This window comes from Ceratotherium simum, chromosome 29 (assembly GCF_057802395.1).
Source record: "Ceratotherium simum simum isolate JZ-2026a chromosome 29, ASM5780239v1, whole genome shotgun sequence".
Lineage (NCBI taxonomy): Eukaryota > Metazoa > Chordata > Mammalia > Perissodactyla > Rhinocerotidae > Ceratotherium > Ceratotherium simum.
This window is the reverse complement of record NC_141928.1, coordinates 14,338,396-14,465,728: the sequence shown is the minus strand read 5'-3', so window position 1 is coordinate 14,465,728 and position 127,333 is coordinate 14,338,396. Positions and strand designations below refer to the sequence as shown.

Below are 127,333 nucleotides of genomic sequence, written 5' to 3'. Positions count from 1 at the left end.
CAGCTTTTCTTGGTTCACTGACAAAAAAGAATTCTTGCATTTGTGGCACTGAGGAACAGACCACGGAAAATGATGTCTCAGTCATGTTATTGCCCCTAGAATGCTCTGTGGTGAGTATACCAAACCGTCAACCACGGCACAACAACTTTTAGAAGATTTGACTTCTAAATTGTTAAATTTAGATGGGAGGCAGAATTTTCAAATAAAAGGATGAAAAAATGTTATTTAATTTGTTAAAGAACCCTCATGAACATACATTTATTTAGTTTATTTCAATTTGGTAGAGGGTCCTTAAGAAACTCTGAATGATGTTAATGCATTCTCACCACTGCAGCCAAAGATAAATTTTATTTAAAAAATCTATATTTCTGGGCCGGCCCCATGGCTTAGCGGTTAAGTGCGTGCGCTCAGTTGCTGGTGGCCCAAGTTCAGATCCTGGGCGTGCACCAATGCACCGCTTCTCCAGCCATGCTGAGGCTGCGTCCCACATACAGCAACTAGAAGGATGTGCAGCTATGACATACAACTATCTACTGAGGCTTTTGGGGAAAAAATAAATAAATAAAATTTAAAAAAATGTTTAAAAATAATCTATATTTCTTTTATAAAACCTAAATGATTTCACATGTTTAAAACTCTTGAGCAGAGGCGGAGTCAAGATGGCGGCGTAAGCAGAATCGGAACTCACCTCCTCCCGTGGACACAGCCCATTTACAACTACTCGTGGAAAAATTACCCCTGAGACAGAACTGAAAACTGCATAAGAAGAACTCCTGCAACAACGGACAATCCTAACTGAGGTAGAAGAGGCAGAGACTCCCTTCTGGAGAGGAAAAACGCCACCTTCACAAGCCGCCAGCTTCACGGCCGCTGGGAGCAGCTCACAGGTACACAGCCTCCCAGGAGGCACGGGGCCCTGAGCCGGGGAGCGCCCCCGCTGTGGGCATTTTGTGGACCCAGCACAATCGAGACCAGCGGCATAATATCTGACTTTGCCTGCTACTAAAACACTGGGGAGTACCCCCAGAAAACCTGGTTCACAAAGAAACTAAAACTGGCTCTTAAAGGGCCCGCACGCAAACTCACCCATTTCAGAAAGCATCCTAAAATCACCAGAAAGAAAGGTGCACAGTGCTGTGGTGAAAAGAGACTCACCTAATAGGCCCTGAGTGCATCTCGGTGAGGGGTGAGACCTCTCCAGGGACTGAGACATGGGCAGCGGCCATTGTTGTGGCCTGGTGTGGGCATACTGACACAGACGCCGTTGGAGTTCTCCCTGAGGCCTGCTAGCCCAGGGTATGCCCCACTGGCTAGAGCACCAATTTAAACCAGCTCAGCCAGGGCAGGCAGCCCACCCTAGAGACTGGCCCCACCCAACAACAAGCCCTCAGGCAACTCGTGGGCCTGCATAGATTGGTGACTGGATTCTCTGCAGCCTGGCAACTGAGCCGACTTGAGCTGGGCAGGGTGTGCACAAGGAGCAGGTGGAGAGTGTGGGGCAGTGGCGGAGTGTGTGGGGCTCCCGCCGTGGAGAGACTAGGTCTGCTTGGGGAGGTTGGGGCACTCACACGAAGCAGGACTGTGTTGACTGTGTGTGTGGACCTGTGGGCGGCAGGGTTTGTCAGCTGCAGAAGACTTGTGCTTCTCAAAGACCCACATAGGAGGTTTGCCCCATCTTCCAAAGCCTGAAATGATTGGGTGCTCCTGTGCCTGAGGCCTGCACCACCCAGCTGCAATCCTCAGAGAGCTGACAAGAGACCTAATAGGCTAGAGGCTTACAGCGATTGTAAGGCCCTGAGCCTAACAACCTGCCATGCTGGGGGCCTACTCACTTAAAAGAAATACTGCAACACAAAGGTGGTATTAGAACTTGCAGCCAACTGTGCTGGGGCTCCCCAAACCTGATAAAGAGACTGAAGGGCCCACAACAACTACAAGCAGCTGAGCATTACAACAGCTGGCCAGGAGCATAACTCAGCCTCCCTGGGTGCCTACAGGGAGAGCAAACAGGCCACAACAGAAGGACACACGTAGCCCACATAGGGGTCACCCCTGGAATGTTGAGAACTGAGGGAAGCACACTGGAAGCCTCCTAAGGCATCACTTACATAAGGTCACCTATCCAAGAGCAGGAGACGTAGCTGACCTACCTAACATGTAGACACAAGCACAGGGAAAGAGGCAAAATGAGGAGGCAAAAGAATACATTCCAAGTAAGGGAACAGGACAAAACCCCAGAAAAGGAACTAAGTGAAACAGAAATGAGCAACCTACCCTACAGAGAGTTCAAACTAAGAGTGTTAAGGATGCTCACTGATCTGGGGAAAAGAATAGATGAACTCAGTGAGAATGTCAACAAAGAAATGGAAGATATAAAAAAGAACCAATCAGAAATGAAGAATACAATACTGGAAATGAAAAATTCATTAGAGGGACTCAAAAGCAGAGTAGAGGATACAGAAGAACGGATCTGTGAGCTGGACGAAAGACTGGAAGAAATTACCCGAGGTGAACAGGTAAAAGAGAAAAGAATTAAGAAGACTGAGGACAGTCTAAGGGACCTCTGGGACAACATCAAGTGCACTAACATCCGTGTTATAGGTGTCCCGGAAGGAGAAGAGCGAGACAAGGGGGCAGAGAATCTATTTCAAGAAATAATAGATGAAAACTTCCCTAACCTAAGGAAGGAAACAGACATCCAGGTACAGGAAGCACAGAGAGTCCCAAACAAAATACACCGAAAGAGGCCCACACCAACACACATCATAATCAAAATGTCCAGAATTAAAGATAAAGAGAGAATCCTAAAAGCCGCAAGAGAATGTCATGTTACATACAAAGTAAACCCCATAAGGCTATCAGCTGACTTCTCAACAGAAACATTACAGGCTAGAAGAGAATGGCCTGATATATTTAAAGTGCTAAAAGGAAAAAACTTACAGCCAAGAATACTCTACCCAGCAAGGTTATCATTCAAGATGGAAGGAGAGATCAAAATTTTCCCAGATAAGCAAAAATTAAAGGAGTTTGTCACCAAGAAACCAGTGCTACAAGAAATGTTAAAGGGACTGATTTAAGGGGAAAAGAGAAGACCACAAATAGGAAAAATTATCTACTTCCATGATTAGAATGTAATGGATGCAAATGCACAAAAAAGAGGTTAGATATGATATCAAAAACATAAAAGGAGGGAGGAGGGGAGTTAAGAGTACAGCTTTCAGACAGAGTTCAAACGAAAGTAACCATCAATTCTGTATAGAAGAAGAAAGGAACAGAGAAGGACTACTAAAACACTGAGAAAAAAAGTTAAAAATGGCAGTAAGTACATACTTCTCAATAGCTACTTTAAACATCAATGGACTAAATGCTCCAATTAAAAGGCATAGGGTGGCTGACTGGATAAAAAAACAAGACCCATATATATGCTGCATACAAGAGACACACTTCAGACCTAAAGACACTCAAAAACTGAAAGTGAAGGGATGGAAAAAGATACTCCACACAAATGGCAATGAAAAGAAAGCTGGGGTAGCAGTACTCATATCAGACAAAATAGATTTTAAAACAAAAACTGTAAAAAGAGACAAAGAAGGGCATTACATAATGATCAAGGGAACAATCCAACATAGGATATAACACTTGTAAATATCTATGCACCCAATGTAGGTGCACCTAAATATATAAAGCAATTATTAACAGACATAAAAACAGAAATAGACAGTAACACAATAATAGTAGGGGACTTTAACACTCCAGTTACACCAACGGATGGATCATCCAAACAGAAGATCAATAAGGAAACATTGGCCTTAAACGACACACTCGAACAGATGGACCTAGTAGATATATACAGAGCATTCCATCCAAAAACCGAAGAATACATGTTCTTTTCAAATGCACATGGAACATTCTCCAGGATTGATCACATATTAGGCCACAAAACAAGTCTCCATAAATTTAAGAAGCTTTAAATAATACCAAGCATCTTTTCTGACCACAATGGTATGAAACTAGAAATCAACTATAGGAAGAAAATCAGAAAAGCCACAAATACGTGGAGATTAAATAAAATGCTACTGAACAACGACTGGGTTAACGAAGAAATCAAAGAAGAAATCAAAAAATGCCGGGAGACAAATGAAAATGAAAATATGACATGCCAGAATTTATGAGATACAGCAAAAGCGGTTCTAAGAGGGAAGTTTATAGCGATACAGGCCTATCTCAACAAACAAGAAAAATCTCAAACAAACAATCTAACAATGCACCTAAAGGAAGTGGAAAAAGAAGAACAAACCAAGCCCAAAATCAGTAGAAGAAGGGAAATAATAAAAATCAGAGCAGAAATAAATGAAATAGAGACCAAAAAAACAATAGAAAAAATTAATAAAACCAAGAGCTGTTTCTTTGAAAAGATCAACAAAATTGACAAATCTTTAGCTAGACTCACCAAGAAAAAAAGAGAGAAGGCACAAATAAGTAAAATCAGAAATGAAAGAGGAGAGGTTACAACAGACACCTCAGAAATACAAAAGATTATAAGAGAATACTATGAAAAGCTATATGCCAACCAATTCGACAGTCTGGAAGAAATGGATAAATTCTTAGAATCATACAACCTTCCAAAACTGGATCAAGAAGAAGTAGAGAATTTGAATAGACCAATCACCAGTAAGGAGATCGAAACAGTAATCACAAACCTCCCCAAAAATAAAAGTCCAGGACCATACGGCTTCCCTGGGGAATTCTACCAAACATTCAAAGAAGACTTAATACCTATCCTTCTCAAACTCTTCCAAAAAATTGAGGAGGGGGGGAAGCTCCCTAACTCATTCTACGAAGCTGACATTACCCTGATACCAAAACCAGACAAGGACAACACAAAAAAAGAAAATTACAGGCCAATATCACTGATGAACATCAATGCAAAAATCCTCAACAAAATACTAGCAAATCGCATACAACAATACATTAAAAAGATTATACACCATGATCAAGTGGGATTTATTCCAGGGATGCAGGAATGGTTTAACATTCGCAAATCAATCAACGTAATACACCACATTAATAAAATGAAGAACAAAAATCACATGATCATCTCAATAGATGCAGAGAAAGCATTTGACAAGATACAGCATCCATTTATGATAAAAACTCTGAATAAAATGGGTATAGAAGGAAAGTACCTCAACATAATAAAAACCATATATGAGAAACCCACAGCTAATATCATCCTCAATGGTGAAAAACTGAAAGCCATCCCTCTAAAAACAGGAACCAGACAAGGATGCCCACTGTCACCACTCCTATTTAACATAGTACTGGAAGTCCTAGCCAGAGCAATCAGGCAAGAGCAAGAAATAAAAGGGTTCCAAATTGGAATGGAAGAAGTGAAACTGTCATTATTTGCAGATGACATTATTTTATATATAGAAAACCCTAAAGAATCCACCAGAAAACTTTTAGAAGTAATAAACGAATATGGTAAAGTTGCAGGATACAAAATCAACATACAAAAATAAGTTGCATTTCTGTGCACTAACAACGAAGTAGCAGAAAGAGAAATTAAGAATACCATCCCATTTACAATTGCAACAAAAAGAATAAAATACCTAGGAATAAACTTAACAAAAGAGGTGAAAGATCTGTACACCGAAAAGTACAAAACATTTCTGAAAGAAATTGAAGAAGACACAAAGAAAGGGAAAGATATTCCGTGCACTTGGATTGGAAGAATTAACATAGTTAAGATGTCCATTCTTCCTAAAGCCATCTATAGATTCAGTTCAATCCCTATCAAAGTTCCAACAACATTTTTCACAGAAATAGAACAAAGAATCCTAAAATTTATATGGAACAACAAAAGATCCCGAATAGCTAACGGAATCCTGAGAAAAAAAGAACAAAGCGGGAGGTATCACACTCCCTGATTTCAAAATATACTACAAAGCTATAGTAACCAAAACAGCATGGTACTGGCACAAAAACAGACACACAGATCAATGGAATAGAATCGAAAGCCCAGAAATAAACCCACACATCTATGGACAGCTAATCTTTGACAAAGGAGCCAAGAACATACAATGGGGAAAAGAAGGTCTCTTCAACAAATGGTGTTGGGAAAACTGGATAGCCATATGCAAAAAAATGAAAGTAGACCCTTACCTTACACCATACACAAAAATTAACTCCAAATGGATTAAAGACTTGAATGTAAGACCTAAAGCTATGAAACTTCTAGAAGAAAACATAGGCAGTACGCTCTTCGACATCGGTCTTAGCAACATCTTTTCAAACACCACGTCTGACCGGGCAAGAGAAACAATAGAAAAAATAAACAAATGGGACTACATCAAACTAAAAAGCTTCTGCACAGCAAAGGAAACCATCAACAAATCGAAAAGACAACCTAACAATTGGGAGAAGATATTTGCAAACCATACATCTGATAAGGGCTTAATCTCCAAAATATATAAAGAACTCATGCATCTCAACAACAAAAAAACTAAAAACCCAATTAAAAAATGGGCAAAAGACCTGAACAGACATTTCTCCAAAGAAGGTATACAGATGGCCAACAGACACATGAAAAGACGTTCAAAATCACTAGCTATCAGGGAAATGCAAATCAAAACTACAATGAGATATCACCTCACGCCCGTCAGAATGGCTATAATTAACAAGACAGGAAACAACATGTGTTGGAGAGGATGTGGAGAGAAGGGAACCCTCATACACTGCTGGTGGGAGTGCAAACTGGTGCAGCCACTATGGAAAACAGTATGGAGATTCCTCAAAAAATCAAGGATAAAACTACCATATGATCCAGCTGTTCCACTGCTGGGTATTTATCCAAAGAACTTGAAAACACCAATGCGTAAAGATACATGCACCCCTGTGTTCATTGCAGCGTTATTCACAATAGCCAAGACTTGGAAGCAACCTAAGTGCCCATCAAGGGACGAATGGATAAAGAAGCTGTGGTATATATACACAATGGAATACTACTCAGCCATAAGAAACGATGAAATCCAGCCATTTGTGACAACATGGATGGACATTGAGCGTATAATGCAAAGTGAAATAAGTCAGAGGGAGAAGGTCAAATACCGTATGATTTCCTTCATTAAGTAGTAGATAATAACAACAATAAACAAACACATAGGGACAGAGATTGGATTGGTGGTTACCAGAGGGGAAGGGGGGAGGGAGGAGGGTGAAAGGGATAATTCGGTACATGTGTGTGGTGATGGGTTGTAATTAGTATTTTGGTGGTGAACATGATGTAATCTATGCAGAAATAGAAGTACAATGATGTACACCTGAAACTTTTACAATGTTATAAACCAATGTTACTGCAATAAACAAAAAATTAAAAAAAAAAAAAGAAATTTTTCAATACCAAATGTTGTTGAAGAAGTAATGTAATAGGAATTCTCATCCTTGGGTGATGGAGATGTAAATTAGTGTAACTTTTAAAAAATTAATAGACTATTTCTTAGAGAAGTTTTAGGTTTACAGAAAAATTGAGCAGAAAGTTTCCATATATTTCTCCCCCACCCCTACCCAGTTCCTCTATTATTATCTTGCATCCCTGTGGTTTATTTGTTATGATTAAACTAACATTGATATATCAGAACTCAAGTCCATAGTTGGCATTAGAATTCACACTTTATGTTCTACATTTTTTAAATTTTTGACAAATACATAATGACATGTATCCATTGTTACAGCATCATACAGAACAGTGTCACTGCCTTAAAAATCCCCTTTGCTTAAAAATTTACCCTCCTCCCCCTCAAGCCCTGAACCCCTGGTAACCACTGATCCTTTTGCTGTCTCTATGTTTTGCCTTCTCCAGAATGTCATGCCATTGGAATCATACGCTAAGTAGCCTTTTCAGACTGGCTGCTTGGTATAGTTATTTTACAGGAGAGTTTAGAAGTGATAGTTAAGTTGAACATACACGTGCCTACAATCCAGTAGTTCTTCTTCTGGGTATAGAATTTATAGAATCTCTTGCATATATGCACTAGGTGCATGTAAAAGAATTTTTTAGTAGCATTGTTTGTAGTAGCAAAATACTGAAAACAAACAAGATAGCCACAGAAAATAGAACAGATAGTGCATCGTGGCCTCACAGCGGAATATTATACAATACGTATGAATTTCACAAGGACAGTATTAGAGAGCAAAAGCAAAGCCTAGAAGAACAAATATAGTATTATTATATTTATATGCAGTTCTAGAGAACTTGAAGGCTCAACACAGAAGTGTTAAAACTTTAAGGAAAAGTAAATAAATAAAATATTAAAGATACTGGGTACTTTCAAGAGAAGTGAAAGATACAATTGAGGAGGAGACACAAGGGGCTTAACAACATTCTCAGTTTTCTACTAGCTAAGCCTAGAGATTGTTAAATGAGTATTTCTTTGCATAGTATTCTTTAAAGTATGATTATATGTCACATATATATAAAAACACATACACATATATACACACACAACATACTATATATATAGAGAGAGACATGTATATATTTAAACTGTATACACATCATATATGCTTTTTTGTTTGTATACTATTTCAATATTTTTTAAAGTTTAAATAAAATTTCCAAATAAAATGGATAAAAATATTGCTCAAGTTTGACATATAATCAAATTATTTAAAGGACTCAAGATAAGACCTCACACATAGAGTAGTTTGAGTACCACCTCCACTGAATATTGCCAGTTTAGTGGCGCTGGGCAACTTACTAAACCTCTCTTTTTTTTTTTTTAAATTTTTTTATTTATTTATTTTTCCCCTAAAGCCCCAGGCGATAGTTGTATGTCATAGTTGCACATTCTTCTAGTTGCTGTATGTGGGACGCGGCCTCAGCATGGCCGGAGAAGCAGTGCGTCTGTGCGCGCCCGGGATCCGAACCCGGGCCGCCTGCATCGGAGCGCACGCACTTAACCGCTAAGCCACGGGGCCGGCCCTAAACCTCTCTTAATATGAATTCCCTCCTTTATACCAATTATTAGGATCCAGTGAAATAATGGATACAGAAATATTTGTCACAGAGATCAGCCATAGCCATGCAATTAGCTACGTTTGCATTGAGCAGAGGTAGATTCTCAAGGAATGACAACAAAACTTTACTATTTCAGATGGAAACATAGGACACTATATTTATGTACTTAGGGCAGGGAAGTACTATTTTAAAAAATCAAATACATTTGGATTAAACTACACTGTAGTCCTGCCTGAGTTCAATTCAGGTTGCCCATATTTCCAGATATTCTTACTAGCCATTCTTAGTCTCATACCCTGAAAGGCTGAATCCCCTTATCAGATTGAACTGATCAACCAAAATCACATCATCACTTGCAAAGCCACTTTAAAATCTCTACTGTCACTACCGTGCTTCGCACCCAATTGGCCACCCTAAGACACAGAGGGCTACAGTCAATTTGAGTTCACCACCGCGGGCCAGTACCAGTCCTGTCTTGACAATTTTCCTGGCCTTTTACAGAAAACTGTCTCAGGTCAATTTGTGACCATGTCCGCTCAATATAAGGTAAAAAAAGTGACATACAAAGTTATCATAACTCTATAAACATAGCTGACACCAAAATTTGGACAACTAATAAGAAATTATAAACAAAAATAAAACTCAATATCTAATTTATGTCATTCATAAAAATAAGTTTCAAATGTATTACTAAATTAAACACAAAAATAAAATCATGAAACTGCCAGGAGGAATATTTTTTATTGAGAAGGGAAAAGCTTTGCTATATAAAAGTTGTAAACTACAAATAAAATAAAATAAAAAGACAAAGCTGTGACTGCATAAAAATTTTAAATGTTTGTAGGACAAGGCATAACATATGAAAAGGAAAAAAATATTTAGGAAAGGACAGTTGTGCAGGTATGTTTTTGATAAACCTTTCCCATGACCCTTTAAAATGAACAACAATAATAACAAAAACTAAACGGAGAAGAAAGCTAAGAAAGCTAAGTCCAAGCTGAAACAGAGACTGAAGAGAGAGTACCACATCAAGATTCACTAAAAAGCAGCTATTCGGAGAGGAAAGAATGCTCACGTTGCATGTGCAGGATGGAGCAGGTCTTATATCCACTTAATAGGAAAAACAATGCTCAGCATGGTGAAAATTTTCTTTTACTGAGTATATTCCCCAGAGCTCCTTTCATATCCCGATTCCTCAGACTGTAGATAAAGGGATTTAGCATGGGAGTGACCAGAGTGTACAATACAGACACAATGACATCCTTGTCATTGGAGTTACTGGATGAGGGGAAAAAATACAGTCCAATAATTGCTCCATAGTACAGAGACACCACAGAGAGGTGAGAGCCACATGTGGACAAGGCTTTGCAGATTCCCTTAGTGGAGGGGACTCTACGAGTGGTGGCCCCAATGTGGCCATAGGAGACCAAGATACACATTAATGGCAGGGTAATAACCACCACTCCCACAGTGAGGATAATCAGCTCATTGACTGTGGTGTCTGAGCTGGACAGCTTAAGTAAGGTAGAAAGGTCACAGAAGAAGTGGGGGAGAGTGTTGTCTCCACAGAAAGAGAGACGAGCCAGGAGGAGGGTGTGCAAAAGGGCACTGGTGCAGGATAGGACCCAGGACACAGTTACTAGCAGGAAACACAGTTTCTGACTCATGATGGTGGTGTAGTGGAGGGGGTGACAGATGGCCACATACCTGTCATAGGCCATTGATGTGAGAAGGAAGCTGTCAAGACCCCCAAACAACAAGAAGAAACACACCTGGGAAATGCACCAAGCATATGAGATGGATTGACCCTCTGTCTGCATATTCATGAGCATCTTTGGAGCTGTGACTGATGAGAAAGAGACATCAGTGAAGGCCAAGTGGCTGAGGAAGAAGTACATGGGAGTGTGGAGGTGAGAGTCCAGCCTGATAAGCAGGATGATGAACAGGTTCCCCAGCACTGTCGTCAGGTACATGCCCAGGAAAAGAGTGTAGTACATGCCTTGCTTCTTTGTCCAGACGGGGAGCCCCAGGAGGAGGAATTCAGACACACTGCTCTGATTATCCCTCCTCATGTTCTTCTCTTTTGCTAGAGGTATAAAAAGAGATGAAAATGTGAAAGAATGAGAAGTGATTATGACTATTACATAATGGAAACATGGTTTTTGACTAGCCAGTACATGAATTTTAACCTGAATAGCTCATGTTTTTTGCCCCACTAATGGGCTAATGATGATCTGACATCAGATTATTATGCATTCACCTAGAAACCAGCACAGTCTCTTTTGGAGAAACCGTGAAACATGAGAATGGTGATGAGATCAGATCAAGTTCAAACTTGAGGAGTCCAGGAGTTCATGACAGAAATATGAGCTTAGGAAATTGTGGTGCAAGGCTAAGAAACACTAGTAGAGGCTCTCCAATTGGTGTGTTGGCCTTTCTTAACTTTCCCCATGACTCTCACAAATATTTTGGCTAATGCTTTATTTACATGATTTGGATCAAGGTCAGATAACCCAGTGGGCTGCTCCAGATCTCATAGAAATCGGGATTTGGAGACTTGCTGGAAACATCATATGTAACTGGTCTAGACAGGAGCATAAGGGCAAGAATATATGTCAATAACATAAAAGATCTAGTGACATAACTTGTAATATAGTCATCAGTCCTTCCTTTTAGAAAATTTCTTCCTACTCCTCAACATTTTCAGTCTACCATCACTCTTTCTAAAGGCATTTTCATGGAAGGTGAAGAAAAACAGTCTGCTTCTCTTCCAAATTCTCACCTCATTCCCTCAGTTCTAACCAGATCACTCTTATTCAAGTTCTCAGAACACCAGGAAATACTTTGGGTTCTCCACTCATATCCTGGATCTGCAAAAGAATAAGCTCTTTGTAAGTGTCTGTCCGGCATAGTTTACCTAATAATATCTCCTATTTCACAGTTCCTAACCTAAGTTTTATGCCAATGATTCATAACTGATATTTTTCTTGTTATATTCTAATACTTCTTATACTTTGCTAATACTATCATTTCTCCTTCTTTCTTCTTCAGGCCAGTTAATCTTAGACTTGCCCATGTGAACATTCACAAAATGATAGGAAAAGAGAACATGTTGGTCTATCTACTAAAAAACAGAATCCACACACTATATAAAGACATTCAGTCTAAAGGATTTTCTTTTTGAAAGCTGAGAAACTGTCTTCATTGTAGGACTCATCATTCATCTTGGGGTTAACTGAAGTTTACATTATGTACCAATCCTCCCAATTTGACTGAAATTATCTCTACAGTTCTTACATTCTTCAGTCCACTACATTAAAAATCCTGTTAATTTAATATTGTTACCTGAGATAAATTACACAATCAGTGTTGCTAGTCATTACCATGTTAATAATAACCAGTTTGTCACAATGAAAGTGCTAACTAGCTCTCTGATGGACATTTAGGTTGTTTCTAATATCTTTCTATTTCTTGCAATATTTCATTAATAATATCATCTATATGCCATTTTTCACATTAGCACATATATATGTAGGACAAATTCCTAGAAATGGAACTGGAGGATATGTATACTCACAATTTTGATAGATATTGTCAAATTACAAGAGGCCACGGTAGTGAGGAAGCCTTTTCTTATGGGTTCTTTACAATGAGCCGTGAATAATAAAAGCCGGTTGTGTGAGGATTATAAAAATGGGCATTCTAGTTGTTTGCAGAGAACAGAGCTATGGTATTTGAGGAACAGAGAAAATTCAGGAGCAACGTCAGCATGGGAAAGTTAATTAATAAGCCAGATTATGTAAATTGTTTTCTGCTATAATGGAAAGTTTTGATTCTATTCTCAGAGCAATAGAACACCCATGAAAAGTTGTAAGTAAAGGAGTGAATGAAAAATTTTAAACAATATGCCAGCTACTGTGTAGAGAACAGATTACAGGCAAGAGTGTCAGCATGAATCTTAACTGCAGGCTATTGCAGTAGTTCAGGTACAAAATGGTACTTGCTTACACCCAGATCATAGCAGCAAAGATGAAGATAATTACAATTTGGGATAAAATTTAGAGGAAAAACCAACAAGATTTAACAGGGAATGAAAGATAAGCAAGAAGCGATAGGATTTTTATTCTCTCAAAAATTAGATAGAATGTCAGTTTGAGATAAATTATTCTACATGGAGCAGTCTGTTATACCCTGATGTGAGGAGTGGTAGAGCCGAGCTTGTGATCAGTAGCACAGACTGGACACACACACACAGACATAAACACATAAACACATGCAATCACACAACTGAATATGAATTCTACTCCTGCTCTGACATTGCCTCTTAGATGATGAGCACATATACCTTCAGCTACAAGGCCAAGGAAGGCTCTTCCATTTCTCTCTAGAAGACACAGGACACAATGAATCAGGTGGAGTCTCTAAAGTTCTCAAAGATGCACTGCAACAGGGAGAAGCATTATCAGTTCAAAACCAAACAAGATAGGTATATGGACACACACCTGTTTACAAATCCTGAGTGATGGGTGTAGATTGTAACTTTACCAGTCATGGAGAGGATCATTGGGGGTGAAGAGGGGGGCTCCACCCCCAGCTACAGATTAGAGACAAGCAGGAAATAATTGCTTCCTTACCTTTGGTTCCCTCGAGGGAAGAGCTGTTTGTTGATAGCAGGCAACAGGAGAGTTCACGCCTGGAGGAATAATGATAATAACCACAATGCAGCTACTAGGAACTTGGTGATTCACAAAGTTTTTGCCTTCTTGGTGGACATTGGAGAAAATGTGATTCAGAGTCTCTAATAAACCAAGCTAAAGATCGAGTGTATTAACCAAAGTCTCTTGTTTCTGAACTCCATGCCATTGCAAGAACACCAGAAACACTCTAATACTTTCACTCTCTGAGCAAAAGACTGAGGGACTTTATACCCCATCACCACAACTGGACCCTGGGGATGGACCACAGTTTCTATAAATACTTGTCTCCTTCCCAAAAGCTGTGGAGTCAGCATTCTCTTGGTGCAAGTTTATCACAATATCATTGAATAACCGTTCAAGAAATGTCTTCCAATAACTCCTTACAAAATGGATTCCAAATATATTGCATACATCTCCAGCTCCATTTCTTCAAAGCCAGGTAGGAGAGGAATACCACATGCTTTTTATTTGAAGCAAAGAAGTGTGAATATTCATGTGTTGTTAATTTGTTCTGTTTTGTATTAAAATCATCTGTACTTGGAACTGCTATTTGAATGAAGAGTCTTGTAAGGTGTTTAGACTTCAGAAATTGTCTCTAGGTCCTGTGGATCATGATTGATAATCTGTTGCTCTGATTATAATTCTACAATTGACATGCCTGTGTTCCTAAAAGTCAAGAGTCTACAAGACTTCCTTCTCAAACCAGAAGAACATGGTGAGCACCTCCCTCTTTCCCTACATGCATGGAGATAAAAATAAAATCAAAGACTCTTTAGAGTTTCTATTTGATTAAATAATATGAGAAGAAAAGTGTCTCTTTGAATTAAGAAATTACATTACCATTTCCCCAGGTACCAGATAACATTTCCTAGATGATCTTCATCTCTATCCTCTGTTATTCTGATCCCAATCATCTTTCTGAACTCTATTCAAAACATATCCCTTGGAATAGCTTACAATTTAATAAGAAAAATACACTACATATACAGCAAAATTGAAAAATAGGCAAAATGAGATTAATAGATATTTCAGAGAAAAGAAACTCGGGCTAATAAACATATGAAAAGATAGTTGACCTCAATAATAATCAGGAAAAGACAAATAAAACCTCAATAAGGTTCCATTTTATGTTAATAGATTGGAAAACTTAAGTTAGAAGCTGCTCTTTGTTGACAACAGTGTGTATTTATTGGAAGCCTATTCACCTCTGCTAGAGAAACAACACACTGTTATGTTTTACATTGGAAAGTGTGCATTGCCTTGAACCATGCAATTCCACTCTCATGTTTATATATTAAAGAAGTTTTGCACGTGTACAACTGGAGACATAAATAAGCAAGTTCATAGCAACATTGTTCATAATAGCAGGAAAAAAAGTTCAACAACAAATAAATTATGGTATTTTTACATAAGGAATATTGCAGAGCCATATCAGTGGATTATAGAAATGAAATGTTGAGAGAAAAAAGCCAGACTCCAACAATATGACAAAATGCAGAAACAAACAGAGATTTTATATGTATATGTATTGTTATGGGCTGATGTTTGTGTCCCTCTAAAATTCATATATTGAAGCCCTAACCCCCAGTGTGGCTGTGTCTGGAAATGGGGGGGTGCATCTAAGAACATAATTAAGGTTAAATGAGATCATAAGGATGGGTCCTGATTCAATAGGATTAGTGTCCTCATAAGAAGAGACACAAGAGAGCTCGCTCTCTCTTTCCATGCACAGACACCAAGAAAAGGCAGCCATCTGCAAGCCAGGAAGAGAGCTCTCACCAAAACCCAAATCTGCCAGAATCTTCTAGCCTCTGCAACTGTGAGAAAATAAATTTGTTTTCTAAGCCATCCAGTCTATGGAAGCCACCCGGTCTATGGTATTTTGTTTTACCAGCACAAGCAGACTTAAGACATGTATATGTATGTATATGTGTATATGTATATGTATATGTAGGCATGTGTCTATATGTATATATGTGTCTATACACACATGCATACATACGTAAATATGTCTACACACACACATAGAGAGAGAAAAAGGGAGAGACAGAGACAGAGAAAGAGAGATACATACACATAGAAATAAAACTGTAGAAATTTAATGGAATCATAAACATAAAATTCAGGCTATTCATTTCCTCTTGAGAGGAGAGAGGGACTTAGAATTTGGAGGAGACCATGGGTAGATTCAAATGATGCTTTTTAAAAAATAAGTATTTCTTAATGGACGTGTAACATACGTAGCGAAAAATTAACATACATTAAGTGCACAGTTTGATGAATTATCACAAAAGAAACACACATGAAATTATCAGCCAGATAAAGAAATAATCCTCCATCATGCCCCTCCAGGTTATTCCCTCCAAAGGTAAATCTTTATTCTTATTTTTATCACCATATACTACTCTTGGCTGTATTTTACTTCATAAAGATGAAAGGAAATAGAACAGTTTGTATTATTTGTATATTTTACTATAATATATGCTTTGATGCAATGATGCTCAGATATTATTGAACTGGTCAATTCATTTTGACAAATACGTATCAATACACAAAGCATTGACGTCACTCCAGAGGGTCCCTTTGAGCTCCTTCCGAGTCAATATCCTCCAGAAGCAGCTATTAATCTCTTTGCTTTCGCAATAGGTTAAAACAGTTCTGAATTGGCTTCAGCTCTGGCACTGAAGACAGAATTGACACTGGAGCTGGCCCTAGCTGCAGAGATGGTGCTAGAGACGGTGATGGAGCTAGCTCTGGCTCTGAGACTGGCTCTAGCTTAAAACTGGTGCTGGCTCCAACTCAAGCTGGCAGCAGAGCTGGTACTGAATCTGACTCTAGATCTGGAGCTGGCTCCAGCTCTGGACTGATTCTAGTTCTGGTGCTGATGCTGGAACTGGCACTGTAGCTGGCTTTAGCTCTGTAGCTGGTAACAGACCAAACCCTGGAGCTGGAACTAGAAGTGAAAGAGGAGATATGTTCACCAACATGAATGGCTTTTCATTGCCTTTCCAAAGACAGAAAACATCACACTGCCTTTAAGAGAAGTCTCAGTCCAGACTCCACCCTAGGAAGTCTTCTCAGATTGCAGTCTACCGGATGAGTGGTCTGAGGCTATGTTTTGTTCCTAGCCCAAAAAATCCTCTGGAGGCTTCCCCTAGGGTGGCCCAACCCCACACCCCTCCTTGAATGTGCACATGTGCCCTAGTACTCCTCTCCATCAGGCTCTGTCCCAGTAGGCTCTGGATGCTGCATCTGGGCTGGGAGAAGGTGGGCCTGGTGCTCTGGGTCCAATCTGGGCATGATGAGCTGCACAGAGGCCATCAACTGCTTTAGGTCAATGAAGTCCAGGGACTGACAGAAATCCTAGTACTGGTCCAGCCAGGTGCCTAGGATGGAGGAAATGGTAGTGGGGGTAGGTGGATGTGCAACAGAGTCAAAGGCCTGGCATTTCCTTCCACATCACTCTCCCAGTGCACCTCTGTGGGGGGCTGGGTTCCTATGCTGTCCCCTGCCTGTCCAGAGGCCAGGCCCATTCCCCCATCCTGAGTCTGGCTGTCCTGGCAATAGCAGGCCTGGTCACTTGGCAGAGGGTGACAAAGAGCCTCCATCAGAAGGAGCCCTTAGTAAATGGTCTGATCACCCCTCCCCTTCTTCTGTAAGGCTGACATAATTCTCTGTAGGTCTTCCCTGTTCCTGCTCACCACTAAAACATAAATTCCATGAGAACGGGGAGAGTGGTGTCTGTTCTGTTCACTGCACTGTGCTGGCAGACAGTAGGTGCTCCATGAATATCTGACAGATGAGGGAACAGAGTCTATGTCCCTGCCAAAGCTTCACAAGGTCTTTGTGGCACCTCAACCTGTAGCTTATGAGACTGGAATATTTTGGGTGTGTCCCAGCTCCAAGGCCCCCAGCCAGATGCTCTGACCTTCCTGTAGCTTCCTTGAGCCAACCACTGTGCTTTGTAAAGGTCTCTCTTTTCTTAGTTAGCCTGGTTAGAGGTAACCAACTTTTGGTTTCATTGATTTTCTCTATTGATTTCCTGTTTTCAATTTCACTGATTTCTGCTCCAAATTTTATTATTTCTTTTCTTCTGTTGCTTTTATATTGTCTTCTTTCTCTAGTCACCTAAGATGGAAAATTAGATGACAAGATTTAGATATTTCTTATTTTCTACTATATGCATTTGATGCTGTAAATTTCCCTCTAAGCACTGCTTCTGCTGTATCCCATAACCTTTTATGAGTTCTGTTTTCATTTTCATTTCGTTTAAAATATTTTAAAATTTGTCTTGTGACTTCTTGTTGACCCATGTGGTATTTATATATATGTTTTTCGTCTCTAAATATTTTGAGATTTTCCAGCTATGTGTCTGCTATCAATATCTAGTTTAATTCCATTGTGGTCCAAGAGCATAATTTGTATGATTTCTGTTATTTTAAATTTGTTAAGGTGTGTTTATAACCTAGAATGTGGGCTATATTTGTGAATATTCCATGTGGGCTTGAGAAAAATGTGTTATGAATGAAATGTGTGCTGGATGAAGTGTTGTAGAAATGTCAATTAGATCCAGTTGATTGGTGGTGCCATTCAGTTCAATTATACCCTTACTGATTTTCTGCCTGCTGGATCTGTTGCTCCATGATAAAGGGGTGTTGAAATCTCCAACTATAATAGTGGATTTGTCTATTTCTCCTTGCCATTCTATCAGTTTTTTACACTCTGTTGTGAGGTGTCTATACATTAATGATTGTTGTATCTTTTTGCTGAATTGACTCTTTTATCATTATGCAATGTCCTCTTTATCACTGATACTCTTTCGTTCTGATGTCAGCTTTGTGTGACATTAATATAGCTCATCCAGCATTCTTTTGATTAGTATTTGCATGGTATATTTTTCTCCATCCCTTTACTACTGTATGTGGTAAAGTATACATAATGTAAAATTTACCATTTGAACCATTTTTAAGCATACGGTTCAATGGTTTTAATACTCACGTTTGAAAACTATCACCACTATACATCTCCAGAACTTTTTCATCATCCCATACTGAAACTTTGTACCTATTAAATAATAACTACCAATTTCTCACTCCCCCAGTTCCTGGTAACTACTATTCTACTTTCTATCTCTCTGCACTTGACTATTCTAGGTACCTTGTGTAAGTGACATCATACAATATTTGTCCTTTTGGCTTATTTCACTTAGCATAATATCTTTAAGGCTCATTCATGTTTTAGCGTGTATCAGAATTTCATCCTTTTTTAAGGCTGAATAATGTTCCATTATATATACATGTATAAATATACATATACGTATACACAACATTTTCTGTATCCAATCATCTGTCGATGGACACTTGGTCTGCTTCTACATTTGGGCTATTGTGAACAATGCTGCTATAACATGAGTGTACAAATCTTGCTCTGATTCCCTGCTTTGAACTTTTTTGTATATACATCCAGAATTGGAATTGCTGGTGAATATGGTAATTCTATTTATAACATTTTGGGGGAACAAAATAATGTTTCCATAGTGGCTGTACCATTTTACATTCCCACTAGCAGAGTACAAAAGTTCCAAATTCTCCAGAACCTTGCCATCTGTTGTTTCCTGTTTTTTTGATACTAATCATTCTAATGGGTATGAAGTTGTATCTCATTGTGGTTTTGGTTTTCATTTCCCTAATGAATAGTGATGTTGAGCATCTTCTTACGTGTTTATTGGCCATTTGTATTTCTTCTTTGGAGAAATGTCATTGAAGAACTTTGCCCATTTTTTAATTGGGTGGTTGCTTTTGCTGTTGAGTTTTAGGCGTTCTTTTTATATTCTGGGTGTCAATCTCTTGTCAGATATGTGATTTGTATATATTTTCTATAATTCTCTCTGTCCACCCTTGTACTTTTAATTTAGTAGCGTCTTTATATTTAAAGTGTCTTTCTTTTAGGCACATATAGTTGGGTCTTGACTTTTTATCCACTCTGACGGCCTCTATACTTTAATTGGTGTATTTAGTGCATTGACCTTTAAAAACATTATTGATATAGTTGGATTAGTATCTAGCATATTGTACCTGTTTTCTATTGGTTGCATTTGTTTTCTATCTTCTCCTATTTTTATGTCTTCTCTGTTTTTAATTGAGCATTTTATATGATTCTACACCGTTTCTTCTCTTAGCATATCCATTATACTTCTTTAAAATATGTTTTTGACTTTTACCCTAGAGTTTTCAATATTTGTTTACAACTAATTTAGGTCCACTTTCAAATAACAATATACAGAGCATAGGTACCTTATAAACAAGTATTCCCAATTTTTCCCTCCCATCACTTAGAACATTGCTGTCATTCATTTCACTTACCTATAAGTTATTTATCTCTCTTTACATTGTTGCTGTTATTACTTTGAACAGTTAATAGATAAATTAAAAACAAATAAAAGATTTTTCCTTTATTTATTTCTTGTCTAACACTCTTCCTTTCTTTATGTAGATTCTAGTTTCTGACCTATATCATTCTCTCTGAAGAACTTCTTTTAACATTTGTTACAAGGTAAGTCTACTGGTGACAAATGCTCTCTGTGTTTATTTGTCTGAGAGAGTTTTATTTCTCTTTCAATTTTAAAGGATAGTTTTGCTTCATACAGAATTCTAGAATCCGAACTTGTTAACTTGAGTCCAGGTAATGGTATTTAAATTAACATATTGGCTTTGGAAAGATAAATGCGTCTCTTGTCTTCCATAGGCACAGAGGCAAAACAAAACCTAGAACTCTACTGGATTGCTTTATTTAAATGTAATTAAATGGAAAATCTTCCTTATTTAAATGTAGAAATGATACCATGACTGGGTGGGTAGCAGCAGAGGTTTGCTCTCCCCTGTGCTTGTCTCACCTATGGAAAAGAACAAGGGAATAAAGAGGGGATTACAGGAGTCACCATGCATGATTATTCTGCTCCACATCTTTCCAGAGTAATTGAAGTCACTTTAAGAGCTGCCATGCTGGTCACACCCTCAGGAGGAAAACATTGACTTGGAACTCCTCCTCCCTCAAGGTTTTTCTGTAAATTTCAGGCTGATTTTGTGCATATGTTGGTCACAAGACCATCCCAGATGCAGGGGTGCAAGCCCATGCAACAGAATGACCCAGGGCCACCAGCCAAAGGTAGCCAAGGCAGAAAGGGCCTCCAATCCACAGTTCTGTTCATAGATATCTGCAGGTACAATTTATAAGCAAATGGGAGAGGATAGATGTTGGTAAAGCCTTTTGGATTCACCCTTGCCTTCATGTCCCACTTTGTGCAGAACCATTTGGGGAATGGGTACCCAGAATGGAATTCTAAAGAAATCAGAATAAACAGACACTATTGTGCAGAAATCAGACTGAATTGCACACACTGCCCACAGCTGGAAACTTAAGATTCACCTCAAATGGAGGGCTGACATTTTCTGAGGAAGGGCCTCCATAGGAGACATCTGGACACTACCACCCCTTTCTCCCTCCAGCCCAATAGTCACTCTGTGGACACCCATATTTTTACCAGACCAGATGGAACACCTTCCCACTGAGAATCAAGGACAGAAGGAGTCTTGCTGCCCCCTGCAGCAGAGGTGAGCAGGAGAAAGCATCTCACCACAGAAGCAGATGACACCCTGGGCCAGCTTGTGACTATCTTGGCTGCCCCGGGCCTTCTGGTTTGGTCAAGGTGTTCAGGCATAAAGAAAATATCCCCTGTCAAAGACGGAGTGAGATGGACCCTCACTCCAATGCAGGCCTCTTCTGGGTTACTGTCCTTGCTTTCTTGGGCAATGGAAGCCCAAAGATGCAACTATTTATCTCTTCCTCTGCCATATTGGTGTAATGTGCCTGCCTGTCATTCAGGAAATCACATCCTTGTACACCTATGCCACATCAGCAAAGACCAGTGCTGTTTGGATCTGGGTGTATGCTCAGCCCCTGCACTGCACTGAGGAGGCCTCCCTGGCAGAGGTGAGCCCTGTTGTGTGTCTGTGTGACACCTGCAGCCATCGGGAAGTAGGGGAGATAACTTGTGTCATCGGCAATTCATCTGGCCCTTGCCTTTATGTGTTGTATCCAGGGGATGAAGTTGAAATAACTTAACAAGGTGCAGGCTGGAGGCTGTGCAGGGTCCTAGCGGCTCCCTCCTGGGCCAGGCATTAATCTTTTAGTCCCTGATCGTGGGGAAACTCAGGGAGGGCACTTGGGTGAGCTCAATGACTGTTTGCCACCTGGATGTGACATGCTTCAATATGTAAATGATAAGGCTGTGTCCATGGGTGTCCATGATTATCAGTCTTGATGGCACCCCTCCTCCTTCATATTCCTTATCCTTCAGCCCTCCCCATGGGAAAGGCTCATGCACCAATGATAAAACCAAAGCACAGACTTGGACAAATGGCACTTGCAGCTGCATGACATTTGACATTAATGGTTATCAAGTGGGCTCCTCCTCCACATTGGAGCTGGAGAACTTGCCAAGCACACACTGGGTGTGTTGGCCAAGTCCTTGCTGCTGAGCTAGGGACTGCATCTGAGATGGTCACAGGACTTAAGTGAGAGCTGCTACAGACACTGAGCTCCTTGTTGGGGGCCTGGCTGCTCCATTAAAGGGCCAGCTTAACTTGGGGTGTCTCTCCCAATGACACAGCCTACCCCTGCCTCTCACTGTGCTCTGTTCCAGCTGGTGATAAGTAGTCGGTCACCAGTGCCTCTTTCTCTCCAATCTTCTGATAGATCATTTAGCATTACTCCATTTCAAACAGAATGAAAATGAGGCCTAGAGAGGTGAGGTAATTCACTACATTACAGGACTGGCCAGCAGTGGAGCTGGGATCCCCGCTCCAGGCTGTCTGACACCCCATGCCAGCACTTAGACACACAGCGTCTCTGAATACCAAGGAGCCCCTCCTGCCAGCCCTGGTCTGGATACTCACTTGCTCCAGAGCTTCAGGATGGCATGTTTTTCTTGGCCTTAAAGATGTTGCTCGCCAACTCAGATGGGGGCTACAGCTCGCATGACAGGTTGTGGCTACAGGACAGAGGGTCAGCTACAAGTCTACCAGTAGCCACACTCAAGTCTCTCTCCCACTGCTTATCCAGAAGCTGGTGTCCAGGTGCCCAGCTGTCACCAGGCAACAGGATTGGACACTGACCTAGGGGCCATAGACACAGATCTCTGAAGCTGGCCCCCAGGGAGAGCCCACCCCTGCCATCCCCAATTCTTTCCCTGGCTTCACCTTTCTGTCTCCCTGAGCAGCTCCACTGCCTGGAACCAGACCCCAAAGCCCTCATCTGGCATGATGCTGTAATTATTGCATGCTGACTGGAGCAACTTGATCTTGGTGATCACTTTGAATTCCAGAGGGAAGCCAGGGGGAAGGACAGGATGGTGACAAGAATATGAAAATTCTTGAATATATCTTTTAGCACACATATTATACATTCCTGTTTTGATATATGAGTGATATATACAAAGTTGTATATACCAATTATTTCATTGACTCCAGCACAATTTTGTTTTCTTTAAACCACTTTATTGAGGTATGATTGACATGCAAAAGGCTGTATATAATTAATGTACTATAAGCTATATGCCAACAAACTGGATAATCTAGAAGAAATGGATAAATTCTTAGAGTTATCCAACCTTCCAAAACTGAATCAAGAAGAAATAGAGAATTTGAATAGACCAATCACCAGTAAGGAGATCAAAATAGTAATCAAAAAACTCCCCCAAAATAAAAGTCCAGGACCAGATGGCTTCCTTGGGGAATTCTACCAAACATTCAAAGAAGACTTAATACATATCCTTCTCCAACTTTTCCAAAAAATTGAAGAGAAGAAGAAGCTTCCTAACTCATTCTACAAAGGCAACATTACTCTTATACCAAAACCAGACAAGGACAAAACAAAAAAAGAAAATTACAGGCCAATATCACTGGTGAACATCGATGCAAAAATCCTCAACCAAATACTAGCAAATCAAACACAATACGTTTAAAAGATCATACACCATGATCAAGTGGGATTTATTTCAGGGATGCAAGGATGGTTCAACATCTGCAAATCATCAACACGATACACCACATTAACAAAATGAAGAATAAAAATCACATGATCATCTCAATAGATGCAGAGAAAGCATTTGACAGGATATAGCATCCATTTATAATAAACCCTGAATAAAATGGGTATAGAAGGAAATTATCTCAACATAATAAAGCCATATATGACAACCCCACAATTAATATCATTCTCATTGAAGAAATTCTGAAAGCTATTCCTCTAAGAACAGGAACCAGACAAGGATACCCACTTTCACCAGTCTTATTTATGATAGTATTGGAAGTCGTAACCAGAGCAATCAGGCAAGAGAAAGAAATAAAAGGGATCCAAATTGGAAAGGAAGAAGTGAAACTGTCACTATTTGCAGATGACATGATTTTATATAGAGAAAACCCTAAAGAATCCACCAAAAATCTTTTAGAAATAATAAATGAATATGGTAAAGTTGCAGGATAAAAAATCGACATACAAAAAAAGTTGTTTTCATACACTAAAAATGAAGTAGCAGAAAGAGAAATTGAGAATACAATCTCATTTACAATTGCAACAAAAAGAATAAAATAGCTAGGAATAAACTTAACCAAAGGGGTGAAAGACCTATACACTGAAAACTATAAAGCATTGGTGAAGGAAGTAGAAGGCACAGAGAAATGGAAAGATATTCCCTGCTCACGGATTGCAAGAATTAACATAGTGAAAGTGCCCATACTTTCTAAAGCAATCTACAGATTCAATGTGATCAATATGAAAGTTCCAATGACAATTTTCACAGAAATAGAACAAAGAACCCTAAAATTTATAGGGAACAACAAAAAACCCCCAAAAGCCAAAGAAATCTTGAGAAAGAAGAACAAAGTTGAAGGCATCATACTCCCTGACTTCAAAATATACTACAAAGCTATAGTAATCAAAACAGCATGGTAATGGAACAAAAATAGACATACAGATCAATGGAACAGAAGCCAGATTCCAGAAATAAACCTACACATCTATGGACATCTAATTTTCAACAGGAGAGCCAAAAACTTACAATGGAGGAAGGAAAATATCTTCAATAAATGGTGTTGGGAAAACTGGACAGCCACATGCAAAAGAATGAAAGTAGACCATATCTCACACCATACACAAAAATTAACTCAAAATGGATTAAAAAACTTGAATAAGACCTGAAACCATGAAACTTCTAGAAGAAAACATAGGAAATATGCTCTTCAACATCAGTCTTAGCAGCATATTTTCAAGTACCATGTCTGATGGGGCAAGGGAAACCATAGAAAAGAATAAACAAATGAGACTACATCAAACTAAAAAGCTTCTGCACAGCAAAGGAAACCATCAACAAAACGGAAAGACATCCTAACAATTGCGAGAATATATTTGCAAACCATATATCTGATAAGGCATTAATATCCAACATATAAAAGAACTCATACATCTCAACAACAAAAATAGCAACTCAATTTAAAAAAGGGCAAAATATCTAAATAGACATTTCTCCAAAGAAGATATACAGATGGCCAACAGACACATGAAAAGATGTTCAACATCACTAATTATCAGGGAAATGCAAATCAAAACTACAATGAAATATCACTTCATGTCTGTCAGAAAGGCTATAATTAACAAGACAGGAAATAATCAGTTTTGCAGAGGATGGGGAGAAAATGGAACACTCATACACTGGTACTGGGAGTACAAACTGGTGCAGCCACTATGGAAAACAGTATAGAGATTCCTCAAAAATTAAGAATAGAACTACCATATGATCCAGTGGTTCCACTGCTGGGTGTTTATCCAAAGAACATGAAAACACAAATTCTTAAAGATATGCATCCCTATGTTCATTGAAGCATTATTCACAATACCTAAGACTTGGTAACCACCTAGGTGTCCATCATGGGAGGAATGGATAAAGAAAACGTGGTATTTATATGCAATGGAAAACTATTCAGCCATAAAAAGGTATGAAATCTGGTCATTTGTGACAACACGGATGGACCTTGAGGGTATTATGCTAAGTGAGATAAGTAAGAGGGTGAAAGTCAAATACCATACGATGTCACTCGTAAACAGAAGATAAAAATAACAACAAACACATAGGGACAGAGATTGGATCAGTGGTTACCAGAGGGGAAGGGGCGAGGGAGGAGGGTGAAGCGGGTGATTAGAGACATGTGTATGGTGATGGATTGCATTTATTCTTCGAGTGGCGAACATGATGTAAACTACACAGAAATCAAAATATAATGATGTATGCCCCAAATTTATATAATGTTATAAACCAATGTTACCATAATAAAAAAATTTATTGGAACACAGCACACTCATTAGCTTATGCATTGACTATGACTGCTCTTGCACCACAGTGGCAGAGTTGAGTAATTGTGACAGAGGCTGTACGGCCCACAAAGCATTTACTATCTGGCCCTTTACAGAAAAAGTTTGCTGAACCCTGATAAATATCATAGCATTTCTTAACATATCATTACAAGCTGAAAAGCAAATGCTTTGTCAAATTATTTTAATAATTTCCAAATAATTTGTTGATTTAAAAAAGATTTTATGGAAGTGTGATACACACACAGAAAATTATGCAAGTCACAAGAGATTTGAGTTGTCAAAAAATGAAAACACTCATTTAACCATGACTGAATTCTTACCAGCCCCTTAGAAGCCCCTCCTTCCCATGCCCCCTTCTCATCACTATCCTTCCCTCCTCCCTCTCTCCTGACTACTTTTTTTTTTAATTTTTTGTTTATTGCAGTAACATTGGTTTACAACATTGTAAAAATTTCAGGTGTACATCATTATACTTCTATTTCTGCATAGATTACATCATGTTCACCACCCAAATACTAATTACAGCCCATCACTACATACGTGCTGAATTATCCCTTTTGCCCTCCTCCCTCCCCCATTCCCCTCTAGTAACCATCAATCCAATCTCAGTCTCTATGTCTTTGTTTATTGTTGTTATTATCTACTACTTAATGAAGGAAATCATATGATATTTGACCTTCTCCCTCTGACTTATTTCACTTTGCATAATACCCTCAATGTCCATCCATGTTGTCACAAATGCCTGGATTTCATTGTTTCTTATGGCTGAGTGGTATTCCATTGTGTATATATACCACATCTTCTTTATCCATTCATCCCTTGATGGGCACTTAGGTTGCTTCCAAGTCTTGGCTATTGTGAATAACGCTGCAATGAACACAGGGGTGCATGTATCTTTATGCGTTGGTGTTTTCAAGTTCTTTGGATAAATACCCAGCAGTGGAACAGCTGGATCACATGGTAGTTTTATCCTTGATTTTTTGAGGAATCTCCATACTGTTTTCCACAGTGGCTGCACCAGTTTTCACTCCCACCAGCAGTGTATGAGAGTTCCCTTCTCTCCACATCCTCTCCAACACATGTTGTTTCCTGTCTTGTTAATTATAGCCATTCTGACGGGAATGACGTGATATCTCGTTGTAGTTTTGATTTGCATTTCCCTGATCGTTAATGATTTTGAACATCTTTTCATGTGTCTGTTGGCCATCTGTATATCTTCTTTGGAGAAATGTCTGTTCAGGTCTTTTGCCCATTTTTTAATTGAGTTGGTAGTTTTTTTGTTGTTGAGATGCATGAGTTCTTTATACATTTTGGAAATTAAGCCCTTATCAGTTTTATAGAGTGCAAATATCTTCTCCCAATTGTTAGGTTGTCTTTTCGTTTTGTTGATGGTTTCCTTTGCTGTGCAGAAGCTTTTTAGTTTGAGGTAGTCCCATTTGTTTGTTTTTTCTATTGTTTCTCTCGCCCGGTCAGACACGGTGTTTGAAAAGATGTTGCTAAGACCGATGTCGAAGAGCGTACTGCCTATGTTTTCTTCTAGAAGTTTCACAGTTTCAGGTCTTACATTCAAGTCTTTTATCCATTTGGAGTTAATTTTTGTGTATGGTGTAAGGTAAGGGTCTACTTTCATTTTTTTTGCATGTGGCTATCCAGTTTTCCCAACACCATTTGTTGAAGAGACTTTCTTTTCTCCATTGTATGTTCTTGGCTCCTTTGTCAAAGATTAACTGTCCATAGATGTGTGGGTTTATTTCTGGGCTTTTGATACTATGCCATTGATCTGTGTGTCTGTTTTTGTGCCAGTACCATGCTGTTTTGGTTACTATAGCTTTGTAGTATATTTTGAAATCAGGGAGTGTGATACTTCCAGCTTTGTTCTTTTTTCTCAGGATTCCTTTATCTATTTGGGGTCTTTTGTTGTTCCAAATAAATTTTAGGATTCTTTTTCTATTTCTGTGAAAAATGTTATTGGAACTTTGATAGAGATTGCATTGAATCTATAGATTGCTTTAGGAAGTATAGACATCTTAACTCCGTTAATTCTTCCAATCCAAGGGCACGCAATATCTTTCCATTTCTTTGTGTCTTCTTCAATTTCTTTCAGCAATGTTTTATACTCTTCCGTGTACAGCTCTTTCTTTGTAATGTCTCCTCTTTCATTTCTGATTTTAATTATTTGTGCTTTCTCTCTTTATTCTTGGTGAGTCTAGCTAAAGGTTTGTCAATTTTGTTTATCTTTTCAAAGAACCAACTCTTGGTTTTATTAATTTTTTCTATTGTTTTGTTGGTCTCTATTTCATTTATTTCTGTTCTGATTTTTATTATTTCCCTTCTTCTACTGCTTTTGGGCTTTGTTTGCTCTTCTTTTTCCAGTTCCATGAGGTGCGTTGTTAGATTGTTTATTTGTGATTTTTCTTGTTTGTTAGGATAGGCCTGTATAGCTATAAACTTCCCTCTTAGAACCGCTTTTGCTGTATCCCATAAATTCTGGCATGTTGTATTTTCGTTTTCATTTGTCTCCAGGTATTTTTTGATTTCTTCTTTGATTTCTTCATTGACCCAGTCGTTGTTCAGTAGCATTTTGTTTAATCTCCACGTATTTGTGGCTTTTCTGATTTTCTTCCTATAGTTGATTTCTAGTTTCATACCGTTGTGGTCAGAAAAGATGCTTGGGTTTATTTCAATCCTCTTAAATTTATGGAGACTTGTTTTGTGGCCTAATATGTGATCAATCCTGGAGAATGTTCCATGTGCATTTGAAAAGAACGTGTATTCTTCGGTTTTTGGATGGAATGCTCTGTATATATCTACGAGGCCCATCTGTTCTAGTGTGTCATTTAAGGCCAATGATTCCCTATTGATCTTCTGTTTGGATGATCTATCCATTGGTGTAAGTGGAGTGTTAAAGTCCCCTACTATTATTGTGTTACTGTCTATTTCTGTTTTTATGTCTGTTAATAATTGCTTTAATATTTAGGTGCACCTACCTTGGGTGCGTAGATATTTACAAGTGTTATATTCTCTTGTTTGATTGTTCCCTTGATCATTATGTAATGCCCTTCCTTGTCTCTCTTTACAGTTTTTGTTTTAAAGTCTATTTTGTCTGATATGAGTACTGCTACCCCAGCTTTCTTTTCATTGCCATTTGCACGGAGTATCTTTTTCCATCACTCCACTTTCAGTTTGTGAGTGTCTTTAGCTCTGAAGTGTTTCTCTTGTATGCAGCATATATATGGGTCTTGTTTTTTTATCCAATCAGCCACCCTATGCCTTTTAATTGGAGCATTTAGTCCATTGATGTTTAAAGTAGCTATTGATAAGTATGTACTTACTGCCATTTTTAACTTTTTTTTCTCAGTGTTTTACTAGTCCTACTCTGTTCCTTTCTTCTTCTATACAGAATTGATGGTCTCTTTAGTTTGACCTCTGTCTGAAAGCTCTACTCTTTAACTCCCTTCCTCTCTCATTTTATGTTTTTATATCATATCTAACCTCGTTTTTGTGCATTTGTATCCATTACCCTCTTATCATGGAAATAGATCATTTTTCCTATTTGTGGTCTTCTCTTTTCCCCTTAAATCAGTCCCTTTAACATTTCTTGTAACACTGGTTTCTTGGTGACAAACTCCTTTAATTTTTGCTTGTCTTAGAAATTTTTTATCTCTCCTTCCATTTTGAATGATAACCTTGCTGGGTAGAGTATTCTTGGCTGTAAGTTTTTTCCTTTTAACACTTTAAATATATGGTGCCACTCTCCTCTAGCCTGTATGGTTTCTGCTGAGAAGTCAGCTGATAGCCTTATGGGGTTTCCTTTGTATGTAACTTGACTTTCACTTGCGGCTTTTAGGATTCTCTCTTTATCTTTAATTCTGGACTTTTTGATTATGATGTGCCTTCGTGTGGGCCTCTTTGTTTTTATCTTGTTTGGGGCTTTCTGTGATTCCTGTACGTGGATGTCTGTTTCCTTCCTTAGGCTAGGGAAGTTTTCATCTATTATTTCTTGAAATAGATTATTTGCCCCTTTGTCTCGCTCTTCTCCTTCCAGGACACCTGTAACATGGATGTTAGTGCGCTTGATGTTGTCCCAGAGGTTCCTTAGACTGTCCTCACTCTTTGTAATTCTTTTCTCTTTTACCTGTTCAGCTTGGGTAATTTCTTCCAGTCTTTCATCCAGCTCACAGATCGGTTCATCTGTATCCTCTACTTTGCTTTTGAGTTCCTCTAGTGAATTTTTCATTTCCAATATTGTATTCTTCATTTCTGGTTGGTTCTTTTATATATCTTCCATTTCTTTGTTGACATTCTCACTGAGTTCATCTATTCTTCTCCCCAGATCAGTGAGCATCCTTAACACTCTTGTTTGAACTCTCTGTTGAGTAGGTTGCTCATTTCTGTTTCACTTAGTTCCTTTTCTGGGGTTTTGTCCTGTTCCCTTACTTGAAATGTATTCCTTTGCCTCCTCATTTTGCCTCTTTGCCTGTGCTTGTGTCTACGTATTAGGTAGGTCAGCTACGTCTCCTGCTCTTGGATAGGTGACCTTATGTAAGTGATGGCTTAGGAGGCCTGCAGTGTGCTTCCCTCAGTTCTCAATGTTCCAGGGGTGACCCCTACGTGGGCTACGTGTGTTCTTCTGTTGTGGCCTCTTTGCTCTCCCTGTAGATGCCCAGGGAGGCTGAGTTATGCTCCTGGCCAGCTGTTGTAATGCTCAGCTGCTTGTAGTTGTTGTGGGCCCTTCAGTCTCTTTATCAGGTGTGGGGAGCCCCAGCACAGTTGGCTGCAAGTTCTAATACCACATTTGTGTTACAGTATTTCTTTTAAGTAAGTAGGCCCCCAGCATGGCAAGTTGTTAGGCTCGGGGCCTTACGATTTCTATAAGCCTCCAACCTTTACGTCACTTGTCAGATCTCTGAGGATTGCAGTTGGGTGGGGCTGGCCTCAGGCTTGGGAGCACCCAATTGTTTCAGGCTTTGGAAGGTGGGGCAAAACCCCTATGTGGGTCTTTGAGAAGCACAAGTCTTCTGCAGCTGACAAGCCCTGCCGCCCACAGGTCCACACACACAGTCAACACAATCCTGCCCCGTGTGCACTCCCAGACCTCCCGAAGCAGACCCAGTCTCTCCATGGCGGGAGCCCCACACACTCCACCACTGCCCCACACTCTCCTCCCACTCCTTGTGCACACCCTGCCCCACTGAAGTTGGCTCAGTTGCCAGGCTGCAGAGAATCCAGTCACCAAATCTATGCAGGCCCACAAGTTGCCTGAGGGCTTGTTGTTGGGTGGGGCCAGTCTCTAGGGTGGGCTGCCTGCCCTGGCTGAGCTGGATTAAATTGGTGCTCTAGTGGGTAGGGCAGACCCTGGGCTAGCAGGCCCCAGGGAGAACTCCAAAGGCGTCTGTGTCAGCACCCCCACACCAGGCCACAACAATGACCGCCGCCAATGTCCCAGTCCCTGGATTGGTCTCACCTCTCACTGAGATGCACTCAGGGCCTATCAGGTTAGTCCCCTTTCACCAAAGCACTGTGCACCTTTCTTTCTGGTGTTTTTAGGTTGCTTTCTGAAATGGGTGAGTTTGTGCGTGGGCCCTTTAAGGGCCAGTTTTCATTTCTTTGTGAACCAGCTTTTCTGGGGGTACTCCCCAATGTTTTAGTAGCAGGCAAAGTCAGTTATTCTGCCACTCGTCTGGATTGTGCTGGGTCCACAAAATGCCCACAGCGGGGGCGCTCCCTGGCTCAGGGTCCTGCGCCTCCAGGGAGGTTGCATACCTTTGGGCTGCTCCCGGTGGCAGTGAGGCGTTGCGGCTTGTGAAGGTGGTGTTTTTCCTTTCCAGAAGGGAGTTTCTGCCTCTTCTACCTCAGTTAGGATTGTCCGTTGTTGCAGGAGATCCTCTTATCCAGTTTTCAGTTCTGTGTCAGGTCTAATTTTTCCATGAGTAGTAGTAAATTGGCTGTGTCCGCGGGAGGAGGTGAGTTCAGAGTCTGCCTACACCGCTATCTTGACTCTCCCTCTCCTCTCCTGACTTCTAACACTGTAGATTAGGTTTTTCTATTTTTGATCTTCATATAAATGAAATGATATCATGTGCATTCTTTTCTGCCTGCCCTCTTTTTTTCAAGATTATGCTTTAGAGATTTTAGTAAAAATTATTTTTTCAGAGATTCGTTTTTTTGCTTTGTGTAGCTGTCGTTAGTTCATTTTCATTGTTTTATAGTATTCTCCTGAATTGCTGTATTTCAATATAATTAATGATTTCATTGTAAATAGACATTTGGATTGTTTTCAGTTGTTGGTTCTTACTAATGCTGCTATAAACAGTCTTGTAACTGTTTGGAACACATTTATGGCTTTGTGTTGGGTATCTACCAGGGTCATAGGATAGGGATGTATGCAATTAGAGGAGACAGTGCCAAATCGTTTTTCCTTTGTGCTTGTTGCAATTTGCCTTCAGTCAGTAGCATATGAGTTCTAGTGCTCTCTCTTCACCAACACATGTGGCTTTATTTTCAGTTTCTCTGAGGACTAATGATATTGAGCCCCTTTTCATTTGTTTCTTGGCCATTTGCAAATCCTCTTTTGTGAAGTGCCTGTTCAAGTTCCTTGCCCACTTTTGTACTGAGTGGGCTATCTTTTTCCTACTGATTTAAGTTTTTTTTTTTTTTTAACATATTATGGATAAAATATATCTGTATCCCTATTGTAGTTGTGTGTAGCAGAAATAATTTATTCCACTCTGTGGCTTCATTTTTCATTTTCTCAGTGATATCTTTTGATGAATAGAAGTTATCAACTTTAATGTAATTTATCCTTTTTTCCCCCTTTGTGGTCACTCCATTTTGTATCTTATTTAAGAAATTTTTTTCCTATTCCCAGGGCATAAAGATATTTGTTTATTATATTTTCTAGACAATTTGTTGTTTTACCTTTTACACTTAGGTTTACAAGTGTGAATTAATTATTTTATATAGTGTGAGATAGGGGCTTCCCCCCTACATGGATATCCAAATAATGCAAAAACACTTCTTGGAAAGATATCCTCCAACCACTGACTTGCAGGGCCATCTTTGTCATGATCAAACATCTATATATGTGAGGGTCTGTTTTGGGGTGTCTCTATTTTATTCCTTTGGTCTATTTGACTACCTTTGAGCTAATATCACTCTAACTTACTGATTGTCATTTTATAATAACACTTGATATCTTGTGGCATAAGTTTCCCAACTTGTTGTTCTTTTTCAAGTCAGTTTTAGCTAATCTTGGTCATTTTCCTTTCCATATAAGTTTATGAATTAGCCTACCAACTCCTTCAAAAACACCGGCTTGTGTTTTGAATGGGATTTTAATGGATCTATAGTTTAACTTGGAGAGAATAGCATCATTAAAATAGTCCATGTTCTAATCTTTGAACTTGAGTATATCCTTCCATCCATTTATGCCTCACCAAATTTCACTTAATCATGTTTTATAATTTTCTGTATAGAGGTCTTCCAATCTTCATTTGATTTATCTTAAGGTATTTAATTTTTAATGCTAATTTAAATGAGACCTTTGAAAAATTCATTTTTGTAACTTTAACAGAAATAGAATAGATTTTTGTACATTGACCTTGTATCCAGCAATTCTGCTAAACTCACATTAATTATAATGATTTATCTGCAAAATTTTGGGATTCAATAAATTTGTAACAATATTATCTGTGAATAAAGGCAGTTATTTCTTCCTTTCAAATCTTTATGCCTTCTGTTTTTTTTTTCCTTGCCTTATTGCACTGACTAGGAATTCCAATATAGAAGTTGTAATGGTGGGCATTCTTGTCTCATTCCAAATCTCAGAGAGAAAGCATTAGATATTTCATCTGTAAGTGTGATGTTTGCTATAGTTTTTGTAGGTACTTTTTATCAAGTAAAGGAAGTTCCCTTTTTTTCCTATTTTGCTAAAAGTTTTTATTTTAATTTTTTATTAATTATAAATTGATGTTAACGTTCATCAAACATTATTTCTACATTTGTTACATAATATTATGATTTTATTCTTCCTTCTATTAATGCAGTAAATTATATTGATCAATTTAGACTGTTTAAACAACAAATATCTTATTGAAAAAATTCTACATGCCATGAAATACTTTCATTTTTGCATCTTGTTGTATTTTGTTTGCTAAGATTTTGTTTAGGATGTTTATGAGTGAGATTGGGCTCTAACTTTCCTTTCTTGTAACAAATTTTTCAGATTTTAGTATTGGAATGCCTATTCTGCATGACCATCGAGGAGGGGTCTTAGATAGGGACCAACAATCAATTTTGTGAGCCCCAGAGGCTTCACTCAGCACGAAGTTGACATAGCTTTACAATAAGATAAACGATGGGCAATATGTCATGTACTGCAAGAGAACTATAGAAGTCTTGTTTATCCTTTGTGCATCTTCCAATGTCCACAATAATTTCACACTAGAATGTGAATGGTTATGAGAGATGACATCAAGAATTGCACCAGATTTGGGATCTCATTTGCTTTTATATCTTGATGATCCTGTAGCTCCCTCTGGGATGTACTTCTAGCTCCTATTTTTCTGTGTAGCTGCCTCTTGTCAATTACTGGTTACTCAATAGACAATCTTAACAAACAGGCATGTGTGAACAGCATGCCGGTTCACTACTTAGCAGGATCCTAAATTATCTTAGATCCAGTATACTCCTATACATTTTTACTGAATTACTGTTGTGAGATTTGGAACCAGGAGTCAAATCCTCAGATTTTTCTGGAGGATGAAGAAATGATTATAGTCCACCTGTTAATTCTTGCTTTCAGTTTACCTCTGACAATTGTCAACAGTTCCTTGCCATATATTTCTTAGGTTTTTAAAAAATAATTCTTAATATGGTAACTTCTATAATATTCGACGTACAAAAAAAAAATTTCAAAAGTCTGCAACACCAGGAACTCTATCATCCAATTAAGAATTGGAATTCTTTCCCAATAATCACATCAAACTATCACTATATTCCTTCACAAGTTTTCTGATATACCTTTTTCATCTGGACTATTTCTCTCTCCTTTTCTTCCACGATCACTTGCATTTTTTATAGGCTTCAACAGAGACATTCAGTTGCATATATCACTTTTCTAAGGCTAAATTTTCTTCTTTTTCTGGCCACGAAGTCTCCACGGGTATTACATCAATTGGAAATTATAGTTTGACTTGCCAAAAGATCTTTTAATTCTGGCAACCATTTTATACCTATGTTCCATTTTCATTTATTTTAAAAACCCAGTCTAAAAATTCTTTACTATGTCATATAGCTGTGGCAGTGAGACTAAATGATGTTTAACACATCCACATTAGTTATTATAACAATGCCAGCTTCCCAACCTTCCCAGTAAAAATACCATTTTCTCATATACAATACGTTTCCCATAACTGGTGTAATTACTACAGGTCATTGCTCAGGAAACTCTAGGTTCAATTTGGTCTGGGGGCATAATTATACTTCATCCAACAAAGAACAAGTTGTATATTAACTTAAGAATTAGGTATCATTGTGGAGCACTGCTCATCTGTCTCTCATGGGGATGATCTAAGCTTGATCCCTAACCTATTCAAACTCTACCAATTGTATGGTGGAGAGCCAAAGTTCCTTTTTACTCTTTGACTGTGGCTCTGGAGGAGTATCGGTAAATACCATGCTTACTTGTAAAATCTTGCCATATTTTAGGCTGGCCATAGTGTTCCCACAAATGAACATCCTCTTGCTTGAGCCTGTGGTAAAACTGGCCACTGCTGTTTAAATACATGAGATGCTGTTGTTATCAACATGGCTATTGTTCCTTCCTGGGTAAGGGTATGTGTTCTTTCCCATAGTTATTGACAAGCAAGTTGCTGAGTCAATTTAGTAAATGCATATTCCATTCAAATATTGCTTCATCATATTTGTGGGCCAAATGCCAAGTTGAGTCAGTTTCCTGGAAGAGGGATCCCCCTAGTGTGACCATTAAGACCATAATATTGAGTCTCCAGGAAAGTAATTTCTACTTGACTCAGCACACTTAATGAAGTTCCCAACTCCCTAAGTCCTTGTTAGTCCTCTGGGCCAATGTCACATGACAAAAATGTTGTTGCTATGAGTATTCGTGGCATAGGGTGAATTCAAGTACGCTATGTACACCAAAAAAAGTGTTATGTTCCTCAAGAGATTGCCAGGTTAGCATATTCAATTAGCAGGTGTAGTTCAGTTCAGGTATCCCAAAGCCTTTCCACAATCATCTTTTTTCGAAGTTCCAGAGCAAAATTATCATTGATATGTGAAAACTCTGTATAGTTTTCCATCCACCTTCATATCTGGTATAGTTAAAAGAGAAAATTTGATCCGAACATACTAGGCAGATGACAGCAATGTGTCTCCCTCATACTCAGGTATTTGCTTTAACCAGGGTGTCATCCTGCTTTACAGAAACATAACATAGCAGTGAAGCTATTTATATCCAGTGAAGCTCAAAGGCAGGAATCCTCTTAGGGCTACAGAGAATCAGTATGATAACCATAACAACAAAATGTGACTAAAATGATAATGCCAATCTACTATCATCTAGGCAGGTCATCAAGGAACTCGAATTGATGTCTTCTCTCCAAATTGTATATATAAGGTCTGAGGAAACTGTTGTAGTGTAGCTTTGGTACAATTCTCCTTCTTAGGGGAAAATAAATCCTTAGGCATCTTGTATTAGCCATGACTCAGCACCCAATGTGAGAGAAACAGTTAAGAATATTACTCTTTTGTTCTGAGGTAGATTCTTAAGAAAAGAATGTTGACTCTCTTTTCTGCTATTATCTCCCATTATGTGATCTCTTTTCAACTGCCACAGTTCTCCTACTTTTTCCAATTACTTCCTGTCTTAACCCGGACTGAGCTTCTCTGGATAGGCATCTCTGGGTGGGCTATAATGCCCTCTACAGGCATGTAGCAGGATTAGAGTCTTCAGAGCTGTGACTTTGTCCATTTCTAGGAAGGAGTAGAAAGCAAAGGATGATGGGACCACCTCTACCAGGAAGGCATGAAGCATCACCTATGGTCAGTCTTAAGTTAGCCCCACTAAGTGAAGTCATTGTCTGGTCCATCTTTCCTTTAGGAGTATGCACAGTCAAATTTAGAGGAATTTAAGTAGAATTCTGAGCAACAATGTCTCCTTGAGTCTGGACATGCAAATGTTATCCTGGACTCAAGTCAATTGGATTCCCAAGACAAAAAGAAATTTTGTGAGATGAAGATAATTTTTGTGAGATGATAGGTAGCATTCCTGATCCTCTCATTACCACCTCTGCACCTCTGAACATTTCCAAAGATATTCCCCTTATATTCAAATGAAGCACACATTTGCATGTTAATCTATACTGTGCATCAGTGCTGAATAGTCCCAAAATCCTTCGCTCATTATCTCCAGGTCATTCAACTTCTTTTAAAACTGAAGTATAATTTGCACTTGGTAAAATGACTAAAATTTTAAGTGTATAGCTTTTTACTGATGATTTGTTTATTTATTTCCTGTTGATGAACATTTGAGTAGTTATCTTTTTTTAAATTTTTTGTTTATTGCAGTAACATTGGTTTATAACATTGTAAAAATTTCAGTTGTACATCATTATACTTCTATTTCTGCATAGATTACATCATGTTCACCACCAAAATACTAATTACAACCCATCACCACACACATGTACCGAATTATCCCTTTTTCCCTCCTCCCTCCCCCCTTCCCCTCTGGTAACCACCAATCCAATCTCTGTCCCTATGTGTTTGTTTATTGTTGTTATTATCTACTACTTAATGAAGGAAATCATACAGTATTTGACCTTCTCCCTCTGACTTATTTCACTTTGCATAATACCCTCAATGTCCATCCATGTTGTCACAAATGGCTGGATTTCATCGTTTCTTATGGCTGAGTAGTATTCCATTGTGTATATATACCACATCTTCTTTATCCATTCGTCCCTTGATGGGCATTTAGGTTGCTTCCAAGTCTTGGCTATTGTGAGTTGTTTTCAATTTGTCCTATTATGAATAAAGCTGTTATGAATTTTTTGTACAAGTTTTTTAAATAGACATAGAGTAGTTGTATGTTTAATTTTATTAGGAATTGCAAAACTGTTTTCCAAAGTGGTTGCATAATTTTACGTTCTTACTATCAGTATATGAGAGTTTCAGTTGCTCCAAATCCTATGAAAATTTTGTATTTTTTTTAATTGTAGCCATTCTATTGAGCATTCAGTGGTATCATGTTATAACTGTAATTTATATTTCTTTGATAAGAAATTATATTGAGTGTCTTTTCACATGTGATATTGGTGATTTGAATATCTTCCTTTGTAAAATGTCTGTACAAGCGTTTTTTCACTTTTGAAAATCAAGTTGTATGCTTCTGCTTATTGATTTGTCTGAGTTCTTTATATATTCTGGATATGTCTTTTGTCCAATATATGTACTGTGAATAGTTTTTACCTTTTCACTTTCTTAAGATATCTTTTGATGAACAGAAGTTTTGTTTTGATGAAATCCAATTTAATAATTTTTCCTTTGTTTCCTGACCAAGAAATCTTCACTCATTTCATGGTCACAGGCACATTTTTATGTATTTCTTTTATGTTTTCTTCAAGAAATTTTATAGTTTTAGCCCTCACATTTAGGTCTATGTGCCACTTTGAGTTAATTTTTGAGTGTGGTATGGAGTAAGGGGTCAAAGTTTAATTGTTTTCTATAGGCATATCCAGTTGCTTCAACTGAATGTATGGAATGAGTCCTCCTTTCCCCATTAAATTGCATTGATTCTTTGCCAAAATCAAGTGATTATGTAAATAGGGATATTTTTATTGGTTCTCCATTCTTCTACATTGATCTATTTATGCACTCTTACAGAAATACAACACTATACTAATTACCTTAGCTTTGTATTGTCTTGAAATTTGGTATTGTGTGTCGCACAACTTTGTGATTTTTCTTCAAGATCGTCTTGGCTGTTCTAGGTCATTTTCATTTCCATTGAAATTTTAGAAATGGCTTTCCAATTTCCAAGGACAATGATCGGGATCCTGTGCCCAGGCTTAGTGTAAAGAGGTTGGAGTCAGGGTCTACTGTCCCAAAGCCTAAGCAGTGGCGGCATGACCACATTTGGTGAAGGATTTCTATGGACTGTGGTTAGGGTTGAATATCACAAAGGAACACATTAGAATGACCTCTAGTTTCTCACTGAAAACACTTGATGCAGTTGGACAATGCAGCTATATCTTCAAAGTTCCAAAAGTTTTCATACCTAGAATGCTATATCCTATCAATTCTCATTCAAATGAAAGAGCCAAATAATGATATTTTTCAGACACGCAAGCATATAGAAATTTTCTCTTCAGCTGGTACCTTACAAAGAAAGTCTTTCACTGTTGCGTTGGTCATCTGATTTGTTAATAGTTTTAAATCCCATGACCTATAAATATTTTTTTGAACAAATTCAGATATTACAAATGTGTATAAAGTGGAAATTTTCTCCCTCTCTGTCCCCTCCTGCAATTCCATTCTTACTCCAGTGACTAGACACACATATATATTCATATAATTTTTTAAACATAATGAATTCATCCTTTTATACTTTGTTCCACATATTGATTTTTCTACGTAATGGCTTTTTAAGGAAGTGATAGACATCCATTAGATTCTTTGAACTTGCTTCATGCATATTGTTACATTCTATATAATTAATCATAATTAATTTCTCCATTTCCTATTGATAGGCTTTTAGGTTGTTGCCCACTTTTTTCTTTTATAAACTGGTAATCACCGAAAAAATATGTGTCAAGATTCAATATACATTTATGATAATATTTCTATAAGTTAGACTCCTAAGAATGAAAGTATCTACAATAAAGTATTAAATCACATATTTTTAAACATATAACTTTAGGGATAGATGGAGGGATGAAAAGTTCTAACCTCCCCACTGTGGAATGGATAATTTTCATGTTATCACTCTTGGTTCTTTTCCTTTCCGGCCATTAGCATTTTTTAATTGTATCGTTAAAAAAAAAATAAGAGGAAATTAGAAAGAAATAAAGGCAAATAAATACAATAAAGGAAGGATAGAAAGATAAAAGTAAAGGTAAAAACTAAATTTGTAAATAAGAAAATGCTTTTTGAAAAAAAAATGAGAAATTATAAAAGTCCTCAAAATGAGAAAACTAGCTAAAATGTAATCCTCCTCTTCCCTCTCTCTCTTTGTTCTTTCCCCCTTCATATATTTGTAAAGACATTCAACAGGTATAAATTAAGTAAATTTTTTCAACAATCACATAAATGTGAAAGATTTTGGAGGATAAGTCAATAAAAAGAGAAATTCGTTCAGGAAATATTTGTGGGAAAGGTCTAGATTAAACCAGTGTTTGGAAGATGAGAAAGTGATGAATCTTCATAGGAAAGAGGAGGAATAGTGAGGAAGAGTGTCATGATTTAAGCAGAGGCAGGGCCAATTGGTGGGCCATCAATGTATGTAAGTACCCACAACAGCCTTGTCTCACATGAGCTAAAAATGCTAACCTTCAACAGCTTGATTGTTCACCAAGAACCAGTAGAAACCAGAGTCAAGTGGAGCAGACTCCACTTGTGGGTTTGTCAAGAGGATAATGCCTGGGATTTCCTCTTGCCCATCAGCTTCCTCAGGCCCCCTTTCAGGTCTTTGTTTCTCAGGCTGTAGATAAAAGGGTTTAGCATGGAGGACAAAACTGTGTAGACAATTGTTGCTATGTGGTCCCTGACAGTGTAGGTGGACAGGGGCTCTAAATAGACATAGAAGATACTTCCATAGAAGAGTGTTACCACAGTGAGGTGAGAACCACAGGTGGAGAAGGCTTTGCGTTGCCCAGCAGCTGAGGGAATTTTGAGAACCACGATGAGGATTCGTATATAAGAGAAAGCAATGAATAGAAAGGGGGTCACTAAAACAACAGATCCTTCTATCCTTATCACAATTTCATTGACAAATGTAGAGGAGCAGGACAATTTCATCAGAGGACTGAGGTCACAGAGAAAGTGATAGATAACATTGGAGTCACAGAAGGTGAGATGATTCAGTAGAAGTGTGTGTAGCAGTGAGTGGTGGTGAGGAAATGAGCAGCAGAAGGCCACCAGCAGAACACAGCGGTGGTGGCTCATGGTGGTGACATAGTGGAAGGGGTCACAGATGGCCACATAGCGGTCAAAGGCCATGACTGCCAGAAGGAAGCTGTCCGAGTTGCCCAAAGCATAAATAAAATACATCTGTGTCAGACACCCAGCATAGGAGATGGTCTTCTTTGACAGGAAGTTCACTAGCATCCTGGGGACAACGGTTGTTGTGAAGCAAATGTCTGTGAAAGACAGGAAACTCAAGAAGAAATACATGGGGCTCTGGAGCTGGGGATCAGAGCAAATGGCCAGGATGATAAACAGGTTCCCTGTTATGGTGATGAGGTATATGGTGAGGAAGAGGAAAAAGAGTGGCTTCTGGTCCTTGGGCTGGGAAGAGAGTCCCAGGAGGATGAATTCAGATACACTGCTGGTTTGGTTGACTCTTTCCATTGACTTGGGTCTAGTTATATACAAGAAGTTTTGTCATTTAACATACTCCAATTCCATAACCCAAATCATGAGAAGCCAGCAAGTCTCTGTTTTCTCTGTTTGGTCACATCTATCTGTTGTGCAGGGACAGCTTGTCAACCTCGTGATCTTTGATGTGGTCCTCCCTTCCCAAATCCATGGACAGCACGAGGGCCTTATATTGAAAGCTGGAGGTACAGAATGAGAGTTTTCCTTTAGAAATCATCAGAGGTAGACCTCTAGGTGTCCAATTCATTAGTTCCTATTCTATGAAAAGCACTCTTCCCCTGCTGGGGACAGAGCAATAAAAAGAGCCAGATCTTTGCCTTTGGGAAGCTCATGCTCTAGCTGGGATGATACATAACCAACAAACAAAATATGTAATATAATATCAGGTAGGGATAAATTTTGTGAACAAAATAAAGCAATATGTAAGGGGATAGAAATGAATAGGGAGTGGGGGTGGAAGTATTTTATATAAGGAGGTCACAGGACACACCCCACCCTACCAAAGCAAATTCAGTTGTGTCATTCTAAAGTACATCTTTGCATTGTCTTGGAAAAAAAAATAAGGGTTTGCCAAAATAATTAACAGGGAAGTGAAAAGGAATGTTGAACACAGTTCTACAAAATGATTTTTTTTTTCTCTTCTGGGCACAGGATGAGAGATTTATCCTCCTTAGCTCATGGCATGCTATCAGCGTCGGTTAGTGGAAGTCTCCCCTATTTTTGTAGATTGTTTTTCTTTTCTTTAATCCCCTGTCCTAAATCATATTTGTACACAATGGGCATCCATTGTTGAGTATTCAATTTATGCTTTTAAAATTCATCTTTCATATATGCATTCAAAATTATTTATGAGAAGCATGTTAATTTTTTTTATTAAACATGTTTTTTTAAATCATATCCAGTTACTTAGCGATGGACATCAAAAGTGGCCTCCGTTTCTTGCTTCTACAAAAAATTCTGCAGTGAGAGATCTTGTATCAGCAAAGTGTTTTAAATCAATTTTTTAGGGTCAGCATATTTATCCATACCTTATGAATGGACATATTAGATAAAGATTTTCAAACATTTTGAGACATTGGTTATTTATATATTCTCGGTTACCATAAAAATCTCTACAATGAACATACTTGTATCATCAAAGTGTTTAAAATAATTTCTTTTGAGGCAGCACATTTTTTTCACACAATTTGAGTGGGCCTATTACACTGAAATTTTCATGAATTTAAAAACATTTTATATTTACATTAATGTATATATTAATATATTAATTCTTTTTGCAATTAAATGCTTATATTTTAGTTGTAAACTACTAAACATCTTTAAGTTTCAGTTTCCTCACGTGTAATATTGAGCACAAATAGCCACATTCTCATGAGGATTTAGTGAGATGATGCATTTAAAGCACTTAGAAGAGAGAAAAGCATATTGTAAACACTCAGGAGAAGCCGTTGATCCTCATCAATCCCAGTGTCATCTTCCCTTATCTGCTATTCATAGATGTTCTGAAAATCAATTAATTCACAAGCTTCAAATACATCCGTAACTGTCAAATTGTCAGAGTAATTTCATTATTTTGCAAGATTTTGTAGAAGGAATATTTGTTGCTGCATTGAATTATTTGAGTGAATCAATAATTGAAGTTAACAATCATCACCAACATTTATTGAAAACTTGTTACATGTCAGCTTATGTTAAGTATCTCATTAAATCCCATGATAAGGGATTAGGAGGCATGTGTTGTTATCAGAAGCCTGAGGCTTAGAGACATGAAGTGGTTTGCTCAAGGTCATTGACGAAGGGAATAACAATCAGGATTTGCACCCCAAGCTGACTCACTCTGAAGATCATGTTCTTAACTCTTATGCTTCACCTCCTCATGTTTTGGTATATGTATTGTCTATCATAATTATGCACAGGGATTGCTTTTCTCACTGTGATAATTCCCCACATGAACTACCCTTCTATCTGCCTTAATGACAAGCTTTCTTCTCCCATGTTCAAAATCAATCCATGTAGTTGCAAGAGAGAGGGCTCATCTTTTTGTGTTACACAGATGGTAGAATTTGAAAATTTGAATATCCATAATTAACTGACCGTAATCAAGTGGAAAATAAAATTGCCATCCATGGTTGGGGCGTGTCTGGTGTGTAAAACTGTGGTCGTGCAACAGACAGCGCCCTGGACTTAAGACAAAGATGGGAGTTTGATTTGTCCTCCATCAACTGCTTACAGGCTGATTCCTGATATTTTACGAATAGCAAGTGTGATATCATGTTCGGAAAGCAGTTTGTTAATCACAGATGAATGTTAAAAAATGAGTCATTCATGAAAGACCTGCCTGGGGAATGCAGAATACAAAAAAATAGTGATTTGAGTTAATTAATGAGATTGGGTGTTTTAGGTTGTAGATGAGAGGACCACTCATGCTCATGACTAGAAAAAACGAAGAAGGTTTTAGATCTGAGAATCAGGAAAAACAGTTCTAAAAGCACCAGATGAGTGGATGAGGCTGGGAATACAATAGCTTTTATTTATTTATTTATATTTTTCCTTTTCTACTGATGGAGTTTTGCTTCCACCAAAACATAGGGTGTAGATGGCCTAGAGGTCAAACTCTAAAAAGTCAGATCAAAATTTTAGTTGTACCTTATGCCGTATTAATCCATGAAATATGTGAAACTATTATGGAGGAAAGAGTAAGTACCAAATTGGGTTGGAGAAGCCAAGTGAGTTGCCAGCTTACCGAAGCTCACCTTAATATCCAGATGCTTTTCTTTCCTTTCCAGTTTCTCTAGAAGCTGATCTGCACCACATCTGCTAATCAGCTCCAAGTCCTTCTCAGCCAAAGCTCAGCTCCCTCATGTTTCTGCCACGAAATTCTGGGCTGATTAACAAGGAGAGGAACAGAAGAGAAGGAAGGAACTGATACACACTCTAAAGGGATAACATGTTTCCCTTAACTGGCCTCAATCCCCATTTCTTTCCTAACATCTTGCCCCCACAGTGTGATGCTGTCCTAGCTCCACGTTTCAGAAGGCACAGGTGCCCTGACTCAGGTGACAAGGACTCTCTTGATTGTGGAAGTCCAGTCGGCTTCTCATGAGTCTGAGCTCTGCTCTGCTGGCCTCTGGGGCCCTTGTTAGGTAGAGGGAGTTGCGGTGTGATGACCTCTCAGGGGAGTTTGTCCTGTGATCTCTCTAAGCAGAGAAAGTGGAATGGGGAATCACAGTTAGCAAAGCTCACCCCAAGAAGATAAAGGGACTCCTGAGCCTTCCTGTTCAGAAGTTGGGGCTGAGCTCAGAGTTTCTTAACCTCACTGCAACATCTCAAGTGCATGCTCCAATTTTCCCAATTATGGGTTATCAAGGGTGGAAAAATACTTATGTGGGTGAATATTTTTATGATTGGGGATTCAGATGTATTCTAGAATTGGGCAGGTCATAAGTCAATATGAGAGGTTGCAGTATTCAGGGGATTCAGTGGGGGTAGATCAATGGTGTGTATGCGCCTTCCAGTGTCTAGGAGGCATATGGATTACATTTTTTTCTATGCAGAATTAGGTTAATGTTATTTTATGTATTTTTAAAGCATAGGGTCAGGCAAAGGTTATTGTCATATTTAGCAAAGGGGCTTTGGAAAAAGAATGTATGTGTTTTTAGGGTTTAGCCTCAGAGCAGTGTGCTGACGGTTGGTGTTGGGGAAAGGAGATATTTATTAGAATGCTGGTCTTGCCACTTAGTTGCTTTTGTGTTACTTAGCTTCCATAAGCTTCAGTTTCTTCATTTGAATAATGAGGACAACAAGTCTTCCTGGCACTTCTACCGGAGAGAAAATTTCCTTTTGAATTTTGTATAGAGAATATTGCGTATCATGGTGAACATCATCCACGACAACATTATAGGAAATACAAACACATCCTGCTATTGCCCTCAGTGTAAGCCATTGTCTCACATAATCCATGTGTTTTTTCCTTAGCCTTGAGTTTAATTTTTAAATTTTAATCTACATATTAAGTGTAAGTACTGTAGAGACAGAAAGGCCTGGGTTTGAGTCCTGCCTCCTCCATTTACTATTTCTGTGTCTTGGTTATTATAAATAACACTGAAATGAATATGGGGGTGTAGATATCTCTTTGAGATAGTGATTTATTTTCCTTTGGAAATATACCCAGAAATGGGATTGCTGGATCCTGTTGTAGTTCTATTTTTAATTTTTTTAGGACCCTCCATATTGTTTTCCATAGTGGCTGCATCAGTTACTGTTCTGATCAATAGTGCACAAAGATACCCTTTTCTCCACATCCTGGCTAGCACTTGTCTATCTGGTGGCTGTGCAGTGGGTTTCCATTGTGAGTTAGTTTGAATCTTTCTGGTTATTAATGAAACTCAGCATCTTTTCATATGATTATTGGTCACTTGGATTTCCTTCTTTTTGGTGAAATGTTTGTTTAATTCTTTTTCATGGTTTTTCCCCCTGACTTTATTTTTTCCTTACTGGTTTCTAAGATCCTTATATATTCTTAATTTGAGCATTTTGCTGGTTTTATGAATTTCAAACACCTTTTACCATTCTGTTATTTGTGTTTTTTCTCTTTGATGTCTTTTGATAAACAGAAGAGAGTATTTCATTTTAACATAGTTCAATTACTATTCGTTTCTTTTATAGTTAGTGATTTCTGTCTGTGTTTTGTTTGCGAAATATTTTCCTACCTCAAGAAGACAAAGATATTCTATATTATTTTCTAAAAACTTCGTAGTTTTTTGCTTTCATATGTAAGTTGATAATTCTTCAAGAGTTTATTTTTGCATATGGTGTGTGGTAGGGGTCCAATTTCATTTTTCAATGTAGATTCCTAACTGTCTTATTTCCATTTATGAAAAGAGGCTCTCTGGTGCCTCATTCATAAATCAAGTGTATACCAATGTGTGGATATGTTTCTTGGCTCTCAGTCCTTTGGCATTTGTCTTTTTTGTCCAGTCCTTCATCAATATCTGTATAGTCTTAATTACCATAGGTCTGTAGTAGGTCTTGATATCTGGTAGACTAGTGATTCTCAAAGTCTTGTTCCTAAATCAGTATATCAGCATCACCTAGGGACTTGTTAGAAATGCACATTCTTGGACCTCACTCAGATTTGCTCAACGGCCATAGTCATAGGTCTATGGCCATGCCCAGTCTTGGAGAAAAATGTTAAGATCAGGATTTTCTCTTCCAAGGCCAAAGTGTTGATAGTAATAAAGGACAACTATAGCTTGTGTGGAAGTGAGATTGTTTCCTGCATGGAATGTTTCCTCTTTATCTGGTTCTTCTCCAAAATAAGAATTAGACCATTGAATGGAGTGTCCCTTTGATCATCTGACCTCCTTTATGTCACCCCTCTCCTACCATGACATGATGTTATTGCTGTCTAAACAAAACAAAACTCAATGATATGAACAACAGAGAAATAGATTATATCACATTTTTCTTAGTGATTAGTAGTTTTAATTTTACAAAAAATACATGTTCTCTTTTAACAAATTCAAATATTACAGATATGTACAAACTAAAAAGCAAATCTTACCTCCTTCCCTAGAAGAATCTCTTTGAATTAACCATTTTTTAATGGGAGATTTTCTTACTGGATATAAAATCTTACCTATTCACCACATGCACATAGACATTCACTTATACATATTTTTTACCCTAATAGGTTTATTCTCATGTATTTTGTGTTGCAACTTTCTCTTTATTCCTAGTGGCTTTTAAGGGCAGTGATAGAGATATACCTTATTATTTGTAACCATGACATACTATTTCTTTCTATGGAAAAAATAAAATGTTATTTATCTATGTCCCTGTTGATGGGCATTTAGGTTGTTTCTTTCACTATTACAAACAATGCTGCAATCGATGAATATCTGTGTACATGTAGCTTTATACATTTCATATAGCGTTACTACAGGCGTGAGTCCGAGAAATGCAAACATTGAGACATAGAGAATGATCAGAAATTTTCATACATGTGGCTTCCACATAAAGACCAAGTTAGTCTTCTCTAGAAGATGCTTATTAAAATGCAGATTCACAGGTGCCACAAGAGACCTGTTGAATAATATCTCTAGGAATAATATAGGAGAATAGTAAATGATAAAAATGTTAAGATATAAAAAATAGTAAAGTCTAAAACCACTGAGAAAAGAATAGAGAATAAAGGATGAAAACGAAAGTGAACAGAATAAAGTCCTTGTCTGCAGCACTGGATGACTGTTTACTTCCCAGAGCAGCCCAATGCGCCTCTGTCTGTTTCTGGATGCTCCTAGTTACATCTGCCTTCAATGTTCACATATGGCTTTTAATTCTCTCTTTAAAAGATACTGAGGATAATTCTAAGTACATACAATAAATCTTTCCCTGGGAAGCAGGTAGATTTCTGAATGGTAGTCATGGTTGAAATAAGGGTATCTCTAAGGGAAATTTGAAGCTAAGAGAGGCCTCAAGAGGACTGAGTGCCTGTGAAGGACAAATACCAGACAACTAGGGTAGAGACCCAGAGCAACTCAGCCCCACCCTGCACAGTGGCCTGATCACGGCAGCAGTTGTGTGCTGAACTCCTAGGTCACTTAGCTAATCAAGGCTAAGAGTTGGGCTTTTGTTCAATACAGAGCCCAGAACATTGTGCTGTTGAAGATATGGGAGAAGGAAGAGGCGTGATCCTTTTATAAACTGATGGGCCAGACACATTGCTTGCTTTGGTGGAAGTTTCAAATTTATGGGAGTGTGAACCTCTCTGTCTCTGTCTCTTTTCTGAAGTTACTGTAATGACTTTCAAAAAGCTAGGACAGCTGATTACAGAAGTTCATTAAAATAAGGATGATACTAAGGGAATCAGAAGTCACTGAACAGATATAAATTAGTTCCAGGAAATTTTGTGGAAAACAAAGCTGTCAATAGCACTTAGAGGGAATGAAAAAGATGTGGTTTTCTAGAGAAGAGAAAGATGGGAAGAGAGAGGCAGATACATGAATATTGGATGCCAATATTTCAGTAGACCTTGAGCCAGTTACTGACTCATAATCAAGTCTCAATGGGATAGTTGCATGTGTAAAGAAATAGGTGGATACAACCCGACATCCAGGACACATATGAGTTATACCTGCTGACTTAAGAGTTTACTGTCTGTATCATGAACCAGCAACAACAGGGTCCAGTGGAGCAGAGATGTTCCTGAACAGGTTCGCATTCTTTCTGGCTAGGATTTCCTCCTGCCAATCAGCTTCCCCAAGACCCACTTCATATCTTTGTTTCTCAGACTGTAGATAAAAGGATTTAGCATGGAGGACAGAACTGTGTAGACAATTGTTGCCGTGCGGTCCCTCACAGTGTAGCTGGACAAAGGCTGTAAATAGACATAGAATATGCTTCCATGAAATAAGATCACCACAGCAAAGTGGGAACAACAGGTGGAGAAGGCTTTGTGTTTCCCAGCAGCTGAGGGGATCTTGTGAACTGCAATGAGGATTCGTACATATGAGAAAGCAATGCATAGAAAGGGGGCCACCAAAACAACCAGTCCTTCTGTCTTTACTGTGATATCATTGACAAAAGTGGAGGAGCAGGACAATTTCAGCAGAGGGTTGATGTCACAGAGGAAGTGGTGGATAACATTAGAGTCACAGAAGGTGAGAAGTTTCAGCAGAAGTGTGTAGGAGTGAGCGGAGGTGAGGAAATGAGTAGGAGAAGACCAGTAACAGGACACAGTGGTGGTGGCTCATAGTGGTAACATAATGGAACGGGTCACAGATGGCAACATAGCGGTCAAAGGCCATGATTGCCAAGAGGCAGCTGTCAGTATTGCCAAAAGCATACATAAAATACATCTGTGTCAGACACCCAGCGTAAGAGATATTCTTCTTCTCTGACAAGAAGTTCACTAGCATCTTGGGGACAATGGTTGTTGTGAAGCAAATGTCAGTGAAAGATAAGAAACTCAAGAAGAAATACATGGGGGTCTGGAGCTGGGGGTCAGAGCGAATGGCCAGGATGATGAGCAGGTTCCCTGTTATGGTGACCAGGTACATGGTGAGGAAGAGGATAAAGAGTGGTTTCTGGTCCTCCGGCTGGGAGGAGAGTCCCAGGAGGATGAACTCAGAGACACTGCTGGTTTGGTTGACTTTTTCCATGATCATGGAGCCAGCTAAAATAGAGAAGATCTAACACATCTCTTTTGTAACTTTAATCACAAACAAGTGTATGCTTCTTTCTACATTGACTTTCCACCCATAGGGTCGTGATTAGCTACCATGTGAGCAATGTGTCAGCTTTGTGGTCCTTGATGCTGCCCTCCTTTCCCAACTTTAAGATTTCATAAGCTTCCTGAGTTGATAGCGTGGGGTTGGGAGGAAGAATTTTCTTTCAGGAGCAGAGTTGAACCTTCCTGATTCAGTTTAATATTAAATATTAAAAAATATTTTATATTGAGCACCTACTTTGTGAAAAGTACTCTTCTGGGAGTGAGAACACAACTGTGAGTAAGGCAGAGAAAGGTTTGGCTTTGTGGATCTTGCATTCTGATGGAATATCTATCTATCTGTCTATCATCAATCAATCATCTATCAATTATCTATCTATCACTGAGATATCTATCTACTATCTATCAATTATCTATCTATCATCCAGATATATATCTACCATCTATCAATTATCTATCTATCATCCAGATACCTATCTATACCAATTATCTATCAATATATCTATCATCTATCAATTACCTATCTATCTATCTATCTATCTATCTATCTTCAGATAGTTCTACATTTTATAAAGAAAAATAAAACTTCATAAAGGGATAGACATTGACATGGTTAGGGTGGGGAATTTATTTATTTCAGATAAGGTGGTTTATTTTTCTCTGTCTATATGAAAATAATTTTCAGTTATGTCATGAAAAGCTTTATCTCTGCACTTCTTTGCCGTAAAAGGGGCTTGATAAAATAATCAACGGGAATCAGAGGAATAATGAACCCAGTCCAAAAATGTTTTACTGATATGCTTCTTTTGTTTTCAGATTCACTTATTTAGAAGCTCCTACTCGTTAGTAAACCACAGACTATCACTATCGGTCCATACGAATCCTTATTTTTAAGTTTACTTTTTGCTTATTTTTCCTCTAATTTTCTAAGCCTGTGATGTTCCCACATCTTGGACACCCAACCATTAAACAAGCATATGTCCTTCTATGCCATCATCCATTTGTTTATTTATGTGTGTGTGTATATATATATATCCTTGAAAAATATATATTGTTGCTTTGTGTGTGTTTTTTTCCATTTACTTCAATAATGTTGTGGCATATATCTCACTCTGTTTTTCTCTCTATATATGCAATTTTTTTAGGTGTATCTGTATTTAGGTTCTTTTCTTTTCACTCCTTCATTGTATGCATGCAGCACACTTGACTTAATATGTTTCCGTAGATGTCCTCCTAAGTCTTTGCTATCATGAACAACATTGATTCCAGTATCCTCATGCCCACGAAGTGTTTTAAATTCTTCATCCAGACATTGAGAATGAGCACACTGGATAGGCGTTTTTGTAGCAGTTCAAGGAATGAACATTTATTTATTCATTTATTTATGCAACAACTAAATGCCTACTTTCCAGGTGATTAACATCAGGCAAGTTATTAAATATCTTTAAACTTCAGTTTTCTCATCTGTTAATACAGTATACTAATATTTACCCCATAAGGTTTTTATGAGGATTTCATCATACTTAAAGCACTTTGAATGGCTCCAGGGGCAGAGCAAATATTTGATACCACTATCTTCTCCTCCTTGCCATCATCATTGCCAATGACTTTTTCCATAAACAGGTATTTGTATATCTTCTTAAGAGTAATGAATCTGAATATTAACATGAACTTAGCCATCACACTCTAATGCTGTAATGGTCAAATTCATCTTATTCTGAATTTTCAAAGCTTTTTTAGAAGGAATGTGTGTCCATGCCTTCAATAATCTGAGAGAGAATAAGCAATTAAGCACTTTCCTTGTATGGGCAGTACTTTGTTTAATCCTCACGACAACCATACGAAGCATAAGCTATTTTTATTCCCATTTTTTTCTGATCAGAAAACAGATATAGAGACTTAAAATAATTTGCTAAAGTCACATGTCAAGTAAATAGCAGAAATAAGATTCAAGTTCAGGACTAATTCTGAATCTCAAGATTTAACCACTATGCAGCTTCTCATATTTTTGTAAAGCTATGAAAGTATATCTGAAGCAATCACGCGTGGGACCTATTTTTTTTTTTTTTCCAATTTGATCATTTTCTTTCTTTCTTTTTTTTTTTTTTTGTGAGGAAGACCAGCCCTGAGCTAATATCCGATGCCAATCCTCCTCTTTTTTGCTGAGGAAGACTGGCCCTGGGCTAACATCCGTGCCCATCTTCCTCTACTTTATATGGAACGCCGCCACAGCATGGCTTAACAAGCGTGCGTCGGTGTGTGCCTGGGATCCAAACCGGTGAACCCCAGGCTGCTGCAGCAGAGTGCGCTCACTTAACTGCTTGCGCCACTGGGCTGGCCCCTCAGTTTGATCATTTTCTACGTTGACACATACACACACACACACACCGCACACATTGTTTTACTTAAATGTTTTTCATCCCACATTAAGAACAGATCTTTGTTGTTACAATGGGAAATCTATTTTTTCTGTGTTGAACAGATTGTAGAATTTGAAAATTCTAATATACATGACTCACTGGCAATGATGGGGTGATTTGTCTTGGATGGCTGGGCATTATGTGTGTATGGAATGAGGGTGTGGCAGAAAGTGCACCAGACTTGGAAGCAGGATGTGGGGGTTAGACCTGACCTCCATTACCTGCTCACTGAGTGATCTTATATATTCCAAAGAGCTAATGAAATATCATGTATTACTGCAGTTTGTAAAACATACATCAGCAAAAGTAAGCTCTTTGTGAAAGCAATGCCTGGGGAGTGTAAGATGAAGAAGATCTGAAGTGATTAAGTAAGGTTGCATCCTCCTATGTCTCACCTATGCTGAGTATTTGGGAAAATGGAAGGAATTTTTGGAATGAGATTCTGAGTGAATAGTTCTAAAAGACTGGAATGTGTCTGATAGGGGGACTTATTTTTGTTGCTTTACTACGAAGCTCCCCATAACCACTTATTGGAAATTTGCTTCCTCAAAAACCATGGGATAATCACAGACCTTAGCCCAGTGATAAAATGGGGTTGTCAAAAAATACAAAGCTAGACTTAAATTTTAGGCTTAACTCTATGATAAACTGTGTCCATGTGATTTTTGGAACTGCCAAGGAGGCTGAAATAAATACCTGATTGAGGTGCATGGTCAGGTGGGCAGCCAGTACTGATGTTCACTTTCCTTATCCAGCTATCTTCTCACCTTTCCCATTTTTAAGAAATCTGTACTCCCTCCTGAACCACTTCTCCAAATTGATATTAAGTTCAAATATCAGTCAAAGCTGACCTTTTTGATCTTCTAGCCAGTGATCAGCAAGAAGAGCTGAGAGGAAGGAGGAAAGAGAAGATAGATAGATTGCCCTAGATTCTAGAGGGATAATGCATTTTCCTGACACTGTCTCACACCTCTGTCTCATTCTCAACCTCTGTTCCTCAGAATTATTCTGTTTTAATCTGCTCCCCATTGTAGAAGGCAGAGATGCCCAGACTCACTGTGACAGGAACTCTCTTGATTGGGAAGATCCTGTCAGCTTCTCATGGGTTTGAGCTCTGCTCTCCTGCCTCCTTTGGGTCCTCATTGGGCTGAAGGAGCTATGGTGTGCTCATTCCAACCTGACCCCTCAAGAGAGCTTGCTCTGTGACATCTCTAGGTACAGACACCACAATGGGCAGCAGAATTATGTGGAGCTGCCCCAAGGGGACAGAGGACTCCCGAGGCCTCCTTATGACGATTGAGGCTATTTTCAGAGCCTGTCAAACTTACCATAACATTGCCAGGGCACGCTTTAGTTTCCTCAACTGTGGGTAATCAAAGGTGATGGGATATTATGTATGTGTGTGTGTGTGTGTGTGGTGAATAGGGAGTATTGTAGTTTGAATTCTCTAGGAAATAGACTTTGAGATGGAGATTAGTCTGCAAGATGTTTATTAGGGAGTGTTCTTGGGATCAACATCTATGGAGGGAGAGGAAGGAAGAAGAGTAGGACAGAGAGAGAAGTTAGGTTGTGATACACTCCCAATGAAGATCACTGCTGACTCTACCTGGAGCTCTGGAGCTAGGATGTCAAGGGAGGTGGTTCTTTACACCCCACTGTTGATCGTTGGATGCAGGCTGCCCCTGGAAGAAAGGATGCTCTTTGGTGAAGCAGTATCTTTCAGCCAAGGCCATCTCCAAAGGAAGATTAAAGCTGAGAAATATCTTACAAGGCAACCCTTGATCAACTGTGGTGCAGTCGTTATCCATTTTTGACCTAATCTTACACAGTGAGCTGCCCCAGCTGTAAACTATCCTCAGGCTTTTCCCTCCTCTTTCAGCTGTTTACGTGGAATATTCTATGCAACTGTAGCTTTCTGTTCCCTCTCCTAGATCACTGGATTCCTAAAAACGATATTGATGTGAAGGTCCCCTGCATCTTTGTAGTGTTTGCCTTCCACCCTCAGGATTGTCTGTGTCTTGTTACGGCTCCAACTTGCTAGCAACTTCTTGGTTATCTGGTCCAATCACCGTGGTGTCATTGATACAATGGACCAGTGTGATGTTCTGTGGGATATTCAGATTGTATGCATCTTTGAATCTATATTATGACAGAATTCAAGCAAGTTAAAAGAGCCTTGGGGAAAAACGTACTATTTTCTATTCAAAGTGCATGCAAACTGTTTCTGATCCTTTTACGTGATAGGAGTTCAAAAGAATGCATTCATCAGATCAATGGCTGAAAACCATGCACCCACAGCCTCATCCTAGTAACCTGCATCAAATATACCACATCAGGCAAGATGGCTGAGATTGAGGCTACTCCTTGGTTGAGTTTGCAGCAGTCTACTGTCATCTTCCAGAATCTGCCTGGCTTGTTTAGGGACTTAGCTGGTGAGTTAAGGAGAGATGATGGAGACATTCACCCTGACATACTTTCTCTGCCTTTCTCCTGGGATATGACATTATTTTTGATTTATCATCCTGGCAGGGGGATGGGCAGTTTCAGGGGATTCCAAGAGGCCATGGATCCAATGTTTTGGTTATGCCAACTGCCAAATATATCTTTGTAATGATATATTTGGAGACTAGTGAAATGATCACACAGTGGGTCTTCAGATTAACTGGACCCACTGTGGAACAGATTTGTGCTAGTACTTCACTTAATAACTTGTCCCCATATGCATCCTCTGTAACAACGGGATCATGAAGATATTTTCCCATGTAAAGTTACCCAAGTAAATGGCCATAGGTACCTCTGGGGAAGGCCAGAAGGAATCATTAGAGGTATACTTTCTGTGGTGTTGCATGGCCCTTCCTCCTTGGGACCTGGCCTCTCCATTAGTCAATGGGTTCTGGGTCTGAAAACTGGCCCAGGTCTAAAAACTCTGAAAGAGATTAGAATGTTTGTTGGAGTGACTACATTCAGTCTCTTCATCATTCATCCTTGATTTCCTTTGTGCATAGAGATAGAGCACTACCACTGATTGGGTGCTGATCTATAGGAATGCTATTTCCATAATTTGCCATAGGTGATGATTTCTTGACTACCACTCCAACCTCAACACTTGTGATGGTTAATTTAATGTTTCAACTTGGCTGGGCTACAGAACCCAGTTATAAAATAAAATAATGTAAGCAAAATAAAATAATGTTAAGTAAAGGAGCTCATCCTCATCTAATCAGTTGAAGGCTTTAAGAGCACAAGCAAAAACTGAGGTTTCCTGGGGAAGAAGAAATTCTGTCTCAAATTGCCTCAGTTTCCAGCCTGCTAGCCTGCCCTGTGGATTTTGAACCCCAGATTGCAGCATCAACTCCTCCCTTAGTTTCCAGTCTATGGGTCTGTGAATTGTGGACTTGCCAGCTTCCACAATTGCATGAGCCAATTCTTAAAATCTCTCTCTCTGATATATATATATATATATATATATATATATATATATATATATATATACACACACACAGACACACACACATATGTAACATAAACATATATAAATACATACATATATGTATGTATATAATAGGAGACATCTATCTATCTATCTATCTATCTATCTATCTATCTATCTATCTATCTATCTATCTCTGTCTCTCTATCTACCTCCTACTGGTTCTGTTCTCTAGAGAACCCTGACTGATACAACTCGTTACAAAAATTGGATCCATTTGGCTTCGTGGTTTAGGTTTGTCCCTTGCACTCCATCATTCTCACTGCTATTAGTGAGCTGAGTTCTGTGATCCTATCCTATCCTCTGTCTGACTTACAGAGGAAAGAAGGCCCTATAAAAAATATGAAGTGAAAAGTGAAAGTCTTGTGTTCCTGTTTCCCATCCACAATCTGCTTTTAGTTGGTTACAATCATAGTTTAAGTTAAAAGAAGACTTGAGTTGCTATGTTTCACAGTAATAGTAACTGGAACAATTATTAAAGTGAATGTTTCATTTGGCAAATTGATTAGGATATTAGTTCCTTAGGCTAACTTGTTTTCAGGAAACTGGCTGGGTTTAGAGCTTTAACACATAGCATCTCATTTAAGCCCCACAATAGCCTCATGAGCAAGATACTCTTAGCACCCACCATAGATCTGAGGGAACAGAACTTCAGCCCCTTACTTAACGCACCCACTGGCAGAGCTAGTTCTGATCTCTTGTCAGTCTGTGTCTAATGCCTTTGGGATCAACTTCACCACTTGATACTTCCTGAACAAGCCTGAGCCCCTGCTCTGCAGAGCATCTCAGGAGGGTGGGGCTACCTGCAAGCTCTCAGGTGGCAGTGTAACGTGTGATCTAATGGAGGCCAGAGTCAGGAGTGTGGGAGTCCGTGAAGGCCAGGCCTTATCCCGTCTGAGCTAGTCTATGATGTATGAAGAGGCCAACTCCATGCTGTGGTTACTGCAGAAGCCAGGGTGATGACAGTCACTTCTGCTTTCCATGCCATCAACATCAACATCGACATCAAAGACACCTTCTCCTGGGACTCGTGGCTCAGCCGCTTTAGTCGCTTCACAGGTTACCTCCCAAGGGGAAGGCGGGAAATTGGGCAATTAGACCGTGTAGACTCCTTCTCTAATCAGAAGTTCCAGGCTGTTTTTCCCTAGGTATTAACTTTATTGGTGAATGAGGATCTTCTTGCCCATTTTTCTGCTGCTCAAAAACAGGTATGAAACATTCAAAATATCCTTAGGTCATGAGGACTTCTTTTCCTTGGATACAAGTTCTCATTGTAAAATAGGATGAGAGTATTTAACCAAGTATGTAGCATGCTATAAGCATGCATTAAATGGGTGAGAGCATCATGATTATTCCTTAAATATATGAGATTCTCAACTCACTAGTCATTTCTTGACTGTTCAAGGCAGAGTATTTTGTGTGAAGGCAGAAGAACATCCAAAGAGGCTCTTTCAAACTCCAGCTGATTTATAACATTGTAAAAATTTCAGGTGTACATCATTTTTACAATGTTATAAACCAATGTTACTGCAATAAACAAAAAATTAAAATAAAATAAAATAAAATAAAATAAAACGGGAAAAAAAAATACATCACTTTAAAGAGTAAAAAAAAAAAAAAAAAAAAACTCCAGCTGACAGCTTCCTTTCTTCCTTCCTGAGTGTGCATCCAGCTGCCTCTTTCACACAGGGGTGGCTTGCAATAAGGTTCTGTTCCTCCTGATCTGGTCATTGAATGTGAAGATCCTACTTGACACATAACTTCTGGATTTCCCCCCAGAGATGCTTGTGTTCCAAGAAGAAATCTGATCCAATAAATGCCAGTGGGCAGGCAGGTCTCAGCAGAAGGTTTAAGTCACTTCCCTCCTCCTAGTCTCCACTGACTGAGATGACCTGCTTGGCTGAGCCCTTCTCTGTTCTTTCAAGAGTCTCTTCTATCAGACACCTGTGCCTTAGAGTGATGGGCTCGCACTGGGTTCCCTCTCTAGGGCTTCTGTATGTGACCTCTAACTCTGATTTAATCACAGTGAAGCAGTTTCCAGGCCTCTAATGCAAAGACTATCAGAAGTCCTATGTTTGAGATCAGGACTCATCAACTACTATGTGTTGGTAGTGACTTCACACTTGTCTCCACAATAGTAACATGAAAGAAATAACTGTTGGAATGTCTACTTCATAGGCACTCAATTAATGTTTACTGATTAATGTAATTAAATGCAAGTAAAAGTCCTCTGCAAATTAGAAAGTGGTATAAGTAGGTGACCATACATTCTGGTTTTCCCAGGAAAGTCTTGGTTTATTTATTATTGCTATACTAATAGCTAGTATTGTTGAGTACCTACTACGTGCAGGGTACTCTTCTAAATGTGTCACATGCATTCACTCATTTATTGCTCCTAACATCCTCATAAGTAGGTAATAATATTATTCTCATTTTACAGATGAGGAACTGAGGTACATAGAGAAAGTGCCCAAGGCCACCCAGGTAGTAAATTGTTGAGGGTGGAATCCAACTCAAGCCTCTTAGCTACAAAGCCCCAGCTCTTGATAAGTACTCTATAATATACTCACAGAATGTCAGCTCCAAAAGGGAAGAGGATTGAGTATTTTATTTTCTGTTTGATTCTCAGTTCCAAGAATGGCACCTGGAACATGGCTGAATAAGTGAAGAAGTTGACACTGGTCTCCTTTGAAGGAAACCTTGTTTTCCTTTGGAAATCTGATGCACTCTGTGACCAGAATGTGGCAGACAGATTTAGATAGAAAAATATGAGGTTTGTCTGAATTTTGACTCAGTCTCTGGGGAAAAAAGCATGTGGCTGTAATGTACATATGATGATGATAACCACCATATCTCAGTCCCTGATATTTCCTGCTCCTTTTATCCCCAGCAGAGATTGAAAAAGAATGAGAAGGGAGAACCAGAGCAGCATGTCTAAATTCCTCCTCCTGGAACTCCCCATCCAGCCAGAAGAACAGAGTGTATTCTTCACCCTGTCCCTGGGCATATACCTGACCATGGTGCTGGGGAACCTGCTCATGATCCTGCTCATCAGGCTGGACTCTTGCCTCCACACTCCCATGTACTTCTTCCTCAGCCACTTGGCTTTCTCCGACGTCTCTTTCTCATCTGTCACTGTCCCAAAGATGTTCATGAACATGCAGATTCAGCACTTAGCCATCCCCTATGTGGGTGCGTATCCTAAATGTATTTTTTAATACTTTTGTTTGTCTTGACAATTTCCTTCTTGCGGTGATGGCGTATGACAGGTATGTGGCCATCTGTCAGCTACTCCACTACACCATCGTCATGAGGAAGGAGCACATTGGTGTCTCATTGGTGGCTGGATCCTACTTCTTCTCTTGTACTCACACCCTGTTGCATTCTCTCCTTATGTCCCTCCTGTCCTCTGTGCTGAGAATATCTTCCTTCACTTCTGTGATCTCACTGCTTTTTTGAAGTTGACCTGCTCAGACACCTCTCTCAATAAGCTAGTCATCTTCATTGAGAGGGGAGTGTTTACATTCCTACCATTAAGTGCTATTTTGTGCTCTTATATCTGCATTGGGTTCTCCATCTTGAGAGTCCCCTCCTTCAAGAGGATATACAAAGCCTTGTCCACCTGTAGCTCCCACCTCTTTGTGGTGTTTTTGTACCATGGGGCTCTTGCAATGATTTACTTCTTTCCTTCATTGAATAATTTCAAAGTCGAAGACATAATTGCCACATTTATACAGTGGTGACACACATGTTAAACCCCTTTATCTATAACCTGAGGAATAAAGACATGAAATTCGCTCTGTGGATACTTTATAGGTGGGGTATTATTTTTGCCAAGTAACAGTTACCCACCTGTGTTCTTAATTTTGCTAGTGATGCTTCCAGAGACATCTCCTTGAAAACTTGTGTAGGTGACTGTGGTAGATTGGAAAAATAGCCACAATTCTTTGCAGCCCCTACTTGCAAGTGTGGAGTTTATCTCCCTGCCCATTGATTTTTGGCAGGGCTTGGGACTTACTTTGACTAATAGATTCAGTGAAAGTGATGTGTGAGAGTCCCAAGTCTAGGTAGACTATGTTCCTGCTGCTCTTGGAAACTTGAGACCATCATGTGAACTAGTCCAAGCATGAAGATGAGGGACCACATGGAGGAGAACCAAGATGCTCCAGCTAACAACCAGCTCCCAGGTGACCTGGTAGATGATTACAGAGGCATGAGTGAGCCCCTGCTGAGACCAGTTGAACCTAGCCCAGACCATAAGCGCCATCCAATTGGGCAAAGTCCCATCCAAAATTGCTAGCCCATAGAAATGTAATATAAATAAATGTTCGTTGTTTGAGCTACTGAATTTTGGGATGGTTCGTTATGCAGCAAAAGCTAACTGGTACAGCGACTGCTGTTGTCTCTGGTACCCTTCAAACTTCTCTAAATTTCAATGGTTCCTACTCCTTTATGTTTCCCTGCTTTGATTGTATTCCCTGCCTATGTTTATAAAACCCACTGACTTTAAAACTTCTGGGTTATGATCTCTATAACCTATTGCCTTAGCTTTAGGTATATATCTTGTCTTCACTCTTCTCTCATAACCCTTGGTATCTGGCATTGCCAGCAACTATCATTTTTGTCAAATCAACACTTAAGACACAACATTATCTACCTGATGAGATATGAATAACTTGTTATGATTTCAAAATACATAAACTTTCTTGTTCTGAAGGAAGATATTACATGTTATATGTTTCTTCTTTAAGAAGAGAAATAATCTTAGACTAAGATTAGAGGTCTGAATAATATTGAATTTTGTATAAGTTATGCTTTCTTACTCCTTGATTTACTGGTACAAAGTTGAAAAGATAAGAATTCTCAAATGTGAAATGCTACTTGTCTTTAGAATGAAATTCACATCTGGACCCTTACATTAAGTAGTACCAAGGTTTGTGGAATATTGTTTAGATAAATAAAAAGTCATAAAAATGGCTAATATCAAATTTAATGATAATTCCTAGTGTGTATCTGTTTATATAAATGAGAGAGCAATAAACTTTTTGGTTTCTATGTCCTTTTGTCTATCATTTTCCATAGTTATAAAAGTAAGTGTTGCTCCAAGGGTTTTAAGTAAGAAAGTTTAGAAGGTTTGTGTTTTTAGTGTAGTTGCTAGTTATATATTGTTTCTGGTTGTTTCCTAAAATCTAAACATATTGCAAAGATTTTGGATTTATTATATTTACAATTATTTTTGCCTGTGTCAAAATCTCAACAGAGGAACACAGGGCATTGCGTCTCATTTCCAAATTCCCTAAACCAATGTAGGACGTATTTTTTTTTCTGTGTGGGACTTTCTTTTTGGGGACAGCCTACCTATGCCTGCTTAACTCTAGGTTATGAAAATGAGGTATCCTCTGCTTCACAAACAGCAAGAACTGATTTCCATATAAGACAAAGCTACATGTATACATAAGTAATTCATTCTTTTGACCAGTACATATTATGCGTCTACTGTGTTTATGCAAATTTCTAGAAGTGAACAAATCAGACAGAAATATTTTTCTGTTGTAGAGTTTATATTCTAGTGGGGAGAGAATGAAAATAAACACAATATGTAAGTAAGTTTCAGGGTGCTTAAGTGCTATAAAAAGCAGCAGTGTGAAGAAATCAGGAATGTGGGGGCTAGGTTGCAACTTTAAGTCGTATGATAAGGACTGGTCTCACCGAGAAGGTGATATTTGAGCAAAGAAGGAAAGGCAACAAGGAATAGGGTTATTTTCAGGAAAAACATTTCAGGGAGAGGAAACAGCAATTGCAAAGCTCTCAGATGTGACAGTGCCAGCTATGTTCCAGGAACAAAAGGAGACTAGAGTGACTGAAGGGTGGTGAGCACGTAGAAGAGCAGTAGGAGATCGTTTTAGAGGTGCCAGGGGCAGTAGGTCCTTTAAGCTTTGTAATTCGATTTTTACTGTGAATTATTTGTGTAACCCTTGGAAGCCTTTCAGCAGAAGAGTAACGTGATTCAGATTTAAAAAGGATCACTTTCCCTGCTGTGTTGTGACTGAAGGAAAAGGGTCTGAGTGGAAGCAAGGAGCCCACCTAGGAGCTATTGCAACAGTGCAGTTAAGAAATGAGAGTGAGGGGCTGGCCCAGTGGCGTAGCAGTTAAGTTTGCACTTTCTGCTTGGGTCGCTTGGGGTTCGCTGGTTCGGATCCTGGGCGTGGACCTACTCACTTCTCATCAAGCCATGCTGAGGCGGTGTCCCACATAGAAGACCTAGAAGGACCTACAACTAGGGTATAAGACGATGTACTGGGGCTTTGGGGAGAAAAAAACAAAAAGAGGAAGATTGGCAACAGATGTTAGCTGAGGGCCAATCTTCCTCAAAATAAAAAAAGAAATGAGAGTGAGGCTAGGATGGTAGCAGAGAAAGTAGTAAAAATTCAGTGAATACTGTATTTAGTTGTAAGTTAGAACCAACAGGAGCTGCTGAAGAATTGAGAGGAGTGTGAGAGAAAGATAGGAGTCAAGGATTCCTACGTTTTTGTTTGAACAATATGGAGTTGTCATCAGCCACAATGGAAGTGAAAAAAATGGTGTATGCATGTGTGAGCAGTTGAAGTTCATGAGTCTATAAACGCTGACAATAAAATGACTCATGCTTACTGAGGACTTACACATTGCCAGACAACGTTATGAGCACATTATGTGTTCTAACTCATTGATTCAACTACTTTAAGAGAGGGGTTCAACTGTCACTCATCTTGAGCAATTCTGATGAGAGAAATGGTGCAGTCTGGCTTACCTCAACCAGAAGTGGCAATGAAAAAACATTGACAAAGTTTACACAGAGACGCTCTCCACAGATGAATGTTTAAGAGTTCTCAGGTATTCCATAGTTTTCACTAATAACCCGGTTAGCCTGCTCTAGGCACACTGTTCAGTCTGGCCACTGTGGCAGTTTCTGGTCAATCAGCTTAGCCAGACTTTCTCCCGTTTCCCTTCCCCCTCTCTCTATGTGCATACTGTTTTTGCCATTTCAAGAATAGTGTATTTTTTGTTACTTCTTGTATATTTTAGCAAATGTCTAGCAAATTTTCAAACTATACTAAGTGCGTGTGAGTTATTCTTTGCTACCATTTTATGGAAGAGGAAACATTTGATCTTATAGCCATATCTATAACCCCCAAGGATACTAATTGTAATCCTAGAACTAATAATCACACTCTCTTTTATATTCTGTATAGGAATATCTTAATCCCATGATTATCTATATGATTTAACTGGATCATAAGGTAGCAAAACTTATCTACTGTCACTATAAGGTCCCAGATCCCCAAATAAACAAAAAGAATTTCAAGACTTAAGTTCTGAACAATATTTCCTTATAGAGCTATACAGAAACAGTTTCTTGATTCACTTGAGTACATACAAGGTGTTTTTCCTCCACAATCAGAACAATTGAGTTCAGACAGTTGGTACCTAGAAGTTACCATAGCAATACATTTGTATATCTTCAATGTATAGCCCCAGAACTATTCCTATGTTATCAAATGACCCTCCTGTAATTACAATATCAAAATATGAACGGACGTTTGGAGATAGTCATTTCTTTTTTTCAAGTGTTCAAAAAGTCCTTCAGTCACACATATTTGATTAATAGCCTTTTGTAAGAACTTATCAGGACAGCACTAAGACACATTTTATGGCCACTGTACTATGCTGTGTCTAACAAACTGCTGTGTCTAACGAGTCTAACAAAAGTGTGGCAATAGGATTGGACTCTATCATCACTCTGGTGGCCATTGACACGAGACACAAAGATCCAAACACTTTGTGCTCATTCCTATGGGTCTTTTTTTTTTTTCTGGGGGGGACTTCACTTTTTTACAGCAGTTTTAGGTTCACAGCAAAATTGAGAGGAAAGTACAGAGATTTCCCAAATACTCCCTGCCCCTACACATGAATAGTGTCCACCATTGTTAGCATTACTTACAAGAGTGGTACATTTGTTACAATTGATGAACCTACATTGACAAACCAAACCATAGAGTTCACTCTTGATATTGTACACTCAGTGAGTTTGGAAAAATGTATAACGACATGCATTCATCATTATAATATCACACAGAATATGTTCACTGCCCTAAAAATCCTCTGTGGTCCACAAATTCATCCCTGTCTACCTGCACCGCTCCCCACCAGCAGCCACTGATATTTTTACTGTCTCCATAGTTTTGCTTTTTCCATAATATCATTGTAATTGAAATCATGCAGTAGGTAGTCTTTTCCAATTGGCTTTTTTCACTTAGTAATATGCATTTAAGCCTCCTCCATATCTTTTCATGGCCTGAGAGCTCATTTCTTTTTAATGCTGAATAATATTCCATTGTCTGGATATGCCACAGTTTATTTACACATTCACCTACTGAAGGATATCTTGATTGCTTAGAAGTTTTGGCAATTATGAATAAAGACACTATAAATATCCGTGTGCAGGTTTTTGTATGGACATAGTTTTCATTTACTTTGGGTAAACACCAGGGAGCACAATTGCTAGATTGTATAGCAAGAGTATGTTTAGTTTTGTAAGAAACTGCCAAACTACTTTCCGAAGTGACTGTACCATTTTGCGTTCCCACTAGCAGTGCACAGTAGTTCCTGTTGCTCCACATCCTCACCAATATTTGATGTTAATGCTTCAGATTTTAACCTTTTTAATAGGTATGTAGTGGTATCTCATTGTTTTAATTTGCATGCACCTGATGTAATATGATGTGGAACATCTTTTCATATGCTTATTTGTCATCTGTATCTTTTTTGGTGAGATGTCTGTTAAGATATTTGGGACAATTTTAAACTGGGTTGTTTGTTTTCTCACAGTTGAGTTTTAAGAGTTCTTTGTATATTTTGGATAATGGTCCTTTACCAGATGTGTCTTTTGCAAATATTTTCTCCAAGTCTGTGGTTTGCCTTCCTGTTCTCTTGACACTGTCTTTTGCAGGGCAGAAGTTTTTAATTTTAATGATCAATTATTTCTTGCATGGTTAGTGCCTTTGGTGTTGTATCTAAAAAGTAATGGCCATATCCAAAATCATCTATGTTTTCCTCTCATTTATCTCTTAGGAGTTTTATAGCTTTTCATTTTACTTTTAGGTCTATGATCCATCCCTTTGGGTGTTTCATGCCATGGGTGCTTCCCACTCCTGCAACTTTAGGCTCTGTGGATTTAGAAGTCTTGGTCTTTGATTGAGCTGGATGTGCTTCTACAGAGAACATAGCGGTCGTTCTCTGATCTTAAAGTATGATGGCTGCTTGGAAATTTTAGGTTCTTCACTCTAGAAAACATGAGGCAAAGAAAGGAGTTACTCCTAAGTTCTCATAATTGGAGAAAACATGAGGCAAAGAAAGGAGTTACTTATAATTGACCCTAATTCTCATGAAGAACTAGAGATGCTTCCCTGACCAGAGATAACATTAAACAGGCAATTGCAGCTCTGCCACGTAACAGTTAACAAGTAGGATAATCAAGAGCTCTGACATTTCACAAATGAAGATCTGGGTCTCCATCAGGGAAGCAACCTTGACAAGCGGTCGTGTTGGAGGAGGATAAAGGAAATCAATACAGACGTTAGAGGAAGGCAGTGATGAATTTCAATTTCAGCCTTGGGACAGCTGTAGCAGCAAAGATTGTAGTTTGTTCCACTAACTCTCCTTTCTAAATTCTGTTTAAAGAGTATATGACTGGCTACCTTTCTCCAGGCTCAGTGAAGGGCAGGAGTAAATGTGGGGAGTGCATGGTAGGAACTGTAGCTGATGCCCAGCCTGAAGCACCCTGTCCTACTTGAGTTTATTGGATGTTGCATTAGATGGTTTTCATCAAGCTGACAGCTTCTCACTGGAAGTGTTTGCATTCTTCTCTGCCTGAGGCTTTCTTTGGGACTGAGGGAGTCTGCAGTTATCCAGCCAACAGAGATGTCAGTTACCATGTGTTAAACAAAAGGAGAGTAAAAGTGGATTGACTGATCTGCTGAAACTTGAATCACATAATTTTATTGTTATTCTGTGAGGATAATTCAAATCTTTCTTAGGTTAATACTAAGGTCAGAAGATTTCGTCACTCAATTAATTTAGTCATTCATTCAACATCAATCCTATATCAATATCAGTAATTCTAGATATAGTTATCTTTTTTGGAAGATACAAAGATAACGATGGCAAGAGCTTATGTTTATTGTGCATTTATTATGTGCTTTAGCAAGAATCATCTCATTTAATCTCAGTGATGTCTTCATAATGAAAATACAATTATTATCTGCACTTGACAGCTGATGAAATAGGACTGAGAGGATACTTTATTTGTTCAGTGCCAGCAATTAGTGAGTGGCAGAGCCCAGACCAGTTCACTCTGAGTACTGAGCCCAAGGACTCAATCTCCCTACTCTACATTCTCTTGGAGAAGGCACCACTCTATGCCCTGAAGTCTCTGCCAAGGGAGAGAAGGATCCTGCAGGATGTAAAGTTAAAGCTAGATTTCTACTCTCATGGTAACAAGTGTAAGTGGTATGGAGTTTACAGAAACCAGACTTTCTATTCCTGGACCATAAGTGCTATTGGGAGGGGCCGACCCAGTGCATTGACAACATTGGTGATGGAGGATGACTAAGCCATTTCTGCTTCCCTGCTGGAACTATCAGCAGGCAGAGAGGAGCCCAGGCTGTCCCTGATATCAGTGGCACCCTCTCAGGTGGCTCCTGTAGCTCAGTCCCTCCAGGCTCTGTACAGGCTCCTCCTCAAGTCCTGATAGGAATTGGAGGCAATTAGTCTACTTTGATCCTTCCCTTAGCAGGAGCTTAGGGAGTTTCTATGAACCCTCTCTGAAGTTTGTAAGATGGTATCCTCCTGCCTATTGCTCTGGAGCTCAAAGACAGACACAGAAAGCCCAGGAGTTTGTAGGCTTACAGAGGCTTTCCTCTTACTTTTTTCTTCCTGGTGTTCTCAACAGAAGCTATGGATTCAGGAATCTGTTTGGATTGGAAGGTGCCTGAGCTCACCAAGGCCTGGCACATGTCAGAGTGAGCTGGGAATTCTAGGTGGGCGAGGTGTTTCTCTGTGTCTAGAGGCCTGCATACGTATTCCACCTGGGTCTGTGTGGTGTTTCTTTGTTTGTGTAATGTGAGTATATGTATGTTTTCTTCATGAGTTGTGTGTGTGTGTGTGTGTGTGTGTGTGTGTGTGTATGTGTTTGTTTTATTTGCAGGTAATATTTATGTTATGGTTCCTGTGAGTGAATGGGGCCCAAACAATTTCACTCACTAACTGACTTCTCCTGTGTTGGGTGCAGGTCTGTGGGGGATGGGATATCTCATTTTGCAGTGACAACGTACATGTGTGACCATGTGTGTTGTTTGTTGACTGACTGTGAAGAGGCATGTGTGTGCAATAGTATGTTTCTTGTATAGTTTTCGTGTGATGTGTGTGATCTTGTGTTTTTTGTTATTTTACTATGTGTTTTTCTGCATGTGAGTCTATATTTAGATTATGAGTTTATATGTCGCATATGTGATTTTTGTGTGTTGCTGGTGTTTGATGTTTGTTTTGAGATTATAATAATGTTTATATGTGGTTTTGTGGGTTATTTGTGTGGTGTGTGTCCAAACTTGTGTATTATTTGTAAGTTTCATTTTTTATGACTCTTTAGGTAACTAACCCATATTACTATTGTTCTTTTTTTTAGCATCGCTGTAGGTCACAGATGGCAAGAAATCACAAATCAGCATTTTAAGTGTGCAAGCATGTGTGTGTGTGTGTGTGTGTGTGTGTGTGTGTTTCATGTACATGTTTTAGGGCCTTCTGGTTGTTTTTAACACTTATATAAACAGGCTGAAATTTATGTATTATATATCAACATTTATCCTATTTTCATCCCCCATTCTTTTCACCCCAGTCCCAAGCCACCTCCTATGAGTAAGCATTACTATTAGTTTATTAGTTTCTTGTTTATAATTCCTGTGTTTCAAATATATATATATACATATATAGGAAGCCTTGTAAGCAATGAACACACCTAACAAATTTTCTCTCTAAATACCATTCTTCTCTAAAACAAACCCAAGTTACTTAGAAAGATGGCTTATTCCAGGACTGGCGCCAGAAAATACAAAGATGATGTGGGAAAATTTTACTGAGCCTGAAAATCAGGAAGTGCTCGACGAATCATGGGGACACAGCAGCCAGCTAAGAGGGGCTCCCAAATTCTTAATATGGAATAATTTGGGTTTCAAAAAGAATAGCAACAAACAAACAAACACATAGATAATGAGAACAGATTGGTGGTTACCAGAGGGGAAGGAAGCGGGTGAGAGTGAAATGGGTAAAGGGTCACATATGTATGGTGATGGATGGAAACTAGACTATTGGTGGTGAACATGGTGCAGTCTATAAAGAAACTGCTATATAATAATGTACACCTGAAATTTATACAATGTTATAAACCAATTTGACCTCAATAAAACAATTGAAAAAATCTCAACCCTAATGAATTATGACTCATAGATCAAATGAGAATCTATGAATCCATAATGATATAAATAAATTGGTAAAAAAATAGATGGTGGAGAAGGGAAACTTCTCTCTTACAGAGAACTAACACATGTAGAATTATTGATGGAATGAGAAAAATCACCATTTGGCCACCACAATTACAATAATTTTTTCAGGCAAGAGTCACCTGATTCTTATGAAGTATGATGTTATATATGGTGGTTGAAATTTTAAAGAGAAATAACATGTTTATATAACTGCAAAATATCTACTCAAGTTATAATTACTAATTTCAAAGATTAAAATAGTAACTTTAAAATAGATAAACCTGGGAGAGACCACCTTCATCTACTGACCAAGATTAGAATTGCTGGTAATTGGAAAAATTGATGTCAGCTGCCTTCCTATAATATGTACTGCAGTATACTGACCAAAGATCTATAGGCTGAGTCTGAGATATGTGCATACCTACATAATAATAAAGCAAACATGATTAAATACTAACTTTTGGGCAATGTGGGTGAAACATATATGAGAACTTTTGTATAATTTTTAGTTTTTTATAAATCTGAAATGACTTCTAAATAAAAAGTTAAAAAAAAATCCTTTGTCCATAATTACTCAGTAAGAGAGAACAGAATATCCTAAAGGTCTACCTCTAAATTTATAGTTGGCGTCCAGGCAGACAATTATGATCTTCTAAATTATTCTTCTTGTAGGTCCTGTCAGAGAACAAATATGAACTGCTGAACCATGGGCAGGGCACAGAAAGGTAATTCTATAAAATGTCATCCCTCCTCTTTAAGAGTTTACAGCGTCTAAAGTGAAACTGTAGAGGCAATTTTACACCAAGAAAAAAACCATGTCTGTAGAATAAAATGTATCAGCATATTTGCCATCCACAAATTAGCACACAAATGTGTTAACCAGAAAATGTTGTCTATACCAATGTGTGCTAGATAGTCTCCATTGGCCCCTCCACGTCCATTCTCTAGCTTTCTCCAGCCTGTTTTCTCTCAGGAGCCTTACTTTATGAACTGCATCAACTGGGTTCCCTGGCCCTTTGGATTTGACCAATGGAAACACAAGCAAGAGATCAAATGCAGAAGGAGAGAGAGGTTGGGGCATTTATTCTATTTTCCTCCCTGCGGAACCCTGGGTTGATGGTGACTGTCCACAGTCCTGTCCTGGGGTCCTCTCCTACCCCTACATGTCTCACCAGGTTCTCATAACCACTCCCTCCCCTTGTACCTGTTTCCCACTGCTGCTAACTCTGAGTGCTTCACTGTCCCTTAATAGTGTCCCTTAGAATGCCAACACCATTGTAAACAAGCTATTATGACATCTTTTTAATAAAAATTCCTTGTCCCAGCTGGAATCATGCCCAAGAACAAAGGCATTGCTGGCATCAGAAACACCATCCCCTGGGACTCCAATCCCCTCTAGCTCCTGGATATGCAGCTCCCCAAGGGCAGAAAGAAATTGGTCAATTAGCCTATGCTGGCTCCTCCCTGACCCAGAAGCTTGGGGACTTTGTTTCTATCCTCTTGCTGTTACTTAAAACTTTTTCTTTTTGCTCATTGCTCTGGAGTTGGTTAAGGAACATGAAAATCTGTAGAAGTGCTGAGGCCAGATATTTCTTCTTTTCATCTGGATACTGACTCCCCTGAACAGAAGATGAGGATTTGGGCAACAGTCTGGAACAGAAGGTCACCAACCAAGAGCACAGGTCAGACGGAGCTGGAAATCTGCACTTGATCGTGGGTCTACCCAAGAGTTTGTGGGCTTGTGTGCCTTTGTGTTCATGGGTGTGTGTGTATGTGCATCTGTGTGCATGCTTGTATTCATGTTGTTAGATAGTTGCATGTGTGTGTGTGGACTATGTATCTGACTCACAGCCTGATTCTTTTCCTAAGTTAGGCCCAATCTGGGCTCTGTTTCAGTGCACGTTACCAAAGTATAAGCCTCCTAAGGTGTGATTAGGGACCCCTGATTCAGGCCTCTCATCGTAAATATTTGCCTCCTGTTATTATGATGGGACATTTCCCCAACTGGGCAGCCATCACAGCTAAGCAAATGAGAGCTCAGCAGTGGGAATGAGATTGTTGTCTCCAATGCTGGAGAAGAAGATGCCTGACCTCACCAAAGAATTGAGATCACAGAGGGTTCAAACCTCTGCTCGGCAGCGTGTGCAAGCTGTGTTTGTGGGTGACACACTTGTGTGTGAGATCAAGCAAGTGTGTTTTTTGCTTTTTTTTGTGTGTGTGTTACCATATACATGTTACCACATTCATGGGTTGTTGGTGGTTTAATGACTGTGCCTGTAACTGAATAGGTTTTAACTGCCCCAGGATGACTGCCTTCCCCCAGGAAGGGTGTGGGTCAGAAGAGGCCAAAGCACTCCTCTCAGTAGTGGGAGCGTGTGTGCTCTTGTTGTAGTGAGTGTGTGGCTGGGTGTACATGTATGTTGTTGATATTTCTGTGGGATTTTTGCATTGTGTGGCCTTCTGTGTTTTTGATGGTGTGTGTATATAATGCTGTGTTATGTATATGTGGTTAATTGAGTGTTTAAGAGGGCGTGTCGTGTGTCAGGTGTGTTGATGTGCATTGTGAGTGTGTTTGCGGGTGAACGGTACATCGTTGTGTGTTGTGTATGTCTTACTTTGTGTGTTATTTTTGTCATGTGTATCTGTATATGAAGTTTATGAACTGATCCACATACTGGCTATCTTTCCCTTAGGATGGGAACTGGTCACAGGTGACTGGAATCCTCAAATCAGGAGGGTGTATGTGTGTTTGTGTGTGGTTTGTATGTGTTTGGGGGCTTCTGATTTTCCCCTGTGACTCAAATATTTCCTTCAGTGCCCTTCATCTGGACCACCGTTGGCTGAGATAACCCAAGTTCCAAGCAACTCCCTGTTTTTGAAATGGATCTGCTGTGATTTTCATATACCTGAGTGTGACTGAGTGAGTCAGAGTTTTTTAACCCTTCACTTAATTTCCCAGGCAGACACATGAGATGTTATCTTGTGTGAAGTGAGAGTACAGAACCCCCACTACTGACGATGTGACCTTGGGAAAATCACTTAACTTCTTGGTCTCAGTTTTCAATCTAAAAACTGAGGAAAATACACTTGCGTCATGAAACTTAGACCTCTCAATAAATATTTATTGTTTGAATAAATGATAATGAATGTGAGAGACTTTTGTCAATTGGAAAATAGATCAATAGATATGAAGGAAAATATCTAGGCATAGAACTAAGAACATTTTGAACTATTTTGGCTTCTCTGCAGCCCTAAAGCAACACAAGGTGTCTAGTGCTCCTAACCAATGATGGGGGAAGTTTCCATGTGTAGTGGTTGAGAGCACTGACTCTGATCACACAGTAATATTATGTTGAACTACAAGAAGTCAATATTTTACATTTTGTAACCTACAGAAAATGGTAATATGCATAATTTACATATTTACATATTAAATTAATATCATTTATGTTTCTATTTCATAAGAGCTAAAATAGGTGAAAACATTCATTCTCAGTGCAGCTGGAAAGATTTTTTAAAATCTGGGAATGTAAGGCTGATGTGTGGATTTAACTAGGAAGTGAAGGTAAAGTCCTTAGCCTAGTAGTTAAATGCTCACCATTCTTATGAAAGATACTCTGAGGACTATTCTGGTTTGGGAGCTATTCTTGGATCAAGCAGATTTAAATGACCACCCGCTTCTAGAGTGACCATGAGTTTACAGCAATAAGTCACTGGGACACAGCCAGATTCACAGGAGGAGTGTGACAATGCTCCTACAACACTGCCTCAGCACTCGAGTCTCACATTACTTTAAGGTAGAGACAACTCATACCAGTTTGCTGGGGATCATCTACTATTTCTGCCATGGTGAATTATTACAATTTGGCTCTGTCTTGTAGTGAGTTATGCCTCTATGCTCATCAAGATCTATACTCACAGAGGGCAGGGACCTTGCCTTTCTTGTTCACTGCTGCATTCTCATTTCTTAGTAGGGGTCCATGCTCAGCCTCAATGTTCTATAAATATTGGTTAAATAAACCATGAACATGCTTTTACTTCTGTGCAGTGAGGTCTTGTTGGTTGCTTTTAAGTGTGATGTTTTCCTGGAGGCAACTGAGATAGAGTGAAGAGGCATGCATCCATAGGCATGAGAAAGTAATGAGTGTATTTAAAAAGTTGTTGTTTTCCCTGAGAATTACCTTATGAGATGTGATGGTGCTGATCATCCTTTGTAGGTTCCTGAGATTCCCAAACCTTCTTCATCCCCAGCATATAGAAGAGCATTATGAGGCCTGAGAACCAGAGCAGCGTGTCTGAGTTCCTCCTCCTGGGCCTGCCCATCCAGCTAGAGCAGCAGGGCTTGTTCTTTGCCCTGTTTCTGGGCATGTACCTGACCACAGTGCTGGGGAACCTGCTCATCATCCTGCTCATCAGGCTGGACTCTCGCCTCCACACCCCCATGTACTTCTTCCTCAGCCACTTGGCCTTCTCCGACATTTCCCTTTCATCTGTAACGGTTCCAAATATGCTCAGGAATATGAAGACTCAACAACAATCTATCCCCTATATGAGGTGCATTTCTCAGATGTATTTTTTCTTGGTATTTGCTTGTCTTGACCATTTCCTTCTTGCAGTGATGGCATATGACAGGTATGTGGCCATCTGTCAGCCACTCCACTACACCACCATCATGAGGCAAGAGCTGTGTGTCTCATTAGTAGCTGGGTCTTGGTTCCTCTCTTGTGCCCATGCCCTGTTGCACACCCTCCTCTTGATCCAACTGTCCTTCTGTGCTGACAATACCATCCCCCACTTCTTCTGTGACCTCCCTGCGCTCCTGAAGATGAGCTGCTCAGACATCTCCATTAATGAGATGATCATCTTCACTGAGGGAGGAACACTTTTCTTCTTGCCCTTGAGTAGCATCTTGGGGTCATATATCCGTATAGGGACCACCGTCCTGAGGGTCCCCTCCACCAAAAGACTCTTTAAAGTCTTTTCTACCTGTGGCTCTCATCTCTTTGTGGTGTCTTTATACTACGGGGCACTTGCAGGTGTTTATTTTTTGTCTTCGTCATGGGGCTCCAATGACAAGGATATCATTGCTTCGGTCATGTATACAATAGCTACCCCCATGCTGAACCCCTTCATCTATAGTCTGAGGAACAGAGATATAAAACAGGCCCTAGAAATATTTGCCAATGGGATACCTTCTTTATGTGACATTCACTAAATCATCTTATTGCAGTCACAAGCACAGTGAGATGTATCTCCTAAAATTGTTGTGTGGTTGACAATTCCATATAACTTGAAATAATATGCATCCTGTTGTCATGTATAGTGTTGTTACCATGTTAATTATGTCAAGTTTGCTACTTGGATTGTTAAATATTCTTTATTTGTAATTATTTTTTTCTGGTTATTCATCTCAAAAGATGTATACAAAATCTTACACAAAACATGTCGTTCAATAACAATTTTAGATTTATCTTCTTCTCCTTTTAGATATGTCAGTTTTTAAGTATTTTTATGTATTTTTTATCCTACATTACTAATGACACACAGATCTGGCATCATGAACAGCTCCTGGTGGACTGAATCTTTTATTTTGTACCTTGCTGAAGCTGGCTTGCTTTGACTTTGAACCGGTTATGCACATTTCTTCCCAACTCCGTATTCTATGACACCATGTTGGTAGATTGAAATCTGCCATAATGGGAATTATGACACTATGGAAATTGGGAAATGCTATGAAGCAAGACTTTGTAAAGAAAAAAAAAAGACAGAGAGAGAAAGTCATTTTTTATGCATTTTGCAGCACATCACTGCATTTATAATTAGGAGATATTCCTCTGTCTCTAAAATGGCTCCTACCTTAATATCTCATCTACTTTTTTTGTGTGTGTGTGAGGAAGATTAGCCATGAGCTAACATCTGTTGCCAATCCTCCTCTTTTTGCTGAGGAAGATTGGCCCTGGGCTAGCATCCGTGCCCATCTTCCTCCACTTTACATGTGGGATGCCTGCTATAGTATGGTTTGATGAGCGGTGCACAGGTCTGCACCCGGGATCCGAACCTGTGAAACCCAGGCTGCTGAAGCAAAGAGTGCAAACTTAACCACTATGCAACCAGACTGGCTCCTCCTCTACTTCTTTTGATATTAGTATAGACATACCAGCTTTCTTTTGGTTAGTATTTACATGGAATTTATTTTCCATCACTGTACTTTAAACTTGTCTATGTCCTTATATTTGTGAGGTGTCCATTGTTAACAGTGTAAGTTGGATTTTGCTCTTTTTATGTAGATTGACAATCATTACATTTCTGGAGAATTTGATCTATTAATATCTAATGTCATCATGGTATATTTGAATCTATATTTTCGTATTATTACGTTTTTTATTTGAGACTTCTGTTTCATATTTCTTTTCTTGTTTCTTTCTACTTTTTATTATTTAAGTATGTATTTTATTATTCCATTCCCCATCTATCAACTTAATAATCATACATTATTATTTCACTATTTGTTTCTATGCTTTATGTTGTGATTACTACTTACTTTCTCCTTAAAATATTTTCATTGTACTAAAATATACATAACATGAAATTAACATTTTAACGATTTGAGGTATACTTTTTGGTGGCATTTCGTTTGTTCCCTTACCACAATCTCAATCAAGGACTCCAAAAAGAAATCCTATGGAACATCAACGCAATTGAGTACTTTGCAGATGTGAAAAAATAATAACAAAGATATCTATGACTCAATATAGAGAGATTTCCAGGATATATTGCTAAATGGAAAAAAAAAACAATGTGAGGGTATTATGCAAAGTGAAATAAGTCAGAGGCAGAAGGTCAAATACCGTATGATTTCCTTCATTAAGTAGTAGATAATAACAACAATAAACAAACACATAGAGACAGAGATTGGATTGGTGGTTACCAGAGGGGAAGGGGGGAAGGAGGAGGGTGAAAGGGATAATTCGGCACATGTGTGTGGTGATGGGTTGTCATTAGTATTTGGGTGGTGAACATGATGTAATCTATGCAGAAATAGAAGTATAATGATGTACGCCTGAAATTTATACAACGTTATAAACCAATGTTACTGCAATAAACAAACAAACAAAAAAAACAGTATGTAAAAAAGCATTTATACCATGCTATTTTTTGTGTAAAAGTGAAGGGGAAATGAAATATACATGTATCTTCCCATTTGAGCAAAAAGAAACCAAGAAGAATAAATCAGAAACCAAGGAGATTGCTTACCTACAGGAAATAGGTGGGAATGGGGTAGAAAAGATTGGGAGATAAGTATATTTATTTGAATAATTTTGAATATATTATCTTTTACCTACTAAAAAATGAATGGAAGAGGGTGTGGAATAAAGCAAAGTCAAATAAAACAAAACAAATCTAACTATATATCAAATTACCACAGTAATTAGACTGAAGGGGAACATGAAATAACTAACCTAAGTAATTCTTGAATGCAGATTTTATCTATACACTTTCACAATAAAAAAAACCATAAACAAAGTTTTTGAACAGTAATTAGTTTGTCATTAACAGTGGCATGAGTTCAAGATTCTGAAATTACTTAATATGTATTCAAATATTCAGCAAATAAATAAACATTTTGTGGAAAAGGGAATGACTCCTCACTATCAAGGTGTTGATGCAAATAATCAATAGTCATTCTACAGTAAAGAAAAGAAGAGAGTTTTATTGGAGCCAAACTGAAGACTGTAGCTCTAGAGTAGCACCTCTCACAGGGGAAGAAGGCACTCTGGTGAAGAGCAATTTTCAGCCCAGTTATATACCATTTCCAATTGAAGATACATACATCAAGCATCAGGGGGTACACTCCTTCAAGGTTTCAAGAAGATGATCATTACATATTAGCAGATACACAGCAGGTCAACATGAGCCTGGTGTCACAGAAAAGGAGACATTAATTCTTATCTTTACAGAGTACTGCCATCATAAGAAGGGAGGCATTAATTCTTATCTTCAAAGAGTATATTCTTAATTTATGGTAATGATTAAAGCAGATGACAGTGTATGTCTGACAGACTGTTAAGTCAGGCTTCTTTAGTTCAAATAAAATTCAGGCCAAACCAAGTTCAAACCAAAATGACTTCCCCATATGCTTTAATATATAAAAATTTCCATATCATTTCCTCCTTTTGATTATTAATCTTTCTATAGAAAACATTGATGATTAAATATTGTCACTCAATGCCAGGGTGGTTGCTTCCTGCCCTGGGTCCATCATGTCCCTGCAGCTGGGCTTTATTTCAATTGATCTACCCAGTAATCCACACTGGGGGGAAATAGCTGAATATAATTGACAATCACAGAGGTACAGACTGACAGGGGAAGTAATTTCATAGGTTATATATATTTTCAACTAGGTTGAATTGTTGCACAAACATTGTAAGTGTGATTTTGTATGACTCTTTCTGATTACATTGTTTGTAGCATCTATAGAACAGGCTTAATAACAATGATAATAAACCAATCACAGTATTTAAAGTAGCCAATGTGAAGTAGACACGGATTGAAAGAGACAAGAGAAGAAACCAAAGCATCCGTTACACGTATCTTGGTAATCTTGTACTAAATTATTTGTTTGCCTCCTTTATCCACTGTTATGTGTATTTTATAATAAGTTTGGGAAGACTGGTTTAATATAGTAACAACTTCTTCAGTTGTCACTTGTAAAGATTTTTCAGGCCAGTTAGATTTCATTGAAATTACATCTTATAATGGATATAGTTCTAATTCCCAAAACATTTCATCATCAATATCAATATTAGTATATGTCTTATTATCTTAGGCAGTTCTATTTGACTAGCAAAGCTGGTATTACACCATATAGCAGTAAAATTACAATAAAAAGTTCTTTGATTACAATACAAGTCAGAAAGTATGAAACAGGTATTTTATAAACTTTCTCAACAAAATTTTGACTTCACCCACATACCGTATATTTGTTTGCATAGGTGTGCTTGTTATAGGCCAATTAGAGGAAAATTCAAGGTTCTACTGCTGTTTGGGGGCATAGCCACATAGCTTGTCGAAATTCACAGATTTGAGTGGTTATAGGAGTCTAGTAAAAATTATTTGATAATAAGGCCCATCTCCCACCGGAAGGGAGAATTCTGGTAGAATTTAAAGTGGTTTCTATTCCTACTACTGGAACAACATCATAGGTGTAACTTGTTATAAGTTTAGGTACCAAAGCTGTGATTTAACACTTATGTGAATTACAGGATCCTATAAATTTGAATCCAGGAAACTTCTTTATCTTGATGATAGGCTTGAGTATAAGACATTAGAGACTTACAGTAGCTGGTCATACTAGCAAAAGACAACAAGGGATCACAGAAGTTTGTGTAGCAGCAGACACTGATCTGCCAGTGACCATCCCATGTTGGGTCAGTTCATGTTTTCCAAATGGGGCACAACAAGTAGTTGGCAAGACCAAAGGCGATATCTTAGTCCAGGGGAGTCCAGTCTAAAGATATATAACAAAATGTCAAAGACAATTAACAGTACTAGAATCCAACGTCTACAAAGGTGCAACATGATTTTCTCTCCAAAATTATCCTGATTTTTACCAAAGATAATCACAGTATAACTAATGTGTTTACATTAAAAACTTGGCCTGGGGGCCGGCCTGGTGGTGTAGTGGTTAAGTTCACGCACTCCACTTCGGCAGCCCCGGGGTTTGCAGGTTCAAATCCCAGACGTGGACATATGCACGGCTCATCAAGTCATGTGTGGCCATGTCCCACACACAAAATAGAGGAAGATGGGCACAGATGTTAGCTCAGGGCTAATCTTCCTCAGCAAAAAGAGGAGGATTGGCAACAGGTGTTATCTTAGAGCCAATCTTCCTCACCAAAAAAAAAAAAAAAAGAAAAGAAAAGAAAAGAAAACTTGCCCTGATTATTTATATAAGTGAAAACAAGAATATTCACTCAGAGGTTCTGAATTCCAGAGGGATCAGGAAGGGAGAAAAAGAAATATTTCATCTTTGTTTACAAAGGCATGTATTACCAAATTATTGATGTCTTAAGAGAAAAGATTTCTTTAAACATGGAAAAACAAAACATTAGAGAATTCTCCTTGGTTTATGTAGTCCTATGTTATTAATATTTGATCTTGATCTTTTGTTAGCAGTTTTATGAAGCCAACAGTTTGTCCATTAGAGTTCTGTAATTTCTTACCTAGTTCAATTTTATGATATGAAAGCTCATCAGAAAACTGATTTCTAGAGTAAGTGAATCTTGCCATGACTCTGAAGATGAAACATTTTGCAAAATCATCAGAGTAAAACAATAAGTATTGGTGCTGGCCCGGTGGCACAAGCAGTTAAGTGCTGGTGCTACGCTGTGGCGGCCTGGTGTTCGCTGGTTTGGATCCCAGGCACGCACCAACAAACTGTCGAGGGAAGAGGGAGAATCTCCCTCTGTCCTTTTCCTTAAGGTTTTTATGGCTGGCCAAATAATTAACAAGACAGGTTAGCAGGAGAAAATAATACCAAGTTTAATAACATGTATACATGGGAGAAAGCAGGGACACTGCGTTTCTCAACACAATAGCAGAAATTCTCGTCTTAAATACTATGTTCAGCCAATGACAAAGGAGGATTTTGGGGGTTGGGGGAGTCAGTTACAGGAGATTACCACTAAAGCACAGTAAACAAGAGTAAGGTTTATTATGCAGTCCCAAGGCCTCACCTTCCACATTGATAAGTCTCTAGAAATGAGCTCATCCCCCCTCTTCCCAATACAGAGAGGGAGATACCTTTACAAATGGAGATTTCCCTTATAAATGTAAATGATTGTCTGGCAACTCCTCGCAGGGTCATCCAGAGAATGTGGCCAGAGAGACAGAACTTTTGATAAGAGGGGCTTGTTGGTGCCTTTCCTATTATAACATTTACCCTACATTATCTTTATAGCAGTCATGATAAATCTGTTCTAGGAAGGAGCCACCATGTCAAATTCTTTAGGCAGTTAGTGGGGGAGGTCAAATGTCCCTAGAGAAAACAACCAAGGTAAAGAGATAGATTTCAGGGTGGCCAAATCTTGATCTCCCACAGTCCCGCCTTTGAAACTAAAAGTTTCACAGTCCTTTTGAAACTTAAAGAAGTTTCATAGTCCAGAAGCTGAGTTGGTAGGCTGTTTCATCTCACTGAATATATTTTTTTGTCTTGATAATAGATCAGTTCAATTAAGTTTATTTTGGAAGGTGGTGATGTAGGTGGGCTCTCAAGGTTACGCCTATATTATGGAAGCAAGCAATCAAGTATTTAATAGAAGCATTTTTATGTAAACAAAAGAAAAACAAGGTTAATGGTTGAAGCAAATTAGAAACGAGTTTGAGATAAGAGAACAGCCATTTAAGAAGATTTTTAGATGTCAGCGGCAAAGTATCTTTTGTAGTTTAAAATGTCTCTGATGGTGTCATCAAGTCATCTCTTAAGTTTATATCGAGTCTATCAGCTTCAGTTTATAAGGCTTTAGGAAAAAAAAGGCAGGTTCAGTTTTCAGTGATTTTAAATGAAAATGATGGAAAAAAAATCAAAAACGTTAGTTTGGACATCTGTAGCCAGATATTTCAGGAGACTAGAAGAAATCAGGATCTAGTCCCGTCAACAGATATAAAACAAAAACCTTAAAAGACAATGAACAAAACTAGGATCTAATATCTGCAAATGTATACTATAGTTTTTATTGAAATATAATTTTTTTTTCTAAAATCACCCTCATTTTTATCAAAGATAGCCAAATTAAAACTAACTAGTTTGTAAAATAAGTCTAGTTTTAATAGAGTTGTCCCAATTATTTACATAAGTACAGCAAGAATAGCAATTGATCACATAGGTTTTTTTAAATCTGTTTTGTTGGAACTTTTTATAAGGAATCTCAGATTTAACTTTAAAGGCCTCTCTAGGCCAGGAAAGCCAAGCCAAGGATTTTGTCATCAGACTTCGCCTGTAATATTTATAGATTTGGGTGAATTCTTTTCTTCTGAGGTTTCCCCAAAATATTTCGAGGTTCTTTGTACCTGCCAGATAAGTGACATTCTTTACTTATCTTGGTAAGTGTTGCTTGGAACATAAGGTACCAGGCCAATATTTTTACGTGGCTTTATTCTATAAAGTCTAATTTTCATTTTTCAAAAGCTGTATGGTTATATCGCAAATATGATGTTTTAGTCACAACCTTGGCAATATAACCAGTGTTTTTAATTGTGTCCTGTTATAAGGAGAACAGATTTTTATTGAACTTATGTAAATAACTATATTGTCATGAAAACTACAATATTCACTTATTAAGAGTTTTTAAATCTTGGAGGGATCAGGTAGAGAGAAAAAGATATATATTTTCATTGTACTTATAAAAATACCATTTACTAAATTGTTATACGTCACAGCTAGCGCAGGAGAAACAAGAAAAAGTTTTCTTTAAATCTGAAAAAAACAAAACATTAAAAATTCAGCAATTTTTAAATGAAAAATCATAAAAATTATAATCATCTTTATCAGTTTATTCAGTCTTGTAATCTATTCTCGATCCCAGTCATTTTGTTAGCAGCTTCATGAAGTCAGTTTTTCTATCAGATTTCTGTAATTTTTTACTAAGTTCAGTTTTATGATCAGAAAGTTTGTCAGAAACCTGTATTCCAGTGTAAATGTCAGAGTCCTTTCTATGAATTTTTTGAAGTTGAAACATTTTGTAAAAGCATTAGAGCAAATAAATAAATCTGTAAACAACAAGACCTCAAAATGGCAACTGACAGAGAAATTTGGTTAATTTTGTGACATACAACACTTTAAAATAATAATAACCAGAATTATGACTAATAATCAGGAAAGATCAGCATTTTAGTAATGTTATATAATTTTAAAACGCCTATATCATTAACATTAACCCACAAAATATCACCTAAGCAGGCTTATCATTACTTGTGTCACAATGTTTTTTATGTAATTTAACATTGAATAAGTCTAATAAGTTTAGTATCTTTTTCTTTATAGATAGAGAGTAAGTTTCTCAGTCTTCTTCCTTATAGGAAGAGAGCAAATTTCTTTGAGAAGTTTCAGGGCCCTTTGAAAATTCTCAAAGAAAAAAAGTAAAAAAAAAAGACTTTATTTAAGATATGAATTTTGGGGAGATTGTCAGAAATATAAAAATTCAAAGCAAACAGAGCATTAACAGTCTAAAAAGCCTTAATAGAGAGACCTCAGTCTTTTGAACACAGGAAATTATTTTAACAGTTTTTATTTATTTATTTTTTTTTTTGGTAGACTTATTCAAAGGTAAAGAAAATAACTTTTTTATCAAGTTTAAGAAAATCATCTTTTTAAGAGAAATAAGACTAAATTATAATTTTGTACCAGCTTATTTTTGATATTAAAACTCATTTACTTAATTAAATTTATTTTAATTTTAGCCAACTTGACCATGTAAAAACTCTTTCTTCAGAATTCTTCTTCCCCAAACCTTTTATAACTTTCTTTTTACATTTAGAATTTGTCGCATGTCTTTTTTTTTCTCTTCTAGTACTTGAGGACAAATTTATCTTTTTTAATCAATCAAACAAAATATTTCCATTTTTTGTCCTTTTTTATACATCTTACTTTTTCTGTACACAGACATATTTTTTTTAATATTTAGTAGCTTCAATCACATATATTAATTAGAAATTTTAACCCTTATAGACTTTGACTTCTAAGTAAAAACTAAGTAAGCAGTTATAAATTTTTTTTATATTAGCATTTTGTGCATTGGAAAATTTATGAACACTTTATAACTTCTAGAAATATGTTACTTTATAGTATAATCTTTTAATAAAACACATGTTTGCCAATAGACCCAAAACACCTTTTAGTTTTCCTGTAATGAAAAGCCAAAAGTAGACAAATGTATATTTAGCAATTAATGTCTAATATCTTATGTTATTTGGAAATGATGATACTCAGAGAATTTTTTTCATATTTTATAAAATTTAGCAAAACTCTAAAAGTCATCAAAAAGAGTTTGGAAGCTGTAACCACCATAACACATAATTATTGTTTAAAGTTTACCCAACATTCATCTTTTTTACAACTATTTAGTTACTTATTTTCAATAATTATTTAGATTGCCTATAAGACCTTATAAGACATCAGATAAAATTAGCCATCATTTAAATTATTATTTTTGTTAACCAGTTCTGTAATAGAAATAACATCAGTTTTTTCTTATAAAATTTTATGTAAATTTCATCACCTCTTATACCTTTAGACATAGTTATCATTAAAATTTTTATCAATAGATCTTGGTCTTTTAATTTTGGACCAGGGAAGCATTCCCAGTCAGACATTTTAAAACATACTCAGGCAAAGTTGATGTAACCTCTATATAAAATTAGCTCAAACATTCTAACTTTTATAATCTTATCAACATGTATACTTTTATATGTTCTCAATTTAATTATAACCTGAGTCAAGGTCTTAAGGCTAGTCAAATTTTTCCCTTCCTTTTTTTTTTTTTTTGGCCTTTTTTCTTAGGTACCAATTAAACAATTATGTGAGAGTTCTCAAAAAAAAATTTTTTTTCCCCCCAATTTAGAAGTTTTTCTAATTCAAAGGATCCGTCGTCTGGCCATTGACGAGTAGGATCTTCATTTGTATATTTATTCTAATAGTGACTCAAACCAATAAGCCTTTTTAAGGAAAGACCCGGAGGTAGCTTTCCACGCTTAGAATAAATCTACCATGGACGCAAGAGATGTCCCTGGTGAGGACGCAGATGATGTAGCCCCCGTGATCTACAGAATTCACTCCCAAAGATATTCAGAAAAAGTAAAGATCTTCGTTGCACAGGCGGTAAGGATGGTGTAGTGAAAACGGTGTCTCCGGTCTCTCACAATAGTGTGGGACGCCTCCAGTCACAGACCCGCTAATCTGTGACACCGGGCAGGCGATATTGGAATGGGATTTTTTTTAGCACTAACAAGCAACGAAGGTTAAGACGACAAAAGCCCTTATGGACTGGGCCCTTTATGACAAACTCCCCTGAGAGCTTGGCACAGCTGGACAAAGAGACAGTTCGGAACCCCAGTCTACTCAACTGGCCACCAAGGTGCACCCCGGTAAATGCACTTTCTGTATGGTGGAGACCAAGGAGAATATTTTCATTGGTCACAAAGCCAAGTTTTCTCAGGACACAGAACAAGACAGAAGGAAAAACCTCATCTTTTTTTTTTTTTTTTTGTGCACAATGACAGCTTTAGCCACGCCTTAGGTCTCTTGGAGCCAGAATAATACCTAGAGGGGGAGGTGCCGCGGGATTGGGGACTGTGTGCTTTACAGAGTACCTCGTCGTTGCACGGACATTTTCTTGCAGTTGGCGGGGAACCTGTGTCATTTACCACGTTCCGTGACCCAACTTATCTTGTCACGGGAGTCTTCTGAAAGTGGCGAGCGCCCTAATGGCTCTTAACTGCTCGACCTGTGCCCACCAAATTTGCGGCCTTTTTGGCTTCCAAGATGCCCTTGGCAATGACCTTCACTTCATATGCATATTAACCCACAGCGAAGTTTGTAGACGCCGGTCTGGTGAGACCCGCAAACTCACCAGTCTGTGGGGCCGGCCCGGACAGCAGGCTTATAGGGCCTATGCCTGTGTCTTACCCTATGGTATTTTTTTCTTATGACAAAAGACACAGAAAAAAGAGAAAAACAGAGACTACCTCTGGGAGGAAAAGGGATCAAGATCAAAACCAAGAGTATTTTACTAAATTTAAACCAAGAGTCACTAAAAGCACAAGAAACTAGTTTCCCAAATATTTTTTCTTGCCAATCTAAACTTAGAAAGAGAAAAAAATTCTCACCATTTCCTTTCGCCGGACTCCGCAGATAGAGATTCTGGGAGGCTGACATGGTAAGAAGTCTTACCTTTTTGCCGGCTTTTGTCAGGCGTTCCCGTATCTCATCATCTGCAGTAGTCCAGGGAGAAGGCAGGTCTTCCAGCCAGAGAAAGCAACTTGCCAGCCAGTGTGGCTCCTGGCTGGCTCGCCAAAACTGTCGGGGGAGGAGGGAGAAATCTCCCTCTGCCCTTTTCCTTAAGGTTTTTATGGCTGGCCAAATAATTAACAAACAGGTTAGCAGGAGAAAATAATACCAAGTTTAATAACATGTATACATGGGAGAAAGCAGGGACACTGCGTTTCTCAACACAATAACAGAAATTCTCATCTTAAATACTATGTTCAGCCAATGACAAAGGAGGATTTTGGGGTTGGGGGAGTCAGTTACAGGAGATTACCACTAAAGCACAATAAACAAGAATAAAGTTTATTATACAGTCCCAAGGCCTCACCTTCTACATTAATAAGTCTCTAAAAACAAGCTCATCCCCCCTCTTCCCAATACAGAAAAAGAGATACCTTTACAAATAGAGATTTCCCTTATAAATGTAAATGATTGTCTGACAACTCCTCACAGGGTCATCCAAAAAATATGGCCAGAGAGACAAAACTTCCGATAAGAAGGGCTTGTTGGTGCCTTTCCTATTATAACATTTACCCTCCATTATCTTTGTAACAGTCATGATAAATCTGTTCTAAAAAAGAGCCACCATGTCAAATTCTTTAGACAGTTAGTGAGAAAAGTCAAATGTCCCTAAAAGAAACAACCAAGGTAAAGAGATAGATTTCAGGGTGGCCAAATCTTGATCTCCCACAGTACCCATTGGCAAGCCATGCTGTGGCGGTGACCCATATAAAGTGGAGGAAGATGGGCATGGATGTTAGCCCAGGGCCAGTCTTCCTCAGCAAAAAGAGGAGGATTGGCAGATGTTAGCTCAGGGCCTACCTTCCTCACATACACACACAAAAAAACAATAACTATAGATGACAAAGGACTTAACATTATAATGCAATTAACAAGGAAATTTGGTTATTTCTGTGACATGAAATTTTAGAATAATAACTAGAATTATCACTGATAACCAAGAGAGATAAAAATTTTAGGTATGTTGTAAAACTCTTATATTAATAACATTTATCCAAACTATATAACTTAAGGAGGTTTATCATCATTTATTTTACAATGCTTTCCATACAATTTAACATGCCCCATAATTAATTTAATATCTCCCTCTATAGGAAGTGAAAACAAATTATTTGAAAAGTCCCAGGGGTTCGCTGAAATTCTCACTTTGTTTTATTTCTTTATTATTTTGTTGTTGTTGTTTTTGTGTGTGTGTTGAGGAAGATTGGCCCTCAGCTAACATCTGTGGCCAATCTTCCTATTTTTCTTTTTTTCCCCAAAGCCCCAGTACATAGCTGTATATCCTAGTTCAAGGTCCCTCTAGTTCTTCTATGTGGGATGCCACCTCAGCATGGCTTGATGAGTGGAGAGTAGGTCTGCAACCAGGATCTGAACCAGTGAACCCTGGGACACTAAAGTGGAATGCGCAAAATTAACTGCTACACCACCTGGCCAGCCCTCTCAGTTACTTTTAGGTCAAAAGAAATGCTTTATTTCATTTTATTATTTTTTTGTGTGTTTGAAGAAGATTGGCCCTGAGCTAACACCTGTTGCCAATCTTCCTCTTTTTGCTTGAGGAAGAGTGGCCCTTAGCTAACATCTGTGCCCATCTTCCTCTATTTTGTATGAGGGTTGCCACCACAGCATGGCTTGATGAATGGTATAGGTGCATGCCTTGGATCTGAACCCGTGAACCCCAGGCCAGTGAAACAGAGTGCACTGAACTTAACTACCATGCCACCAGGCTGGCCCCAAAAGGCTTCATTTTGAATTTGAATTTTGGGCAGTTTGTCAAAAATATCTAAAGATTTTAGAACACTTGGTCAAATAGAGTCATAGGTCATCGTGAAACAATGCTTAGTTATCTGTTTAACCATGGTGACAGTTAAAGATTTTCAGGCAAATACAGAAATTTAAATAGTTGTAAGAAAAACCTTAGCTCTTGTGATTAAAGACCTGATAAAAACAATACAGGAAATTAATTTTGATAAAAAATAAAATTCCTGCTGTTTTGGTAGACTACTCAAAGGTAAAGAAAAAAATCTTTCACAGTTTCTTTATCAGGAGCAGACTAAATATCAAAGAAAATTATCCTTGTAAGAGAAATAAATCAAAATTCTTATTTTTGCACCAGCTTACCCTTGATATTGAAACTCATTTACTTAATTAAATTCATTTCAATCTTAGCCAACTTGACCATGCACAAAACTCTTTCCTCAGGGTTTCTCTTCCACAAACATTCTATAAATTTCTATTTTACATTCAGAATTTGTCCCATGTTTTCCAGCCTTCCTAGTACTTTAGGACAAATTTAGCTCTCTTAACAAAACAAACAAAAATATCTCCATTCCTTATACCTTTTTACTGAAAATATATATCTTACTTTCCTTGAATACAGAGATGTTACCCTTATTCTTTACATTAATTACCTAGGCTTATACATATTATCTGGAAACACCTGCCCTCTCTCGGAAAATTTTTCAGTGTGGCACAAAACACGTCAATTAGTAAACCCAAGTATTTTTCTAGTTTCTCTGTAATAAGTAGGCAAATGTAGATAAATCAATGTTTAATAATTAATGTCTAATATTTTATCTCATGTGGAAATGACCTAGATACTTAATAAATTTATATCATTTTACTTAATTTAGCAAAACTCTAAGTTTTCAAGTTATCAAAAGTTTAAAAAGTCATGTTTAAGTACGTATACTATAACATATAATTATTATTAAAAGATTCACTCAAAAACATTTATCTTAATTACATGTAATTAGTTTATTTGTTCCCAATATTTGTGTTTAGATTTCCTACAAAAACTTCATGAAACACTAGACAAAATCAGCTATCATTCTAAGTTATTATTTTTGCTGACAAATTTTGTAACAGAGATAACATGAGCTTATTTGACTAATAAACACGAATGAAGGTTGCATGTCTGCATCATATGCAATGCTGATAATTCTTAAGACATTTTTATTTCAATCAAATCAACAAACTTAAATAAGCTTTCATTTACCAAGGATTATTTTATATTATGTTAACCTGAAAAACATTTGGGTTAGTTTATATTACATATAGAAAGAACTTATGTAAGCACTTACTCTAAGCCAATTGAATAGAACCATTTTAGAAATTATATCACGTGGAGGTTGAAAAATATCACAAATATATAACACATATGTACAGAGTTACATCGATACATAGACAGAAGCAAGCAGAGACCTTAAATTGTTTTTCTTAAATTTTTGCTGTGAATCAGGTACAATACTAAACTCACTAATTTATAAAAGAATAGTTGGATGCAAATTATGTTCCTGGCAGATAGAATAAACTAAAATTTTCTGCTTATGAATTGGTGATGGTCTAGATACAGTTCCCAGAGAGGTTATGATCTTTTTGAGATAAATAGGAGAGGGTTTGGGATTGGTGAAAGGGAATGGTTGGAGTCTGAACTGCTTCTAGAGCTGCATTTCCAGTTTTGCAAAGATTTGTAAGATAAGGACGGTTTCTCTCAATTCCTCAGAAATTGAGCTGTAACGTAAATGACATCATAGCTTGATCTACCTATCTAACTATGTCATCCCTAATTTGTTGCTTTCCCTCTGGGTACATAGTTTTATTTTAACTTAGCGAAGAAGGCCTATAAAAATTCCTATCAGGATCTGAATATTAGCTTCCAATTTGGCCAATTTCTGATCATAAGTTGCTAAATCCTTTCAAATATTTTGTCAAGTTTCAGCCTGGACAAACAGTAAACATTTCTGGTAGTATTAAACAACTCTATTAAATTTAATTTTAGTTTCCTCCCTGACTGTGTAAGAGAATAACTGAGCAGTTTCCCAGAAAATCTCTCAGAGTCTTGTTAGCTCTGGGAGGTTCTCATACGAGCCCCTCCTTCACAGATAGACATGGGGGTGTCTGTAAAACCATTAGCTTAAGAGACGTTTGTATAGTCTTTTATTTTAGGTACTTCTTATAACTTAATCTTTTATTAGCTTTTGCTATGAAACTTTCAATAAGGCTATTTTTGGAATTTTGAAGCCTTTGTTTTTAAGTGCAATTCTTAAACGATGTTATATAAATGGAATGTTCCTTCTAATGGCCAAAGTAATTCCCCTGAGGCTGGTGGCAGTTTGTTAGGACCTTAGCCTCAAATACAGTTCAACCCACATTTCTGTCTAACCAAATCTGACTGTAAGTGGGATGCAACCCACAATTTTTCCGACCACATTTTGTAGCCCCCAACCTACTGATTACCAAGCCAAGCTCTCAGGATATGAAGCCACCTTACTAAGATTTTGAAGTTATTTGTAAATATTTACAACTTCCAGAACAATTAGTTTCTGAGTAGGTGTGCTGGAAGGTGGCACACTTGACTCTTTAGAGATTAAAGATGCATTTAATCTGTCTGCTCCAAGCTTCTCAAATCTGGTGTACAAAAAGATAACTTCTGGAAGCTCAAGGGAGTCCCAAAGAAGCCACTGTAATTTTAAATTAACCCAGATTGTCTTGATCGAAAGATTGAGCCATATACAGCTATTCTCCTCATATTTCTTATACCTGTAGCCAGCTGGAGTACCCGAAAAAGGCATTTCTGCCAAAGAAGACTTAGAGTAGGGTTTCCCCATTGGCCATCTAAGAGCTAAATTATCTTTTATTAAATTTTCACATTTTGTTAACTACTTCCAAGTAAAGGCTCTGTACATATTGTACATAAGACCATCTGGTGCTCCAGTGGGTGGTTGCCCGTCCAGGAGCTTGTCGGCTCTAGAAGTGCAGTTTCCCATTTTCTTTTAGTTTCATTTTAATATAAAGTCCGAACAATTCCTAAGGGCAGTGTAGTGGGTCAAAAGTGTGCTGCATGTGAGTGTCACTTCCTAAAAGGCTATGAACATTATCTTACATGTCTCAGTTTCTCCTGCCAGCCATCTAAATCTACTCTAAGGGCTCAGAACACTGGATGACCGAACCTTACATGGGTGTCCCTGGAAGAGTCATCAATTACTTAACGTGAATGCTCATAAAGGAGTTCCCTATGGGACCACTGCACATTGTGGGGATTGACCTCAGAAACTTCCACTAGATTCTCAGTTGCCTGAGAATGCCTTACAACTGGAAGGAACAAGTGTCCTTTTCCTTTGGAGCTGAATGAGTTCAGCCTCTCATTTTGCTGTCAGTGAATTTGTTCAGACCTTATAAGCGTAAATCTTCTCTAATTTTTAAAGCCAAATTGAAAGTTCAGCCAGCCCAGTTCACTCCAAATTTCCCCGTAGGTTCCCTTTACCTAGGAAAACTACCGGTGCACCCTTAAGATATTAAGTCTTATGTCTGGAAGCAGCTCAAATAAAAGTCAGGACTGTCAACTTAAATAAGGAAGTCCAGATTTCAGGAGAACTCACCATAACATCTGAATAGTGCTGTGAAGCTGAAAGGGCACCATGGGCCTGTGCTGGTACCAAGTGCTGGTTCTAAGAAGGCTCCAGGTGGTCTGTCTGTCTCACTGAGAAATGTCGATGCAAATAATCAATAATCATTCTATAGCAAAGCAAAGAAAAATGTTTTATTTGAGCCAAACTGAGGACTATTGCCCTGGAGTTACATCCTTTGCAAGGGAGGAAAGCACTCAGGAAAAGAGAAATTTTCAGGATGGTTATATACCTTTTGAAAACAAAGATACATACAACAAGCATGACCTGAGTACATTCTTTCAAGTGTTCAAGGAGGTGTTCTTTACAATTAACATGTACACAGTAGGTTAACATGACCCCTGGCATCATAGAAAGGGAGACATTTATTCTAATCATTAAAAAGTACATTCTTTACTTGATTAAAGCACATATACTATGTATGTTTGACAGGCCGTAAGTCAGGCTTCTTTGGTTCAAATAAAATTCAGGCCAAATCAAGTTTGGAACAAAAGGGCCACAGCATATACTTTAATATATTTATTAAAAATTTCCTTATCAAGGGAAAGGTGTCATGTACATGGGAAAGTAGAGGTTAAAAAAAAAAAGAACTCTGTGGTGTCAAACTAGAATTGGAGATATCAAATTGAGCTCATGGTTTAAAAATCTATAAATAGAATGAAATTTATATATTATATATCAACATCTGTACTGTTCCCATCCCCCATTCTTTCTGTTCCACTCCTGACCCCCTCCTATGGTAAGCATTCCCTTACTTTATTAGTTTCTAGTTTCTACTACTAGTGTTTCTTTTATATATAATTCCCGGCTGTATCCTCTGAGATCATTTAGAGGGCTTGAAAGAAATGAACACATTCAATGCCAAATTTGCTCTTTACCATTCTCCTCTAAAAGGGACCAAGATTACACAGCAAAATGGCTTATTCCAAGCTGGGGCCAGGACATAAGATTATCCAAGAAAATTTTTCTGAGCCTGAAAGTAAAAAGTGCTCAACAGACCATGGGGACACAGATCAGGCTTGAAGGGGCTGCCACCGGCCAAATCTGGAAGAATGTGAGCTTCAAAATGAACAAGACCAGAAATGGATTATGACTCAAATAAACAAGAATCCATGAGTCCATAATAATATGAACAAATTAATGAAAAATCAAACAAGTGGAAGCTGGTGGAAAGTTCTTCTTACAAGCCAATACAACTGATAAACATAGAAGAAATGAGAGAATTAGAAACTCATCCTTTGGCCATGACGTTTGCAATAATTTAGTCATATAAGAATCACAAATGGATGCTAAATATAGTGAATGAGATTTCAAAAGGAAAAAAATTATGGTTATATAGTCTAAAAATATCTACCAAAATGATTCTTGTTAATCACAAAGGTTAAATAGTAACTTTACAGTAGAGAACCTGGCAGGCACCACCTTAACCAATTGACCAAGGATAAAATCACCAGTAATTGGAAAAATTGACACTATATGCCTTCTGATAATGTGCTGTGTGGTAGACATGCCAAAAATCTATGCCTGAAATATACGTACATATATAAGTAAACAGAATAAAATGTTAACCATTAGAGAAATCTGGGTGAAGCCTAGGTAGGAATTTTTTTGTATCATTTTTGCAACTTTAAGTCTGAGATCATTTCAAAATAACATTTAAAATAAATCTTTTTAGCCAAAAGCTTGGGGATGTTGTTTCAGTTCTCTTGCTGGTAATTAAACTGTTATTTTTTTATTCATTTCTCTGGAGCTGGTTAAAGAATATGAATCTGTAGAAGTGGAGAGGCCATAGATATCTTCTGCTTGTCTGGATACTGAGTCTCCTGAAGAGAAGCTGAGGTCTTGGGCAACACCCTGGAGCAGAAGGTGTCTGAGCGCAACAACAATGAGAACAGGTCAGAGGGAGCTGGAAATCTGCACTTGGTGATGGATCTGCCTGTGTGTTTGTGGGTTTGTGTGATTTTGTGTTCATGGGTGTGTGTCTGCATGCATTATGTATGCTTCTGTTCATGTTGTTTGATAGTTGTGTGTGTGTGTGTCTACTATGTATGCGACTCACAGCCTGATTTCTTTTGCTGACTTCGACCCAATCTGGGCTCCATTTTAGTGCACATACACCAAGTTGTCAATCTCTTAATGTGTGATTAGGGACTCCTGTTTCATGCCTGTGATAATAAATGCTTACCCTCTGTTGTTATGACAGGGACATTTCCCACACTGGGCGGGTGTCACAACTGAGTGAATGAGGGCCCAGCATCAAGAAAGAGATTATTATCTCCACTGCTGGAGAAGAAAACGCCTGACCTCACCAAGGAACTGAGGTCAGAGAGGGCTCAAACCTCTGCTCACCAGGGTGCTGGTGTATGTGTCAGCTGTGTTTGTGGGTGGCACACTCACGTGTGAGAGCAGGAATGTGTATTTCTTGCTTTTGTCTGTGTGTATGTTACCATGTGTATGTTACCACATGCATGGGTTGTTGGTGGTTTAATGACTGCCTGTGTGAACAGGCTTAACTGCCTCACACTGGCTGCCTTCCTGGGAAGGGTGTGGGACAGAAGGGGCCAAAGCACGCTTCTCAGAAACAGGAGTGTGAGTGCTGCTTGTGGTGAGTGTGTGGCTGAGTGTGCATGTGTGTTTGTGCGAGTTTCTTGTGAGGTTTTTGCATTGTGTGTGGCCGTGTGTGTGTTTGACCATGTGTTTGTACAGTGATGAGTTATGTATATGTGGTGAGTTGCATGTTTACCAGGTGTGTCCTGTGGCAGGCGTGTTGATGTGCATTGTGAGTGCATTTGTGGGTGAGTGGTACATCATAGTGTGTTGTGTATGTCTCACTTTGTGTGTTATTTATGACTTGTATGTATGTATATGAGTGTTTATGAGCTGAAGCACATACTGTCTCTCCTTCCGTTAGGCTGGGAACTGGTCACAGGTGACTGGAGTCCTCAAATCGGTAGTGTCTGTTTGTGTGTGTGTGTGTGTGTGTGTGTGTGTGTGTGTTGGGGGGGTGATTTGTATGTATGTTTGGGGGCTTCTGATTTTCCCCCATGACTCAAATATTTCCTTCACTGCCCTTCCTCTGGAGCACCATTGACTGTGGGTTAATATGCATATGAAGTGAAGGTCATTGCCAAGGGCATCTTGGAAGCCAAAAAGGCCGCAATTTTGGTGGGCAAGCAACTCCCTGTTTCTAAAAAGGATCTGCTATGATTTTCATATACCTGAGAGTGACTGAGTACTCAGAGTTTCAACTCTTCACTTAATGTTCCAGGTAAAGACAAATTAGCATCATGCTTTGTGAAGTTAGAGTGCAGAACCGCCACCAATATCTGCGAATCCTTAGGAAATCACTTAACTCCTTGGCCTCAGCTTTCAGTCTATAAAATGGAGGTATTTACACTTACCTCATGAAACTTACAGGTCCTCAATAAATATTTATTTTTTGAATAAATGATAACAGACTGTGAGAGTCTGTTTGCAATTGGAAAATAGATCAATATCAATTATGGGAACAATCTAGCAGAGAACCAAAAACATTTTGAACTACACTGGCTTCTTTGCAGCCCTAAAGCAACACAGGTTGTCTGGTGCTCCTAACCAATGATGGGGGAAGTTTCCATGGGTAGTGGCTGAGAGGGTGGTCTCTGATCACACAGTAGTATTAGGTAGAACTGCATAAATTAGTCAATTTGTTATAATTTTTAACCTACAGAAAATGGTAGTAGGTATATATACTTTGTATATATATAGAATTTATATCATTTGTGTTTCTATTTCCTAAGAGCTACTATAGGGGGAAGAACATTAATTCTTAGACAGCTCAATAGATTTTTTAAAAATCTGGGAATGAGAGGTTGATGTCTGGATTTAAAGAGGAAATGTAAGTAAAGTCCTTAGCCTAGTACCCAAATGCTCACCAAAATGTCCACTATTCTTGTGAAAGATAGTATGTGGACTACTCTGGCTTGGGAGCTTTCTGGCATCAAACAGTTTTAAATGACCACTCATTTCTAGAATGACTCTGAGTTTACAGCTCTAGGTCACTGGGACCCAGCCAGGTTCACAGGAAGAGTGTGACAATGCTCCAACAATGCGGCCACAGCACTGGAGTCTCACATTACTGTAAGGCAGAAACGACTGATACCAGTTTGCAGAGGCTATTCTACTATTTCTGCCACAGTGAATTATGATTTGGCTCTGACTTGGTGTAGTGAATCATCCCTCTATGCTCATCAAGATCTACACTCACAGAGGGCAGGGACCTTGTCTTTCTGTTCACTGCTGCATTCCTCAGTCCTTAGTAGAGGTCCATGTTCAGATTCAATGTTTAATAAATAATGGTTCAAGAAAGCAGTGAACATTCAATTGCTTCTGTGCAAAGACGTCTTGTTGGTTGCTTTTGGGTGTGATGTTTTCCTGGAGCCGGACTGGGACAGAGGGAAGATGCATGCATCCATGGGTGTGAGAAATTAATAGCAATGTATTTAAAAATTCATTGTTAGGGGCTGGCCCTGTGGTATAGTGGTTAATTTTGGTTCATTCTGCTTTGGTGGCCCGTGTTCACGGGTTCAGATCCCGAGCGTGGACCTACACTATTGCTCCGCAACATGTAAAAGTAGACCCACATATAAAAGTAGAGGAAGATTTGCACGGATGTTAGCTCGGGGCCAGTCTTCCTCAGCAAATATATATATATTCCTTGTTTTCCCTCAGAATTACAGTATGAGATGTCATGGTCCTGATCATCTTTTCTAGGTTTGTGACATTCCCACACCTTCTTCATCCCCAGCATATAGAAGAGCAGTAAGAGGTCTGAGAACCCGAGCAGAATGTCTGAATTCCTCTACCTTGGGCTCCCCATCCGACCAGAGCAGCAGGGCTTGTTCTTTGCCCTGTTCCTGGGTATGTACCTGACCACGGTGCTGGGGAACCTGCTCATCATCCTGTTCATAAGTCTGGACTCTCGCCTCCACACCCCCATGTACTTCTTCCTCAGCCACTTGGCCTTCTCTGACATTTCCCTTTCATTTGTCATGGTTCCAAAGATGCTCAAGAACATGTAGACTAGACGGCAATCCATCCCCTATGTGGGATGTTGTTTTCCATAGTTTTTGCCTGTCTTGACAATCTCCTTGCAGTGATGGTGTATGATAGGTATGTGGCCACCTGTCACGCACTCCACTACACAACTGTTATGAGGCAGGGTCTGTATGGCTCATTGGTAGTTGAGTCCTTGTTCTTAAGGTGTGCACATGCCCTATTGCACACCCTTCTTTTGGTCCAACGGTCCTTCTGTGTTGACAATACCATGCCCAATTCTTCTGTGACCTCCTTGTGCTTCTGAAAATGAGATGCTCAGACATTTCCCTCAATGAACTGATCTTGTTCACTGATGGAGCAATGCTTGTCATCTTCCCTTTGATTAGTATCTTGGGTCCATATATCTGTATAGGGACCACCGTCCTGAGAGTCCCCTCTACGAAGAAACTAGTTAAAGCCTTTTCTCCCTGTGGCTCCCATCTCTTTGTGGTGTCTGTAAACAATGGGATCATTGCAGGTGTTTACTTTTTCTCCTCATCATGGGGCTCCAATGGCAAGAATAATTGTTTTAGTCATCTATACAGAAGATACACCCATGCTGAGCCCCTTCATCTATAACTTGAGGAAAAGAGATATAAAACAGGCACTAGAAATATTTGTCAATAGGGCTAACTTCTGTAAGTGACAATCACTAAATCCTCTTATTGTAGTCATGAACACAGTGAGATGTATTTTCTAATATTATTGTATGATTGACCACTCTGTATAACTTTAAAGGAATATGCATTCTGCTGTCATGTATAGTCATTAATATGTCATTAATATGTCAACTAGGTCAAGTTTGCTACTTGAATTATTAAATATTCTTTACCCCTATTAATTTTTCTACCTGTTCATCATCTCATAAGATATGCACAAAATTTTATGGAAAACATGTCACACAATTATTATTGTGAATTTGTCTTTTTCTCCCTTTCAATATGTCAGTTTTTGCTTATGTATTTTTTATACTATGTTTTTTAGCACACGCAGATTTAGCATCACAATCTGCTCCTGGTGGACTGATTCTTTTATGTAGTGGTGTAATGAATCTCTCTGCTATGACTTCAAGCCGATTGTGCAAATTTTTTCCCATCTCCACATTCAATGACATCATGTTTGATTGATTGCGTTTGATGATCCTGATTTAAATGAACCCTAATGGGAATAATGACATTATGGAAATTGGGACATGCTACAAAACAAGGCATTTTAAAAAAAGGAGAGAGAGAGATTCATTTTTTATGCATTTTCAGCACATTACTGCATTTATAATTAGAATATATTTCTCTTTATCTCCAGCAATGGCTCCTACCTTAACATCTCATTTGCTTCTTCTGTCATTAGCATAAATTGACCAACTTTCTTTTGGTTAGTGTTTATTTGTATTTCTTTTCAATCACTTTACTTTTATCTGTTCTATGTTCTTATATCTGTGAAGTGTCTGCTGTAACAGTGTAAAGTTGGATTTTGCTCTTTTTATGCAAATAAACATTTGTTATCTTTCTGGAGAATTTGATCTAGTAACATCTAATGTCATCATAATATATTTGCATTTATAGTTTCCATTACCATAGGTTTTCTATTTGAGATGTCTGTTTCATATTTATTCTGTCTTCTCTTTCTCCCTTTTGATTAATTAAATATATATTTTTTGTTCCATTACCTCTCTATTGACTTATTACTCATAAACTACCATTATTTTATAATTATTTTCTGTGCTTTATGTTGAGATTAATTCTTGTTTTCTCTTAAATTTTTTATTGTAGTATAATATACATAACATGAAATCATTTGAGATATACAATTCAGTGACATTTAGTACATTAATCACCCCTATCTCATTCAAGGACTCCAAAGGGAATCTCTATGGAATTTCAATGCAATTGAGTACTTTGCAGCTGTGAAAAAATAATGACAATGATATTTATGAATCAGTTTGCAAGGATTTACATAATACATTGGTAAATGGAAAAAACCCAAGCGTAAAAAGCATATATAGCATGCTACTTTTTGTGTAAAACTGAAGGAAAAATAAAATAAGCATGTATCTGCCCATTTGAGCAAAAAAGAAACATACTCAGAATAAACCAGAAACTAATGAGATTGCTTGTCTACAGGAAGTTGGTGGGAGTGGGTTAGAGAAGATTGGAAGATGAGTATATTTATTTATATAGTTTTGACTATATTTTCCTTTACGTACTAAAAATAAATAGGAGAGAGTGAGGAATAAAGCAAAATAGAGTAAAAGAAAAGAAATAAATGTAAGTATATTTCAAACTAATCCCATAATTAGACTAAAGGTGAAAATAAAATAACTAAGATAAGTAATTATTAAACACATAATCTTGTCTACATAGACTTATAATGAAGAAAATAACCTGTAAACAAATTTATGAGCTGCAATTAGTTTGTCATTAATGTTGGGAAGAGTTGGAGATTCTGAAATTACTAAATATGTCTTCAAAGATTTGGCATATAAGTAAACATAATGTGGAAAAGGGAATGACTGCTCATTATCAGGGTGTCCATGCAAATAATCAATAAAAATTCTATAGTAAAGGAAAGGAGAGTTTTATTTCAACCAAAATAAGATCTATAGCCTGGGAGTCACAGCCTTCACAAGGGAAACATATGCTCTGGAGAACAGCAATTTTCAGCAGTTATATACCATTTGAAAACAAAAATACGTACCTCAAGCATTACAGTGGTACATTCCTTCAGGGGTTCAAGGAGATGTTCGTTATAGATTAGCACATCCACAGTGGGTCAACAAGACTGTGGCATCACAGGAAGGGAGGTATTAATTCTTTTTTCTTTTTTTAATTTTTGTTTATTGCAGAGGTCCATTGGGTAAACCTCTGATCATCTAGGGATATGCTGTCCCCAGGTAGAGACAACCTTTTGCCAGCCTTCTCTCTGCCTGGGAATCAGTTAGTGGCAGAGACCCCCAGATCTGAAAATGACCCAAGTTATTATGTAGTTCAGATCTCTCATTTTTCAGATGAGGAATCTGAGGCCCGGAGAAGTTAAATGTCTTGCAAAGACATACACAGCCCACTGGTGACAAAGCTGGGGTCGTTACCCCGTTTCCTGGATCTTACAGAGGAATTTCTACTGCTACCCCTGATGCTCTTCCTGCCATACGCTCTCTCCTTTTGTCTAGGTAGAAATGTTTACAGTAAAAGATTATTGGAAAGTCCTTAGACAAGGGAGCTAATATTAAGAATTGCTACTATTCAGTGAACACCTGCAATGCGCCGGGGTTTGTGCTAGATATTTCACATGCACTATTTGTAATCTTCACAAGAACTCTGCAAAGTATATATTATTATCTCTGTGAGGAGACTGTGACCAGAGATGAGGAGGCACTTGCCAAGGCAATACTGAGTTCATGCTCTTTCCACTGTGCAGTAATAATTTATCTCTTGTCCGGGGCCGGCCCCGTGGCTTAGCGGTTAAGTGCGTGCACTCCGCTACTGGCAGCCCGGGTTCGGATCCCGGGCGCGCACAGATGCACCTCTTCTCTGGCCATGCTGAGGCGGCGTCCCACATACAGCAACTAGAAGGATGTACAACTGTGACATACAACTATCTGCTGGGGCTTTGGGGGAAAAAAGGAGGAAGATTGGCAATAGATGTTAGCTCACAGCCGGTCTTCCTCAGCAAAAAGAGGAGGATTAGCATGGATGTTAGCTCAGGGCTGATCTTCCTCAAAAAAAAAGAAAATTTATCTCTTGTCCTAGAAAACAGAAATGTCTGAATTTTTTTATATGTTCAGTATCATTTTTGAGAAATCATTTAAATTCAGATTGTCTGTGTTTATTCCTAGAACTATATTTGATTAAAAAGGGAGATGAATCAGTTATTGTTTTTGAACGGAGTCCTTAGGATCTTGATTAATAAGTATTTTTTTATTGTGAAGACAAACCAACAATTTTTTAAAAAACTGTAGTTTAAGTCATATGCTTAAGTAACTTTTTTAAAAGAGAGACAGATTTTTTTTTTTAACTCCTATTCATCTAGAGTGCTAGGGACAGAGCTCTAGAGGTTCTTTTGTGTTAATTAGTTCTTCCTTTCAAGTTCTAATACCTTAAGGAGCACTAGGCATATTCATCATTTATACCTCAGTTAGGTTAATTTGATATACCTGCTTTCCTCTTAGCATCTATGATATGCCCTACAAATTAAAAAAAAAAAAGTATTTTTTTAACTCGGAAAACTTTGAGGAATGGAGAGGTCTGAGTGCCATGCCTCCAAGGATGGATTAGGACCACAGATGGGCAGCATGGAATTGCTTGGTACTTGAGAACCAGCACGGAAGGGTGCCAGGAGGTGGGAAAATGGAACTGACAGGGAGTTGGGAAAGTGTCAAAGTGAAATTTCTCCATTTCCATTTTTTTCCCTGACCCTTAATGGCTATTCCTGGCCAGTGTGCCCCCAAATCCTCATGCGACATATGTGGTTAATTACTAGCTTAAAAGTTCTGACCTCCATCAGGCACTGCATAGAGGTGGCATGATGTGTTTTTCAGTGTGATTCCAAACACTGCACCTCTGTCATTTGACTCCATCCTTTTTCACATGGATCCTCTGCTTTTTCTACCTGCACAACCAAGAATGGTAACATCTTGGATTGCTCCCACAGAACTGGGGTAAGAGCCTTCCTCCCTGAAACGGCAGGTACCTCAGCATCAAGGCCATTGTAACGATGCCTCTTAATCTGCTGTAGTCACTTTTTACTTGGTTTTGGCCCTTTAACTTGTACTGCCTGACTCTGGTGCCTGAGTTTCCTGGTTCCTAACTGCTGGCTTGGTTTTTAACCTGCGAGCTTAATCTTGACCCCTGATATATATCTGATTCCTAACTCTTCATTTGGCTCTGAGCCCTATTGGCTTTCCTGTTCCCAGCCCCTACCTGTCACTCTTAGGTTTGTTTTATTTTTCTGCCTGGCTTCCCACCCTGGCTGTGGGGTACCTCATCTGTACCAGTCCTGACCCAATAGGGAGATTCAATCTCATTGAGCAGGCAAGTACAAAAGAGGACTGTGGAAGTTGACAATCTCACATTGTCATCTAGCATCTGGCACAATTCTCATGGTCTTTTTGATCATGGAGTTGTTTTTATATGTAATAAGAATTCACAGAATGCTTGAACAGAAGAAATATTTTGTAATCAAAGGGCAATTATTGTTATTCTTTCCAGTTTTTGAGTTAGCTATGCGTTTATAAATTGTAACATAGTGTTCCAAATTTATATCCAGTTCCTGTGGTGTCCTGAAATTGGGATCAGTCCACCTCTCCAAGGAAGACCAGACATGTTTCTGTGATGCAGGATATTTAATAGAGGGTTTGTGGGGGATAATTTCTACTGCTTCTTCCTCATTCTAAAGGTGGACAACGGTCAGTTTCCCCACAGAGCCTAGATTTGTATGTATGATATGATGTATATATATACGAAATCCCAACTTATCTCAATAGGATAGTATTAAAGGAAGGGGAATTTCCCATCCAACATAACTAACCCATTTCAAGATCCTAATTGGGGAAACAAAACTCAATATCTGATCCCAGCAAAGCTCTGGCACTTTGTCTCACAGGTTTTTTAAGAGTATATAACCATGGGTAATTTCTTGGGCAAATGAACGCAAGATTAATTTCTCACCATTTTCTGGGAATATACTGAAGCACTGCAAATTAAGATAGGATGGGCTCTCAAATATCAATTCTTTCAGACCATTGTTCTTAAGAGTTCACATTGTGCTTATTTCTAAAATTATAACTGATTATGACAGATAAGTCGATGAGTCAATGTCATCTCTTAGAGTTCATGATGATTTTAAGGGCATGTTGTCAACCACATTTCTAATTAAAATAAGGCAATTTTAGGTGTGGCTTTTAAAGCAGTTGATTTCCACAACATCATAGTTTACACTGCGCTGGTAGCTGCTATTTGAGCTGCAGGGTTTGGTGGGGTTGGGAATGCTGACCTCAGGAAGGATTTGGGACAGTGCTTGGCAATCCCATGACACATCGATTGTTCTTTCCCATCATCAACCTGGCATTCACTGGATCAACAACCAAGCACTATTCCCGGTTTATGTTGCAATTCTCTGTTGTCCTTTGAAATCTTGAGCAAAGATTTCCTCCCATTGTGTAACTCAAGAAGTCAAATATGCATTTGACATTCTTTTTCCAGAACTCACTGTTACAGAGGGCACCTATAGGTGTTCTAGAGTTGCTTGAGTGACAGTTAGTACTGGATGATGCAGTAGAGGCCACAAGCCAAGTCTGTGTGGCAATAAAACACATCTTATAGGAACAGAGACAGAGATAAGCAGGGGCAAATCTAAGAGGGATGCAGCAACAACTCAAAGGATCTATCACTCAGACAACCAAGGTCGTAGAGAGCGGAATAGGAACACCAAGAAAACAGTTCCTGATAAACCAAGGCAGTAATTGGAAGTGTTTCTGGCGATGTGAAGGAGGACTCTGGAGGCCTCCAGGGTGAGATAAGGCAAGCAATCAACATGTCAAGGTAATTTGTTACCAGTTCCGGCTTTGGGTCGAGGTGTGTAAACCTGCCTGCTGTGATGTATGAAGCTTGCTAACCTGAGGAAACTTGGCCATAGAAGGATAATAGCAAAGTGGAGTCTGCTTGGAACTGACAGGACGGGCCACCTGTACCTGTAAATGTAACATCTGTCTCCATGAAGGCAGGCCCTGATTACAAACCACTTTTATACATAGAGGGGTAGGCTGGCTTCCATATGGGACAACGGGGTATTGTCCACCTTTCCCTGATCTTGCTGGGTAGCTCTTATGGACTGATGTTCTCAAAAAGCTGCAAAATGGGTATAAAGGCTTTAGTGAAGGTTCAACAGTATAGGCCAAATGGACACTCGAGCTATCTGAATCCACACCAGCTGTGCACATCGCTTACCATCTCACTGAGCCCACACAGATTATATACCACACACCACTTTGTTATTCTCACACCTGGCTCTGTATATTTCTCACTGTCCTAGTAAGCTCACACCAACAACACACACTCTCATCATCTCAACGATTTCACATCCACTCTGCACTGAGCTCAGATGAGATCACACAACCCAGCTCACTGATTTCACACAGATTATATATTGCTGTAACAGCACTTGGTTTTTGCCCACTCAGTCTATTTTTCCATTCTTCCTAGGCATAAACCCTGGTTTTCTTCAAGGTGGTGCTATGGGCAGCTAAGAGACTACATTTCTCAGCCTCCTTTGCAGTTACATTTGGTTATGTAACTAAGTCTGGCTAATGAGATTTAAACAAAAGTTGTTGGGTGTGACTTCTGGGAAGGTTCCTTGAAATGGGGCAGAATGCTGGGGGTAATCTTTTGCCCTTAACCCTTATATTTTTCGCCCTAGTTTTGAAAATGGATATGATGGTCAGATCTTATCAGTTGTCTTGTGACTTTGAGAGTAGAAGCCACCTAATAAAAATAATTGATTCGTAAGTTAGAGGGACCTGGGTCCTTGATAATTTTGTGTAACTGCAATACCACCCTCTGGACCTTCTATATTTTGACTTCTTTTATGTGACAGAATGAACCCTTAGTTTTGCTTAAGCCACTGTATTTGGTTCTTTGTTACTACAGCTGGATGCAGTTTTTACTGACACAGTCCCTCACCATTTTTCTGAGCTCACACTGACTGCATACACTTACCATATCCCTCAGCCGATGTTTATTCTGTGTATTATCTTTTGGCCATGTTGTTGCATAAGTGGAATAACTGTCTTTTTTTTTTTTTAATGCTGAGATGAGTCTTTGCATTTTCCTTTTGACTTGTCCAGTTGTGTAAAGCAGAATGGACCAGACTCTCTGAAGTGCATAAAACACATTCTATAAATGTTAATGGAGAAAGGCTAAACAAGTACAACACATTGTACACAGAAACCAATAGTTAGGTGGTGCAGAGACATTTGGGACCAATGGTTCTTCCTTCTCTGAGTCAGCACCAAATCATGTCATAGTGTTACTTCTGCATTACAGAGGGTGGGGTGGGGTCCTTAGTAGCAAACTTACGATTTCCTAGTGTAAAGCTGAGTCACACCGGCTATACTTCCCAAAGGGCTATATTTGAAAAAAAAATACACGTTAATTTCTTTGACTTGCCTTTCACCTTTCCCCCTAAATACCCAGAAGAAATAAAACTCAAGATAGGGAGATTGTAACAGGAAAACAGGAAGTGGAAAGATGGGCTTATACCAGTACTGCCCAATACAGGAATACGTTGTGAATGATGCACCCTAGAGGGTACAAAGCAGTGGCCCTGGCTTCTTCCCACCCCACTATCTCAGCTGCTGTCAGAGTACCTGGGGCATGGCTATGGTGAAATTCTTGCTCTGGTTCCAGTTCTTCCTTTTTCTTTTGGGAAAATCCCCTTCTTCAGGCTTCAGCATGATAGAGTGGAGGAGGGAGTTCTCTGGGAACACAAGTATTCAGGTAAATGATTCCTCTGCCAAGGACTCTTCAGGCTGTAAAAGAGCAAGACTGAGAAGAATGTGATGGAAATCTCTAGCCAGGAAGTGGTTACGTAGGCATAAAAAGCACCATTTCCTGTTCCATCGGAAGTAGGAGGCATGACTTAAAACTTTTAAGCAGTAGATTTAGGATAAAAATTAGAAGAGATTATTTTAAACAGGGAGTCCTTGGGTGTCTGCACTGTATACTTCTAGGTCTCTGCTCTTCTTAACTATTCAAAGTACCCAGAAGAACTAGAACATGTGTCTACATGACCCGTTTCATGAGACTCTTGATGACTGGCTATGACTGGCAGGTGGGGACCTATGACTCTTTGGCTGCCTCAAGGTTGTCCCTCAGATTTGGGGCTCAGGGGACATCACATGTGTAAGTCATAATCACCCCATTTTGCTCTTTATAGATTCTACTGGGACTGGTATTCACACACTTAGTCATTTCTCTAGAACACTAACCCTCGTTAATTTTTCAGTGATGGGTTTCCTATCTCGTTAACCTCATGAGTCCTACTTTCTGCTCACCCTGCCCATCTCAGCCTTTGGATATTATTTTTATGTTAATGACACACCCCATAATAAAGAAGCTGTTGCTTCAGGTCTTTATTCTTTCCAATTTGTGGTATGTTATCACTTGTTGGTAGGGACAAATCACTTATCCCCTTTGAGCTTCAGTTTCCTCTTCTGGCAAATGATGGTAAAAACAGGCCCTAAGGGCAGTAACTTACTTAAGCCACAAGCTCATAAGCGGCAGAGTCCAGTCCTGCGCTCAGGTCTCCTGATCCACTCCTCACTTCTTTTCCTATGACAAGAATAACTCACAGCTTGTTGTGAAAATCAGATTAGGTAATATGCTGAAAAGCATTTTGTGCTCTGAAAAGTGACATGAAAATCTTTGTGATTATTGGTAGGGATTTATGCTCCCTAACAATCCTAGTGACAGAGTGAGGCCTCTGCTCTTAGAGAGAATTACTTTCTTTACTGTTTTGTTTCTCCCACAAACCTCAGGGAATGGCTTTTAGACTTTTTAAAGAGTCAACTAATACTTATGAGGTTTTAAACTACAGTTAATGAAGCTTCTGTTGGCCTTTTCCCGTGTCCGAGTCTTCTCCAATCTCGCTGTAAGCTAAAGTTAGTTCTCCTCTGCCACCAGGGACCACAGTAATAATACCATCCCCTTTAGGTATACTATCTGTGTGTGTGTGTGTGTGTGACCCTTCAAGAGTCACGAGGATCCTGTGTTCCTATTTTATATCTATGTGGCTCAGAGCCAACCTCAGATATTGTTGAATTCTGCTCAAATGAAAATGCTTTAGTGAGGAAGATCCTAAAGAAAGAACATTTTGAGGAGACAGAGGCAAAGATGATCTTAGAGCAGGAGCCAGGTTTCTTTGGTGGGGACTTTTTAAGAACCAGTCTTTGGAGGGAGGTAATAGAGATACAGACATGTGAGGCACTGTTTGTCCCAGAAGGGATTAACACTGTCCATGGTGGTGGGGTCTTTAGTCCTAATGTCCTGGACTGGGGGGCGCTCACGTATGAGGCATATGCTGGTGTTCCCCAAGCCCCAGCTGTTGTCCTGGAGTCCTGGTCCTCTCAGAGGGCAGGGTCCTTCCGGTGCCTCCTGGACATTGCTCGTCCCACTTCTGTCTCAGATTCTGATGCCATACCACTGTCATCCACCCTGAGGGGCTGGCTCTTCCCTCTCTCTATTTGACCCAAGGACTTCAGAGGATCTTAGCGAGTTCTTGAGAGGAATGAGCTTCTTTAAGGGGGGGTTGGTCACCATAAATAATAGAATTGCAGGATTTTTAAAACCGAAGAGCGTCTCAGAAACCTTATAGTTCAAAGTTCTTATTTTGTAAATGAGGACACTGAGGCCCAGAGAGGTTAAGTGACTTGTGCAGACTTTTGCAGCACAAGAGTATCTGTGTTAGGATGATGATGCAGGTTTCTTGTTTTCTAATTAAATGCTCTTTTCTACTGAGTTTTTTTTTTGTAATCAGAAAGAAGACAATTTTTTCGTGAAAAACTATAGGAGGGTTAGGACAGATTTAAGAATTATTTGATTGATGGTCTGGCAGTAGTAGCCACTCTAAGAGAAAATGGCTCTGAATTAGTTTTAAGAAATGATCAGGGTCACAAAAATGCACATAAATTGTCATGCCCCTGTCCACATTTCCCAGTACTCTTCATTTCTCTTTCTGTTTATGGTCCCACCTTCTAGTGTCTTCCGTCTTAATAATCTAAAGACCACAAGATGGTACCCATAGAAGCCTCCACAGCATGTCTACGTTTCTTCTTCTTCTCCCTTTTATTTTGTTCACAAACACAGGTTCTTATGAAAGCCGAGAAAGGAAAAACATAGGAAGGCTACATTTCCTTCATCTTGAACTCCGCTGACTGATTTCCTTTGTGGCCGGGGAATGTGGGCCTGGGCTTATTTCCACGGCTATGTGTAACCAAGAACTGGAAATGGAAAACTTAGCAATGGTGTTCAGCAGTTTTTTCTTCTGTTTTTAAGCAAAATTTTTATTTAAAAGTGTAATTTATATAAATTCAAGTAGCATGTAAAGTTATAAAATAAAGAGTGCACATTTTCACCCAGTGGTGTGTTGGAGCTGACCCCTACTGGCTCACAAGAATGGATTGTTATTCAGGAATTATTGCGAGGCTGTTGTTAAGTCACCGGTAGCTTGAAATCAGACATGGTGGGAGTATTTACACCACGGAGGTCAGCAAATGCTACAAGTCAGGGATTTATTTATTTATTTTTAAATCAGAGGGCCAGTTTGGCAGCACAACAATTCTTTGCTACATGAGAAGTTCCACTACCCGGAGGTAATCATTGTTAATTTTCTTATGTAGACATCCAGAAAAATGATTATTCATATACTAGCACATATGCATGTATTATTTTAATTCATTTGTACAAAGAGAATAATATTTTATGGAAGTTTCTTAAAATATTTCCATATCAACACATATAGCTCTAACAACTCACTATTTTAAATTATTATACAGTAAGCTATTATATGGCTATACCATAGTTTATTTAACCAATCTCTTAATGATGGGTGTCTTTATTTGGGTTTCTCCAAAAGTAGTCCCTGTCACACGGGCTTGGGTACAGATAGTTTATTAGGCAGGTGAACAAGGAAGCCCAAGTGAGGCAGTGAGCAAAGTGGGATGGGGAAGTTTTCTTGTTTAAATCAGGATCCAAATAAGGCCTTCACATTTGATTGGTTTATATGTCTCCTAAATCTATTTCAATTTATAGGCCCCCCATTTGTCACCCTTTTCCCTTACAGTTCATTTATTATAGAAACTGGATCCCTGTGGCATAATTTAATATATTCCTCCATATGCTGTGTTTTCTATAAATTATTGTTGGATATAAAGGTAGAAATTTGTCCCAGTTTAATAATGATAATAAAATGATAGATATTCTGATTGTTAAGCTGCATTTATTTTTATTATCACTATTTTTTATAATAGACTTTGTATTTTAGAACAGTTTTAGATTTACAGAAAAATATAGAAGATACTACAGAATTCCCCATATCCTCTCCCCCACCCCTGACAATTTCCCCTATTATGAGCATCTTACTTTAATATGGCACATTTGTTACAATTAATGAACCGATATTGATGTATTATTATTCACTAAAATCCATAGTTTATTCAGATTTTCTTAGTTTTAACCTAATGTCCTTTTTCTGTTCCAAGATTGCATCCAAGGTACCACATTACATTTAGTTGTCAAGTCTCTTTAGGCTCCTCTTGGCTGTGACAGTTTCTCAAACCTTCCTGGTTTTTGATGACCTTGACACTTTAGAAGAGTACTGGCCAGGTATATTGTAGGATGCTCCTCTATTGGAATTTGTTTTTTTCTCATGATTAGACTTCAGGTATGGGTTTTGGAGAGGAAGATCACAGAGGTAAAGTGCCATCTCACCACATTATATCAAAAGTACAGATTATCAACATGATTTGTGACTGTTGATGTTAACTTTGACCACCTGGCAGAGGTGGTGTTTGTCAAGTTTCTTCACTGTAAAGTTACTGTCCTCCCTGCCAAACTTCCACACTCTTTGGAAGGAAGTCACTAGGTGCAGCTCGTGGTTAAGGAGTGGGGAGTTTTGCTTCCCCTCCTTGAGGGTGGAGTATATATATACAATTATTTGAAATTCTTCTGCATGAGATATTTGTCTCTTCTTCTTACATATTTATTTACTCAATTATTTATTTATATCAATATGAACTCATAGATATTTTATACTTTGGGCTGTAATCCAATGCTACTTTATTTTGCTGCTCAAATTTTTCTAGCTTTGGCTAATGGGAGCTTTTCAGCTGGCTGCGGTGTCCCTTTGACACAGCCCTATCATTGTGGGTTATCATTAATTTATTTTTAGCACTTCCTTAGTTTCTGGGCTCTATTAAGGAATAGAAATTTACTCCATTCACTTCCAGTTTTGAGTGGAGGGGATTAAATTTTAAGGTAGAGAGTACAGAAAGTCTTACTCTCCTCCTCATTTAATGAAATGTGATGGTTAGCTTTGCTTCACTTCCTAAAACCCTGGGGTCAACAACCCCGCCCCCCTAGTCCCCATCCATAATTCTTTTATCTTCTTCCAAGTTATATGCCCCAAATCACAAATTCTCTATCATGAAAATTATATATCATGCTCTATCAGCTGATTAGATACTAATTAAGTTTGTTGAAAACAAAAAAATAAAAAGAACACCTGACTTGCAAAAGGATTTGATTCTCGATTTTCAATTATTCTGAATTATATGGAAAAGACTTTAACAAGACTTATCAAATGACTCTTAATCTTATCTGGTGCCTTTTAGAAGTATCTGTTCAACCCAATATACTTAGAAAGGTTTAGAAAAATTTGAATGTTAATTTTAATACAGCATTGTTAATTTTGATAACATACATTTATCACGCACTTTTTTGGGGGGAGTAAAAATCTTAGCTCTGGAGATTTAACTCAGTCAATTTAGGGAAATTATCCACCATGTAACCTAAAGATGGTGGGCTACTAATTATGCCAGGACACCAGGAATAAACAATGACTGCTCTGGGCAAACTGAAACATATGTTTACCTTATTTAATGAGCAAAGCCACTATTCATTGTCAAACCAATGAGCCAAATCAACTTCTTTTTCTGTCAGAAAAAGTCTGAATTCATAATCAATTCAAATAAACATGGTAATATACATTCCCATGACAACCAGCTCACGGCTGAATGCAGCGACTAGCTGGGGATGGGATGATCCCATTTCCTCACACATCAATTTAAAAAGATGCAAGTTTAACTCTATTGATTTTATAATATTTACAATTTAAATGGCAACATCCAATACTCTCTAAAGTCGGAGCTCCATTTTTTGAAACCAAAGCTTGTTTATAAATAAAATCATGTTCCCAAGCAAAAGCAAATTTTAAAGCATGGATAAAAGAAATACAACTTAATTTCTGCATAGTCATTGTAACAATCAGGACTGGTTACATAATTTGCAGGGTCCAGTGTAAAATGAAAATGTGGGGCTCCTTGTTCAGAAATTAAGTATTTTAAGATGGCAAAAACAGAGCCTCAAAGCCAGCACAGGCTCTTCCCGGTGGGGCGCTTCTGAGGCAGGGCCCTGTGTGACTGTACAAGTCACACATCCACGAGCTGGACTGGACAACAATTTTGTGTGTAGAGCCCTTATGTCACATTCTAGTATAAGCTGAATCAACGTGAATAAAAGTTTCCAAATTTTAAAAATAGCGTCACCAAGGCACTCTGCATGCATTTTCTTCTCTGTCAATGTGGACACAATTTATTAACTGGAAACGTCTGTGGATTTTCCTATCTGTAAGGCATAGGAAATCCGTCTACCACAATCTTTACCGTATTCTGGTGAACAGTTTTCGCAGTGCCTCAGTTTCCTCATCTGTAAAATGGGGATAATGGACCTATCCTGAATTGTAAGGACTGAGTTAATATGGGAATGCACTTAGAACAGTGTCTGTCCTACCGTGAGTGCTATAGAACTGTTTGCTATGATCATTCCTGCTATTATTTGATCATTTCATTCACTATACAAATTACAATAATGTCAGAATAGGAAATTGATTTAATGGCAGTGACAGACCTGGCATGTAACATCCTTTTCCTATCAACAACGTACCAGATATCATAACCTTTTCCACATTTATGTAGGATTTTCTATTTTTCACTGGAAAAATAGTGACAGTAGTGAGCAATACTAATTCTCACGAGGCTTTCTAAGCCAACCCTGATCACTGTGTTTAAATGTTAAGCTTACTGATAATGTTACCAGCACCCTTAGCTTTCCTCACAGAGAATTAATTGACTTAATTTTAGAGTCTGAATGTTCTGTAAATAAATTACTGTACATTTCATTAGAAATGTTTTCATACTGTTGTGTGACCGTGTTTTATGATGAAGACCACAAAGCAGAGTTGTTGTTATTAGACACAAATACATGTTATATGTAAGATTCATTATGTTTAAGTATGAGTGTTTGCTTTCAATTCTACTTCCATAGTCCTTAGAACTTTGGTTGAAAAACTTCCATTATATTTTTATTAGAGCTTGATTCTTTTATAAAAACTCCCAAAATGGTGCTTTATGATGTCCAAGGGAATCCTCATGTCTGTTTTCTTCAAGACTCTGATTCCTCCTTATTGGGATCTTAGCCACAGATTGGCAAATTTTTAAAAATTTAAATGATATAAGATGCTAACTTCTTTTACTAGAAAGTGACAGTACAATTCAAAACTGAAATCAAATTTGTGTGAAATACATCTGTATTAGTTTCCTAGGGCTGCTGTAACAAAGTACCACAAACTGGGTGGCTTAAAACAATAGAATTTGTTGTCTCACAGTTCTGGAGGCCAGAAGTCTGAAATCAAGGTGTCAGCAGGACCACACTCCCTCTGAGACTTGTGGGGGAATCCTTCTTTGCCTCTTCCGAGCTTTTGGTGGTTCACCGGCAATCTGTGGCGTTCCTTAGCTTGCAGCTTCATCACTCCAGTCTCTGTCTTTGTTGTTACATGGCTCCCTTTGTGTCTCTGTCTTCATATGGCTGTCTTCTTTCAAGAACACGAGCCTTGCTGGATTGGGGTCTACTCTACTTCAATATGGCCTCATCTTAACATAACTAATTACATCTGCAACAACCCTATTTCCAAACAAGGTCTCATTCTAGGTACTTGGGGTTAGGACTTCAATATCTATTTTTTGGGGGGGGAAACAGTTCAACCCATCACAACATTTAATAAAAAAATGTTTATATCAAAAGGTGAAATTTTACTAAGTTTTAATTATATTAAATTATTCAGATATTGGAAAAATTTGCGTCACAATATCTTTCATTGTAATTAATATATGACTGAATTTTAATTTTATATATGTCAATAACAATATATATTTTGTTTATGAATAATTAATATATTTTCAAGGACTACATCTTACTATTTTGATTTGTATTTCCAAAGGCTGTTATAAAAACTACTAAGAAATAAATTATGGAAAGAATCTTGTGGTGTAGATTACTAAAAGCAGTGAAGTCCAGATTAGAATGATGTAGATAGAATATGATTATTAGTTTTTATAATAAGTTATAAAAATCAGATATCATATCAACTGTGCTCTTTCTCATTACTTAATTTGTAACAATCCGATGTAATGTGAGACTAAAATTTTATGAGGCAAAACCATAAAAAGCATGGTATTTCTTCTGCAAATGTGTGTGAACACACGTATCAAACTCTGGGGTTTGCTTTTGCAGGTAAGGAAATCAGAATCATATATTAATGTCAGAAATCGTTCCATTAACTTCATTAGACATTGTGACTAAACTTGCTCCATACATTTGAAGAAAGAGAAAGGTGTATACTTTAAAAGCTTTAGCTCTCGTGGGACTGTGCCTTTCATTTGTTATCATGAAACAGGAGATAGGAAAGGACAGCCTATGAGATGCCTCAGGAACAAATGTGTGCTCAAGACGGCTCAGTTCCAGCAAAGACTCACATGGATGTTGATCTGCAAATCAATTCCCTTGGAAAGTCTTTGTGCACCCAAGTATCTTGTGAGTGTTCTCGCTTGGCTAAAGTTATGTCATATGTGGAACCTTAGAAGTAAAAGATCTGAGAAATGTAGCTTTGAGCTTTCCAGGTATGATAGATTAGGAAAGCAAGCTAGAATGTGGGGATGTGGGTCTTGAGTGAACAAACTAGTTTACAGAATTGACCACTGTGGACTTCAGTAGAAATTACCAATAGGGTAGCCCTGCACTTCATGCTGAACAGGCTTAATACTAAATCTGTGTGTGTGTGTGTATCTGATATTTAATATTGTGGTTAATAAATCTCCTGGAAATTGGGGTAGCTTGCCCATAGGTCCATAGTCCCAAGCCCTCCTCCCTGTGAAGGGAGGTAAGATGATTCTTGAGTCCTATAGCCAAAGATAATGAAGTGACCTTATTAGTGAGGACCAAATCATAAAACTATAAAGAATGATACCTGCCAAGAAAGAATCTGGAAAGAATCTATACAACTCTTTCTATGAGTGCTTTATCAGGATTCATGCAACTTCTCATGTTAGTTATTTTTATTTCTTCATATCTGTTTCATTAATGTTTATTGTAGCAAACAAAAACAAAACCTAAAATGAAAAGTCTGTGAATTTACTTGGAGAGGGAAAAGCAAGCAAGTGGAGTGGAACAGATGAGACACATTGATTCTGTAGCTAGTTGAGTGAGAAGCGCAAGAGACTGAGTAGGTCTTTGAAGAAGAAAGTGAAATAGGCTGAGTCTATAGAGTTTTGTGAGAGGAATGTAAGGGCTGTTGGGGCCTTAGGGTCCTCAATTATAAAGAAGAGCACTGGGCGAGATGGTTATGAAGCAAGAGTACTTTCAGGTCTGTGGTTTATTAGTGAGCATTCTCGAGGAGACCCCCATCACCACGGCTCCTGGATCCTGGTCTGGAATGTGGCCAGAGTACCTGTAGTGTCAGGGCAATGGCACTGGAACCATCGGGAACACCAGGCTGTGTGGTTTCAGTCAAGTTGCCTGATGTCTCTGAGGTGTTGGGCTGGATGACCTCTTTAGTCCTTTCTAACTCTGATGTTCAATTGTGTTTTTCCCTGAAGCATGGGCTCTCTGTTCAGGTTATTCCCTATGGCCCTAGGAGTGGAGAAATGGGGAATTCATGCCATAATATGGAGACAGAGACTTCCTTCTGTCCTACCCTGAGACATTTCATCTTCCTTGACTTTGAATCTGCACACCTGGAACTGGAGCTCTGGGGTCACAGGAATCTCTAATACCTAACCCACATGGACCTCCCTGTTGGGGAACAATTCTGTTTGCTTTTCTGATAAAGCTTTGAATCTTGACCCCATGATGCAGCTTTGAAACATTATTTGCATTAGGGATCATTCCCTCCTCCTATCTGTAGGGTCAGTGTCCAGGCTGTACCTGTCAAAGCCTTTGGTGAAGAGAGGCATGTTTATTCCATAAAACGGAGGTGAAGACTCAGGTTTTTCCTCCTGGGCTTCCAAGATTGGCCACATGGGTAGAGTGTAGCAAAGCCTCGGAAACACATCTGGCTGCTCCTAATTCCCCAGGTTTCCAATAACTTTCTCACAGAGTTGGAACTGCAGCAGGCACAGGAGCCTTTAATAAGTAACTCTATCCACTTTCTCTTTTCTGAAATAATCCTGCTGCCTTTGGACCTGGAGCCCTGACTCCAGGCCCCAAGGGGGTGAGTCTAGGAAATCATTTACACACCAGCTGTGATGCCCCCACTGCTGTGTATACAAATCCAGACAGGAGTCGGTCTTGAGACGGTAGCACCCAAGTCCCCCAGGCCCTGGGACATCGACCTCTGACATCCTCTTCATGGACACATCCTCAAGTCCTGATTTCATGTGCAGCAGCCAGTAGATGTGGAGAAGCTGTTGCTGGGTTTCCTGGTGCCCATCAACCCTCAATGTTTTTGTCCAGGAAGGTAGAGGTTGCCCATGGCTGTGCCTGTGGTATGGTCTGACAGAAATGAGGTGGCTCAAAGCAAATCCAGAGAACTCTTAGCATGGGGGAGGGCTCTCACTTTTGTAGAGAAGTGAGAGAAGAAATCTTTGTATTCTAAGTTATCAAACTTTCCTCTATTTCCTTTTCTTTCCCACAGACGTGAGCAGGAAAGCCTTTGTGTTCTCCATTGAGTCAGATGATTCCTTTGCCATGCTGGAGGTGCAGCTAGAGAAGCCACCACGGCCTTCACAGTATGTGTCAGATTCTGTACTACCTCACCCATGATGCAGTCTCTAGGCATACAACATCCTGGGGCAAGAAAATGAGATCTTCTTTAAAGATAAGGTTGAAGTGTATAGTGGGTTAGTGGGAGATTTTGATATGTATTTCAAGATCCCTGGTCCAAAGCACCTCTGGGGTGGGCTGGGATTCTTCCTTGGAGATTGCAGAGCACTGGGTAGATGGGAAGCCCATGGTGAGGAGGAGTCTGGAGAAGGGATTCTGTAGGGACAGAGGCAAGCATCATTCTGGCAGGAGCAGGATTCTTTGCTGGAGGCTTTGATAGAAAACCAGTCTTTGGTGGGACACATTGGAGATGTGAACATGTGGGACTGTGTGCTGTCACCAGATGAAATTAACACTGTCTATATTGGTGGGACCTTCAGTCCTAGTGTCCTGAACTGGTGGGTGCTGAAGTATGAATTGCCCACCAGGGCCCAGGGGTGGCCCTGAAGCTCTGCCGTGTCCTGGAGGTGCTTCCTGGAAACTGCACCTCGTGATTCTGGACATTTTTTTTCCACCATACACATTGCAGGCCTGCTCTGTGAACACAACCCTCCGCTTCTCTGATCTACTTTCCTTAGCACCAGAGATGGAATTTAAGTGTCTGGCTTGGGAGATTATGAGCTATATTGGGAAGTTTTGTCCAGAAGAATCAGAATTGCAGGTGTTTTATTTTTATTTTTTTAAGTTGAAAGTATCTTAGAGATAATCTCTTACCCTCACTTAGATGAGAAAATAGGGACCCATAAAGGAAAAGTGATTTTTTAAAATGTCACAAGACGGGGCTGGTCCGGTGGCGCAGCAGTTAAGTGTGCACGCTCTGCTTCGGCGGCCTGGTGTTCGCAGGTTTGGATGCCGGGCAAGCACTGACACACCACTTGTCAAGCCATGCTGTGGTAGTGTCACATATAAAGTAGAAGAAGATGGGCATGGATGTTAGCCCAAGGCCAATCTTCCTCAGCAAAAAAAAAAAAAAAAAGAGGAAGATTGGCATTGGATTTTAGCTCAGTTTTGATCTTCCTCACAAAAAAAGAAAAAAAAAGAAAGATAAAAAGTCACAAGACAAGTCTGTCTCTGAGCTGAGATGGGAGTGCTGGTCTTCTTTCTAATTCCTTTCCCAAGACTCCCCAGAAAGTAGGAGGGAATTGCCTACATTCACAGGGCTGGCTTTTCAGTCTCAGAGTTAGGACATTTGCCCAGGTTTTCTAAATGGGAAAACTAGCAATACTGTGTAATTTCTCCATTTTCTCAAAGTACACTGGAAAGGCAATCAGAATTGCCCTAGCAGAGTAGGCCTGTCTTTTTTCCTGGGCAAAGTGGGTTATCCAGATATAGTTACTTTAGTTGTTACTGCAAAAGGCTTACATAGCTGTGGTTTTTGTTTGCTCACAGTGGTTTGTTAATTTTATGGTTCTTTTGGGAAACTCTTCTCAAACTCCATGTGAACCACATGGGACTGTGAATTCCTTCACCCCCCCCTCCATTTTCCCAACATACCTAGACCACAGAGTGGGTGTGTGACCCAGGCTGCTCTATCAGAGTAGCTCATCCTTGTTTGGAGGTTTTTTGGGGATGGTTACATGTTCCTAGCAGGACCAATTATAGTCTTCCCAAGGATTGATTTATGAACTTAGAGAGTGAGTCATCTTCTTTCTGCTGGAATTCCAAGCTGAGAGAATGTGAGCCTGGGGCTGCCAGCAGCCATCTTATTTACCACATGGAGAAAGACTGTGAGGGAAGAAGCCAAGCTGGGATTAGCAGAGCCAGGCATTGACAGAGTGATGGAACCTTGACTACAGACAGGTGTACCTCAGAGACGTTGCAGGTTCAGTTCCAGACCACTGCAATAAAGTGAATATTGCAATAAAGTGAGTCACATGAATTTTTTGGTTTCACAGTGCAAATAAAAGTTATGTTTTCACTATACTGTAGTCTATTAAGTGTGCAATAACATTATGTCTAAAAAATGTACATATGTTAATTAAAAAATACTTTATTGCTAAAAAATGCTAGCATCATCTGAGATCTCGTTGAGTTGCAATCTTTTTGCTGGTGGAGGGTCTTGACTCGATGTTGATGGCTGCTGATGATCAGGGTGGTAGTTGCTGAAGGTTGGGGTCGCTGTGGCAATCTCTTAAAATAACGATGAAGTCTGTTGTATTGATTGACTCTTCCTTTCATGAACGATTTCTCTGTGGCATGCAATGCGTTTGATGGCATTTTACCCACAGTAGAACTTCTTTCAAAATTGGAGTCAATCCTCTCAAAACCTGCTGCTCCTTCATCAACTAAGTTTATGTGATATTCTAAATCCTTTGTTGTCATTTCAATAATCTTCATGGCATCTTCACCATGAGTAGTTACCATTTCAAGAAACCACTTTCTTTGCTCATCCTTAAGAGGCAACTCCTCATCTGCTAAAGTTTTATCATGAGATTGCAGCAATTCAGTCGCATCTTCAGGCTCCACTTCTAATTCTAGTTATCTTGCTATTTCCACCACATCTGCAGTTACTTCCTCCACTGAAGTCTTGAACCCCTCAAAGTCATCCATGAGGGTTGGAATCAACTTCTTCCAAACTTCTGTTAATGTTGATATTTTGACCTCTTCCTATGAATCATGAATGTTCTTAATGGCATCTAAAATGGTGGATCCTTCCAGAAGGTTTTCAATTTACTTTGCCCAGATTCATCAGAGGAATCACTATCGATGGCAGCTATAGCCTTATGAAATGTATTTCTTAAATAATAAGAATTGAAAGTCACAATTACTCCTTGATCCATGGGCTGTAGAATGGATGTTGTGTTAGCAGGCACGGAAACAACATTAATTTCTTTATATATCTCCATCAGAGCTTTTGGGTGACCATGTGCATTATCAATGAACAGTCATATTTTGAAAGGAATCTTTTTCTGAGCAGTAGGTCGTAACAGTGGGCTTAACATATTTAGTAAACCATGTTGTAAATGGATGTGCTCTCATCCAGGCTTTGTTCTTCCATTTATAGAGCACAAGCAGAGTAGATTCAGCATACTTCTTAAGGGCCCTAGGATTTTTAGAATGGTAAGTGAGCGCTGGCTTCAATTTAAAGTCAGAAGCTGCATTAGCCCCTAACAAGAGAGTCAGCCTGTCCCTTGAAGCTTTGACTTCTCTCTAGCTATGCAAGTCCTAGTTGGCATCTTCTTCCAATATAAGACTGTTTCATCTACATTGAAAATCTGTTGTTTAGTGTAGCCTCCTTCATTAATTATTGTAGCTAGACCTTTTGGATAAGTTGCTGCAGCTTCTACATCAGCAGTTGCTGCTTCACCTTGCACTTTCATGGTATGGAGATGGCTTTTTTCCTTAAACCTTATGAACCAACTTCTGCTAGCTTCAAACTTTTCTTCTGCAGTTTCCTCACCTCTCTCAGCCTTCATAGAACTGAAGAGACTTAAGACCTTGCTCAGGGTTAGGCTTTGGCTTAGGGAAATGTGGCTGGTTTGATCTTCTATCCAGACCACTAAAACTTTCTTCATATCAGTAATAAGGCTGTTTCACTTTCTTATCATTTGTGTGTTTACTGAAGTAGCACTTTTAATTTCCTTCAAGAATTTTTCCTTTGTGTTCACAAGTTGGCGAGCTGTTTGGTGCAAGACGCCTGGCTTTTGGCCTGTCTTGGATTTTGATATGCCTTCCTCACTAAGTTTAATCTTTTTCAGCTTTTGATTTAAAATGAGAGATATGAGACTCTTCCTTTCACTTGATCACGTAGAGGCCATTGTAGGGTTATTTATTGGTCTAATTTCAATATTGTTGGGTCTCAGGGAGTAGGGAGGTCTAAGGAAGAGAGAGAGAGACAGGGAACGGCTGGTCGGTGGAGCAATCAGGACACTCACAATATTTATGAAGTAAGTTCATCGTCTTACATGAGAGTGGTTCATGGCACCCCAAAACAATTACAATAGTAACATCAAAGAACACGGATCACAGATCACCATAACAAATTTAATAATAATTAAAAAGTGAAATATTGAGAGAATTACCAAAACATGACACAGAGACGTGAAGTGAGCAAGTGCTGTTGGAAAATGGCATTGGTAGACTTGCTCGACACAGGGTTGCCACAGACGTTCAATTTGTAAAAAACGCAATATCTGCGAAGCACAATAAAGCAAAGTACAATAAAATGAGGGATACCTGTACGCTGTTTGAATTTCTGAATCAGCCTTGCCTGGAACCAAATCTATACCTGGACATCCTAAATTCATGAGCCAATAAAGCCCCTGTTTACTTGAGTGAGGTTGAGCTGTTTTCTGATGGTTGCATTCAAAGTTGTGATTAGCCTTTCTAAGGATCCTCTGAAACGAAGTCCCTGTGAATTCAGATTGACCAATACTGTGCAATAACACATCTACAGCACTCTAACCTCTCCTAGAGCCTCTTATGGGGATTCTCTCTGACAAGCAAGGCCCCTCTTTTGTGATAGCTGGTCATTCATGTGGGGCCAGTTGTGGGGGGTTTAAAACTCTCACTGCATCATTACTTCAATTTGAGGAACAAAAACTAAAGATCATTGAGATCCAAGAATCTGCTGTCAGGTTCAATGACTGGAATGCACTTGCCCAGTCTGCTTGAGTCCTTTGTGGAAAAGGACCCCTCAAAGATGATGGCTGCTGATTTCCTCCAGAATTGCCCTTCACCATGGCCTTTCAGTACTGGGTGAGCAATTAAAGTTACTCAGCAGAGGTCACAGCCAAGAGTGAAATATGGGGCTCCCTGTATATCAAATAGTTGCTTTAGAGAAGGCATATGTTAGACTAGTTAAGCATAGAGGATCTGGAATCCAACTGCCTCAGTTCCAATCCTGGCTTTGCAACTGACCAGCTATGTGACTTTAGGTGACATAACCTGTTTATGTCTCAGTTTTCACATCATTAAGTGGGGAAGGAATAATAGTAATTAGCCCAAAGAGTTGTTGTAGGAATCAAATAAGATCATGCATGTAGAGCACTTAGTGTAGTCCCTGGCACCCAGTAAGCTCTCAAAATAGTTATCTACTATCATTATTATTATTAGGCTGTTTTGTATTATCTCGCTAAACGTAGGTTCATTATATGCCATCAAAGTACAACTTGGTGGAATTGGTCCAGGCTGAGAGCGGTTGAAGGGTCTGATTTGCTAAAAATTAAGTTCAGAATATTAGGAGGATGAACAGCAAATCTTTGAGGTAATTATTTATGAATATTGTTTCCCCTAATTGACTTTTGATAACCGTTTGGAAGCATAGAAGTTAAAGATACATTCTTGGGCAAAAATGTGAGTGCAAAAATTTTCTGTGGTCCAATTAGGGCAGATCCATACACCCTGACATTCAGCTAAGCATAAGAGAGGGTCAATACCATTTTCTGGTTAAAGAATCCAGTTAGGAAATATGTCTTAATTGTAGAAGACCATCCCAACCCCCCAGGGATGTGGGCTGAGCTAATATTTTCCTCAGAATTCAATTACTGGTACCTTACCATACATAGTTTAGTGGACAGCCTCTGGCTCTAATAATTTTAGCCAGGAAAATTTTTAAGCTAGTATTTGCATTCAGTGAACACTAAAAAATCTCAATAAAACATTCCTAGAATGTTTAAATTTAAACAATTTAGCTTACTGGTAGATAATTTAATGTAATCTTGTTAGAAAATATATCTCCAGGTCACTGGTCTGTTGCATGATATAGAATGGTTAGACATAATTCCTATTAAATGTTATATGACATCTGCCAAGGAGGATGATTTTGGTTTGGGCGAGTTGGTTCTAGGCAATTCTTCTTCACAGTAAATGGATAAGATCCATTGTCCATTCAGACCACTTCTAGCTGATGTTAATAAAGCCATGTTATCAGCACTGCTTTTCCTTGATAGCAGAGATCATGCATCCAGTTTGCCTAGAAGTAGAATCAGGCATTAAGGCTTAAGTTAAAAAACAGAGGGCCAAATCGTATATAAAACCAACAATAAAAGCCCCTGTGTAGGGCTTCCTTGAGAAAAATGGGGTAAACTATACAAAGGGCACATGCATAGTAGACCATAAACATTTCTTTCCTTCAAAGGAGGTAAGGAGAATGGATTTATACACTTCTATCAGTGAAATGAATCTTAGGTGCAACAAAGGCAGTGGCCCAGCACCTGAAGAGATACTGTAGTACATTTACAGGCCAAGGAAGAGGGGGTAGACCAATCACATATGTCAGAGATTGTACATGTACAATCATAGGGAGATGCTGGAGGCTGCTACCTGATATGACACTTTCCTTTGGGCGCTGAAAATAGCCATGTTGGTATGAGAGTTGGGGCCAGGCCTTCAGGGCCAAAGCCTGACCCAAATGTGAGCATTTTAGCACCAGATGCAACATGGTGATGTGCACGTCAGGCACCTAAAATCTCCCTCTGTCAGGCAGAGATATCGAATCACTGGTCATGGTGACAAGCCTTGCATTGTCCCTAGCCAGATGAATGGACAAGTATCCATCTCTGTAGTCTATTCAGGGCCTGGAGGAGAGACTACAGGTTGCCCCAGAAATGGAGCTGGGGCCAGATGGAAATGGCTGTGGAGTCCCAGTTGACAAAGTGGGTAGAATGGTAAGTCTGTGATTTTTTCCTCATGCTTTTCACTATTCTCATTTGATGTGCCCCAGGGAAGCAAGGATTGACAAAAAACAAACAAACAAACACAAATGACTCCAGATCATTAAAACAACAAGAAAAAATACCCAAATCAAGTTTCCAAAGTATAGATTTCTGATCCTTAGAATCCCAGGGAAAGAAGAGAAACGCTGCTTTGATTTCTAAATAGCTTGATCCTAAGATAACCAACCTCTAGTCACAGACGGGTTGATATAACTTGCTTGGATTCCTTCCATGCAGTTCTCCACCTCTGTCACATCTGTGGAGCTTTTCATGTCTCCTGTGGAAGGTGGGTTAAGTGGCCTTGTTAGCCTTCTTCCTCAGAAAATGCAGACTCCCATCTCAAATTTCCTGGATTACCTGGTCCAAGGATTCTTAAATTGTGGCCTGCTATTACAGGCATCATCGTCACGTGGAGTGTTTATTACGAGTGTAGATTCATTGATCCTAGAACTACTAGATTACACTCTCTGGCGTTAGAGCCAAAGAATCTGCCATTCACAAGCTCTTTTGCCCAATATGTTTTTAGAACCATCACTTTAGTGTCTTCTTGGCAGCTCAGATGGCTTATCTAGCAGACATGCCTGCCTCCCAATAAGCTTGAAGGCAGGTGGTCATCTTTAAAGAAGGATCTAGCACATCTCGACTCAGGTTATTCCCTTGGCCTACCTCTGGTGCATTCTCTGAGGACTCAGTGTGATCCCCTCTACCCTACGTCCTTTCACACTCACAGACGAGTGATCTCATAAGTTTCCATCACTGCTCCCAGGATCATAATTGCTTAACCATACAGGGCGGATCACAGACAGTCTTAAAAATACCTTACATGTACTGAGCTCTTGCCATGTCCCAGGCACTGTTCTAAGTCCTTTACGTATATTTATGTGTTTAATGACAATGCTATGAGGTAAGTACCATTTTTTAGCCATCATTTTACAGATAAGGAAACTGACACCTAGAGAGGTTAATTAACTTGCCCAGAGCTGGGATTGAACCTAGGTAGTTTGGCTACAGAGCCCTGTGCTTCTAACCACTGTACTCTACTGCCACATGCAACAAAAGCTTACACACTGCACTTATACCCCTAGGGGAGGAGAGAGAGTATGGGATATGTGCATGTTTTCTCATGGGGAAGCCATTCCAAGATGCCATAGATTCAGAGGGTTAACTACCATTTCTGGGAAACTGGGAATCTTCCAACTTTTCCTTTTGTTGTTCTATGTTGAGGAAAATGACATACACACAGATATATTCCGCAGCTTCAGCATCAACATAACATTAGGAAGACTATGCCCTTGACACACTGTCAAAGTTCTTCTTTGACTTGGAAACCCCCACCTTTTCCAATGTCATGTATAGCTTGGGACATAATTTTATATCTTAGGAAGTATTCACCAATGGCATGGAATCATATGAGAAATTATCTAAGTCAGCGATTCTCAAGTTTAGATGCTAATATAATCACCTGGGGAACTTTTAAAACTCCAGCTGCCCAGGCCACACCCCAGATCATTACACCAGTTTCTCTGGTGGTAAGACCCAGGCATCAGTATTTTTAAAGTTCCTTAGGGGATTACAGTGTGCAGCCAATTCTCCAACAGTGGAAGCTGGGAATCTGCTGTTCTATCTGAGTGATAGCTTTGAAAAGACTGTTGTTTTCTCTGACTGGTTGTGTGGCTGTTTCCGACTGTGTCTCTTGCTTCCTCCTTTCCTCATGTGCTGGTGGTTTTTGTTTGAATTGGGGGAGCATACCAAACTCTCTATTGAAACACTGGGGTCTAGAGTCATAGCTGCTCTAGGATTAAGTAAAGTGATAACCATATATTTACCATGTTCTTATTTATTCAATAAAGCTGCACCACGATAACAAACATTCTGTTTGTCTTAGAACGTTTTTTTCTTTTTCCTCAGTTGATACTTTGGATCTCTGCAATCTGAGGTGTTTGTCTGGCCTACTGGGGCTTTAAATCAGGGAGAAACCAAAGCGCCATGATGTCTAGAAAAGCTGCGATCCTTTGGTATGTTTATTGGATTATGGCAAGCTGTAAGAGGAGAAGACTCCCAAGCAAACATCTGAGGTGAGGGTAATATTTATTACACCTCTCTCCTGATAAAGTTCCCCCAAGCTCTGTCATATGTGAGCAGTTCCAGTACTGTGTTGGCAGGTAGCTGGAACCAGGGGTAGATTGTGAAATGGTTCAAGGGGAAGGTCTCTCAATTTCTCTATTCTATTTTTTTTCTCTTCTCTTTCTACTGCTTTAGCTTTCCCTCTCCCTATCTCTATGTCTCTATGCCTCTATCTCTCTCTTTTTCAGTGTTAAACCTTGTTCAGAATATCCATTTTGGAGATAGTTCTGGTAATGTGGTGAGCTCCCTGAAATCAATAATATTTCCAAAGAGTCCACCCATCATATTGGTAGTTACAGTCTTTTGATGCGGGGAGCTCGTTGCTAACGAGAAGGCAATTTGGGTACTGAGAAAACACTTTCTTCCTTCTTTGTCCCAATCTTTTCACCTGTTACATATTTTTTTCTGTTCAAATTATGTATATATCTTTTATTGGGCAAGTGTTTAGAATAAGAAAAGCTTTTGAAGCAATTACTTTAAGCCAATCTTATAGTTTAAGACACAAAAAGTTTAGAAACAGTAATTACAAAGAAAACTTAACTGTACATCATTAAAAAACAAACCTTTCCAGAAATGTACTACCATCTGTAATAGTTCTTTTTTCTAGTGTGTTTAGAATATGCTACCCACATGTTAGTGGGTTCTTCCAGTCAATTGAGAAATAACCTCTATTATTAATTTCTCAATGAATATCAATGGGAAAACTCGTGATGAGGCCATGTGAATAAGCTCAAGATTCTTTTTACATGAATTTATAATGTTATACAGGAACTTGTATATTGCAAAGTACTTTAGTACCTAAATATAATCATATATATACCTCAGTGTGTCTAACTGATATTGTTCTCTGTTTGAGGTATTCTGGGAGTCAAGTCCAATAGCCACAGTCAAACTGGGTGTCCTATTTGTAAAATGAAACAGTAGCTTTTGGGGCTTCAAGGACTATTGATCTTCATTCCCCCTTTCCTTGCTTCTTACACACACACAAAAACACTTCATTTTAGAAGTAATATAACCATGTTAAGGAAATGTTGTTAATGAGGGAAAAAAATCCTCCATAATTTCATTACTATGATAAAAACACTTATTGTTTGGGGGGTATTCCTTATAGTTTTTTTCTCAGCTAGTAACTTCTTTTAAAAAATAGTGTATAAACAAATTTGTGTTAGTTTTTCTCTCATTATAGTATTATAAGCATTTTTACATGTTGTAGCTTAAAATTCATAACCGTATTTTAAATGGCGTTCTGTTCTATTTAGTGGATGTAGATATATACAATTTACTTAAACATGTCCCAATTTTCTAATTTTTCACTATCCTAAGTAATGTTATGGTTGTCTTTGTGAATAAAGTGTCCCCCCTCCCTATATTTTATGGCATTTCCCCAGAATGGATTCCCAGAATGTGACTGTTTTAATTCCCTAAGCATTGCCACACGGAGCTGTTGGAGCACGAGCAGACACCATGGAGTCTCTAATAAATAACCCATATTGATCTCTCGTTTTGTGATTTATCTTGGTTTATTTGCTCTTAGAGCTTTGATCCATGGCTGCAAGTGGCAATTTTGGAAAATCATTTACCTGTCAGTTGAGACACTCTGACTATTGCACATATAAGGTCAAGATGGAGCAGACCTGAGACAGAGGGATCTCAGAGGTCCAAGCCCAGAATCTCAGCTGCTAAGATTCTTTCCAGGAGGATAACTCAGATTCTAGGTACAGTGACAGCAGGGAGGGAACATGGAGAAGCTGTCGCTGTGTTTCTTGATCATCATCAGCCTCTCCAGTGCTTTTTCCCAGAAAGGTAGGCACTGCTTCAGATGGTAGCTGAGTTCTTGTCTCAGGGGTAGACTGTGCAAAGCCAAGTTAGGGAAAGTGGCCAGCATGGGGGAGGGGTTATGGTCTGGGGAAGAAGGCAGTCTTTGGTTTCTAAATCCAATCTCTCTACATAGTGAGAGAATACATCTTTGTGGGCTAACGAGCTGTTAAAAAAGAGACAACAGGCCCAAAATGGAGTCACTGTATTAAGCCCCATGTCAACAAACCAAGACTTAATACCTAAACTAATTGCAGTTTCAGCCTCTTTCAGGACTGTGACATTTAACCTGGAACTGCCTGACCAACAGTAGTGAGGTAACTCCATATGACCCCTTCCTTCCCCCACAGGAAGGTGACTTTGCCTGAAATAATCCACTCTTTGCTAGAAACTTCCTCTTCCTGCCCCCTTCTGCTTATAAAAGGCCTTCATTTTGTACAGCTCTTCGAAGCTCCTTCTTTCTGCTAGACCGGACGCTGCCTGCCTCAAGAATCGTCAAATAAAGCCAATTAGATCTTTAGATTTACTCACTTGAATTTTGTTTTTTAACAAAGCTCAACTGCTGACATTTTCCCTCTCTGTTTTCTATCCTACAGACATGTCCAAAAAGGCCTTTGTGTTCCCCAAAGAGTCAAATAGTTCCTTTGTGACTCTGACTGCACAGCTAAAGAGGCCATTCACAGCCTTCACCGTGTGCCTGCGCGTCTATACCGACCTCACTCGTGCTTATAGCCTCTTCTCTTATGCCACAAGGGCGCAATATAATGAGATCCTCCTCTTCAGGAGCAAGAATGGAGTATACAGTGTAACCGTGGGTGGAACTGACATCATCTTCAAGCCTCCTGAACGTTCTGCACCAATGCACTTCTGTATGACCTGGGAGTCCTCCTCAGGGATTGCAGAGCTCTGGGTAGATGGAAAACCCATGGTGAGGAGGAGTCTGAAGAGGGGATATTATCTGGGGACAGAAGCAAGCATCATCCTGGGGCAGGAGCAGGATTCTTTTGCTGGAGGCTTTGATAAAAAACAGTCTTTGGTGGGAGACATTGGAGATGTGAACATGTGGGACTTTGTGCTGTCACCAGATGAGATTAGCGCTATCTGTGATGGTGGGACCTTCAGTCCTAACGTCCTAGACTGGCGGGCACTGAATTATACAGTGCATGGTGAAGTGTTCACCAAGCCCCAGCTGTGGTCCTGAGGCCTTTTTGTTGCATCCTGATGTTGCCTTTTGGGTATTACACCTTACATTTCCCTTGTCTTTGGCTCTGGTGTTTTATTATCATACATACATGGCTCTTGCACCCTGGGGGGACTGTATTTCCCTCTCCCTTCTCCATTGTTTTCATCATCACAAGGGTCAGTGCAGAGCAGAGGATCTTATTCATGGCCGCACATTAGAATTACCAGCCCACACCCTAGGCCAATGAAATCTGATTTTTTGGAGGCAAGCCCCAAGTATCAATGTTTTTTAAAGTTCTGCAAGTGATTCCAGTGTTGAGCAAGGGTTGAGAACCACTGCATTTTAAGTGTCTAGGAGCAAGTGAGCCAACGTTTTTTTCTCCTAAAAGACAGCATGTGTTTAACTGTAATCTTGCCAACATTTTCCTTTCCCTTAATAGACAGACCCACCCCATTTTATTGTGCTTTATTGACTTATCTAAAGAATACAGGAATATAATTTTTCCAGCATTCTACCCCCACCATCGGAATGTGGCCATTATAAATTAGAATTATCTTTAATTCTTTAATCCTTTCAATTTGAAGATTCAAAAATCTAAAAAGAAATGTTTTATTGTTGTTTCTGTTTAATTTGTTCTATTTTTTTCTTCAGGATCACCAATTTTCATTATGTGAGATTTCTATTATTTTTCCTTCTCATTTATCATCACTCAGATTACTTTTATCTGTGTCTTATATCTTTATGTTTTGAGCTTTTATTTTTTCAAAACTATCCTTTACATTAGTGATTTGTTTTTCTGTTTGGCATATTGGGATCCTTACTATTTCTAATGCCATTTAAAATTCTGTAGTGCTTTTTGAGTTGTCTTAAATTCTTTCTCGGCTTTAGTATGTTTTTTTCAACTCTCATCTTTCAATACATCTCTGTTTTCTTCCCTTTGCTTGAGAGTTTAATGCAGTTGATGCCTAACTTTTTCTAAATTTTTCTGTGATTAAACTTTTTTGAAGTAAATATTTTACGTGCTTTAAATAATTTTCTTTTATATTTTAGTTTTTCAGTCCTTCTATTTGTTCAAATATAGTGTGAGGGGTGAGTTCTCTGAGTCTCCTTCCTGCTTACGTGGCCACAATTAGATTCCCTGACAATTTAAGCTAGCTGGCTGGTAGACTGATGTTTACTAGGAGTTTCTAGTCATGTAGCCCCAGCCCTGACATCCTGCAACTCTCCTTTTAAGTGATCGGATCTCCACCAATTTCTGCCAATTGTCCCAGACTTTCATAGGTGCACTTCTTCAGATATTTGTGTCTTCATTTCTCTCTCAATGGAATGACCCAGGGTGCTAGGGAGGGCACAGTTGATAATGGCAGCATAATCAGACAAGACCAGGTCTTGGGTTCTTTTGGAGAAGGTCATAGGCTGGGGAAGCTTCCATCTCCCTCTGACTGGCTCCTCCCTGTGGGAGGAGGAGGGACTTATCCTGTGGGTACCACGTCCCATGTCTGACCTCCATTGGTTCACAGCTTAGGGGCCAAATTTCACACGCATGTGACAGCTCTCCCTGGTCTCTGGAATCCTTCGCTCCCCACCAGATGTGAAGCAGTTAGGGATTCTTGTTGCTCCTCTGGCCTGAAGCTTAGATCTGGAGGGGAAAAGTTTTGGAAAGGCCTTTCTTACTT

The 127,333-nt window shown here is 38.8% G+C and overlaps 4 protein-coding genes and 3 pseudogenes across 4 annotated transcripts; 4 read left to right on the top strand and 3 right to left on the bottom strand.

Annotated features, from left to right (window-relative positions):
- Positions 1–10,149: 10,149 nt before the first annotated feature.
- LOC101391813 (olfactory receptor 1J21-like) lies at positions 10,150–11,091 on the bottom strand. Its single transcript, XM_004423746.2, has one exon. It carries the CDS (start codon positions 11,089–11,091, stop codon positions 10,150–10,152), a length of 942 nt encoding a protein of 313 aa, XP_004423803.1.
- Positions 11,092–40,785: 29,694 nt separating this feature from the next.
- LOC101388653 (olfactory receptor 1L8-like) lies at positions 40,786–41,730 on the bottom strand. Its single transcript, XM_004423408.3, has one exon. It carries the CDS (start codon positions 41,728–41,730, stop codon positions 40,786–40,788), a length of 945 nt encoding a protein of 314 aa, XP_004423465.1.
- A 7,258-nt stretch (positions 41,731–48,988) lies between these two features.
- Positions 48,989–49,925, bottom strand: LOC101388398 (olfactory receptor 1L8-like; annotated as a pseudogene).
- A 22,814-nt stretch (positions 49,926–72,739) lies between these two features.
- Positions 72,740–81,748, top strand: LOC106800731 (olfactory receptor 1J4-like). The gene is made up of 2 exons (XM_014781934.2): positions 72,740–73,657; positions 81,554–81,748. The coding sequence occupies exons 1-2, from the start codon at positions 72,740–72,742 to the stop codon at positions 81,611–81,613; spliced, it is 978 nt and encodes a 325-aa protein (XP_014637420.2). The 3' UTR covers positions 81,614–81,748.
- Positions 81,749–90,940: 9,192 nt separating this feature from the next.
- Positions 90,941–95,662, top strand: LOC106800733 (olfactory receptor 1J4-like; annotated as a pseudogene).
- Positions 95,663–112,455: 16,793 nt separating this feature from the next.
- LOC147913215 (C-reactive protein-like) lies at positions 112,456–114,326 on the top strand (annotated as a pseudogene).
- Positions 114,327–124,398: 10,072 nt separating this feature from the next.
- Positions 124,399–125,704, top strand: LOC106800799 (C-reactive protein-like). Its single transcript, XM_014782389.2, has 2 exons — positions 124,399–124,462; positions 125,071–125,704. Exons 1-2 carry the CDS (start codon positions 124,399–124,401, stop codon positions 125,673–125,675), a joined length of 669 nt encoding a protein of 222 aa, XP_014637875.1. The 3' UTR covers positions 125,676–125,704.
- The last annotated feature ends 1,629 nt before the right edge of the window (positions 125,705–127,333 follow it).

Coding starts and splice junctions, on each gene's coding strand:
- LOC106800731 (XM_014781934.2), top strand. CDS start 72,740: ATGAGGCCTGAGAACCAGAGCAGCGTGTCTGAGTTCCTCCTCCTGGGC. Junction 73,658..81,553: donor CCCTAGAAATATTTGCCAAT/GGGATACCTTCT, acceptor CCTTATAGGAAG/AGAGCAAATTTCTTTGAGAA.
- LOC106800799 (XM_014782389.2), top strand. CDS start 124,399: ATGGAGAAGCTGTCGCTGTGTTTCTTGATCATCATCAGCCTCTCCAGT. Junction 124,463..125,070: donor CAGTGCTTTTTCCCAGAAAG/GTAGGCACTGCT, acceptor TCTATCCTACAG/ACATGTCCAAAAAGGCCTTT.
- LOC101391813 (XM_004423746.2), bottom strand. CDS start 11,091: ATGAGGAGGGATAATCAGAGCAGTGTGTCTGAATTCCTCCTCCTGGGG.
- LOC101388653 (XM_004423408.3), bottom strand. CDS start 41,730: ATGGAAAGAGTCAACCAAACCAGCAGTGTATCTGAATTCATCCTCCTG.